Source organism: Pinus tabuliformis, chromosome X, assembly GCF_031772625.1.
Source record: "Pinus tabuliformis cultivar Carrire ecotype Pingquan chromosome X, CPIR1, whole genome shotgun sequence".
In the NCBI taxonomy this organism is placed as follows: domain Eukaryota; kingdom Viridiplantae; phylum Streptophyta; class Pinopsida; order Pinales; family Pinaceae; genus Pinus; species Pinus tabuliformis.
The window spans coordinates 1727334876-1727479054 of NC_142308.1; positions in this window are offsets into that span (position 1 = coordinate 1727334876).

Sequence of the window (144179 nt, forward strand, 5' to 3'; positions counted from 1 at the left end):
AGTCGCCTTCGATTTTTAATAAGCCTGAAGTGACAAGTGCTCAAATGGACCTTTTCCTTTAAGGAGTCTGAAAAGGAACAAAAGAGACTACTCTGGAAATCTAGACAGAGGGATTTAAATAAAACCAATCACAAAAATGCAGAATACTTTTTACGGTATGGCAGTCAATCTTCCCGAATGTTGTGTTCAGTGCATTACGATCGATAGGGCGGCAGACACAACTTCCTATGGATAAAGGATATAGCCTATTGTGGTCTCCCAAATATATAATCGACAATACATGGGAGCACAAGTCCGTACTGGCACTTGTCGTCTCAAAGAGGTGGAATCACCCAACCAACAGTGAAAGCGACAGTTACCAGGCTTTACGACGCCATAATACATCTCTAGCCTAGACTTCTAGATGTTGTGCATTAGGTTCCAAAGCATTTTTAGGTTCATTAAATTTATTTACAGTTGATCTTTCTTAAGAAATTTTCCTTTCAGGTTCACCGCATGATGTAGATATACAATTCCTAAAATGCAATCTAAGATGATAAACAATCGTTTAATCTTCTTTTTGCAATGAAAATCCTAGCTACTAAAGAAAGAGAGATGATATTCTTTCAACATAGAGCAGAGAGCACAAGATACACTGTCCTAAATCAAACCAACAAGCAGTCTAAATGCAAATGCACATGCATGTATTTTTTTTCAGCTTTCTTAATGTGTGAATGACAAGAAGAATGCTAAGTACAAATTTGAATTATCTTTTCAAAGCGACAGTACTAACAAATTTATCTTCAAAAAAACGAAAGGAAGATAATGACAACACTTTGCTATTTTGAATTGAAAACTACTTTCGACACTTGAAAAACTACTAATTCAAATAAAATACAAGAGTAACTATATAATCAACCATCAAGAACAATAGAATTCTTTTCTTTGACTAAAAACGACACTTGCGACACTTCCAAATAAAGAAACGACAGTTCGATTATGCTACTACTTTGTAAAAGAGAACTGAAAATGGTGCAAAATACATAAAAACATTCATAGTTCTTTGCACAATGGAGGTGGAATGATGGAAAGGAAGGGGGTTTCCATAGAGGTATACTGATCACAGACAGCAAAACTCCTGAATAGAACTGAAGAGAGTGAACACAGAAACCAGAAACTGAGAGCAGAAGAGGTCTTGTCTGATTAGCGCACCTGTAACACAAGGAAAGTGAGATGCAGCGCACCTATTGCACAGGGAGGTGTGATGCATCCAGATTCCCAAGAGGAGAAGGTACGATGGTCCAGGGATGAGACTTCAACTGGGTTCCAGATCACAGTTTGCATCTAAGTTCAGGGATTTAGGCCGAGCAAGTGATGTACAGTAAATAGAAATCACAGGCGTTGATCTAATGAGGTTACTAGAGCCACCACTAGGTCAATTAGAAGGTTTGCAAATTGATTGTTCAGTTTATAAACAAAACTTGGAGATAGATTGAAGCAGCATTGATCTACTTTGCACTTTCATAGAAAATGTAGTTCTAAGGCTAGCTGGCTTGACTTCAGGCTCCGTCTGTAAGTTTATAAAACAAACAAATATAGACAAACAAACAATATATTCACTCCCCAGCAGAGCCGCCATTTTGTTATCAGCAAATCTAGTGTCCACTCAGAGCTGCTAGTCCCACTAAGACTGGTAGCTATCTTAGAAACAAACAAACTAAAACCACTTTCGTTTTCCTTTATGAGAAGTAGATAAGAGGGGAATGAAGGACACCAACCTCATTCTTGCGCTTGGTTCCTTGCTCAGTTCCTCTCCCTTCTGACAGATCCTTGTCGCTTCTCCTTTGTCTACCCAGCTTCAAAGAGCACTTATGGAATCAAAGCAGCATAATACTATCAAAGAACAGAGATCTACAATCATAAACAATATAGGACCAGATATATATTGACCACACAAATGCATATATCATCAAACATACAAGAATGTGGAGGAAAACTTGAATAGCTTTATTAATATCAAGAATAGCAAAGAGGATTACAACCAATTGTTCTGACCCAGCGTCATCCTCTAGATGAAAGCCCTTCTTTCACCTCATGAAAAGCTTAGATCACCCAACACTATGATATTCCAACAAGAAACCAACAGCACTTCCTTACAAGATACAAAATTCTAGCCTCTGGATCTCTGGGATAAGGGATCCATATATAGATGATTGCAGGGGGGTGAGTCAGCTTCTAGGATTTTGATTAGTGTCCTCTCTCTGATAGTTCTTGATTCCACTTGGAGATTGATGATCTCTTACTCATCCCTGGGTGAATTCAGAGAGGCAAGTGTCATAGGAGAAGTTTCCGGAAGATTCTATGATCATTCACCTCACAAAATATCTCTTCCATTTGTCCACTCTCGCTCATCGCACCCTACAAAAGGGCTTTTCAGTATGCATCGCACCCTTTACACTGGGCAAGTGGGATACATTGCACCCTTAGCACTGAGCAACCTGTATGGTCCAGTATTGACCAGTTCTGAGTAGTTTCCTGTGGAGAACTTCTAGGAGATGATGTAATCAGCTGACCTTGTTCCTTTAGGGTATGAAACAACACTTTTAGGGACTTAGGAGCCCTTGGTTTAGGGACTTAGGAGCCCTTGGTTTATGGACAAGAGTTTTATTTCTCAACGTGCATCTGTTAATACTCCACCAAAAGAAGTAAAACTCTTGTCTCAGGTAAATTTTAATGGTAAGAGTAATGCTTTTACTTTTGATCATACCTTTCAATTTATTAAAAAAAAATTCAAATTATGATTTTCAAGGAATTGATGAAGGGATTTTATGCACGATTTTTATTATTACATTCTTGGGAAAAGCCAGAAGATGGAGTCAATCTCTTCCAATTGCATCTATTCATAATTGGGATCAATTTATCACATTTTTCCTTTGTAAATCTGTCGGCTATGACTATGAACAAGTATGTGACGAAATTGAAGGTATACAAAAGTTCGAAAATGAGCCTTTTATTGATTTTACCATTAGATTTCGTTTAAATTATTTGAGATTTAAAATTTAAGATAAACCTTCGAAAGATGTATTATTAGATTGGTTTGAATATATTTACTCTCTTCCTCCCATTCACAATCCATGTGGAATTATTACAAGCTTTGATCAATCCTCTTCAAATTTTATTAACATAATTTAGAATTCCAATATGGAGGTACAAACTAATGATGATGAAGTGGCATCTACTATGTACGATCAATTCCTTTATTTAGTACACACTTCCTATAGTGTTAATAATGATCAGGATGCACCTTCACATGTCAGTGAATCTCAATCACAAAGCTTGGAAAATTTTACTATTCAAATGCAAGAAGATACTAGCAACAATCTTGGAGAAAAAATTGCCTTGAAATCTAAAAATCATTGTGCATTAAATTTAGAAAATCAAATTATAGATCAACTAGTACAAACATAAATTCAAACTTCCAATAATGTGAAACTTTCTACACAAATTTATGAATTCTTTCATGATGATCAAATGTCAAATTTAGGGTAGTCAAACAATATTCTTCAAGAAAGCACAATTATTCAATTGAACAATAAAATATATAAAATTAGTAATGAAGAAAATATAAACAGAAAATATTGTAGATTCATTTCTTCAGATTCACATTTTTCCCTTTATCCCAATATTTTTGCTGATAGTAATTTACCTTCTCATTGCATGAATACTATTCTAGAAAGCAGTGAGACTGATTCAAATGAATTTCCTATTAGTTTTTATCATGAAAATGTTAGGATATTCCGACACATATGAAATAGTTAAGTATAACTTGTTCTAGTGTAGAGTTAGGTAATGTGTGTTTCTTTACTATGTACTTTTGTAACTTACAATCTGACGATCACGATATGTAGTGATCCAATGGTTCATTCTCTCCTCGGTATTACCGACACTTGATCTGTGGCTTAACACCCAATTGGTCCATGATCTCTATTTAAAGAGCATGGAGGGTCATTTGTAGGGTAACCGTTCATGAGAGAATCTTATGTAAATTTTCATCCTTTTATTAATAAATTGCCTGAAGTGGCCCCGTTGGCTCAGGTCATGGACTGTTTCCCTCTTTGAGGGTTTTAACCACATCAAGAATACTGGTGTATTGATCTGTGATCTATTTGTGAGCGGTGTCCTTGGGTGTTCTGTCTAAGGAAATTACCCTGTAAATTCATACATGGTATCAGAGCTATTTGAGGGCCGCATCCATTGGTGATCCAAATCTGAAGCCGGTAGAACTTCATCCGACTGTTGTTTCCTAGATCTATTGTTTTTTACTGCTTTTGGGCTGAGAGGACTACTCTATTGTGTTAGGATCATCTATTCCAGTGAGGAATCCCTTTCATTTCATGTGAAAATTTTTTTGGTAGCCCTAGCTATGTCATTTTAAGATCTAGAGGTATACAGTGTTTATTTGCAGTTTTTAGTTATTTTCTCTCTGTTTATTTCAGTCTATTTATCTCTTTGTTTTTTATTACCGGATCTATACCTTTCATTTTTGTGTATGCTCTGTCCTGCGACTCTATGCGATTTGGTCAAATTAGAAACAGAAAGGAAGGATTTTTCTCATGCGTATGCTCTTTTCCATCGTGCCTTAGTATGATCTCGGAAAATCAGAAACATTGAGGAAATGTTTTAGTTTCCAGGTAAAGCTAACTTCAAACCATAAGGTTTTTTTTTTTTTGTATGTCCGTGTTGGGTTTTCTGGTTTTTGTTTTGCAGGCAAAAAAGATCTTTCTCAAGTAAGCACGCATCCCAAAGCTTTAATGACTTAAAAAAAAAACCCTTCCTCTTTTCCAAAAATTACTAACCTTTTAAACTAGCTCACTTGGTCCAAAGTTACCTTATGAGAATAGAGGTCTTGGGTTCAAGTCTTTCTTTTTGTTGAGATACTTTTTCAAAAAGCACATATAGATTATGTTTTAAAGTTACTTTATGTAAAGTGTTCTCACCCATTATAAAAAGTGAGTCACTTATAATTCTAAAGTCTCTTTATCATTTATTTAAGTTAAAATTTAGTGGGTAGCTCACAAAGTACCATTTTAAAAATGACTTTCACTTATTTATAAAAGTGAGTCACATAATTTTTTTTTAAGTGAGCTAATTAGATTTATGTTTGGAAAGGGGCGGTATTTTTTTAAAATATAACATTATCATTCATTTCCGCACATTCACGCACTTCGTCAGCATCTTCAACAACTTTTCTTCAAAAAGCCATATCTTCTTCATCCGGAAGCCGTTTTTTTGAATCAGCCTAATTTTTCGAGATCTTTCCATTGGAACACTTAGTTTCAACATCCATAGCTTCAAATTCTGTTAAAATGGAAAGTCCATGCCAAGTTATTCTTGACAGCACCAACTACTTCCAATGGTGGTCCTACATTGTGGATTTACTTAAAAGTAAAGGTCTTTACAAAATAGCCTTAGGCCAAGAAACCAAACCTCAAGATGAAGACAAGGTAGCCAAATGGGAAAATAGGCGAGATCAAGCATATGGGTTGATATGGATGTCTATTTCTCCAGACGTTAGATTTCATATCGCAGAACTTGATTCTCCTAATGAAGCAATGAAACAGCTCACTAAATTTTTTGGAATTAAAAATGAAATTAGAGCCCATCAACTTCAAAATGAGTTGCTTACAATGGATCCCGATAATTTTTCTTCCATTGAATATTTTTTGTCCAAGTTCAAGACCCTTAGACTTATCTTGGAAGGTGTTAAGTTTAATAAAGAAGATGGTAGCCTTATCTATTCCACTCTTACTAAGTTGGGACCAGCATATTTTGTGTTTGTTTCCACCTTACATTCTACTAGTGGAGCCTTTATTTCTTAAGGACAAGACTACAAGTCCCCCTCTTTTGATTCCTTTTGTGATTCTTTAATAAGATAACAAGAAAATCTCTTATATCTTGGTCTTCTTAATCTTGTAAACTCTTCTAAGAAAGCCTTAGCCACCCAGCAACAACCAAATTCAAAGAATCCTAGGAAGCAGTATCCTAAAAAGAATGGTCCTAAGCAATTTCAGTCTCAAAATGAAAAATCATTTCAACAAAATGATAAGGAAAATAAAAACAAATGGAAGAAGAGTGATAGACATGCCACTTTTGTAATCGAGATGGCCACTTAGAATCCAAATGCTTTAAAAAGATGGAATCCTTGGAAGCAGCAATGAAGAAGCATAACATCCATTTGGAGCACTCTTCAACTTCAACTTCATCTTCAGGAATAGAACTTTCTGCATGTGGTTGTCAAACATCTCAGTCTGGATATGCACTAAATGTATCTTCTTCTTCTCATTATCATGAGTGGCTCATTGATTCTGGAGCTTCTCATCACATGGCCAAAAACAAAGCCATCTTTTCTTCTTTAAATGATTGTAACACCAAAAATATATATGTTGGTGATGATAGATCTCTTAGTGTTGTAGGGACTGGAACTGTGCACCTAGAAAATGGTTAATTTAATGATGTATTATTTGTTCCAAGCTTATCATGCAACCTTCTATCTATATATCAGATAACTTATTCAGGTGAAAGTAAAATCATTGAATTTTCACCTCATGATGTTGTAATTAAGGACCTAAGAGATCCTAGACATATTTTAGCTACTGGAATTGTTGATGATTCTACAAAGTTGTATAAGTTTAACAACTTTGGGTCATCAAATCTTCCCTCGATATTTTTTGCTCAGAATGATGAAGTGAGCAAAATTTGGCATGAGCAATTTGGTCACTTAAACTATCGCTCCCTTCAGAATCTATGTAAATAAAATATGGTGACATGTTTTCTAATCGTATCTTGCAGAGATGGTGTTTGTTCCATATATGTACTCAGAAAACATCATCAGGATAGTTTTGAAAAATGTGCCTCTTAGCACGCCTCATCCCCTTTACAGCTTGTGCATAATGATTTATGTGGTCCACTTCCAGTTATTTCATTCTCTGGTTACAAGTATTTCTTAACTTTCATTGATGATTTCTCCAGATGCACTTGGGTATACTTCTTAAAACTCAAGAGTGAATTATTTAACATGTTCTTGGCCTTTAAGGCCTTTGTTGAAAAACAATATGGACATCAAATTCTTAAGCTAAGATCTGATCATGGCGAAGAATATGTTAATAACAAATTCATCAACCTTTGCACTGAGAATGGAATTCAAATGCAACATACTATTCCATATACTCCACAACAAAATGGTGTAGCTTAAAGGAAGAATCGCACCTTGAAGGAAAAGGCTAATTGTATGCTTCAATCTAAAGGACTTAGTCTTAATTTTTGGGTAGAAGCAATTAACAGTGCAAATTACATAGTAAATCGCACTCCTACTAAGGTTTTAAAGAATATCACTCTAGAAGAAGCATGGAGCTCAATCAAACCAGATGTAAGTCACTTTCGTGTTTTTCGAAGTGAAGCATGGGCCCATATTCCAGATGAAAAACATAAAGCTTTAGAACCTAAGAGTGAAAAATGTATTTTTGTTGGATATTTTGAAGATGTCAAAGCATACAAACTTATTCCACTTAAGTCTAAAAATTTTATCATTAGAAGATATGTAAAATTTGCTGAAAATATATTAGCCTACGAGCCTAGTTCGGTGGATGTGCCACCTCTCTCTATCCCTTCTACTGAAAATATTTTTTCTTCAGATGATGACAGTGAGGATGACAATCCTCCCCCACATTCTCAGGATCCTCCTTCAGCTCCTCAGCTTCCAAAATGGGTCCATGCTACTCGAGATGCAGCAGGTGCTCTTGTCGGTGATCCTACAGATCAATGATGCACACATTCTCAGTTCGATAGAGCCTCTTATTTACTAGCTCAAGCTTCAGCCAATTATGATCCTGACACCTTTGTAGAAGCTTCAGGCCATCCAGATTGGGACGTAGCTATGAATGAAGAATATCGTTCATTATTAGCAAATGATACATGGGATCTTGTTCCTCTTCCAAAGGGATGAAAACTTTTTAGATGCAAATTGGTTTACAGAACCAAGTATGGACCAAACGGAAAAAGTTGATAAACATAAAGCTTGTCTTGTTGCTAACGGTTTTTCACAAGTTGAAGGCATTGACTATACTGAAACCTTATCCCCTATTGCCAAAATGAACTCTATCTGCCTTGCTCTTTCCCTTGATGCCTCTTTCAAATGGGAACTCCATCAGATGGATGTTAAATCTTCCTTCTTGCATGAAGAATTCTATATGGAACAACCTATTGGCTTTATACAAACAGACTCTAGTCTTGTATGTCGGCATAGGAAATCCCTTTATGGTGTCAAGCAAGCCCCTCGGGCTTGGTATGCCAAAATGGATAGCTTTCTTTTAGAAACTAGATTTTCTAGGTGTCATTTTGACAATACTGTCTACACCAAGAAAGTGGGCAAGTCTCTTATCATTCTTGTTATTTATGTTGATGATCTTATCCTTACTGGTAGTGATCCCAACCTTATAAACCATGATGATTTCTCCAGATGCACTTGGGTATACTTCTTAAAACTCAAGAGTGAATTATTTAACATGTTCTTGGCCTTTAAGGCCTTGGTCTTCAAGTCTTGCAATCCAAGGAAGGTATTCCCCTTTCCCAGTCCAAGTATGCATGTGATCTTCTATGCCATTTTCACATGGAAGACTATAAGCCATCCCCTTCTCCCTTTCAGTCTAGATCCAAAATTTTAGTCACTTGTACTTCCCCTGAAGTTAATGCTACCTTATACCATCAACTTGTAGGAAAACTTTTGTATCTGACCCATACTCGTCCTGACCTTTCCTTTGTTGTTGGCCTTATTGCTCGGTTTATGAAAAACACACATGAAAGTCATTGGAAAGCAGCTAAAATAATACTTCGTTATGTTAGAGGTATAATTCATTTTGGGATTCATTACAGTGCAGAAGCATCTCCTCTATTTGTTGGTTTCACTGATTCTGATTAGGCTGGTGACCCTAGTGATCGGAAGTCTACTACAGGTTATGCGTTCACTATTGGTTCAGGACCTATTACATGGGCTTGCAAGAAACAAAGTGTCAATTCTCTTTCTTCAACAGAAGTAGAGTATCATGGTGTTGTAGAAGCTAGTAAGGAAGCCATGTGCTTCGTCAAATCCTGTCAGAGTTTGGCTTTTAGCAGTACATCTGACTACACTTTGGTGTGATAATCAAAGTGCCATTCAACTATGTAAAGATCCAGTCCAACATCAGCATAGCAAACACATTGAACTACACATGCACTTCATCAGAAAGCTCATTCATGACCATGTTCTTGAAGTGAAATATTGTTCAACAGATGTTCAAGTTGCAGACATCTTTAGAAAGGCTCTCACAGAGGTGAAGTTTACTAAACTTCGATTTATGGTTGGAGTTCATGAAGTTGTCACTAAGGAGGGATAGGCTCTAATGCCTCCTTCCTTCTCCTATCGTGTCATATTTGTACATCCTTCAATCCTATCCTAAGTTTTTCTTAAGGGAGATGATAGGATATTCTGACACATAGGAAATAGTTAAGTATAACTTGGTCTAGTGTAGAGTGAGGTTAAGTGTGTTTCTTTACTATGTACCTTTGTAACTTACAATCTGACGGTCACAATATGTAGTGATCCGATGGTTCATTCTCGGTATTACCGACACTTGATCTGTGGCTTAACACCTAATTGGTCCATGATCTCTATTTAAAGAGCATGGAGGGTCATTTGTAGGGTAACCGTTCACGAGAGAAGCTTATGTAAATTTTCATTCTTTTATTAATAAATTTCCTAAAGTGGTCGCGTTGGCTAAGGCCGTGGATTGTTTCCCTCTGTGAGGATTTTGTGAGCTGTGTCCTTGGGTGTTCTGTCTGAGGAACTTACCCTGTAAATTCCTATAGATAAAGAATTATTTCTTGATCATTCCTCCAACATTGATTAACCTGAGTTTAATTTTCCTTCTCCTTTTTATTTCTCTGATGGGAATGATGAAAATTTTAATAAATTTCATGAAGTTATTTATGCTAATAATTCTTACATTGATAAATTTGAAACATCTTCTGCTCAATTAAATTCCCATGATCAAAGATCAATCATATGTGGGAAAGAAGAACATTATAACTCAGAAGTTGTTCCAACTAATTCTCATTCTCAAGTAAAAAATGATCTTCATGATTTTGACATTCAAGAGTCTTTTCCAATTTATAATTCATATGATCATCAAGATCTTACACTTGTTCATGGTTCAAAATCATTTCCTCTTCCACAAGTCAATGCCAATGATCCTTCTTATTTTCTAGCTAATGCTTGTGAGGGGGGAATTGTTTTAAATCAATTCCAGTCGTGTTGTAACATTAATTGTAACAATATTGTAAATTATGATTTGATTTTATTATTTTTACTTCGTCTATTTTTATTATGTTCAAATTTGTTTTTTGTTAACATTTTTCTATTTTTAGATGTCTTTTATTGCCATATCGAACAACTAAGTGTTGAAAATTCGCAATATGTATTGCTAGAATGTGAAGAAGAATCACAAAATCTAAATTATAACCATCAAGAGCTTTTGATCTTTCAATTCTATTTTATGGTTGTATCTTATCAGCTTACTTTTCTTTCTATAAGTCTTTCTTAATATGAAACAACACTTGGGAATAAATTGATCCAATATGACCAACAATCTAATTTAATAAATAATATTCCTTCAAATCTATTAGATTTCTATCCATATTTAATAGACCCAATTGAAATACATTTGAAAATTTTTCTTACACTGAAGATTATTAATAATTTAACATATGCACATAAGGCTGACAATTTTTTGCAGGCCATTGTATCTAAAAGTTCATTTCCACAATCTGTCCTATTATCCTTTATTTTGAATCTCTTCCAATCATTAACGAAAATCTATCTACATTTCTATGATCCAATTGAAATTCAGCTGGAAGGGACATTTCAAGGGAAGGTTATTATAAATAAGTTAATTTTTTTAAGTATGTTAGCAATAGATGTACATGATGCATTCAGATTTAGTTCTTTTTGTTTAATTATACTTGTCTTTTTGTTACTGATGTTTGATCTATACATACATGCAGTAGTTAAAATGAGAGAATGGTTGCATTGGAAGTATGACTATACCTAGTCATGCTTCCTTCCGTTCAGTTAGAAATAGGAATATATTAATTTAGATCAGTTCATTTTTTATATTTGAATTTATTCTATTACTGCAAATTTTTAATAAACAAGTAATGAGTTCAAGTTTTTCCTTGGAATTCCCCTATCATTTCCTGGCAAAGTGGATTAAAACATATCATAGTCGAATCATATACACTTGTGATACACTTGATTACATTACTTTAGTAAAAATTCATCATATGGTTTTTAAAAAAATGTTTCTGTGATAAAATCATCTATGAATTTTTCAAGGAATTCTTTTGATTCACCGCTCTTTCCCTCTAACGTAAATTTGAAGTGGATGCAATTGAAAAGCTCATTACTTGCCAATTTTTATTAAATAAGTAGATGATGTTGAACATGAGGGCATTTTAAGATTCATCGGGTAAAATTTACAATCAATATTCTCCCAGGTATGCATTTTATAGGTTCATCTTCATCCATTGTTAGTTTCTCTTTTCTTTAGTTTATTTCTTATTTTTGTTTTGTTTATTTTTGCAAGTCCTTATTCACTTGATTTTGAAGACTTGAGATAAGAAAGCAGCCAACCATTTTTAAATCTACAACATGTTCAAGGAATTATTTTTTGTTTCATCATAATTTGAAGATCCTTTAATTTATTCATTAAAACCCATATATACCTTTAATACATTATCAAAAAATTCATAAAGGATTACTACAATATCGCAACTCTCCTCATACAAAAGTTTTGATAACATCTTTCTCAGATCGAATACTCATGATAGTTAATATAACTATTAAAAGGGTTTTTTTAAAAGGAGAAGTTGTGTTAAGAACTTTGTAAATATAATGATAAAAGGCTTGACCCCACAAGACTACCACGTAGCATTATCGGAGCCTCTAGATATCGAAGTTTTCAATATGAATTTTATGCTCTTGACCTGCGAGAAGATACCAAAATACCTAATATGCAACGAAATATACCCAAAACACAGAATAATAAGAAATAACAGCAATTATTTTATTATTCAGAAAGGAAAGCAATGTTCACTTGCCTCTTCAAGGGGGCAACCTCCAATAGAGTTGGGCTCAATTACAAAATAAGACATGATCCTCCTCGAGGGGAGTCTCTATCCTTTATATAGGATTCATACATGCAATACCATGGGTCAATAACATGGTTCTTATTAATACCATCTATCTAATACCATGGCCCATTTGCAACTAACTGTGGTCCCTTCTTTAAATGCGGGTCAACACTTACAATTATTAATATGGGCAATATTGACTCTTTACTTAAATATAACTATGACTCAACCCTATTACATTAATAAGGAAGTTAGGGCTGGACCCTAACAATGAAACTCATTTCCCCGATCTCTAATATCTCAATCCGTAGATCTCTGATATGCCCAAACCTTCGATTCTCGATAAACTTCCTGCTACTTATATTGGAACTTTCATATTGCGACTTCCAATTGAATGTTAGCCTTTCACACCCGCGATGTTAAAACTCCTATAAATAACCTCTGATATTCCTTCCTGCTTATAATTTTTAGCCATTACATTCAAAATCATATCGGAAGGTAAGCATATCGCATGTTTCAAAAATACAACCATAAAATTTCTCCGATATTTTTCTTTCGATATGCCGATGTATCCAGTCTCATGGGAATTCATGTTTTTCATTTAGAAATACTAGTAAATAATCATAATCTATCTCTCAGAAGTGCAGCTGGAATGAAATGATTATACTCATTACTGCTCTAATTTTCTACAAACCGAGGAAATTTTCGCATAAAATTCTTACCGCGAGTGATCTTATCCATGATTTTATTTGTGCCTATTCTCAATATTACAATTTTTGATTTGAGTAGAACCATTACATCGTGCTCATTCATATTGTTTTCCCTTTAGTAATATTCATTTCTTATGAGGATTCAGGGCCTCTAATTGGTAAATTCTGGAATCTCGATCCTCTGCTTTTTCATTTTTCTAAGATCTTGCTTCTCTTTAATATTCTAAATACAAGGAATTCTTCTATTAAAGGAGAAATTAAATTAAAATCACAAAAACAAATGTCACCGGAAACATTATGAAATAAAGTCTTTATTTATTGGAGTTTTGTCCATTAACAATTTTTTGGAAAACTTGAGCTCCTACCTTTCACTGAGATTCTCTCGGAAACTCATAAGTTTATAATATCATATTAAATGTATTAGTAGGTCTATTTTCAATTCATACTGCTCTTTCACTATGCTAACATGAAGTCTTGTTTGATTATCTTTATATACATGCTACTTTTATGTTATCATAGTGGTTGAAAGCTTCAATGTGTTTCAATAATAATTTCATCGAATTCAAGTATTCATTCGTTGGGATAACTTTGTGACTATAGGCATATACATTCTTCATGGTGTTAGGGCCTAGATTTACCTCAGGCTGAAAAGGTAAGATTCTAGGTCCACATCAAACCACGCTCAGTCTCGTAGCTAGCCCTACGAGGACCGGAGAGGGCTCTCTCCGGGTCAATCTCAGCGAAAGATAATCGATGGGGCTTGAGATGACTATTTAACAACTGATCTTAGGCTAGGTATTAAGTACAAGGATTTAATTTGATTTTTTTGGGTTTCGTTGGAAAAAGGGACAGGAAAATTTTGGGTCCGGGGATGAAGGCCAGTTCTTGCAGAGTTCAAGTTGGGGCGAGGAAAGAAATGGTTAGGATGCCTTAAATTTAATGAATGGATAGAAAGGATTGTTGAGAAGCTGAAGAGGGAAAGATTATATCAAGGATCCTCTACAAACTGAAGAAAACATATAAAACTAAACAAAAGTCAAAGGCAGAGCATAGCAGTTTATGAATTCCACCTTAAGTACTCATCAGTTTAATTTCAGAAGCAAGAGAAGGGAAATGGCATACATAAACATTCACGAACTTACAAATACCTGGAGAAGAAACACCATCCAAACACAGAGCCATAAGGATCCCAACAAGTGATCAGGTGCTCATGTCCTAAGTGTCGTAAAAATGCTCAAAATTCAAAGTGCTCAGAACAGGTTCAACACTAGACAACTGGAAAGTTCTCATCCTCTTGATTCCGGCGCCGCAAACGGTTCGAAAAACGGTCGCCGTATGAGGAAGATATGGTCAAAAGAATATTTTGCCCAAAACATTAGAAATTTGAATTTAAAAAAAAAAAAAATTTAAAAAAGAATATTCCCTTTTCAAGGGCCAATCAGAATCCGCCACGTGGCAGGCCCAGAGGGTGCCAAGTCGCCCTGGGTGACGTCAGCAAATCTCATTGGCGCATTTCAAAAATTGTTTGGGCATTGGCAGGTTTTGAACACAAGACCTCCGGGTCATTAATCAAGCAACTTACCATTAGCCCATGGCCCTGTACGTTGTTTGATAGGCGGAATAAACATGTTATAACCTTTGAATTTGTTTCAGCAGGAAAACAAAGGGGGCCAGCCCCTAAGGGCCAGCCCCCATACCCATATGACCGTGACCATAGAACCAAGAGCTAAGCATTAACCGCCAGCCCAAACGGTCAGCACGGAATCCGAGGCTAATATTAAATGTAACTGCAGTAAGATGTGCCAGAATTGGCGGAGTGCCAAATTTGGCGGTCCCGCCATATTTGGCGGGCTTAACTGGCCTCCACTACAGTTAACTGGGGTTTTGTTAGGCCAAACTGGCAGTCAGGAGTAAATGGCCATAACTTTGGCCCAGAAAGTCGGTTTTGGACGAATTTTTTTTTTATTTTGGGTAATTTCGACCTTCTGAAGCCATTGGTGCAGGTCTTACAGCCATTAGAGGTCATTTGCATACGTTTTGAAGCCGTGAAAGTTCTAGGAGCCACCAGGGGCCAGTATTGGGAAGACTGTACAGGGTTGCAGATATCCATTGGAGGTGATCCAATAGTCAATCCTGAAGGATTCAAGTGTTTTGAATCCATTTCTACCATCTATTTCTCCTGTAGATGCTTCTATTCAGCTGTATTTTCAATTTGAGCATTTAATAAAAACAAGGACAAGCTCGGTTGGGAGCTTTGGACCCAACAGACGTAGCCCTGGAGGGGGTGAACTGCTTTATCAACTTCTTTTGCATATGTGGTTGATTTATTTTGCAGAACAAATTCGTTTTAATGTGTTAAACAGTAAAAGGAAATAATTATGCTATGCTTAGATGGGTCATAAACAGCTGAAAATTTCATGTGTTTCCTTTCTGCAAGACATGGAAGTCTTTTAAACATGTTTATTTTTGAATTGAATACCTTGCAAACAAATTTCAAGTAGTTTCAAATTCAGATCAAGTTGGTACCAGAGCTAGATTGTTGCTTCTTTGTATCAAAATCAGTCAAATAAGCTATAGACAGAGCCTGAACTGAGCCAGGAAGCCTTCGAAATGCTCTTGTTAGACAATTGCAAAGTAGATAAATGCTCTTTTCAGTCAATCTCTGGTGTAGTTGTCTTTTGATTATTTTTGTGCAAATACCTTCTAATTGTCTTGCAAGTATTGATGCTTACCAGGTTGAAACATAAAAGAGGGGAAGGACAGTTGACTAGAGAACGAGAGAATCCTCAGTCAAGGAAGGCCAGAGAGACATCACCTCCACCTTCAATTTCACCCTCAAGAGTCTCAGCAGAAGCTTCAAAGATGTCTGAACATGAAGGAGAAATTCCTATAGAGACAGATCCAAGAGAAGAAGAAAGAGTTTTCAGAAAGGCTTTCTTAGATCTCACTGAAATGGTGAGGATATTGTACCAAGAAAGAAATGAGAAATTGGCTGGAGAAGGGTCCAAACATCCACATGAAGGAGAGGGCTCTTCAAGAGGTAAGAAGGATGATGATCATTCCAAGAAAGGACATGGAGGTAATGGTGATCCACCACCCCCATCTTCACCTTCTTCCTCTTCATCCTCGTCTTCTTCTGTTCATAAGCATAGATCCTCTGGAAAAAGTCCTTTTTTGAAGCTTGATGTAAAATTCGAATTACCTATGTTTAATGGTGAAGTGAATGTAGAAAAGCTTGACAACTGGATTAGGCAGTTGGAAGTTTACTTGAGGATCCAAAATATGCATGATGATGCCACAAAGATTCAGTTGGCTTCTTTGAGAATGGATGGAGCAGCCTTGGTCTGGTGGGAGGCCAAGACTAAAGAGGAGATCAAGAAATTTGGTAAGGTTACCTTAACATGGCCTGAATTTCTGTTAGCCATTAAAAAACAGTTTTATCCTCTTGCTCACATGCAGAAAGCCATTATGAACTGGCAAAATTTCAGACAACTTAAGGGTCAGAGTGTCCAAGACTACACCCAAGAATTCAGGAGAAGAGCTCTCTTGTTAGGGGTAGATTTGCAGACCCAGGAAACCTTGCTGAAATACATTGGTGGCTTGCATAGCTACCTTAGACACACCATCTTGATGTTTAACCCTACTAGCCTAGACGAGGTTTGTGTCCAAGCTACCCATTTAGAGGCAAGGGGAAAAAACACATTTGAAGAGGGTAGAAACAAGCCCCCCAAGGGGAAAAGCAAAGAGAAAACCTCCAAGGGAAAGGGCAAAAAGAATGCATCTGTCAAGGAGGAGAGTGAGAAAGTGATCTGTAAACACTGTTCTAAACCAGGCCATGAGGAGAAAAATTGTTGGAAATTACATCCTGAAAAAAGACCTCAATCTAACAAATCCAAAGGGAAACAGAAAACTGCTGCTACTACATCTACACCACAAGATTTAGGGGAAGATTCAGGTGATGAAACCAAAATTATAGCCATGGGTTTGAAAAACTTGAAGGGAAAAGAAATTGAAACTCAAGCCAGCACTAGTACCTCAAACTGCCATGTACAAGCTCCTAAGGAGGAAGAAAGAATTGAACTGTTTCATGTGAGGGTGATTTCAAAACATACTAAAATTGACACACTTTTTGATAGTGGGTCACAAGAAAACCTTATATCAGAGGACTTGGTCAAGCAGCTTAAACTTGAGACCGTTCCACATCCGAAGCCATATCCACTTAGATGGATTTGCAAGGATGCAAATTTACAAGTTTCAAGAAAGTGCACATTGCGCTTTGCAATTACTGCACATTTTATTGACACAGTTGAACTTGATGTGGTACCTTTTGATATAGCAGGAATTGTTTTGGGAAGTCCTTACTTGTTTGACAGGAAAGCTATCTTTCATCGCCATGAAAACAAATATCATCTTTTCAAAGATGGCAAGGAGTTCATTGTTAGAGCTCATCGCAAGAAGACAAATATAGCGATGGTGAATGCAGGACAGGTAAAAAGGCTGGTCAATTCAAGTAAGAATTTTGTTCTTCTTATGATTAAGCCCAAGGTTGATGTGAATCATGAGTCATTTAACAATTGTGATCCAAAACTTAAATCAGATCTGTATGATGTAGTTGATGCATATCATGAGATGTTTCAGGAGCCAACAGGTTTGCCTCCTAAGAGGGAGATTCAGCATGAAATCCATTTGCATCCAGATTGTCCTCTTCCAAACATAGGCATGTACCGCATGTCTATTATGGAGAATGCTGAAATCAAGAAGCAAATCAAGGACTTGTTGGACAAGGGTTTCATAAGGCCAAGTACTTCGCCATGTGGGTCACCGATTGTATTGATTCCAAAGAAAGATGGCACTTGGCGTATGTGTGTTGATTTCAGGGCCTTGAACAAGATAACGGTAAAGAATCATTACCCACTCCCAAGGATAGATGATTTGCTAGACCAACTGAAAGATGCTCGATATTTCACTAAGTTAGACTTGCATAGTGGATATCATCAAGTAAGAATTGAAGAAAGTGACATATGGAAGACAGCCTTTAAAACCAAACAAGGACTCTTTGAGTGGCTTGTGATGCCATTTGGTTTGTGCAATGCACCTGCAACTTTCATGCGCGTAATGGATGATGTCTTGCGTCCTTTTCTTGATGATTTCGTTATTGTCTACTTAGATGACAACTTAATTTTCAGCAAGTCTAGAGAAGATCATGTCATGCATGTTAGAAAAGTACTTTATGTTTTGAACAAGAATCAGTTATTTCTTAAAATGTCAAAGTGTGAATTTGGAAAGACTTCTTTGGTTTATTTGGGACACATAGTAGGAGGAGGTGCTTTGAGAATTGATCCTGCTAAGATTGAGGCTATTGTGAAGTGGCCTACTCCCAAATCCATAACAGAGGTAAGAAGTTTTTTGGGTGCAGCTCAATATTGGAGGAAGTTCATCTCTAACTTCTCTTCTATAGCAGCTCCTATGCATGCAGTGACAAGTGTGAAGCATGCTTTCCAATGGGGAGGCAAGCAGCAAAAATCTTTCGAATCTTTGAAAGAGAAGATTAGTTCAGCTCCATTCCTTGCATTACCGGATTTGAGACAGCCATTTGAGATACAAACTGATGCTAGTGATTATGCTATGGGTGCAGTTCTTCTACAGCATGGTAAGCCTATTGCTTTTCATTCTGAAACTTTTAATGGTGCTGTTGTAAATTATCCTACATATGATAAGGAGTTGTATGCGTTGGTACAAAGCGTCAAAAAGTAGAAACACTATTTGATGGGCAAAGAAACTGTTATACATACCGACCATCAGCCCTTACAGTACTTGCAATCACAAAGCAAGTTACAACAGTCACGACACTTCAGATGGATGGGCTTCTTGCAACAGTTCCATTTGGTAATAAGGTACAAGAAAGGTACTTTGAATAAGGTTGCTGATATGCTTTCAAGGCCTATTATTAGTGATGTTACTTTACTTAAGAATGATTCCATTGTACATGATAGTTACATAGAACAAAATGCATCTGATGATGACTTTAAAGATGTGTATGCTAACTTGAGTAAAGGGAATCATGTAGAGGAAAATGATTATCACATGCATAACAATTTGCTGTTTCATTTGGGCAAGTTGTGTATACCACAGGGGGAGAGGATAAATGTCATAAGAGAAGCTCATTCTTCTCTTATTGCTGGCCATTTTGGTGTGAGCAAAACAGTTGCACATCTATAGAGGTATTGCTATTGGCCTCGCATGGTAGATTCGGTTTCAAGGTTCATAAGAGGTTGTTCATTATGTGCTACAAGTAAGCCTAGCAATAGGAAGCTTGGTTTATATACTCCTTTGCTGGTACCTTCTAGACCATGGGAGAGCATCTCTATGGATTTTGTAGGAGGTTTGCCAAAATCTAGAAAGCAGCATGATTATTTATATGTAGTAGTTGATCGTTTCAGCGAAATGTGTATACTTATGCCTTGTAAGAAAACTATAACTGCTGAACAAACTTCTGAATTATTCTTTCATCATGTATGGATTCACTTTGGTTTGCCTACTTCCATTATTAGTGACAGGGATTCCATATTTGTGGGGAATTTTTGGTCCAACCTATGGGAGATGATGGACACAAAGTTGAAGAAAATCATTGCTTTCCATCCGCAAATAGATGGACAAACAGAAGTTGTGAACAGAACCATTGTGCACCTCTTGAGAGGTTATTGCAGCAAGCATACCAAGCTTTGGGATGAACATTTGCACTACATACAGCATGCCTACAACCGTGCCAAGCACTCTTCCACAAACACCTCACCGTTTGAAGCTTGTTTTGGTTACTTGCCAAAATCACCTCTTGATTTCATACTTGAGAAAGATGTTGCCATTGAGGGACATAGTGATATTGACAAAGCTCGTTCATTCATTGAAAGAATTTAGCAAATACATCAGCAAATTCAAGAACAGCTTGAGAAGAGTCAAGGCAAGTACAAGGAAAGACACGACAAGCATAGAGTCGATCACAAGTTTCAAGAAGGGGATGAGGTATGGCTGTACATTAGTAAGGAAAGGATGCAAGGAGAAGGTAAAAAGCTGAAGCCTATTCGTTATGGTCCATTCAAAATCCTCAAGAAGGTTGGAAATAATGCTTTTCAATTAGATTTGCCTTCCTACATGCAAATGTATTCTGTTGTCAATGTGGAGAACTTACGTTTGTATGAACCTCCTTTGATTGCTGATCATGAAAGTGTTGTTCAGCTGCCATCTATAGAAGATTTCTCGCCAGAATTCTTAGATGAGCTGAAAGAAGATACAATCCTTGACAAAAGGACACGCACTTCAAGGAGGGGCAGTGTAGATTATGTTCGGGTTGGTTTCAAAGGCAGCAAACCGAACAAGGCAAAGTGGATGGAGGTGGACAGAGTGAGGGAGTTGTACCCTCACCTCTTTAACAGGTAGTTGAAGGCTTTTGGGGTCCAAAATCTTCCCAATGGGGAGGCGTGATCAGGTGCTCATGTCCTAAGTGTCGTAAAAATGCTCAAAATTCAAAGTGCTCAAAACAGGTTCAACGCTGGATGACTGGAAAGTTCTCATCCTCCCGATTCCGGCGCCGCAAACGGTTCAAAAAATGGTCGCCGTATGAGGAAGATATGGTCAAAAGAATATTTTGCCCAAAACATTAGAAATTTGAATTTTTAAAAAAAAAAAAAAAAAAAAGAATATTCCCTTTTCAAGGGCCAATCAGAATCCGCCACGTGGCAGGCCCGGAGGGCGCCACGTCGCCCTGGGTGACGTCAGCAAATCTCATTGGCGCATTTCAAAAATTGTTTGGGCATTGGCAGGTTTTGAACACAAGACCTCCGAGTCATTAATCAAGCAACTTACCGTTAGCCCATGGCCCTGTACGTTGTTTGATAGGCGGAATAAACATGTCATAACCTTTGAATTTGTTTCAGCGGGAAAACAAAGGGGGCCAGCCCCCATACCCATATGATCGTGACCACAGAACCAGGAGCTAAGCATTAACCGCCAGCCCAAACGGTCGGCACGGAATTCGAGGCTAATATTAAATTTAACTACAGTAAGATGGCGGCAGAATTGGCTGAGCGCCAAATTTGGCGGTCCCGCCATATTTGGCGGGCTTAACTGGCCTCCACTACAGTTAACTGGGGTTTTGTTAGGCCAAACTGGCAGTCAGGAGTAAATGGCCATAACTTTGGCCCAGAAAGTCGGTTTTGGACGAATGTTTTTTTGATTTTGGGTATTTTCGACCTTCTGAAGCCATTGGTGCAGGTCTTACAGTCATCAGAGGTCATTTGCATACGTTTTGAAGCCGTGAAAGTTCTAGGAGCCACCAGGGGCCAGTATTGGGAAGACTGTACAGGGTTGCAGATATCCATTGGAGGTGATCCAATAGTCAATCCTGAAGGATTCAAGTGTTCTGAATCCATTTCTACCATCTATTTCTCCTATAGATGCTTCTATTCAGCTGTATTATCAATTTGAGCATTTAATAAAAACAAGGACAAGCCCGGTTGGGAGCTTTGGACCCAACAGACGTAGCCCTGGAGGGGGTGAACTGCTTTATCAACTTCTTTTGCATATGTGGTTGATTTATTTTGCAGAACAAATTCATTTTAATGTGTTAAACAGTAAAAGGAAATAATTCTGCTATGCTTAGATGGGTCATAAACAGCTGAAAATTTCATGTGTTTCCTTTCTGCAAGACATGGAAGTCTTTTAAACATGTTTATTTCTGAATTGAATACCTTGCAAACAAATTTCAAGTAGTTTCAAATTCAGATCAACAAGTGCTGCAAAACCCTGGTCTTTCCTTTGCCAAAATTGCATAAATGAAATGTACAATGAACTGCTAAGCAATCCCAAGTTTCCAACCTTGAAAATGACTTAGAAATTACATAATATAGACAAGCCTAACTCCTTCCCATGCCTCTAGGGGTCGATCTCATCATTCTAGGAATTGTTTGAACCAATTCTAAACAAGGAACTGAAAACTAGGTAGTCAAACAACTTACCCCTATATGCTAGGAAACTGATTCATTCACTCACATTTCACCTTTTGGTGAATGAATCTTCTAGAACAAGTAAAAATGTGTCAATATTACATTATTGTTGTCAAATTACATCATGAAAAGTCAAGAATAACATCAAGAAGAAAAACTGGTCAAAATTGGGTGAATTACTGAGCTGAACAGTGAAAAATGGGCAAAAATCCTCTATGCGTCGTGCCACTTTGGACCTGATTTTGAGGCACTTCTTGAAGTCCAAATTGAGCCCAATACATCTCACCCTGCTAGAATCAAATGAATAAAGATCATGGTATTTCCTGGTAATGTCCAAACCCAACTTTTTCATCATAGCCTTCAGCATAAGATTGTGGGAGGCGCCGGAATCAAACATAGCATTATGCAACACAAACTCATGCACTCTCAAACTGATATAAAAAGGAGGCACATCACTGTCTAGAGACTCACCATTCAATGCTGGTCCAAAAATCAGTTTAGGTTGATCATCTTCCACACTCACCATATCAGACATTAGATCAAAGTTCAAAATTTTGGAAACTTGACCTCTATAACTGTTGTTCCTCATCAGCTCAGTCAAGGGAATGGATACCTTTAATTTAGAAATTTCATTTTCTAAACTAAAAGCAGAAGTATTCTCTACCTGTTTGGATGGAACCTCTTTCTTCTCAGCTTTATCTTTTGATAAAATTGGTTGATTGACTCGTTCATTTTCTGATGGAGACTTGCTAGGAGTAGGATCAGCAACTTCTTTTCCTTTATTTGGTGCAACAGGTGGCTCATTCTTAGATGCTAGAACGTCCTTTCTTTTCTAGATTGGATTGATGGTGACTTTTCTATTTCTTAGTGAATACTGATGCTGCTGGGTGGAAAAGGCATGCATATAACCTCTCTGATACTCATCTGACTCCTCTTAAAGAGTTGTGTCATTTTCCAAGATAAAATCTGCATCCTGGTGTACAGCTAAAATTTCTGCATACTCATCATCTTCGGTGACAAAGGTGGGCATATCATCAGGAGTAAAGAAGTGATTTTCTTCCCCTATTACATGGTCTTCATCATCAGATTCGGGACCAACAAAATTTTGCTGAAGAGGTGTCTTTACTTGCTGTTGTTGTGATGCCGATTCTTGTGCTCGCTGCTCACGCTGTTTGATCCTGAATTGAGGTTGTTTCTGTCCACAGAAATTAGGATTCTAGATCTGTGGTTCATGCTTATCAAGTCCTAACCTTTCAATCATCTTTTCTACCTTTCGAAGCACCTGATCTGAGGTTGAAGCTTCTTCCTTTATTGAAACTCTCTTCTCGGTTTTCAATCTAGATCTCTTGTCATTCAAATTTGCCTCAACACTAACGGCGATTTTCTGTATTTCTTCTAAGGCAGCTGGATCTCTCTCTCTCTTAATTGATAAGCCATGTCTGGATCAAAACCATCCAGGAACTTTAGCAAATTTGAATTTCTAGTTGGCCTTAAATCATCAAGAATTGCATTATAAACCGCATTAAATCTAATACAATAGTCTTGTATGGACTCACTAGCATTCCGCTTGATCTTGGTATATTCAGAAGTGATATGGAGAGGATCTTTCTTGACTTCCCAGCGATCCAAGAACTATCTCTAAAGCTCTTATAATGTGGGAATACTTCTAGCTGTCAAAGCTCTGAACCATTTTCTCACCTCACCTGCGAAAGTCTGCACGAATAATCTCATGGTCACATTTTCTGCATCAATCTCATGAAGCTCAAAGAAATTCGTCATCTTGTCCACATGTTGCTAAGTCGTGGTACTTTGAGGAGTGCCATCAAACAAAGGAATTTTATTTTGATAATCTGCGGGCATGTCACCCAAAACTTGAGGTAGCGCGAGAGGTGCAAACCAAGCAGCCATTGCTCTTGGTGGATTTGTAATCGGCCTTGGAGATGTTGGGGGAGAAGGTGCAGCTAATGTGTGAGGTGTATGAGGAGGTGTATGCGGAGGTGAAGCAATTTTGGATGTAGAAGGAGTAGATGGAGGTGAATTTATAGCAGACTTTTGATCAAAAATAGTAGGCTGCGGGGGAAGGGTGGGAATGAAGGGAGGTTCGATAGGAATTTTGGAGGTGGATGTTGTTATGAAAGATCCAAGGGATGCAGATGCAGCTTCTAGGAAATCAGTGATATTTGAAACGTGAATTTCACTTTGGAGGTGCTTCAAGATAATTTCTCAATTGATTTATTGTTTCTTTCAACTTCAAGAGCTGCAGCAAAGTCAGGATTTGGAACTATAGAACCAAGAGCAGTTTCGGATTTGGTTTCAAACAATGACAATTCAAACTTTTCATCAAAATCAAGCTCTTCAAGATACTTAAAAATTGTAGGACATGAACGAGATTTAAACACGGGAGTCACATAACTCTCTTGACAAACAATTCTTGAAATCAAATTGGGATTTTCGTAAACAAGGAGAGGATTTGGATCTGGATTAGCTCTCGTATATCTCTTTGAAGCCAGCGTGTTATTTTCAAGAAATCAAAGGGACATAAACAACTTGTTCACCCTTTCAAATTCTAAACTTATCATCCAAAAGCTTAGAATTCTCAAATGTACTGGGGCGATTTACGGGTCAAGTGTCATGATTACAAGCTAGACCAAAGATTGACTGAAGTAGCATTTATCTACTTCCGCTAATACAAAGCAGAAGTGTTTCGAAGGCTACCTAGCATAAATTCAGGCTCCGTCTGTAGCTTTTAAAACAAATGACATCAACAAGCAAACCATTTTCTTCCCTAGTATGGTTGCCACTATGTTAGAGCCTAGATTTACCTCAGGCTGAAAAGGTAAGATTCTAGGTCTACATCAAACCACGCTCAGCCTCGTAGCTAGCCCTAGGAGAACAGTAGAGGGCTCTCTCTGGGTCAATCTCAGTGAAAGATAATCGATGGGGCTTGAGATGACTATTTAACAACTAATCTTAGGCTAGGTATTAATTACAAGGATTTAATTTGAGTTTTTTTGGGTTTTGTTGGAAAAAGGGACAGGCAAATTTTGGGTCCGGGGATGAAGGCCAGTTCATGAAGAGTTCAAGTTGGGGCGAGGAAAGCAATGGTTAGGATGCCTTAAATTGAATGAATGGATAGAAAGGATTGCTGAGAAGCTTAAGAGGGCAAGATTATGTCAGGGATCCTCTACAAACTGAAGAAAACATATAAAACTAAACAAAAGTCAAAGGTAGAGCATAACAGTTTATGAATTCCACCTTAAGTACTCATCAGTTTAATTTCAGAAGCAAGAGAAGGGAAATCGCATACATAAACATTCATGAAAATACAAATACATGGAGAAGAAACACCATCCAAATACAGAGCCACAAGGATCCCAACAAGTGCTACAAAACCCTGGTCTTTCCTTTGCCAAAATTGTAGAAATGAAATGTACAATGAAGTGCTAAGCAATCCCAAGTGTCCAACCCTGAAAATGACTTAGAAATTACATAATATAGACAAGCAAAACCTGTTCCCTTGCCTCTAGGGGTCAAGCTCATCATCCTAGGAGTTGTTTGAACCAATCCTAAACAAGGAACTGAAAACTAGGTAGTCAAACAACTTACCCCTATTTGCTAAGAAATTGATTCATTCACTCACATTTCACCTTTTGGTGAATGAATATTCTAGAACAAGTAAAAATGTGTCAATATTACATTATTCTTGTCAAATTACATCATGAAAATTCAATAATAACATCAAGAAGCAAAACTGGTCAAAACTGGGCGAATTACTGATCTGAACAGTGAAAAATGGGCAAAAATCCTCTATGTGCCGCGCTTGATTCTCTATGCGTCGCGCCACTTTGGAGCTGATTTTGAGGCACTTCCTGAATTCAAAATTGAGCCCAAGTGTGCTTGTTGGAAAGCCCTACCTGTCTACTTTCCAACCCAAGTGGAATTTCTAAATTTGTATGTCATTTGCCCCTCCAAAACTTCAATCTCCCAATACGGCTTCCTGTGTGTCAAAATAGGGGCAGTGAGGTCATTTTCTGAGTGTTTTTGACCTCCTGGGGACACAAAACTTGCCCAAATTTCTTGGCCATGCACCGAAACCATGATTTTTCATGAAAAATCCAAAAATGTAAACATTTTTCAATTTGGAGCTCCCTAGCAAAAGCTCGCGCCACGTGGCGCGGCGCATAGGGAGAAAAACCCTGTTTTTTGTGCCAAAATTTGTCAAAATGCCAAAAATGCCCCAAATTTCTTGAAATTTGGGCTGGAGCTTCTTCATTAAGTGTCATGCTGAGCTAAAGAGGCTTCAGCTAGTATCTGGAGACGATCAAGCTCCCTTTGCCTCTTTTGCTTCCTTATTGCCTTCTTTAATTTTGCCTTTAAATTCTTGATTCGTGCCTTGGAACTCATATGCCGCGCCCTGTAATGAAAGGCCATATGTCTCAGCAATGCGTTGTCTCTATCAGCCTTTTCTAATAGTCCATCCAAGTGGATCTTGACTCTTTCGAGCCAAGACTCTCATCATCATTAATCTCTTGCTCCAATGAAGTGAGCTCAACCCTTCTCCTTTGTGCAGCTTGGTGATTCTCGCGGATGTTTTGTAACTCCATGAATGCTTGATGATCTTCAAGCTGTTTGTTCCTCTACTCCAAGTATTTCATAGTCCACTTATCCCTCTCCAAGTCAAGGGATAAGGCTTGGATCTCTGTTTGATGCTCCTGGATGATCTCCCTAAGTTTGGCAGTTTCGGGGCCCATATCTGTATCATCATCATGAATGAGAATAAAGTTAGTCTCTTGTTCACCTGAAGGCCCCTCATCCTGAATTGGCCTCTTGCCTTTGTCCTGTACCTGTGGTGCTGATGTTGGAAGCGAGGCCCCTTCCACACTGGGTGGAGATAACACTCGCTTCACTGTTGCAAACAAATGTCTAGTGCCCCTCTGATATGTGATGAATACCGACATACTAATAGTCTCATGGCGCTCATACTGATGAGAAGGTCCACCCTCATGCTTAACCTCTGATAATCCCTATGAAGCTCTGAAGAAGTCACGAGAGATGAAATCATCCCAAGTGATGCCCTGCAATCCAAGCTGATGAACCACCAAAATCTTAATAAGATCAAATGATAAACACTGTTAAGTTGCTACTGAGGGGTTTTGTGCTGCACAAGGGTGGTCATCCTCTCTATGTTCCGGCAAATGAAATACGGAATATTCATCATCTGTACCTTGGTGAAATGCATGAGCAACCTGATGTGATAAGCATATAAACGAGAGAACCATCCCTCACGGCTGAAATATTTCATGATCAATTTCATTAGTGGAGCATATTCATCTTTCAGGTATCGAAATGGAAACACTCTCTTGAACTGCCTCAAGAAACCGGTTTTAATGTATGGTTCATAATGTTTTCGATCAATTTTCTCTTGGTCCATGGTTCCCCAATGTTGGTATGCCGGTTTCTAGTGAGACAGATTCTGGTGTAAGTGTGAAGGTGACACTGGCTAAGGTAGCCTGATCTCCATGTAAATGCAGCACAAATAGACGAGCCAACTCATGATGAAATTGAACACTAGCCACCTTTTGACAAAACTCATAGCATGACTAATGCTGGAAATAAAACATGGCAAGAGGGCAGGCTTGCAATTCGGTGAGGGTGATTGGTTCTTCTCTGATATGTCTACCTCCTCTATGAGGCCTCCGGGGTGCATGTTCCTCCATGGGAGAGTCACTTTGGGTTTCCATTTCATAATCTGATGAATGCTCAGATGCCATGACTGTTGTTTTTCAAACTGCCTTGGAGAAAAAGATGCTGGTGTATGAAAAATATTTGGACCCCTCTTTTAGTGATGTGTTCAAACTCTGCCACCAAGGGGAAACAAATGAAACAAGGGACTGTTAGGAAGGAGAAATAGTAGTAAGGGATTAGGAATTTTTGGATAGATTTGTGAGGGAAATATGGGAGGGGGTTTAGGATTTATGTGTGGGAATAGGGCTTAGGGTTTTCACATTTAAAGTTTGGGAAAAGGAATTTGGGATAGGGGTTTAGTAATCTCAGGGGATAGGGAACAATGAAGTCAAGGAACAAATGGAATCAAGGAGAAAAGGAATGATGGAAAAGAGTAACCTTAGTGGCAAACAATCTTTGAAACCCTAGGCAGCAATTTTCATGTGAAGATGTTGACATGGTAGGGTTTGAGTTGTTGTTTTAGCATTCACCACATCAAACATAATATACACCATAAACTTGGATGATTAACAGCGAAGGAGGAGCTCTACCTACTTGAATTCAAGAGAAATTTGCACGTTTTGGGCGTTTGGAGGGCGTTCTGGAATTTTTTGGGCCAGACAGTGGAGTGTGCCGCGCATCTTGCCCAATGCGCCGCGCTTCCCCAGTGCACCGCGCCCGTTCAAAAATACACTGTGCAACTTCTCCCAATTCGCCACGCCTCCCCAATGCGCCGTGCCTTCTGCCCAATGCGCCGCACCGGCAAGTTGCAGTGTTTTTGTCCAATTTCTCACTCTTTCACCAAAACTTACTTTGAGATGCCTCCTCTTTGTTCTTGGCATGCAAATGAATGTTTTAAAATCATGAGAACCTCTTATAGTGATAGATTTGATTTTTGCTTCTCACAAACCCACTTTGTAATGTTTTGACTTGGCACTTTTTGTCACAATTAATATAACTCTGTTTCATTTGTTTCCCTTTTGATTTTTGGCTTGAATGATGTTTTCTTTTGGAAATTTTTGCAGGGATAGTAGCATGTCTTGACAAAGGAAGACGAGGGTTGTGCCTAGAGATTTCAACAACTAAAAAACTTTTTGAAAATTACATGACAATTTATTACAAAGCGAAATGACAAATTTTCTTCAAAACGGAGTTTTGAAGAAAAGTCGTAGTCAAGCATATGATGATGAAAATATTGGAAATGAAAACCTATTAAGGACCTCCCTCATGAATCTACTGGCATTATTAGACATTGTTCAAGACGAAATTGACTAACCCTAGACCCAATGACTGAAATGAACTTTGTTGATCAATAAACTAAAACAGGACTGTAAGTGATTTTAAAATTTGATTTTGACGGACAAACCTGAGCCAGCATGGATAAGGCATGAGGGGTAATGTATGACAAGACCCTTCCGTCAGATTATGGCATGCCCCTAGCGGAATGCAGATGATCAAGCTGAATGAGGCACCTAAGAATGTAATGCAATAAGAGAAATGATCTCTGACGGAGGGATGACCAGACCAACTCTAACACATGGTGTATCCAAATGTGCCTCTTTTACTCTCTTCGGCGATCTTCTTTGCTAACAAGAAAATTTCATCACCCATGGTTTGTTTATATTTTTTCCTTTGATTCATTATTTAAATTCGTGTTTTAATATCCTAATCATCTTTTAGTAAGCAACTTCATTTCGATTTTCAAGGCACTCTTGAGCAACCATGATTCTGGACAATTTATGAAAAATTTATGAAAATCATGGAGTAGATATGAAACTTGTAATATTATGATAACAATCCTTACTGCAATTCATAAAGAAGCATCCTTTCATTTTCATTTATGTGAATTTGGTTTATTTTTTATTCCTTGAATATGAAGCATTGTTTCCTTCTAGTTTACTGTTTGATTTAGTATAGATTTAATATATGATGATTTTGGGTTAGGAATATTTCAATCAATTCAAATTCTTCATGCTTTTAATTTTAATTAAAAAAATAAGTTACCTTGTATTGGAGAAAATATTATCTCTCAGGTAAGATTAAATGAAATTCTCCAGTGGTAAGTTTCATATGCCCACGTTCATTCTTTTTCATTTCTTTACTTTCAATTTCATTTTTGTTTATAGTTTTAGCTGATATAAAACTTTGTTTTTCAACTTCTCATAAAACTTCTAACACCTCCACGAGATCAGATTTTAAGCTCATTCTCCTTTTTCTAGTTTTCTTTCAAGTTTTTAAAAGAAGCAGTAATGATCCTCATCAAATCAGCGAAACTGGGAAGTTTATGAACCTTTAGTCTATTTCTTTAAGCATTGATTTTATTAGAAAATCGTTAAGATACTCTTTACAGGTTTTTTCTTTGAAACAAGAAAATTTACAGCGAACGAAACTTTTTCATTTGGGCTGAATTTTATCGTCACTGCTATCAGAAGCCTAAATGCTTATAACTCTATAATATAAAATTTATCTAAATCTCAACATAAGAAGTAACATTCACGTGACTTGGTTTTTTTACTTCTTTTGTTGAGACATTCATTAGGTGCCTTTTGAGTTAAAAATGGACCTCCTAAGGAAATTATAAAATAATAGTGGAAATAATAAAATAAGATTAGATTACATCATCAAATTGTAGAGGAAAAAAAGAATAATTATTTTTTCAACTTATCTCCCTATGGGTTTACTCAAATTTCAAGTAGCAACACTCATTGGATGAAGAATTTTATTCCTCATCCAAGGAGTACCTATGTTTCTTACTTTCGATGGACCCTGCTACATGAAAACTGAGAAATACATGAAAATCGTGTTTTTCATGTATTTCTCAGTTTTTGTGTAGCGAGGTACATTAAAAGTATGCAACATGGATACTCTTTGGATGAGGAATAAAAAATTTCATCCAACAAGTACTCCCGCTCAAAATTTGAGCAAAACCTTTAGGGAGATAAGTTGAAAATATGAGTTGAAAAAATAGTTTTATTATTTTATTCTTTTATAATATTTTTACTTTTTTACTCCAAAAATGGTGAATCATCCCCCATGGTTGATATCATCATCTTGAATCTTATTGGTTCTGATAAAGCTTATTTTGGTTGTACATTTTTCTTAGGAGACCCATTTTAGACCTCAAAATTCCCCTAATGTTGTATAAGTAGCCTTGTTGGATTTTATCTTTTAAATTTGGATTTTTTCTTTCAGATTTTGTTTTCTTTATTTTTATTTTTTTTGTTGATTTCTTTTCAAAATATTTTTCCTTTTGATTTCGCTTTTGCTTTGATTTTTGTGATTCTGTCATGATTTATATGGAAGCCTTCTTTCTCACCTAGCAGTGATTGGCATTCATGGAAAATATTTTAACTCTATCTATTTCAATGAATTTCATCTATTATTAAAGACATATCTTTATGGAACGATAAAACCAACTTGCTTTAAATATTTTTCATGGAGGAAGACACATCCTTATTAAATAATATAGTTTACCTTTTCAAGGAAAGAAATGATTTGAGTTTAACCCAATGGATCCCTTCCACCCCTCCACTTTATAAACTCCTCTGATTGATAGTTTCGAGGAAATAAACTCCTATTATTAAAATATGAAGCATTGGAAATAAAAGTAAACATGTTTGGACTATGGACGCTGATGAGCCCCAAAAATGGATAATTATTTGGGCTCATCAACCTCCTAATTCGACTTAATCCACCATTCTCATTAGTTTATTGCATGTTTTTGATTATATTTATGCTAATAGAGTGAATTGGGTTAGTCATTATGCCAACAAGTCTAATGTGTGCTTTGTGTAGCCTTTTTGGTCAATTTGGAGACAAAATTGAAGGTTTAATGAGCACTTGGCAGCCAAATTCGTGGGAGAACAAGGGAGAGGATTTGTAGGAAGGTGTCCCCTTCACTTATGGGCCCTTACCTCGAATTCTCCACCATTAGCTCGGATTTCAAGGGCCACCGAATCAATCAGCACAAGGGTAGCCAAGCAAGTCAAGTAGGACTGCTGTTAACTGCAAGTTTTGGGCAGCCGAGTCCTTAAAGTTTAGGAGGACTGTTGGGGTCCTCAATTTGTATAAATAAGAAGGCTTAGGGCCTCATTTTGGTTAGCTAGTGGTTATTCACTTCTGTAGCTGGTAGTTAGTCATTTCATAGTCTTGTTGTAGTCATTTTGTAGTTCGATTTTTAGGCAATAGATTAGTTTTGCTGTCAGCTCATTTTCAAGTTCTCCTTGTGGACAGTTTTGATGTAACTCTTCATTTCTTGATCAATAAAGATGAATCCAGCTTTGCACCAGCTCCAAATATCTCTTAGGAGGTTGTAGCTCTTGGGGTTGGGCCCATCTCAAGCGCCCAGTACCTCCTTTGTTTACCTTTATGTGTCTTTGCTGCATTCTTAGAGTAAAATCTGCCATTTAGATTTAAAACTTGCTTTGTTATTTAGGTTGCTCTTGATGGTTAAAGTAGCTTTTTATGTTTAGAACAGATTGGTAGGAGTTAGTCATGCATTCAGATCTTTTGGAATGTTCTTGCTCACGTTTTGTACGTGCTTCTTGTTATAAATAAAGCTGTTGTCCATTCTTGTTACTGTTAGCTAGATCATATTAGGGTAGCATAACTAGATCTTTGTTTTCTTGCATGTCTTTGTTTGTTCAGTTTGGAAAACCACTTGCAGAGTACCTGTTATCCTTCTCTATCTACCCATAATCCATCTGATAATCTGCTCCAACCCTTAGTACCCTTCATTTGTCATACTTTCCCCACCTTGCCTTAATTCCTACATTCTTGTGCATCATTGCTTCCTCCATCCTTGAACAAATCCAATCGCTCCTTAGCCTCATCCACCAAGTCCTAGGCCTCTTCACACCCCTATTTCACCTCCATACTCATTCCTCCATATTTTCCCCTCCATCCATGCTCCAAAATCCCATTTCGAAACATCCTGTAGAAGAATTACAGAACATCCTGTAGAAATCCTGAACATCCTGTAGAACCCCTGCAGGCTTCCTGTAGAAGCTCATAAACACGGTTTCTTGGCAGCCAAACTTTGTGAGACTCTCTGGAAGGGTGTTAGGGACCCTTTAGACCCTCTATGAACCTTCCCAACCTTTCCCAAGAATTTCTCCTCCTTGATCCACCTTTGCATAGTCAAAAATAGTTAGAAGCACATGCATGATAATTCCATCAACTTAAACAAAAATACAAAAAAATGTTTTCTTCAGATAGAGGTAGTCTAGACACATGTATTTTACCTTCATAGAAGTAATGGCATCTCTTTTAGTAGTTTTCATGCTCTCCTTTGCGTCAGTAGGACTAGCTGGTAGAATTAGGGTTTGTTAGGGTTTGCGTTTCTTTTTGGCTCTCAGTTTATTTTTTCAATTAGATTAGCTTCCTTCGAGTTAGTTTTCATCCATCAATTAAAAAGCTTCTTCTAAGAGCTCATAGAAGTTGGCTTAAGCTCCTAGCGGACTTGTGCCAGCTGACCAAGTGACAGCTGCGGCAAGAGCTAGTACTTGTGCATACAGCACCGTCGCTTCCAAGTTTGTTACGAACTACCGGGTTGATAAAATTAAATAAGGGAGTTCCAGGAGTTGTAGCATTATTGCTACTACTGGGGCTCACCATCTTTTTGGCGCCGTTGCCGGGGAAGTGTCAGAGTATTGGTGATTGTCGCTTTTCTTCTATTTTCCACTACAATCTGCTGCTAAGTAGTTTATTTCATTTCCATTATGCAATTTCGTTTATGCAAAAGTATATTAGCATTTTCCGCTTTCATAGATTAGCATTTCAATTCCGCAATTTCAATTCTGCAAGCGTAGATTAGCATTTCAATTCCGCAAGCGTAGACTAGCATTTCATTCCTGCAATTTCATTTGAGCAAAATAGATCAGTCCTTTCCTGCTTTCATTTCAATTCCACATTTTCATTTTAGCAAGATAGTTAGTTGCAGTTCAATCTATTTCAGTTTTGCAGGTAGAAGTAGAAAAAAGCAAAAATAAACCAAAGAGATTTCCTTTCATGCCTGGTAGGAGTAGAGATAAGTTAGAAAAATATTTTCACAACACCCCCCTTTGCTTCACACAGCCAACCTTCTCTCTTCTTCGATGGCTGTGACTAAGAAGAACCCCTGGGTGGACATCAAGACATATCTGAAGAACCTCTAGGGGAGAAGAAGAAGAAAACATTCCTCTGGAGCAAATGGCTACAAGCAAAAATGTTTGGGAGCAGTACCTTATCCGAAAATGAATTTGCAAATCAGATCGAAGATTTCAAGAGTGATATGAGGCATTTTCTTGCCATGCAACTGGATACCTTGCGGATCCAAAAGAAGCAAGAAGAAGCCAAGAGGGCTTTGGCCATTTTTTGTCCTAGGTGCACTAGAAAGCATCCTGGGAACGAACATCCAATGCACTCTCTAGAAGTGTGTTTCGTCTGTAAAGAATAACATCCTACGAATTAGTGCCCTTCCTTGCCTGGACTCAAAGCTGCATACCAGAGAGCCAAAGGAGCCACTGAATCACTCTGTTATATGAACCAAAGGAGGCCACATGGACCCATACCCTACCAGTAGGGAATGCAAGGTACATCACATATCTATTATGACCCCTATCAAATCACTTCCATACCCTCTTGGGGTCCCCCTGCTCACCCTTCATGGTTCACACCTCCTCCTTGTTCCTTCACAGATCCATATTACGCCCAACCAGCTGCTCATTCATTTCACTCTTATGCTCAGCCACAGCCTCAGTGGAATGCACCTCATCAGGAGTGGATGCCCCAATACAACACTCCTCCCGTTTCTTTTCCTCCACCACCTGCTCAACCGCAACCATCACCTCCTCCTCCACCAAGGCAACCCCAAATGCCTACCCAACCACAACCCCATCCACATCCATCTCGAATCTACGCCCCCACTCAGCTACCCATACCACCATTTCCAAACCTGTCCATTGGAGTAGCTCAAGACAATTGCAATGCTGGGACACAACATGTCCAAATGACTCCTCTTGAGCTCAATGATCTTCACCATAGCTTAGGAAGAGTGTTGCAAAGCAGAGACTATATTGCAAGCATTGAAGGACCACATCCAGCAGAAGAAGATTCCAAAGAGGAGATCAAAGAACCATGGGCTGCACTTGATGAAGAGAAGAGATCAGAATCAGAGATCGAGAGAGTTCCTTCATGGTTACCATCAAATCCTCCATGTACTCAAGAGAAAGATCAGCAAAAAGAGGAAGATGAGAAGGTCATGATAGAAGGTGACATGAAGAATGATCCAGATCAGCAAAAGGACCAAGGATATCAAAGCTATATTGAGATATGGTTTCAGAAGGTGACTAAGTTGCAGCGGTACTCTCTTCCTCAACTATGTTTGATCCCTTCAAAGTCAGATCATTTGGTCTCTAAAGTCCGGATAGTTGTCCAAGCATGCATTTCGAGCCTTCACATCATTTTTTCTCTAATCTCGATGTGCACATGGCTCCATTGGAAGTATTCTTATACTTGAAAATGATTTTGTTTTTCAAGTAGGGTAGGGTAGAAAAAAAAAAAAAAAACAAAAAGAGAAAAAATGAAAATAAGAAGAAAATAAAAATCTAAGGTGAAAACCTCCTCAGAGGCGCCTTAGATTGGCTCATTGATTGAAAACCTCCATGAGGCGGTCAATGGGTTGGAAAGAAGAGAAAATAAAAGGGAATAAGACCCTTGGGTGAAAACCTCCCTTGGAGGCGCCCAAGGCAGGCAATTAGGGTGAAAACCTCCATGAGGCGCCCTAGTTGTTTTTCAAAAAAAAAAAAGAAGAGAAAAAGAAAAAGAGAAATAAAACTAATTTCCATTGGCTAATTTCAAGTTGCAGCAAGGACATTGCAGGGCAGGAGGATCACTCACAACCAAGTCCAAGGGAGTTTTGTGCCTTCTACAGGAAGTTCTGTATTTCTACAGGAAACATCCTGTAGAACCTTTAAGCGAGCCAGATTCGATTTTGGAAGGGAATCTAAAGCTTGGAATCTATTGGTTATGCCTGCAAGCATCCATGTTTCCATCCCTCACCCATTTTCCATCATTTTTTTCATGTCATTGTGCTTCTTTCCTCAAAACTGTGTTTTCTACAGGAAGTTCCTGTAGGAACTACAAGAAGTTAAAAATGGATTGAAAAAAGTGGTTTGGTGAACATGGTAGCTTCCTCAAGGGTTCATAAGTCCTCATGCAATCTTCCAACTCCTCCTCCATCATCTCCATACCTGCATCACAGCCCAAATTCATTTTTCATACCATGCAACAAAAATGCAAAATGCCTTGAAGCAAAAATACCTAGAACAAAATTTGTTTTTGCCATAACTTGAAAACCATGCATCCATTTGAAAAACCGTTTTATGGGGAATTGTACAAGGGTGATGGCAACATGCCTGAGAAGTTTCAGCCAATTCCGATGCATGGTTTCCAAGAAATTAGCCTCCATCGCCATCAGTCATTTTTGCATTTTCTCCATATCCGTGCATCCGTTTCAAAACTTGTTTCATGGGGATATGCATATGAGTGATGGTAACCTACCCAAGCAGTTTCAGCCGATTCCGATGCACGGTTTCCGAGAAATCGATCTCTGAAATCTTCAGCCATTTTCCATTTTTCTCAAAATCCGTGCATCCATTGATCACGATTTTGCTATGGGAGGTGCATAATGATGATAGGAACATGCTCAGCAAGTTTCAGATCGATCCGGTTTACCGTTTGGGAGCAATGGCGAAAATAAGTTCTGGTCTGGTGAAAATTCAGCAGCAGCAGCTTCAAGGTGCAGATTTGAGCGTGGAAATGGACTCCTGCAACATGCATCTAGCTAGAGGACACCTGCACAAGGAAAACAACCAAAAATTAGCATCCAAGCCACATACAATCAAAAAAACCAATGCATGCAGCAAATGACAGGCCATAGCAGCCATTTGACTTCAGGTACGTGACTAAAACTTGTTCCTCTGTTGCATGAATCTAATTGAAGAAATGCTTAAACAAATGGAATGGTGGAATTAAGGCACGAATATGGCAACATTGAGCCGATAGTTCCTTTTCCAATTCTCTAGCAATCAGCTAGGAATCATGCAGCATACGTGAAAATTAAAAATAAAAATAAAAACAGACAGTGGTAGCGGCTTTAACTCCAGTGCAATTGATTAACAAGAAGAGGACATGCAGCTCATCACAGCACTGCGTCTTCATGTGTCCACGTACACTTGGCCACTTCACTCTCTCACGCAAATCACGCAGCAATTAAAGGCGGCTCAGCTAAAACTTATGAATTGTTGTTCATCTGCACTTTCCACATCCTCAACTGAAGTGTGCACAATCGGTTAATTGGTTCTCTATCATCAGCTCATTGATGATTGTTTTATTTCTCTCTGAAATGGTTGCAATGATCATGATGCGAACATTGAACCGTGGAAGTTTAATGACAGCTATGCTGCTATTATGGGTGTTTATGGGTTCCTTTGCAGGGTATGCATTGTCACGTCTATATCAGATGTTCAAGGGCACAGAACAGAGGAGGAACACATTGAAGACAACATTCTTGTTTCCAGGCATTTCCTTTTGCATTCTCAATGCACTGCTATGGGGAAAAAATCAGCTGCTGTAGTTCCTTTTGAGACTATGTTTGCCTCGGTCCTTTTATGGTTTGGAATTTTTGTGCCATTGGTCTTTGTGGGCAGTTACTTTGGCTACAAGGAACCTACAATTGAAGATCCAGCGAAGACCAATCAAATCCCCAGGCAGATTCCAGAGCAAGCTTGGTATATGCAACCCATTTTCTCAATACCAATTGGAGGCATTTTGCCTTTTGGAGCTATATCCATTGGACTGTTCTTCATATTAACTTCATTATGACTGCATCAATTCTACTATATATTTGGGTTCCTGTTCATTGTCTTTGTGATCCTCATTGTTACATGTGCAGAGATCACCATTGTCGTGTGCCACTTTGAATTGTGCAGTGAAGATTACAACTGGTGGTGGAGATCTTATTTGACTGTTTCTATGCATGCCTTTGGTTTGTGCGGACAATATACTTATCAGTGAAGATTGACTGAGGGTCTGCACTCTGTCTGTGGGAGCTTAATTCCCTTTTTACAGTCGAGTTTGGGCAGCAAAAGCATTATAACCAGGGAATTGGTATAGCAATATATATGTCTTTGATAGAAATCTGTCCTTTTTTTTATGTGCCCACCTAATACATTTTATCCTCTGCATCGGTGATAAAAGCACCATTCCGATTTAAACTATGGATGTATTCCTACCATTCTGTTCCCCAACTACTTGTTAGCCCCAAATCCTTTGCAGTTTGCCATACTCATGTACCCAGATTGATGTTTAGACTAGCACACCTCAGAAATCCTATCCTGAGGATCAAAACAGGAAGACATAAAACAACAGTCCCTTTCTGCTCGAAGCATTGAAACAGGGCACTCTCACCAAACCAGACCAACCAACTTACATCCTTTTTGGAGCAAGTTGAGTGTGGCACAAAATTGAAGAAAGGAAACACACAGAGGAAAGAGAGAAAGGCAGTGGTAAGAAGACCCAGGATAGGCCATCACAGGAAAAGCCACAAGAACAACAAAAGGAAAAGCAAGAAAAAGGGCCAAATTGTTGAGGCCAAAACTGTGGGAGGAATGAAGGCACAAACACCTAGGGAGAAATGGTTTCAAACGCGGGCAGAGAGGACTAAAAATGTCAAAACAAGTAGGGACACACCCAAGGCAACCAAAGCACAGGTCAAGGAGAAGGCATCTTCAATCAAGCAGGCAAAAACATTGAAGACTGTTTCTATAGGAAGCCAGAACTCAGCTACAGGACTTTCTACAGGAAGTTTGGAAAAATGGCAGCAAAAGGAGAAATCGGCCGAGATTTTAGCTAAGGAGGCAGCACCTGTGTTGGCCACCCTAAGCACATCCATCCCCTCCATGAACACTCATTCTTTTCAGGGTTCGGACACAATTTAGTCATGGTTCAACTTTCTATAGGAAGTTCTATATTTTTACCAGAAACATCCTGTAGAAGCCTTTGGGTAGGCTAGAATCAATTATGGAGAGGGATTTGAAGCTTGAAGACTGTTGAGGAGACATGCAACCACTCTTTTCTTCCATCCTCCACTGGTTTCATCTCCTTTCGCCACCATTGCTGCCATCAGATTGAATATACTTGCACACTCATACCAAGGCTGAGAATTCACTAGGAAAAGGAACAGGCAGTAGGAAGAAGCAAAGAAGCATGGTTTCATAACAGAAAAGAGGAAATCACTTCAGAAGCTTGGCATGACAAGGAGGCCACCAGGGCCATCAAAGATGAGGAGAGAGATTGGTTGCTCAGAGGATGAGCAACACTTTCAGTAGGGGGGTGATGATGAGCCCCAAAAATGGATAATTATTTGGGCTCATTCAACCTCCTAATTCGACTTAATCCACCATTTTCATTAGTTTATTGAATGTTTTTTATTATATTTATGCTAATAGAGTGAATTTGGTTAGTCATTATGCCAACAAGTCTAATGTGTGCTTTGTGTAGCCTTTTTGGTCAATTTGGAGACAAAATTGAAGGTTTTAATGAGCACTTGGCAGCCAAATTCGTGGGAGAACAAGGGAGAGGATTTGTAGGAAGGTGTCCCCTTCATTTATGGGCCCTTACCTTGAATTCTCCACCATTAGCTCGGAGTTCAAGGGCCACCGAATCAATCAGCACAAGGGCAGCCAAGCAAGTCAAGTAGGACTGCTATTAACTGCAAGTTTTGGGCAGCCGAGTCCTTAAAGTTTAGGAGGACTGTTGGGGTCCTCAATTTGTATAAATAAGAAGGCTTAGGGCCTCATTTTGGTTAGCTAGTGGTTAGTCACTTCTGTAGCTGGTAGTTAGTCATTTCATAGTCTTGTTGTAGTCATTTTGTAGTTCGATTTTTAGGCAATAGATTAGTTTTGCTGTCAGCTCATTTTCAAGTTCTCCTTGTGGACAGTTTTGATGTAACTCTTCATTTCTTAATCAATAAAGATGAATCCAGCTTTGCACCAACTCCAAATCTCTCTTAGGAGGTTGTAGCTCTTGGGGTTGGGCCCATCTCAAGCGCCCAGTACCTCCTTTGTTTACCTTTATGTGTCTTTGCTGCATTCTTAGAGTAAAATCTGCCATTTAGATTTAAAACTTGCTTTGTTATTTAGGTTGCTCTTGATGGTTAAAGTAGCTTTTTATGTTTAGAATAGATTGGTAGGAGTTAGTCATGCATTCATATCTTTTGGAATGTTCTTGCTCACGTGTTGTACGTGGTTCTTGTTATAAATAAATTTGTTGTCCATTCTTGTTACTGTTAGCTAGATCATATTAGGGTAGCATAACTAGATCTTTGTTTTCTTGCATGTCTTTGTTTGTTCAGTTTGGAAAACCACTTGCAGAGTACCTGTTATCCTTCTCTATCTACCCATAATCCATCTGATAATATGCTCCAACCCTTAGTCCATGATTTGTACCCTTCATTTGCCATACTTTCCCCACCTTGCCCTAATTCCTACATTCTTGTGCATCATCGCTTCCTCCATCCTTGAACAAATCCAATCGCTCCTTAGCCTCATCCACCAAGTCCTAGGCCTCTTCACACCCCTATTTCACCTCCATACTCATTCCTCCATCTTTTCCCCTCCATCCATGCTCCAAAATCCCATTTCGAAACATCCTGTAGAAGAATTACAGAACATCCTGTAGAAATCCTGAACATCCTGTAGAACCCCTGCAGACTTCCTGTAGAAGCTCAAAAACACGGTTTCTTGGCAGCCAAACTTTGTGAGACTCTCTGGAAGGGTGTTAGGGACCCTTTAGACCCTCTATGAACCTTCCCAACCTTTCCCAAGCATTTCTCCTCCTTGATCCACCTCTGCATAGTCAAAAATAGTTAGAAGCACATGCATGATAATTCCATCAACTTAAATAAAAATACAAAAAGATGTTTTCTTCAGATAGAGGTAGTCTAGACACATGTATTTTACCTTCATAGAAGTAATGGCATCTCTTTTAGTAGTTTGCATGCTCTCCTTTGCGTCAGTAGGACTAGTTGGTAGAATTAGGGTTTGCTAGGGTTTGCGTTTCTTTTTGGCTCTCAGTTTCTTTTTTCAATTAGATTAGCTTCCTTCGAGTTAGCTTTCATCCATCAATTAAAAATCTTCTTCTAAGAGTTCACAGAAGTTGGCTTAAGCTCCTAGCGGACTTGTGCCAGCTGACCAAGTGACAACTGCAGTAAGAGCTAGTACTTGTGCATACAGCACCGTCGCTTCCAAGTTTGTTACGAACTACCGGGTTGATAAAATTAAAGAAGGGAGTTCCAGGAGTTGTAGCATTATTGCTACAATAATGGGGCTCACCAGACGCTTGCTAGCAACGGAGCTAGGTTTGTATGGCATAAAAGGAAACTTTGTCAGGGTACTATTCAGGCTCTCTAGTAGCGAAGCAATGTAAGAGACCATTCATAACAATGAATATATGCTTTATCAAAAACTCCTATCTGTACCTTCTTCTATTTCTCATACGAGGTAGTATTAAAATAAAATTTCCCCAAATTTGGATTCATGAATTTTACTCGAGTCTTCTTTGAGTACTTATCTTTACAAACTCATATTTCTTAAATTATTTATGTGGAACTCATAGTTTGTTTTACTATTAGATGATTTCATGATCTCCATTATTTTTAACCTTTGGGTAAATTAAAATACATTATCTTTAACCAGAGATAACTGGTTCTTCCCAGTGTGTCACCATTATTGTAGGGAAAACACAATAACCCCCCATTTTTCATTCATTTACTTTAATAATAGGCACCCTTTACATTAATTTTTGGCTAAACACCTTTTATGATTCTCATTTACTTAATTGTCCTTCAATTTTGTCATTTTTCATTTTCATCGAATTTATATTTTGATTGTTTCATTGGATTCAACTTTTAGCAATTTTTCCAGCAATACTTGTTTCGTCTCATTTGGATAACCAGTTTGTAAATGACACTCATTTGAAGTTTGATCATTTTTGTCACGAGGGTTTAAAAAACGTACAAAATGTATAATATTTTAATTTTTGCAATTAAAATGATAATTCGTTGTAAGTATTAACTCCTTGTTATTTTTTACCATTTTTTTTCACTTTTTATTGACAGTCCTACAAAATGACCCAGCCAAATTGTAGAATAGTTTAAAAACGTGTTTTCAGGATCTCAACTAATTTATTCCAATTTCTTATTTTAAAACAAATCGTCAAAACCAAAATCTCAAAATTGCAAAGTGACTATAGTTCAATTTGTAGAATTTATAAATCCATGTGGGCCCCACTTCACATCACCTCCTCCTTCCAAAATCTCAATTTTAAAATACCGATTTTAAAATCCTGATATAAAAGTTGTGATATTGCAATATCACACATCGGTGTATCAATGTTTTCTTTGGGGGATCATTTTTAATTTTGCGATTTGCGATGGCCGATTTGAGATTTTATACGGTGCCTATTTTCGTTTAACACAAGATTTTTGTTTCACTCACCTATGACTCCTCTCCTCCCGCCTATGCCATCCTTACCTCACCCTCATTCCTTATCACTCCACCTTACCCATATCTCTCCTCCCTCCTCCATTAGCGTTCACACTCATGGTACGTGACTTTGGTTTGGTATTAAGTTTGGATTTGAAATAATTTGGTTATGAAGTTTAAAATATATTGTGTTATATTTTATTATAATATGTTACATTATGATTATAATTTAATTATTATAATTTTAATATAATTAAATTATAATATTAATATAATATATTTATATTTTAACTAATTTAAATCATATTTTTTATCAATTAATTTGGGTTTCTATTTAAAATTAAAGTAGTATTAATTAATAAATAATTGTAATTTAATTTAGGATTAAAATTTAATTTAAAATTTCCATTTTTAGCTCACGCAATAAATTTTTCAGAATTGTGGCAGTTTTGACTCCTCAATTTTAGAAGTTCATAAGTTGAGTTTTACTTGGCCAAATGAAGCCCATGACGGCTCGTTCGATAGATATAATTACGAAGAATATTTATGAAATAGTTTCATTACCATATTTGATTATTTATGGGGTATAAAATTCAGCATAAGATCAAGATCCTAATTTTTGAACAAAACTAATTTTCTGAGTTTAATTTCTGCGTTTTCATTTGCTCACAACTTCTACAAAATGTAGATCCATTCTTCTATGTTCTCCTTGACAAATTATCTTTTCACAGGCATCAATAGAATTCTCAAGTTTATTTTTATTTAATTATGTAATTAATTTTTGATTGAATATGTTTTATATTCCAAATTTGATATTTTGATTTTAATTAAATTTTGAGTGATCTTTTGCAGGGAAACAGTTGAAGAGATGAGGAGAAGAAAATTTCAATCAACGAGAACGCTCCAACAATAGAAGAATAGGATTTTGGGTCTATCAAAAATTCTTGAGCAGAACTCCTATTCAACAACTTCCTATTGAGAATTCTTTTTGTAAAATTATAAATAATAGATTGTAGAATGTATTAGGGGCTTCTCTTCTCTGCAATTTTGGAATTCTTAAAAGCACTATTGTAATAAGGATTTAGAGTTGTAGGTGAGAGGAGAGAAAATCTCAGACCTAGGGATTATTGCATATTTTTCTTTTGCATTCTGAATTATGTATGAAGAGCAGAGCTTGCACTATTGCAGCTCTTGTTTTAATAGAAAAAGTTCAAAGCATTGTAAAGGATTGTTGGAGACAAGAACCAGAGAAACAAATTCAATAAATTGGTATTTATAATACTTTTGTTTTAAACACTAGTTTCATTTTATGATGGAAGAAATGTGTCTTTTTATTCATATTTATGCACTATTGTCAAAGTGAGTAATTTTTCTCAATAATATTTTACTATTTATCTCTGCTCTTGTGGGCCAAACTCATTAGGGGAATTTTGAGGTATAAAATGGGCTTCCTAAGGAAATTATAAAATAATAAAATAAGATTAGATTACATCATCAAATTTTAGAGGGAAAAAAGAAAAACTATTTTTTTAACTCGTATTTTCAACTTATCTCCCTATGGGTTTACTCAAATTTCGAGTGCAAACACTCTTTGGATGAAAAATTTGATTTCTCATCCAAGGATTACCCATGTTTCATACTTTCAATGAACCCTACTACACGAAAAATGAGAAATACATGAAAAACGTGATTGCAATCACGTTGTTTCATGTATTTCTCATTTTTCATGTTGCATGGTCCATCAAAAGTATGCAACATGAGTATTCGTTGGATGAGAAATTAAATTTTGCATCCAACAAGTACTCCTGCTCAAAATTTGGGTAAAAACTTAGGGACATAAGTTAAAAATACGAGTTTAAAAAAAAAGGTTTTATTATTTTATTATTCTTTAATTTTTTACTTTTTTACTCCAAAAATGGTGAATCATCCCCCATGGTTGACATCATCATCTTGAATCCTATTGGTTCTTATAAAGTTCATATTGGTTGTACATTTTTCTTAGGAGGCCCATTTTAGACCTCAAAAGTCCTCTAATGTTAATTTCTGAGTAACTATTTACTCAAAAATCAATCTTTAGTTATGATTTAACAAATAATTCCTTATATTATTATTTAATCAATCAAATTATTAATAATCATCATCTTTTTGTGAACTACTTCCTAAATTATGTTAATTAATTCTTTTTGTTAATAATTCTTTGAACATTATTTGTTTTGGCATTCATAATGCCAGTTAATTGAACTAATCTGTTAGCTTGATATTCATTATAATCCATACATATTTAAATCTCAATTATTTAAATATTATGCTCTCAGTTGGGTTAGATCCATATCTACCTAATTGAGATAGGATTAAGATACTTTTCCTTTTGCTTGCATTTTAGAATAATTTTGCATTTAGATTTAATTATATATTTCTAGAAGTGCTCTTCCCAAACAAGAAAACTTTAGTTGTGGCTTGGTTGAGCCCCAAATCAGGGTAAGAATCACTTTCTTTCCTGATCAGCAAGAGAGGTGATTTTATGTCTCTCCTCTATTAATAGATGAAAGTCATATTTTAAGCCATTGTAGATGAAGAGAAGGTAACTAGCCCTGGTTTAACTAGTTGGAACCACCATTTCAACGGAAAAGGAGCTACTCTAAGGTCCAGACCGAATGGTCTCCCTTATAATGTTGTAGGCATATATTTTTGAACCTTCAACATAATGGAAGTGTATGCTTGTGACCATATTCCTGAACTGTGTAAGTGTTCCTTATACAATCATGAATAACATTTCTATCAAACTGCCATGGCATTCCTAGTAAAATATGGCAAACATCCATAGGAATTACATCATACAATATTTCCTCATTCTATCTTCCAATATAAAAATCTACTTTCATTTTTTCACTGTCTAAGATTTGATCACCTTTTTGCAACCATGACGCCTTGTAAGGAGGAGGATGTGGTGTTCTCTTTAAATCAATTTTATCTACCATCTCTTTAGAAACAAGACAATGTGTGCTACAACTATCAATTAAAACCTTATACCACTTACCTCTTGACTTGCACATGGTCCTAAACCTACTTCTCATTAAGGATAATTCCTTCGATTCTATTCCTGAGTTAATTAGATCCCTATTCAACAACAAGGATTCTCCTACTTTAGTGGCTTCTTTGTTGGGTATGTGTTATATTACTTGGACAACAACCTGTAAGTGTTGTTATGGTAGCACCCCGATGGTGGGTGGACTTACACATGGTTTTGTGCATGGTTTTACACATTTTTCCGGGCATGATGGTTTTTTCCCATGGTATTTTGTAGATCTGGTCAAGGGAATTATTGTTATGTTATAATCTAGGGTTAATGGATTGGGGTCTATGAATGCTTTGGAATGTATATAATGTATTGTAACATTAAAATGAATAAAAAGAAAAATCAATCTGGTTTTTCTAGTTTGGGTTCAAGGAGAATATATATGTGTATATTTTATGTTTTGTCCATTATCTATTTTTTTTCAAGAATTTTTTTGCAAGTGGTTTAGTACAAGGTTAAAACTTGCATTATTTAGTTGTAACTATACTCAAATTTTCACTATATTTAGCTACATGTGCACTCCTTTTTCCTATTAGAATATTATATCGGCATTCCCATGACACATGGCCTAATTGTCCACATTTGTAGAATATAGGTTGGTAGTCTCTATTCTTGCCTCTTCCTCTAGGGAACGATCTTTTTCCTCTAAAGTCACCTGCTCTAGGTGGTTTCTCTCTTGGACTCCCACCTTCTTCTTTATGAGAATGAAATATTTCTATGCCCCTTGTTTTTCCCTTGCCTCTGACATGAACGTTTCCTCTACTACTTGATATTTTTTCTAGAAATGTTCTCCTCATCTTTTAAAGTAGCTTACTAAGCATCCATGGTTGTGGTTAGACTCATAATACCAATCTCACCTTGAATATAATACCTCAAGCCCATAAGATATATGGAACCCATTTCAATGTCCTATTCAATGTTTCCAACTCAAATAATTAATTTAGGTTTTGCAACTCCTTGAAAACATTTAGTTGGTAATCCTTGTGTAGGATATTTTTCTTATTTTTTATACTATTCAATCCTAGCTTCTAATATTGGTCTTAACTACTCTTTTCCTATTAATATACACTTCATCACACCACAAGGTTATATGTGGTATCAACGTTGTGACAATAAACTTCTCGTTCTTTTCCTCATCTATTTCTTCCTAACAAAAGATATTATCCATGGCATTTAGTCAATCCACTAACTCATTGACATTCAAATTACTTTCATATGTAGGTACGTCCATCCTCATCCTGGCACCAAATTTAGTTTTCATCCTCAACATTTTCTCCTATGTTGATCCTCCTCCTTCTTCTTCGCAAGAATATTCTCCTTTAGCTTCACTAGCATCTTCGAAGTGAGTTCCTCGCCTCTAGCTAGTTTCCATTACTACCAACCTCTCTTTAATGCACCTCATCTCCTCTTATATCGCTACATTCACAATAGGCATTCTTTTTCCCACTAGTCTCCTTCCACCTACTCCTTGACTTGCTAGTCTACGCCTTTCTTCCATGTTCAAGAGAAATTTTTCTATGATACCACAAGTTGATGCCAAAATTGGTGATTACTATTCCACCCTCAAATTTTCCTCGTATTGGTGGTCTACAATTAATGGGCCACTAAGTTTCAATAGTTGAATGGTCAGCATGAATTATCTATGGCTTAGCATAATTGTGAGGCATCCAAATAATGCCATGGGCCCCATTTAATACTTGTTCACCTTGGAGCACTGCAATCATGAAATTTGCAAAATTAATGGCTCGTGGGGCCTCTAAGCCCATTTATTTTATTGCTTGACAAGTGTCCTTCTATTATGGTAGCTAACAACTATGACAACCCCCAACCCACATAAATCATTATGGTTTGTTGTAACCTCGTATGAGTGGGACCTCATGCTCGAGGATTTGAGTCCTAGTTCGAGGAAATGGAATTTCACTTTTTGAGAGCCTAGACATGGGATTTGAGTGGGATTTGGTTCTTCGAGGGGGCAACCTCCTTTACATTACATAAATGAACAATTCTTGGATGATACAAATGACAAAACCTCCTTTCTATATATAGGAGTCTAAGGAGTCACAATATAATCCAGCCGACCTAACAATAATAATATAAAGCCACAAAAATAATAATAGAGGGATTCTATGGGGCACAGAAATAACAATATGTGGGTAATAGGGGCACAACAATATAAATAAGGGGTATAACTACAATAGTAATGGGGTAATCACTAGTATTATAGGGACCCAACATGCCCCTCTCCTTCAAAAAAGTGTTGTCCTCAACGCTTGAGCAGTTCTGGATACTTCTGCATAAAATTCTCATCCTCCCATGTGGAATCTTCAGCGGATAAGTTCTTCCACTTGATAAGATACTCTGAAATTGATCGATTTCGTAGCTGTCGAGTTCTTGTTTCTGTGACTGCTTCCGGTTCCAATATAATTTTTCCTTCCTCGTCAACTTCTGGCAATATTGTTTGAACTGGGAGCTTGTCGCCTATAACCTTCTTTAAACATGAAACATGGAAAACTGGGTGCAATCGAGAAGCTGCAGGAAGCTCCAATTTGTATGCCATAGTACCAATCTTTTCCAACACCTTGTACGGACCATAATACTTTGGTGATAATTTATTATCCTTCTTAGCTTGCTTTAGGGACATTTGCTTATATGGATGTAGCCGTAGGAATAACCAATCACCTACATCAAAACTTCTTTCACTGCGATGTTGATCTGCCTGTTGTTTCATTCTATTTTGTGCCAACACGAGGTTATCCTTTAAGAGTTGGAGGACTTGTTGTTGATGTTCGATGTGATGTTCCACTGCCTGAACCTTAGAATTTTCTCTTAAATATGATGTGATTGATGGTGGTTGGTACCCATAAAGTGCCATAAATGGGGTCATTTTTGTTGCTGTATGGAAGGAAGTGTTATACCACCTTTCAGCCAAAGGCAACCATTTGACCCATTGTGTCTGTTTATCAGATACAAAGCAACGAAGATATCCTTCCAAACATTTGTTTACTATCTCAGTTTGCCCATCAGATTGAGGATGATAAGATGAGCTATGAGCTAACTGAGTACCAAGACAAGAAAATAATTCTGTCCAAAAATTTCCAGTGAAAATGGGATCTCTGTCACTTACAATAATCTTTGGGTTTCCATGTAGCTTTTGAACTGTTTCCATAAATGCAGTAGAAACTGTACTGGCTTTAAATGGATGTGATAATGCACAAAAGTGTGCATACTCGGTAAGTCTGTCAACTACCACCATGATGACACTCTTTCCCTCAGACTTGGGTAAACCTGTGATAAAATCCATTGAAACCTCCTCCCAACGTTGGCTTGGAATGGATAAAGGTTTTAATAGACCCGGTGTCTTAATTGTTTCAACTTTATTTTGTTGGCAAACCAAACATTCCGCTACAAACGTTTGAATATCTGATTTAAGGCCATCCCAAAAAAATTCCTTCTTAACCCTGTGGTAAGTTTTTAAAAATCCTGAGTGCCCTCCTAAGGGAGAAGTGTGCAATTCCATAAGAATCTTTTGTTTTAGCTGGGAATTCTTACAGAGGTATAAGCGATCTTTGTACCATAATGAATCATTTTTCCAGCTGAATGTATCAGAAGTACTTGAATCTTGTTGTAGCTTTCGAATAAGTGCCCACACTTCTTCGTCATTCTTCCATTCCTCCTTTGCTTCATTTATCCAATCTGGTTGGATAATAGAAATGGCACACAACAATGCTTCCATATCCTCATCCTTTCTTGAGAGTGCATCTGCCACCACATTTTGCTTCCCTTTTTTTTAGATGATTTCAAAGTCGTAACCCAACATCTTTGTGACCCACTTTTGTTGCTCTTCAGAGGATAATCTTTGTTCTAAAACGTATTTAAGACTATCATGATCCGTTTTTACCTTGAAGTGTCTTCCCATTAGGTAGGGTCGCCATTTCTTAAGTGCATGGAGTATTGCCAACATTTCCTTCTCATAAATAGCTTTGCTTAAAAACTTTCCCTTGATTGGACGACTTTCAAAAGCAATGGGTCTTTCATCTTGCATTAGAACAACACCAATTCCATTTCCTGAAGCATCACATTCCACAATAAAGGTTTTTGTGAAGTCTGGTGTAGCTAAGACTGGTGCTTGGCACATTGCCTCCTTAAGATGTTTAAAGGCCTTTGTTGCTTCCGGAGTCCATGAAAATGAATCTTTCTTCAATAATGTTGTTAGAGGTGCTGCTATTCTCCCATAATTCTTAACAAACTTGCGATAATACCCTGTCAACCCAAGAAATCCTCGCAGATGCTTTATGGATGTGGGGATTTTCCATTCCTTAATGGCTTTAATTTTGCTAGGGTCTACCTTAACTCCTTCATGAGATATAATATGACCCAAATATTCCACCTCCTGGACTCCAAAGAAACATTTGGATCTTTTTGCATATAATTGTTTCTCCTCCAATAGTTGTAGCACCTTGTCAACATGTTCAACATGATCCTTCCAAGACTTGCTGTAGATTAGTATATCATCAAAAAATACTAACACAAATTTTCTAAGGAATGGTTTGAAAATTGAATTCATCAAACCTTGAAATGTTGAAGGTGCATTGGTAAGGCCAAAAGGCATGACCAAAAATTCATAATGACCCTCATGAGTTCTAAATGCCATTTTCGGAATGTCTTCAATCTTCATTCTGATTTGATGATATCCCGAACGAAGATCCAACTTGGTGAAGTAAATTGATCCATGCAATTCATCCAGTAATTCATCAATGACAGGAATGGGGAACTTATCTTTAATAGTGAGCTTGTTGAGCTCCCTATAATCTGGACACATGCGCCATGATCCATCCTTCTTGTGCACCAATACTACTGGGGCTGAGAAAGAACTTTGACTCGGTTGAATTATACCAGCCTCTAGCATTTATGCAACCATACGTTCAATTTCACTTTTTTGGACATATGGATATCTGTACGGCCTGATGTTTGGAGGAACACTTCCTGGAATCAGATGAATAGCATGATCATGATCACGCATAGGTGGGAGACCTTTGGGAGTCTCAAATACCTTCGAATGATTGTCCAGGACTTTTTGGAGATCTGGAGAAATAGATGATTCCAATGTGGAAACATCTAGTGAACATAATTGTGCAATTACACCTCTTTGCTCCTTTTTTAGAAGCTTTGTCATGCCATTAGAGTTGATTATCTTTCCTGGTTTCCCTGCAATACCCCTTAATTCAACTTCCTTTCCTTCCACAGAAAATTTCATGAAAAGTTCTTGAAAATTAAAAGCTATTGTACCCAAGGATTGTAGCCATTGGACTCCTAGTACAACATCAGCACCTCCCATTGGAATGGAAAGATTGGGCTAGTAAATACATATTCTCCCATGGATAGCTTGATATTATGGCACTTTCCAGAACAATTTATTGTTCCTCCATTTGAAATCATCACTTGACACTCTGGTGCTGGATATAGGAAGCAATTCAATTCTTTTGCTACCCTACAATGAATAAAATTGTGGGTGCTTCCTGAATCAATCAACACTATTACCTTTTTCTTCTTGATTTGTCCTTCTATCTTGATGGTTTGAGGAGTGGTAATTCCCGCCAATGCATTACAAGATATGGTCAGGTTTATTTGTTCTTCATCTAGGCTTTGTTCCTAGAATATATCCTTTCTTTTGACCTTTCTTGCTCCTTTTCTTCTTCCTCTTCACAATCTATGTAGAATAATTTCTTCTCAGCACACTTATGACCTTTTATGTATTTGCTATCACAATTGTAACAAAGCCCTTTTGCTCTTTTTTCTTCCAATTGTTGTGGTGTCAACCTTGTAGGTTGTGGAAGACTATGGGCAACAACACTTTCGTCTTTATAGTTGTGAATGGTATGCTTCCTAGTTTCCATAATTTTGCTTTCCATTTTTCTTGCTAACCTGAATGCCTTTTCTAATGAATCAGGTTCCCAAAGGCGCACATCATGTTGGATATTATCCTTTAAAGACCCTATGAACACATCAATCATATTCTCCTCTGGAATATCTTTTACCCTTATGTTCAATTTTTGGAACTCCTCAATGTGCTCCATTATTGAACCCTTTTGTTTGAGACTTATCAATTGGCTAAAAAAAGTGTTTCTTTTTGTATCCTCATAATGTGCTATCAATTCTTCCGTAAAAATTGCCCAAGTGATAAATTGTTTACGAGAACAAATCCATTGATACCATACAAACTGATTTGGTTCCAAATATAAAGTTGCCATACGTACCTTTTGTGTGTTTTTCACATTATTGAGATCGAAGAATTGCTCCATCTGTAATATCCATGTGGCGGGATCCTTGCCATCAAACTTCCTCATATCGATTTTTGGAACATGGTGAGTCTTCGATCCAACATTAGATTCTGTGGAATCATGATTAACATTTCTTTTGTTCTCATCATGAGTTTCCTTTAGTACTCTTTCACCCTTAGTGACTATTTCTTGTAGCAACTTATCCATCTTATCATCCATGCCATCAATTTTAGCGTCCATGCCATTCACCTTAGCTTCCATGCCATCCATCTTAGCTTCTACACCTTTCTTTAAACCATCCATGTTAGCTTCTACATCTTTCCTTAAACCATCCATTTTAGATTCTGTTGCTTTTTGTGCAAGTGACACTCGTTGCACTTGTTCTTGTAATTTTGATATATCATATAGCCTTTCTTCTTCTTCTTCATGAGTCATGCTATAGCTTTCAAGCTCCTTACTAGGTGTTTGCATTTTCTTTCCTCGGGGCATCAGTTACCGATAATAATTCTCTAATATTCCCTTTGAATTCCTTCAAAATAAATTTTCAAACCAAGCTTAAGCAAGAATTAAAGAAAATCTACACACCTTTTTTCACTTTGTAGGAGCTCGATATTACCTCCGATGTATCTCTATACTTTCTGATTATCTAGTTCTGAATTTGTGACCTGTAGTAGCCCTCTGGGTCCTCTTTCCAATGCCACAAGTCTGACCCAAATTGGATTCTCCAAGGAAGAGTTATACGAAATCTCCCACAGTGACTTGATTATAGACTAGTTCAATAGAGTTAACTTGTACGACATGCCACGTGTCACTGTTTCAACCTTTGACTCTGAAAAATATATAAAAGAAAACTACAGTCCGTCCTCTTTCTGTAACTTCTTACGAAATTTCAATCCGATGCTCAGAAAGAAAGTTATGATGATTTTCCCCAGGTCACCTGTTTTGAGTGTAATTCAGGAGTCTGCAAAAATACCAACTTCCTGAGATCATATCTCCGAAAATATCACGCGAAAAGCTCTGAAATTCGGACCCAAGGTTCAGCACGATTTCTTCTCAAATGGGATTTTTTTGCGACTTCTGAAACGTCACAGAAAAAAAATTTATAGCGAAACTTCCACGATGACCTGTTTGGAGCAGCGAAACCCTAGAATCCAAAGCTCTGATACCAAATGTTATGAAACCAGCTCAAGAAAAGATAGAAAAGAAAGATCAACGCCTTAGAATTCAGCCTCTTCGAGGGGGCAACCTCCTTTACATTACATAAATGAACAATTCTTGGATGATACAAATGACAAAACCTCCTTTCTATATATAGGAGTCTAAGGAGTCACAATATAATCCAGCCGATCTAACAATAATAATATAAAGCCACAAAAATAATAATAGAGGGATTCTATGGGGCACAGAAATAAAAATATGTGGGTAATAGGGGCATAACAATATAAATAAGGGGTATAACTACAATAGTAATGGGGTAATCACTAGTATTATAGGGACCCAACAGATTTAAGAATGATTTGGACTTCATGTCAACTGGTGTAGACCTACCAATCAATACTTGGCCTAAAACAAGAATTCCACCTATTAATATTGAAAAATATAAATAATTTTGAAATCTCTCTCTCGCTCTTTGATATAAATCCTGCAGCGAGTTAAGAGAGTGTCCTCCAAAAAATATAAATACAATGTTACAATGTTCAAATATAGTGAATAGAGAGTATGACTCAAACTAAAATTATAATACATAGAAGAAAAAATTTTACACGGGGTTCAATAATTCTACTACACAAAACCAGACAACCAAATAAGACAAAATGAATCTTTCTCTCACACTCTTCAACTCTCTCCCCCCTCCTTAGTCCTTCTTTCCTAGAGAGAAAAACATATGGTAGAAAATAGAGGTTGTAAATGACAATCCTCTTAGATTTTTCTATGGTTGTCTCTCTTCTAGAAACTATAGCCACTCTACCTAAAGTAATATTTACATTTTCCCCTTAAGGACACTTCAACATAACCTCCTATCTAACACATATTCTCCTAGGTTAAATATCATGAATTATAGAAAACATAAAAATAAAAATTCAAAAAAAAAAAATCATGTGGGTGAAATATATTTCTTTTATATGTTCCTACATCATTATCATTCTTATAACGAACTAAGAATTATTGTACATTTGATCATTTACTCTTTAACATTATTTGTTGATGGAGGTTTCTCGCAATGCTAAATTTGTATAGTTGTATACAGTTTCATTTGGTCTATAATCTTGATATATATAAACACCTTTATTCCATATTTTTGGTTTTAGGTTAGACATACTCCTTTATTAACCATCAATCCAATGCTTTTGGAGTCAATTACTAAGACATTAAGACTATTATTTCCCTCTAATCAATGTGCCAAGCAATAGTCAAATTCCAATTCATTAGATTTTGGGGAAACTTCCATGCATATATACCCTACAAAAAATGCAATGGCAACACATGAGTCCACTAGATCAAGCAGTCATACTATATTCATTATTTTGAAATGAACATTAATAAAATGCTAATTAAACATTAATAAAATACTAATTAAACCTGGTTTTATGAGATTTAGCACATTATCATAATCTAGTGAAATATTTTTTTTGTTCCTATCCAAACTATGATAATTCACTAGTTATATGTTGGTTAATTATGAAATATACACAATCACATCTATCAACCCAATATTTAGATACATTCATTCGTGTTAAATGAAAATTAATAAAATGTTAATTGAACCTAGTTGTATGAGATTTGGCACATCATCATAATCTAGTGAAATAGTTGATTCTTCCTATCCAAACTAAGATAATTTTGCATGGCTATAGGAAACTGTTGCATGAAATCAATAGAAAAAATGTCTTAGTTGTTTTGTGGTTATATGAAAATTCTACAACGGGATTGTAAGAAAGAGGTCTTGGCTTTTATATGCAAGTTAATATTTTTGCATATGGAGATGCAAGGCTCCGTGATCACAATTGATCACTTCTCTTTTATAACTTATCTTTTGGGAGGCTCCAGAAGATGAATGTTGAGAAATCGCAACAAGCAATTCCAGTTTAATTTGTCTGTGAATTAAATTATGAACTAAATGTGAATTCTATTCTCATAGCAGCTTAAAATAGTTAAATTAAGTTATCAAACTTACTTAACTTAGGAAATTCAAGTTGGAACTCATGTAAATGTTCTCCCTACTTTGTAGGAGTCCAATGTGAGTTAATTGTGAGTTGTAAAATAGAAGACTCAGTTTCATGAGTAAGTTTAGTTAAATTAGTTCTCAAATTGATTAAGAGAACTAATAGTGAGTTAATAGCCAGTGGTGACAATAATGAACTCCACCCATGCTACTCTATTTAACTGAATATTTACTCATCAAAAACTCATGCATGTCAATTCTAAGAAAGACACAGTTGACACTAGAGTGCATAGATAGTGTACTATTTGTTTTAGATTTTTATGAGTTGCATTGATAGTGCATGCAATCAAGAATTGATCCTTGAGGGATTGCGCTATTTTTAGAGGCTTTATTTCCATTTAAATAAAAGCTATCCTTCATAGGAATTACATATTGGAAGACTTCGAGGGCTTATGAAGAGGCTAAGCTTTAGCCCTGCTATTTCTTGTGAGTTTGAGATTGAATTTGCTGAGTGTTGGGATTGTTCTAGAGAGAACAAGCATTGTAATTTCATCTTGATTTTCCAAAATTGTGCTATGTACCTTTGATTCTCTTCCTCTATTGATTATTATTTTCTCAAAGTTTATGGGCTTCCATTGAAAAGAGTAGAAGTATATTCTTGTCTCTTGCTTTAGAAAATTGCATTATCTTGTGAATCTACATGACTTTCTACATGGTATCAAAGCAAGATTATTTTTTGGGCCGAGAGTTTGCAAATAAGATCTGAGAATTTATGTGCAAGAGTTTCAAAAACAAATTGAAGATCTTGATTCCTTGGGAAAAGATACCCAAATTAAAAAAAAAAAAAAAAAAAAAAAAATCCAGTCGAATCAGAGTTCGGATCAGGGAGATATTGTTGATTTAAAATCAGCTCTCTAGAGGATATTTTGAAGTTTTGTATTTCTGGGTTACAAGTGAAATCTAAATTTGCAATACATATTTCAGGATCAGTAGATGGCATTACATGGGTTGAGGCTTGAGTATGACTTGGAAGGCAGCTCGAATTTCATAGTCTGGAGGGATAGGATGGAGGTTGTGCTAGAGGACAATGACCTAAAGGAATTTTTTGAACAAACAATTCCTAAGCCAACAGCTACTGATACATCAAACTTTGTCGAGTGGAAGAAGTGTGCAGTGAAGGAAAGATAGATAATCCTTGAGGGAGTTCAAGATCATATTTTCTTGAGTCTCCATGGAAAGAAAACCACGCATGCTATGTGGAAAACATTGACGAACTTGTATCAGAATAGAAGTGATCAAAGGAAGTTGGAATTGAAGGATACTCTTCGTAAAATCAGGATGGATAAAGACAAGATGATTCCAAAGTACTTGACCAGGTTCACTCAATGTCGGGATGAACTTGGAATTGTTGAAATCATGGTTTCGGAGGAGGATATGGTGAGCCTTTCTCTTCTTGGACTCCCAAAGAGTTGGCATAGCTATCAAGACTCTGTCAATGGTTAGGAGAAGCTGCTAGATTGGGAATGACTATGGTTGGATTTGATATAGGATGAGATCAGGAGGAACACCAGGGATGGCTCTTCATCAAAGACTGATGATGAAGAGAATTGTGCCTTAGCGATTAAGGTGAGGAAGGGGAAAGGTAAAATTTCTCGTTCCAAATCGTATTCTTATCATGGAGGTAAGAAGAACGACATGATGAAAGTTAAATTATTTCATTGTCACAAGATGGGTCATTTTGCTACAAATTATCCATTGAATAAGTCTAAGGAGAAGTCCTCAGGAGGAGCGGCAGGTGAGGCTTTGGCCTCCCAATTCAAATTGGACTTTTTCCTCATTGCATGCATGGTGTCTTCAATGATAGGAAGTGTCTGGTACTTAGACAGTGGAGATTTTTTCCACATGACTGGCGACAAATAGTTATTCAGTGAACTGGAGGAGAAAGATCATAAGATGCATATCAAGATGGGTGATGATGATAAGTATAGTGTTACTGGTGCTGGAACTATTACTTTTCAGAGGGAGCATGTGGCTCCACTCACCTTCAAGAATGTTATGCATGTACCCAGACTGACGAAGAACTTGGTATCTATTTCCATGTGTTATGAAACCGGCTCAAAAAAAGATAGAAAAGATAGATCAATGCCTTAGAATTCAGCCTATTCGAGGGGGCAACCTCCTTTACATTACATAAATGAACAATTATTTGATGATTCAAATGACAAAACCTCCTTTATATATATAGGAGTCTAAGGAGTCACAATATAATCCAGCCGACCTAACAATAATAATATAAAGCCACAAAAATAACAATAGAGGGATTCTATGGGGCACAGAAATAATAATATGGGGGTAATAGGGGCACAACAATATAAATAAGGGGTATAACTATAATAGTAATGGGGTAATCACTAGTATTATAGGCACCCAACATGCCCCTCTCCTTCAAAAAAAGTGTTGTCCTCAATGCTTGAGTAATTCTGGATACTTCTGCATAAAATTCTCATCCTCCCATGTGGAATCTTCAGCGGATAAGTTCTTCCACTTGATAAGATACTCTGAAATTGATCGATTTCGTAGCTGTCGAGTTCTTGTTTCTGTGACTGCTTCCGATTCCAATATAATTTTTCCTTCCTCGTCAAGTTCTGGCAATATTGTTTGAATTGGGAGCTTGTCGCCTATAACCTTCTTTAAAAATGAAACATGGAAAACAGGGTGCAAACGAGAAGCTGCAGGAAGCTCCAATTTGTATGCCATAGTACCAATCTTTTGCAACACCTTGTACGGACCATAATACTTTGGTGATAGTTTATTATCCTTCTTAGCTTGCTTTAGGGACATTTTCTTATATGGTTGTAGCCGTAGGAATACCCAATCACCTACATCAAAACTTCTTTCACTGCGATGTTGATCTGCCTGTTGTTTCATTCTATTTTGTGCCAACATGAGGTTATCCTTTAAGAGTTGGAGGACTTGTTGTTGATGTTCGATGTGATGTTCCACTGCCTGAACCTTAGAATTTTCTCTTAAATATGATGTGATGGATGGTGGTTGATACCCATAAAGTGCCATAAATGGGGTCATTTTTGTTGTTGTAAGGAAGGAAGTGTTATACCACCATTCAGCCAGAGGCAACCATTTGACCCATTGTGTTTGTTTATCAGATACAAAGCAACGAAGATATCCTTCCAAACATTTGTTTACTATCTCAGTTTTCCCATCAGATTGAGGATGATAAGATGAGCTATGAGCTAACTGAGTACCAAGACAAGAAAATAATTCTGTCCAAAAATTTCCAGTGAAAATGGGATCTCTGTCACTTACAATAATCTTTGGGTTTCCATGTAGCTTTTGAACTGTTTCCATAAATGCAGTAGAAACTGTACTGGCTTTAAATGGGTTTGATAATGCACAAAAGTGTGCATACTTGGTAAGTCTGTCAACTACCACCATGATGACACTCTTTCCCTCAGACTTGGGTAAACCTGTGATAAAATCCATTGAAACATCCTCCCAACGTTGGCTTGGAATGGATAAAGGTTTTAATAGACCCGGTGTCTTAATTGTTTCAACTTTATTTTGTTGGCAAACCAAACATTAAGCCACAAACTTTTGAATATCTGATTTAAGGCCATCCCAAAAAAATTCCTTCTTAACCCTGTGGTAAGTTTTTAAAAATCCTGAGTGCCCTCCTAAGGGAGAAGTGTGCAATTCCATAAGAATCTTTTGTTTTAGCTGGGAATTCTTACAGAGGTATAAGCGATCTTTGTACCATAACGAATCATTTTGCCAGCTAAATGTATCAGAGGTACTGGAATCTTGTTGTAGCTTTCGAATAAGTGCCCACACTTCTTCGTCATTCTTCCATTCCTCCCTTGCTTCGTTTATCCAATCTGGTTGGATAATAGAAATGGCACACAACAATGCTTCCACATCCTCATCCTTTCTTGAGAGTGCATCTGCCACCACATTTTGCTTCCCTTTTTTGTAGATGATTTCAAAGTCATAACCCAACATCTTTGTGACCCACTTTTGTTGCTCTTCAGAGGATAATCTTTGTTCTAAAAAGTATTTAAGGCTATCATGATCCGTTTTTACCTTGAAGTGTCTTCCCATTAGGTAGGGTCGCCATTTCTTAAGTGCATGGAGTATTGCCAACATTTCCTTCTCATAAATAGCTTTGCTTAAAAACTTTCCCTTGATTGGACGACTTTCAAAAGCAATGGGTCTTTCATCTTGCATTAGAAAAACACCAATTCCATTTCCTGAAGCATCACATTCCACAATAAAGGTTTTTGTGAAGTCCGGTGTAGCTAAGACCGGTGCTTGGCACATTGCCTCTTTAAGATGTTCGAAGGCCTTTGTTTCTTCCGGAGTCCATGAAAATGAATCTTTCTTCAATAATGTTGTTAGAGGTGCTGCTATTCTCCCATAATTCTTAACAAACTTGCGATAATACCCTGTCAACCCAAGAAATCCTCGCAGATGCTTTATGGATGTGGGGATTTTCCATTCCTTAATGGCTTTAATTTTGCTAGGGTCTACCTTAACTCCTTCATGAGATACAATATGACCCAAATATTCCACCTCCTGGACTCCAAAGAAACATTTGGATATTTTTGCATATAATTGTTTCTCCTCCAATAGTTGTAGCACCCTGTCAACATGTTCAACATGATCCTTCCAAGACTTGTTGTAGATTAGTATATCATCAAAAAATACTAACACAAATTTTCTAAGGAATGGTTTGAAAATTGAATTCATCAAACCTTGAAATGTTGAAGGTGCATTGGTAAGGCCAAAAGGCATGACCAAAAATTCATAATGACCCTCATGAGTTCTAAATGTCATTTTCGGAATGTCTTCAATCTTCATTCTGATTTGATGATATCCCAAACGAAGATCCAACTTGGTGAAGTAAATTGATCCATGCAATTCATCCAGTAATTCATCAATGACAGGAATGGGGAACTTATTTTTAATAGTGAGCTTGTTGAGCTCCCTATAATCCGGACACATGCGCCATGATCCATCCTTCTTGTGTACCAATACTACTAGATCTGAGAAAGAACTTTGACTTGGTTGAATTATACCAGCCTCTAGCATTTCTGCAACCATACGTTCAATTTCACTTTTTTGGACATAGGGATATCTGTACGGCCTGATGTTTGGAGGAACACTTCCTGGAATCAGATGAATAGCATGATCATGATCACGCATAGGTGGGAGACCTTTGGGAGTCTCAAATACCTTGGAATGATTGTCCAGGAATTTTTGGAGATCTGGAGAAATAGATGATTCCAATGTGGAAACATCTAGCGAACATAATTGTGCAATTACACCTCTTTGCTCTGTTTTTAGAAGCTTAGTCATGCCATTAGAGTTGATTATCTTTCTTGGTTTCCCTGCAATACCCCTTAATTCAACTTCCTTTCCTTCTGTAGAAAATTTGATGAAAAGTTCTTGAAAATTAAAAGCTATTGTACCCAAGGATTGTAGCCATTGGACTCCTAGTACAACATCGGCACCTCCCATTGGAATGGAAAGCATTGGGCTAGTCAATACATATTCTCCCATGGATAGCTTGATATTATGGCACTTTCCAAAGCAATTTATTGTTCCTCCATTTGCAATCATCACTTGACACTCTGGTGCTGGATATAGGAAGCAATTCAATTCTTTTTCTACCCTACAATGAATAAAATTGTGGGTGCTTCCTGAATCAATCAACACTATTACCTTTTTCTTCTTGATTTGTCCTTCTATCTTGATGGTTTGAGGAGTGGTAATTCCCGCCAATGCATTACAAGATATGGTCGGATTTATTTGTTCTTCATCTAGGCTTTGTTCCTGGAATATATTCTCTTCTTTTGACCTTTCTTGCTCCTTTTCTTCTTCCTCTTCACAATCTATGTAGAATAATTTCTTCTCAGCACACTTATGACCTTTTATGTATTTTCTATCACAATTGTAACAAAGCCCTTTTGCTCTTTTTTCTTCCAATTTTTGTGGTGTCAACCTTGTAGGTTGTGGAAGACTAGGGGCAACAACACTTCCATCTTTATAGTTGTGAGTGGTATGCTTCCTAGTTGCCATAATTTTGCTTTCCATTTTTCTTGCTAACCTGAATGCCTTCTCTAATGAATTGGGTTCCCAAAGGTGAACATCATGTTGGATATTATCCTTTAAAGACCCTATGAACACATCAATCCTATACTCCTCTGGAATATCTTTTACCCTTATGTTCAATTTTTGGAACTCCTCAATGTGCTCCATTATTGAACCCTTTTGTTTGAGAGTTATCAATTGGCTAAAAAAAGTGTTGCTTTTTGTATCCTCATAATGTGTTATCAATTCTTCCATAAAAATTGCCCAAGTGATAAATTTTTTACGAGAACAAAGCCATTGATACCATACAAACTGATTTGGTTCCAAATATATAGTTGCCATACGTTCCTTTTGTGCGTTTTGCACATTATTGAGATCGAAGAATTGCTCCATCTGTAATATCCATGTGGCAGGATCCTTGCCATCAAACTTCCTCATATCGATTTCTGGAATATGGTGATTCTTCAATTCAACATTAGCATCTATGGAATCATGATTAACATTTCTTTTTTTTTCATCATGAGTTTCCTTTACTACCTTTTCACCATTAGTAAGTATTTCTTGTAGAAAATTTGTCAAATCTGTCTTCAAATCTGCCATGCTTGTCTTCAAATTTGTGTTCAAATCTATCTTCAAATTGTCCATCTTAGCTTCCATGCCATTCATCTTAGCTTCCACGCCATTTATCTTAGCTTCCACGCCATTTATCTTAGCATCTGTTAACTTTTGTGAGCGTAACGTTTGTTGCACTTGTTCTTGTAATTTTGATATATCATGTATCATTTCTTCCTATTCTTCATGAGTCATGCTAGAGCTTTCAGGTTCCTTACTAGGTGTTTTCATTTCCTTTCCTCGGGGCATCAGTTACTGATAATAATGCTCTACTATGCCCTTTGAATTCCTTCAAAATAAATTTTCAAACCAAGCTTAAGCAAAAATTTAAAAAAATCTACACACCTTTTTTCACTTTGTAGGAGCTCGATATTGCCTCTGATGTATCTCTGTACTTTTCAATCATATAGTTCCTAATTTGTGACTTGTAGTAGCTCTCTGTGTCCTCTTTCCAATGCCACCAGTCTGATCCAAATTGGATTCTCCAAGAAAGAGTTATGCACAATCTCCCAAGATGACCTGATTATAGACCTTTCCAGAAGAGCGAAGTTGTATGAAATGCCACGTGTACAATTTTCGATATTTGGTTCTGAAAATGGTATACAAGAAATTAAATTCTGTCCTCTTTCTATACCTTCTTACGAAATTTCAATCTGATTCCCAGAGAGAAAGTTATGACAATTTTCCCCGCATCACCTGTTTTGAATGTAATTCAGGAGTCTGCAAAAAGACCCACTTCCTCTGATCATATCTCCGAAAATATCACACGAAAAGCTCTGAAATTCGGACCCAAGGTTTTGCGTGATTTCTTATCAAATGGGTTTTTTTTGTGACTTCTAAAACGTTACAGAAAAAAAGTTATAGCGAAAATTCCACGATGACCTGTTTGGAGCAGCGAAACCCTAGAATCCAAAGCTCTGATACCAAATGTTATGAAACCGGCTCAAGAAAAGATAGAAAAGATAGATCAATGCCTTATAATTCAGCCTCTTCGAGGGGGAAACCTCCTTTACATTACATAAATGAACAATTCTTTGATGATTCAAATGACAAAACCTCCTTTATATATATAGGAGTCTAAGGAGTCACAATATAATCCAACCGACCTAACAATAATAATATAAATCCACAAAAATAACAATAGAGGGATTCTATGGGGCACAGAAATAACAATATGGGGGTAATAGGGGCACAAAAATATAAATAAGGGGTATAAATATAATAGTAATGGGGTAATCACTAGTATTATAGGGACCCAACACCATGCTTGAGGATAGAGGATATGATGTGATTTCCTTCGACACATAGCTACAAGTCAACTAAAGAAGATAAGGATTCGAGTTCAGAATCTCTATAAGATAGAGGTAGAGGATTGTGATGCTTTGAGTTCAAAAATGGAAAATATGTTGAGCTGAGACATCGATGAGTTGTGCCATAGGTGATTGGGGCACTTGCATCATGGGGCTTTGAAGATATTGCAGCAAATCTCTACCGGTCTTCCTAAAGGTATGCTTGAGCAAGTTGATGCATGCAAGCAGTGTACTTTGGGAAAATACACCAAGTCTTCCTTTGGAGACATAGACAGTTGAGCAGAGTCTATTCTGGATAGATTCCATTTAGATGTGTGTGGACCATTCTCGACAGCATCCACAAACAAACATAGGTACTATGTTATATTTGTTGATGACTATTCTCATAAATGCTAGGTATTTTTTATGCAGAAAAGGGGGAAACTTTCACCAAGTTTTGTGAGTTCAAAGCATTGTAGAGAAAGCACTTGGTAAGAAGGTTAAATATCTATGGACTGATAATGGTGGTGAGTATGTCTCCAATGATTTTAAGAAAAAATTTACAGTGGAAGGGATTAAACGAGAGTTGACGACACCCCATAACCATTAACAGAATGGGGTTGCCGAGAGGAAGAACAGGATCATAGTAGGGGTAGCAAGTGTTGAAAATAGCAACAAGAAATGCTAAAAAATAGAAATTCTATAAATAACATTGCTATAAATAGCATTTTAGGTACCAGTGTTGGAAATAGAAACAAGGAATGATAAAATAGAAATGCTAAAAATAGCATTGCTATAAATAGTATTTTGGGATAGATTACAATTTTAGTTAGTCGCTGAACTAAAATTGAGAATTAAAATTCGAATTTGATCTTAGCAGCTATTTGAAAAATAATTAATTAATTCATCTTGAGTTAATTAGTTGGAGAAAATTAAACATGAAGTCTATGTGAAGACATGCAATAGTTTCCCCTTTGATTGAGGAAGTTATCCCTTGATTAAGGAGATCAGGATGAGTTGTACTTTGAGTTGTAATTAGTTAGCTCAGTTAACTGAGTTAATTCCAGTTAGATTACTGCCAAACAGTTTGTGGAACTAATTGTGAGTTCAGTCAGTTAATGCATGCATGTATGCAACTAGTGTTCTCCAGATAACTAAATATTCTCTCATAAATAACTCATGCATGTCAGTTCAGACAAAGACCCAGTTGAGATTAAACATAGGGACATTGTACTATCAGTTGGAGGAATTTTCATATATAGGAAACTCATCCATGCAGAAGGAATTATCTCCTTCAGGTTGCGCAATTATTTCAGAGTTTGGTGAGTTGTGTGAGAGGTGAATTCACAAGGTGGCAGCCAGAGAACCCAGGAGAAACTACGCAAGGAAATAGGAGGCTTGGAGGATTGAAGGAAGGCATATGTTGTGTCTATTCAGTCTATGAGAAACAAGTGAGGGATTGTACTGAGATTTGGATAGCTTGTGAGCTAAAGCTTTGTGTAATCCATAGACATTTCCACTTGTATGATAATACAGATAGCGGGGTTTCTAGCTGAGGCTTTCCCAGAGTATTCTTCTGTGTTCATGTGTGATTGATTTCTCATTATCTGTTATATGTGTTCTATTTGATCTTGCTCAAAATCGATCAAGATTCCGCAAGTTTGTTTATAGAAGTAGATCAAGTATTTTGCTTTAGTATATTGCATTATCAAGTGATCTACAGTGAGAAATTCTACATGGTATCGGAGAAAAGGTGATCAAAGCAAAGAACAGTATACAAAGAAGGGAGAAGTTTGAAGTTTGAAGTTCCTGATTATAGAAATCGAATTCTTATCACATCTAAAATTTCACCAATGGCGTTCAACGGTTTGAGACTCAAGTATGCCCTTGATGGAAGCTCAAATTATATAGCTTGGAAGGATCGCATGGAAGCGGTATTAGAGGACATACCAACAAGAACCTGTATGCTCTTAAGGTTCAAGATGCATGCAAATCCTTGAGGAGCAAGGCAACTGTTAGAGACTTGGTGGTTGAGAGGGAGTAAATTACCTCTCAACATGCAGCCACAGAAGAAGTCTCAGACAATTGTGGAGGAGCCACAATTGGAGAAGCAACTTCAAGAAGTTGTGGAGAAGCCACAACTGGAGAAGCTGAGTGGAGGCACCCACTCATGCAGAGATCTCCAATAGGGGAGAATTTTGATCCAAGTGGGTAGAGAGATCACATGCATCCATACCTCTAGGTGTGAGGTGGGGTGATGTGGAGTGATAGTCCCAAGAAGGTTGAAATAGGGGTAGGATCCTTGAGGTACCCAGCCACTTTGATTAGACCTTGCTACAGGAGCCCAACGAGGAGTAGCAGGACTGGATGAGTGGGTAGAGACAGATATGGATGGAGTGGCAGAGGAAGCTTCAGCATCAAAGGATGTTTCTAGCCCAACAGGGAGGTCAGTTGGGAGATTAGTCACTTACTTCTCAGTAACTGAGTTGATCCAGGTGGATGTTGGTGGCCACCCACCTATCCCATTTGGACCCCCACAATTGTCTCTTTCAGTTTTTCTATTTCCTTAATTATAGCGCAGTTTACTATTTTTAGCAGTTTTTCGGGTCCTAAACTTCTCGAGCCATTTTGAGGCCCTAAACGACATTTTTTGGGAAATCCACCGCCCAAAGGTGTACATAGAGTAGCCCAAAGGTTTTGAAACCTTGGACTGTGAGTCACATGTGTGCTGACTCAAGAGAGCGTTGTATAGTTTGAATCAAGCACCCCATGCTTGGTACACCATGATAGATAGCTACTTCACTGGGTTGGGCTTCACGAAGAGTGAAGCGGGTGACAACCTGTATCACATAGTGATGGAAGGTAAGATGTTGATCATTGTATTTTATGTAGATGACCTTATACTGATAGGTGACGAGAAGCTCATCAAATCTTGTAAGTAGGACCTTGCAAGAGAGTTTGAGATGAAGGACATTGGGCTCATACATTACTTTCTTGGCATGGAGGTATGGAAGGGAGATGGGGAGTTTTTTGTATCTCAGGGAAATTATGCCAACAAGATACTCATGAGATTCTGCATGGATAGTAGTAAACCCATGGAGACTCCTCTAGCTGGTAACTGGAAGAAGGAGGATGCTACTTCAGAGGAAGTAGTGGAAGCTACTGTTTACAAGAATCTTGTGGGTTCACTCATGTACTTGGTGAACACATGACCGTATATGTGCTATGCAGTTAACTAGCTTAATCAAGTGATGGTTAGTCTTACCAAGTTGTATTGGAAGGCAGAAAATCATGTATTGAGATACCTCAAAGGCACTACTCAGTTTGGGTTATGGTACAGACAGACAGAGGGAGTGAAGGTTCAAGGCTTCACCCATGTATATTGGGTAGGGAGTCCATCTGATAGGAAGAGCACATCAGGAGGGATATTTAGTAGTGGGTCAGTGAAAATTTTTTGGTACAACAGCAAACAAAGATTAATTGTACTCATTTCAGCAGAGGCAAATTACATGGCTACAAGTTAGGCATCATGTGAGGCTATCTGGATGAGGAAGATCCTAGTTGGTTTGTTTGTCAGCAGATGGATACAATAGTGATTTATTGTGATAATAAAAGTTGTATCAAACTCTCTGAAAATTGATCTAGGTCTTATACAAGGACTATAATGTCAGCCATTGAACATGGAGGTTTAGGGTTTGGGTTAGAACTGCATACACCATGGTGCCTCTGTCAACATTCTTCAGTAATACGAAAAACAACAAGTGACAAGGAACAGTGCACAAATCATGAACATCCCCCAGGGGGAGGACACGGTGCCTCCCCCCAACGATAAGGAAAACATTCAGATGCATGCAGAAGATATCAGGCAAAAGGTCCAGGACGAAATGGGAGAAGGACCTGGTATACCGATAGCCAATATAGATGAAAATTAGGCTCCCAAAGTGACATTGGCTACCTGCAAGCCAGTTGCAGCTGAAAGACCTAATGTTGAGCTCCCAAGTCACCGGATCAACACTCAAATCCAGTATATGAAGGATCACACCTTAATTGGAAAATTTATAGGCTTTTGGCCTACAAAGAAAGCTTTGCATGGATGGATCACAGCCAAGTGGAAGCTAAAAGGGCACATTACCCTGCAGTTGGGGCCTAAGGGTTTCTTCACGGCATTTTTTAATTGTATAGAAGATCGAAACAGAGTCCTTGATGGAGGACCTTATTATTTTAATGCAGCGGGTCTATATCTAAGAGACTGGATCGAAAGATGCAATCCAAACAAAGAAGATCTAAGCTGGGCATTGGTATGGATCTGCCTCTATTCCCTTCCATTGGAGTACTGGGATGAAGACTCACTGCAAGATATTGGAAATGGTCTAGGGAAATTCATCAAAATTGCAGAGGAGATAAAACTCTGAAGATATACCTCCTACGCCCAAATCTGTGTCTATATGCATCTAAGCAAGGCTCTTCCGGATGCGGTAAGTCTATAACATGATGATTTTGAATGGATTCAGTCAATTGATTATGAACATGTGCCATTTTGATGTAGAAAATGACATTCCCTTGGCCATCTGTTATGTGACCATCCTTTAAATCTGAAAACCTCGACCCCCTCCTCTTCAAATAAACCTGACTCGGATGGATTTACCAAGGTCACCAACCGCAAAAAGAACCTGAACCACAAAAAAGCTACTTCAAACCCTAAAAAACCTACTGCCAGTTCTTCAATGCCTTCCACCAGCAATAGCTTTGAAACCCTGGCCCAGCCAGAGCTAAATAACTTAGAGAATCCTACTTACTCAGAGGAAACGCCCAATATGACATCACAATTTTTTCCCATTGCCTCAAAGAAGGCCCAAAAGTCTAAGCAAACCATAGACCTCACCTCCTCCCCTCCCAGTATGATCCCAAAATGGAACACACAGGGCATGGAGGTCGATAACATGCAGCCAGCAACCACGGCTGCAACAGAAACAACAGAGGAAAGGAGTGAAACCCAACACATGGAAGAGGAGCCTGAAAGCATAGATATTGGAGATCTAGACATACTTGGATTAGAACAAGCTTGCAAGACAAAATATTATGACAAGATCCCAGAAAGACAGCTGGAAAACCTGAAAGTCATCCTTTCCAAAGCACAACAACAAAGAACCCTCGACATTCAGCCTGGAAGTCAATGGGATGGCAAAAACATTTCTAAAGACAATAAAAAGAGAGGAAGGAAAACAGATCTCCAACGAACCATCCGCATTGGGGAAATGTTGGTGGAATCAGGAAGATATTCCAAGCTTACAAAGTATTACAACTTCCTGCCCAATCATACATCATGAAGCTAACTCCATGGAATATTAGAGGGCTCAATAGCCCCGAGAAATACCGATTGATAAAAAAACATGATTCAGCAGGAGAAACCCCAAGTCTTATTCATGTAAGAAACCAAATGTAACTATACAACATTGGACCAAACCTTGCAAAAGCATGGCCAGGTAGTAAAGCAATGGCAGTGGATGCCTCAAGAGCTTCAGGAGGCCTAGCAATAGTCTCGGATGAACAAACCATCATGCTTACGAACATTCATGCAAGTAATAATTTCATTCAAGCTACCTTCCATATTACAGGGACAAATGTGCATGGTCACCTAACCAATGTCTACTTTCCCCATGAGGCAATGTGTAAGATATACATTCTGAACATTTTATCTTTGATCAACTCCGACATAACTCATCCACTCTGGATCACAGCAGGAGATTTCAATATGATAACAAAGCTGGAAGAAAAGAGTGGAGGCAGGACCAAACTGGATAATGAAAGCATTCATTTAAAAAACTTCATCCAAAACAACTGGCTCATTGATATTCCTTTTAACAATGGAATCTATAGTTGGAATAACAAATGAGCAGGCACACATCAGATAGCCTCTCAATTGGATAGATTCTTGCTCTCTAACAATGCAATCCATCTTGGAGGAGACTTCTCAGCTTTAATCCTGCCTCTCACAGGCTCAGACCACTGGCCAATATCGCTCCAATGGAAAAGACCGAGAAACACTACACAACGGCCTTTCCACTTTGAAGCATTCTGGCTGATGCATCCAGACTTCAATAATATGATAAATATGGTTTGGAAAAGATTCAACCCCCTTGTTTTAGACATTTGTTTGCCTTACAGCTATAAGAATGAAATGTCCATAAACCAAGGGATCCTAAGACCCTAAAAGTGTTGTTCTAGCTCCTAAAGAAACAAGGTCAACAAATTACAGTTTCTCCCAGAAGTTCTCCACCAGAAACTGCTCAAAACTAGTCAAATCAGGATCATTTTAGCTACTCCACTAGCTAATTGCGTTGCAAAACACCCAAATACATTGGCTAGGTGCATTGCAACGCACTTGAATGCACTACTAGGGTGCGTTGAGTGGGAAATGACAAGTGGCAGAGTCATTCCACGAGGTGGAGAGACAATGGAAGCTTCCAGAATCTTCTCCAATGACACTTGCCTCACTGAATTCGACCAGTGATGAGTAAGAGGCTCTCAGTCTCCAAGTGGAAGCAAGAACTGACAGAGAGAGGCCACTAATCAATTCATGAGCTGACTCATCCTCTTTGCATACATCTATATATGGATCCCTCACCAAGAGATCCAAAGGATGGAATTTTGTACATTGCAGAGAATTGTTGTTGGTTTTGAGATAGATATCAGAGTATTGGGTGATTTATGCTTTGTGGGAGGTGAAGAGGGGATTCTATGCTGGGAGGTTGATGTTGGATCAGGAATCATCGGTTGTAACTCCTCCTGGATCTTATTTTTTTATCAATAAAACTATTTGAGTTTCTCCTACATGCTTATATATCACTGATGTTTGTTATATTTGTATGTTTAGCTTAAATCTGATCCTAAGCTTTTTATGAACATAAATCCATGTCTTTGTGTAGTTTCCTTCTTCTTTGATCTTGCAGGAACTTGGTGACGCTAGGCGAGTAAGGGAGCAGGTAGCTAGAAGCTGTCAAAGAGAAGAGAGATTGGATCAAAGGACTAGCGCAAGACACAGGTTGGTTCATCCTATTCCTCTTCATTTATAGTTCATAAACGAGAATACAAGAGTAGTTTTCCCTGTTTGTTTCTGAGGTCTCTGTCACAACCCAGTGGGATAGGGTCGTTCTGAATAGACACTTTTCCCGATAACAAAATGGGGACTCCGCTGGGGATCGTGTCTAGTTAGTTTGTTTGTGTTTCTCTGATTGTTTGTTTCATAAACTTAGAAGTAGCGAATCGAACTACATTTGCCATTTACAAATGCAAAGTAGACATCTGCTACTTCAATCCAGTCATTGGATCTATTTATGATCTGAACAGTTGATTCACAAATGATCTGATTACCCTTTGTGATAGCTCTTAAACCTCTTTTAAATCAACCCTCTGATTGTGCATTACTGATTGCTTTTACCCGGCCAAAAACCATAGATTAAACTGCAAACTGTGACCTAGAACTCGGAGAGAATTCTCGTTTCTGCTCCAGCGCAGGCTCTTTGAAGAGACTCTGCATTTCAACGCAGTTCCTGAGAGGGCTACCTGCATTGCAATTCAGTTTCTCTGTGTATCAGGTGCGTTGATCAGCTCAGCCCTGTGCAGTTGAGGTTCTTTGCTCACTTTTTCCAGTTTTGCCTCTGATTTTTGCAGCCTGTGATCAGTGTGTATGTCTGTTTAAAAGCCCCTTTTCTTCGCCTTAATTCCGCCTCAGTTGTATAAAAGAAACTGTATTTGTTTTTGTGTGTTTGTTACGTCATTTACAGTTTCCCATTGCAAAAGTAGACTAGTCATACTGTCGTGCTTGGATTTAGATCTGTCGTAAGTGTCGATTTTGATCTTAGGAGAAAGTTTATTTGCTATTGACAGTCGATTATGCTTTTACTTTTTCCTTTGGCTTGAATTTGTGAATTTCTAGTGTCGAAACAAGTGTTTACTTCAAAATCATAAAGTGTCGTAATCGTCTCTACCTTTTGATTTCGAAAAGAAGCTTGTTTGTGTTTTTCACTTGAAAGCGAATTCAAATTTGTACAACAACTTTCTTTTTAGGCATCAATATTAAGAAAGTGAAAAATAAATACATGCACATGTGCATTTGCATATTGATAGTCTGTTTGGCTTGATTTAGGAAAAGTGCATTTACAGTGTGCTCTTTGCTCTTTGAGAAAAGATTGTGTCTTTCTTTTCCCCTTGTAGCTAGGATTTTCATTGCTGAAAAGAGATAAAAGCTTGCTTATCATCTTTAGATTGCATTTTAGGAATTATATCTACATCTCGTGGTGATCCCAAAAGGCAAACTTCATAAGAAAGATCAACCTAAAATAAATTCAATGAACTTAACAACGCTTTGTAACTTAACGCACAACATTTAGAGGTCTAGGCTAGAGACGTATTCCGGTCTCGTAAAACCTGGTAACTGTTGTCCTCACTGATGGTTGGGTGATTCCTCCACTTTGAGACGATAAGTGCCAGTACGGACTTGTGCTCCCACGTACCGTCAAGTATATATTGGGAGACCCCTATAGGCTTAAAACCTTTTATCCATAGGAAGCCGTGTCGGCCGCCCTACTGATCGCAATGCACCGAACATAGCATTCGGGAAGATTGACTGCCGTACCGTAAAAAGTATTCTGCAGTTTTGCGATTGGTTTGGTACTCCCTCTACCTAGATCTCCAGAGCAGTCCCTTTCGTTCCTTTTCAGACTCCTTAACGGAAAAGGTCCATCTGAGCACTTGTCACTTCAGGCTCATTAAAAATCGAAGGAGACTAGAGTCATCTTTTGTTTTTTCTCGACTCTTTAAAACTGAAAAAACAAGTTGTGTCAAAGCGTCTAAAAATTTATTTTAATCGGAATAACATCACTGTTCCCTCGTTGGTCTTATAAGTTAGTCTCCCTTCATCGCAAGTTCTTGTAGAATCGCTAGGAAATCTTTTGGATAGACTAGATATGTCTGAACAGCCATCGACATCTAGGACTGTGTCGTCTGACACAGCAGCAACTGAGCCTCTTGCTGCTACTCCAACGATGTTCGCCGGTATACCATCTGTCCTGGCAATTTATCAACAACAAGCCGGAGTCCAATCAGGGACTGCTTCGACGACATGGTTAGTTCCTATTTCTTCATTCGGATTATCATCTGGTATTTCTTATGTTGAAACTCAACAAATTGATCCAATGTGTCTTCAAAGGCCAATCTACCCTTTAAGTACTGGATTGCCACCATATGGAGGGCAGTATGCCTTTTCATTGTTCCCTCCCAGAGAACAACCATATGGGAGTTTACAACAAAGTTCAGGTCAAACTGGAATTACATCCAGTGGTTGGGTACCAATACTGCCTCAACAACCAAGGGTTGTATATTCAATGCAACCAGTCCACCCTGTGTCGAATATTCCCACTATACCTGGTATGGTGATTGCGTCGCAAGTACAAGCGCTACTTGTTATATGTCAACCCCAAGTTTCTCAAGTTGCAATACAACAACCTCTTGTCTCGACAACTCAATCACAACCTCAGGTTAGTGCCTCCTTATCTGGAGCGACTCAGGCTCAAACAAGTACTATGACTCCTCATCTTGGTCAATCATCCAGTATTGGACAACAGCAAATGGTCCAACAACCAGGGCTGGTTCAATCTCAACAACCGCAATTCCAGCAATCATATTAAGGACCTGAGCAACAAGTCTTTGTAAGTAATGGGCAACTGCATTTCCAAAGCGGTTATCAACAACCATACTATAATGGTTATGCCCATCAACCTTGTCAAAGTTGCCAGCATCAAATACATTATGCTGGTATGCAAAGACCCACTGCTCAGGCGATTCCATCTTATCCTGGGTATGCTTCGCCTAACCTGAATCAATAGTTGCCCTTTGTAGCAACTCTAGAATTACCAGATCTAAACCGGCTGACGAATGATCCAATTGCTTATGCCGCTTGGTGGCCAGCGATTCCGCATAAACTTCCATCAGATATTCCTAAATTTAATGGAAATCCGGGTGAAGATCCGTCGAATCATGTGATGACCTTTCATCTGTGGTGTTCATCAAACACCCTAAACGATGATTCGATTAGGCTTCGCCTTTTTCAGAGGACGTTAATTGGTCCGGCAGCAAAATGGTATATCGAATTTCCTAGAGCTTCATTTGACAACTTCAGCACCCTAGCCACAAACTTTTTAACCCATTTTCAATTACCGATAAGGTATGAAACGGGAACGGAACTCCTTACCAACTTCAAACAAACGATGGCCACTCACATATCTGATCATATACATGAGTGGCGACGTCGTCGTAGAATGGTAAAAACATATGTTCCTGATCAGCTTTTAGCTGAATGGTTTATCAAGTCATTACTACCTTCCATCACGGAAGATGTGGCAAAAGGGGGAGTCGTCACAGAAGAGCAAGTTATCGCTCGTGCGCAATATTTGGACTTGATTTACACTCAGTCTGGCACGCTCTACGATAAAATACCTGACGCCCCTAGACCTGAATTCTCAGTTCCTCCTCCTCCTAAATCAAACAATGACTCTCATGCCATCGATGGCGTGATTGGCACAACAGACACGAAATCGACAAAGGCTACATCTAAAAAGGCCCGTAAGATTTCTAGTCAAAATACAAATGAGGAACTTCTTGCCTCAGAGGTAAATACCGTGTCGACTGACAAGGGAAAACAACTAAAGCAACCAGGGGGCGAGAAGAAAAAGAAAGGGAGAAAAAGGAAGTAGGATGAGTCATCTCCTGAAAAACCTTTTACAAACCCTTCTGGGCGAAGGAAACCCCCTCCGGGGTGTCATATATGCGATGAGGATCATCGGACAAGAGATTGTCCACATAAAGTTGAAGTTAAGAAACTCTTTAAGAGTTCAAAAACCTCAGCAGTATTGACTGATCCGTTTCCAAGCCCGGGAACCAAACTGGTTGCTAATCAAAATGCTTCCCGATCCCAAGTGCTTATGTTGTCTATCTCAAAGCAGCAAAATGATGCTTTGGCAAGGAATAAAGATTACGGGAATCCACAGGTGTCGAACAACAAGGCTAATGAACAACCTAGTAGTTCGACAACAACTTTGACCAAAGTTGTGCCACCCATCATTCCTAAACAAATTATAAAGTTGCCAAAGGGAGTAGTGCACAAATCGACATTTAATCCTCATGCAAAAATAGCACAGAATTATAATATAATAGAGGACCTGGCCCAATCGTCATCCGCTATGTCGACACTTGAGGTACCACAAAATTGCCTCTCCCAAGAGCAAACTTTATTATCAGAAATAGGTGGGATTGACCCAATGGATTCCAATCTTGTGGCCTTTAATCATAAAGGATATGACCCTCAGTTACCAGCTCAAATAGCTTTCCTTATTCAAGTGAAAGCCCTCAACAAAACTGTTCATCGAACAATTATTGATGAGGGGGCATCTACATGTATTATGTTGATGAGATACTGGAAAACTTTAGGATCTCCAACCTTGTTGCGGTCTGCGACGACGTTAAAAGCATTCGACGGAAGGACATATACCCCATATGGAATCCTAAATAACTTGAAAGTTGAACTAGGAGGGAAAACAGTAGAAATAGATGTTGAAGTCATAGATGGGAATCTTGATTACAACATCCTACTAGGAAGACCATGGATATATGCCATGGCAGCTGTTGTGTTGACCTATTTCAGAAAGATTGCATTTCCCTTTCAAGGAGGGATTACAATTGTCGATCAGCAAAACTTCCTCCCCAATGGTTCTCAAGTTACTGGAAGCATTCCAATGATCCATGGAAGTAATCATTCGCTCCAAAATATCGGAGTAGGTCTCATAAAAGACCCTGCCTTAATGGGTACTTTTGCCCTACCGCCTCCGAGTAACCTGGCGGAAGTGGCCACAGTGGAATATGAAACCTTCTATATCTAATGGATTTGGACTCTGAGGACGGTTCTTATCTCGTGTCAACCTCGTTAAAAAATGAAACAAGGAGTCATGAGGATAGTTCTTTTACTTTGTCAACCTCATTAAAAAACAAATCCCATTTTCAAATCTCAAAGGTAAACCTTCATTCCAACCACCGAGTTGAATGCAATGAAGCTTGGGGGGGCATGCACCTCGATTTGCGTTATTATGCTGGGGGCATGCAAACTTATCATTGAGCAGTTTTAGCACATAGTTCAAGCTCGTTAAAAAAATAAACATAAGACATGAGAAAATGTTTCCACCCGCGTTTAAGCTCGTTAAAAAATGAACTATTCCCCGGTAAATAACCACCGTGAATGAAGCATTTCGGCCATTAAAGTCTTGGTCGTGTTTGCACCATCACCTCCACTTTTCCATTGGCTGATCATTCACCTCCATTTGATTGTTTACCCATTTTGAGGAATAGCTGCGAAGAGTGATTTCACTAGCCATCCTTGTGACACTGCCATGATTGGAAAATTCCAAACCTTACCTGGAATCAGCTGCTACCCATTTTATCACTCGTTCCTCAAAAGACGAGTCTTCTTTAAGCTCTTTTCATCTGACTCGTAAAATGTGAAAAGATTACCGAGTTTTGGCCTTCCAGCTCGTTAAAGTGACCGGAAGTGCTATCCCTCCTCTAGATTTTAATCTTTTGGACCTGAGGGATTATTGCACAAAAAGATCGAGTGCTTGTTTTGTTCGGCTCGTTAAAACTATCGAAAACTCATCCATTCTGTATTGTTTTATACTTTTTCAGACTTAAGGGATTAGATGACGAAAAAGGAATTTTGGAGTTCATTTTACGTACCTTTTCAGACTCTCTAAAAATGAAAAGGACCGAGTTATCTTTGTCGTTAAACTCGTTAAAAAGGTTAATAGCGACAAACTTGTCTTTAGACAAGAACGAGTTTCACTATCGCTAGGCTCGTTAAAACATAGCGATGGGTTTGCCTGAAGGGCAAATTATAGAACAAGCATATGTTATCCTCCTCAAGCTTGACGAAAATAAAGAGGTACTGGTCAGCAATGACTGGGGAAAATTTGGGAAGAAACTCAAAGAATCTTTATTGGTAGCGAGTCGCTCTTGAACATGACACTTCCACTCCGTGCCTGAGTCGGGTTGGGTTGTTTCATTCACCGGTCACATCACCATGGTCACGCCATACCATCCACATTTGGGGCAAATGCTACCGATCCATCACATAAGTGTCGCCGACATGTTCAAGAGAAGTCATCCAGAGAAGTCACCCGTGTCCCATCCACTACCATACATTATACTTCATTCTTTCATGACCGCCACCCTGAACCGTATATCACCAGATCGTTTTCACCTCCATCAAAATCATTTGCTCCATTCCGTGTCATTGATGTGGGATTCATTAAGGCCCTCCTTTGACGAATCGCTTCTTGTCGACATTAGCTCATTATCCAAGAAGTTGATCTAGGAACAACCCCTTCAGTACTTTGAAGCTTGCATGCCTCAATGGAAAGTTTCTCACTTCCGGCGACAGGTATACATCAATGACCTTTGACCGAAAGATTTTGCGTGGTGTTCGACGCCAAGTCCTTTATTCAAACCACGTGAATTGTACCGCAGTACCTTGAGGGTCATTATCATTATCGGTGATTCCTCTCACACTTGTTAACAGTTTACATCATTGACTGGTAATCAAGCGATGTCTTTCCATGTTCGACTTCAGAACATTTCTCACATGGAACGACTTGTACTTCGAGTGAAGATCGGACGAGATTGAAGACCCCGAATCTAGTTTCATCCATCCGGGCTGCGAGATATATTCAGGAAAAATAAAGACATTGAAATGTACAGCATTGGAACATAGATAATCATCCTACCAAAAGGATGATAACTTCATCAAAATAATCAGTCTACCATCAGACGATTGTCTGTCCTATGTACATGAAAATGAATTTATAAAGCTGAGCATGGGAATGCCCGCCTCAGCTAGATCATGAAAACAGTATGAAGATAATGTATTGTATTGTATCTTATTACAAGTCTCCTCCCCAGCATTAGAAGAACTTCGGATCCTCCTAATAAAGCATTTCACCCGATAAACGGCCTCATACTTTAGGGGGTAACTGTTATAGACATTTTTGTGCCTTACAGCTATAAGCATGAAATGTCCATAAACCAAGGGATCCTAAGTCCCTAAAAGTGTTGTTCCAGCTCCTAAAGAAACAAGGTCAACAAATTACAGCTTCTCCCAGAAGTTCTCCACCAGAAACTGCTCAAAACTAGTCAAATCAGGATCATTTCAGCTGCTCCACTAGCTAACTGCGTTGCAAAGCACCCAAATACACTGGCTAGGTGCGTTGCAACGCACTTGAATGCACTACCAGGGTGCGTTGAGCGGGAAATGACAAGTGGCAGAGTCATTCCACGAGGTGGAGAGACAATGGAAGCTTCCAGAATCTTCTCCAATGACACTTGCCTCACTGAATTCGACCAGTGATGAGTAAGAGGCTCTCAGTCTCCAAGTGGAAGCAAGAACTGACAGAGAGAGGCCACTAATCAATTCATGAGCTGACTCATCCTCTTTGCATACATCTATATATGGATCCCTCACCAAGAGATCCAAAGGCTGGAATTTTGTACATTGCAGAGAATTGCTGTTGGTTTTGAGATAGATATCAGAGTATTGGGTGATTTATGCTTTGTGGAAGGTGAAGAGGGGATTCTATGCTGGGAGGTTGATGCTGGATCAGGAATCATCGGTTGTAACTCCTCCTGGATCTTCTTGTTTTATCAATAAAAATATTTGAGTTTCTCCTACATGCTTGTATATCACTGATGTTTGTTATATTTGTATGTTTAGCTTAAATCTGATCCTAAGCTTTTTATGAACATAAATCCATTTCTTTGTGTAGTTTCCTTCTTCTGTGATCTTGCAGGAACTTGGTGACGCTGGGCGAGTAAGGGAGCAGGTAGCTGGAAGCTGTCAAAGAGAAGAGAGATTGGATCAAAAGACTAGCGCAAGACATAGGTTGGTTCATCCTATTCCTCTTCGTTTATAGTTCATAAAGGAGAATACAAGAGTAGTTTTCCCTGTTTGTTTCTGAGGTCTCTGTCACAACCCAGTGGGATAGGGTCGTTCTGAATAGACACTTTTCCCGATAACACCCCTAGATGGCTCAAAAATGTATCAATTCCAAGAAAAACTCAAAAATCTCATAAACAACATCAAACAATGGAATCAACTTACCTTGGCAACATCTTCCAAGCACAAAATGCTCTAGATCAAGAAATGAAAAGACTACAGTAGAGGATCATCATAGAAGGAAGATCAGAGGTACTCTCAGATCAGGAAAAACACCTTCATACACAAATATCAGAAAGAGAAAAGCAAGAAGAAATACTATGCATGCAAAAATCAAGAGTTAGATGGCTTAAGGAGGGCGAAATAAACACAAAAATTTTTCATCGCACTACTATTCAGAGAAGAATGCACAACAACATCACTCACATCCAAAATCAGCAAGGAGAACGATTGGAAAAACATGAGGATATAGAACAATAACTTCTTACGTATTTCAAGCAGGTTCACCAAGAACCTCAGATAGACAGAAAGCCAGCCATAGATAAGATAACGAAGAATTTCCCGAAAATCATAACAAAGGAACACAATTAGCTCCTCCTCAGGCCAATTTCTTTACAGGAGGTGGAGCATGCAATGAGACAATTAAAAGAAGGAAAGGCGCCTGGACCTAATGGCTTTATTTCCAACTTCTTCCATACTATTGGGATCTAATTAAAGAGGAGGTCTGGCAGGTCACTGAGGAATCCAGAACTAATAGATGGATGCTTCCCTCCATGAATGCAACCTTCATTGCCCTCATCCCCAAGGAAGTGCAATCTCAGACTCCTGATAAATTCAGGCCTATAGCTCTTTGTAATGTCATTTACAAAATAGTTTCCAAAGTTATCGCCTCGCGACTAAAACCACTGCTACCATTACTCATATCGCTAGAGCAATCAGGCTATGTGGAAGGCCAGAAAATCACAGATGGCATCATTCTCACTCACGAGATTATTCATTCCTTGAAGCAGTCCAAAAAAGTAGGTATGCTTCTTAAAATTGATCTCTCTAAAGCTTTCGATAGTTTAAGTTGGAATTATATTCAAAAGATGTTGATTGCCTTTGGTTTCTCCCCTCCCTGGGTTAGATGGGTCATGAGTCTCATAACTTCCACCTTCTTCTCCATTCTGGTCAATGGTATCCACTCCACCCCTTTTCATCCCTCCAGAGGAATCCGACAAGGCGATCCCCTATCCCCTTTTCTGTTCATCATTATGGCAGAAGGGCTGGGGAGAAACATCAAAAAATATCTTCACTCCCAACAATTAAGAGACCTCTCCTTTCCTAACTCCCCTACTTTTACCCACCAACAATTCGTGGAGGATAACATGTAGTTCGGCGATCCTTCGATCCAGGAAGCTCTTAAATTAAAATCCCTTTTGACGGAGTTCTCAGATGCCTCTGGAGCTAGCATAAATAAGGGCAAATCCCAAATTTTTTTCTTTCATACCCCTGCTATCACTCAAGCTTCAATAGCTCGTATCCTTGGATTCCCAAGAGCCGCTCTCCCTTCCAAATACCTGGGAGATCCCATGACTGATACAGCTCTGAAGCACTCATCTTGGCACCTGCTCTTGGAAAATTTGGAAGCACGACTCTCCTCCTAGACTTACAAAGCCCTCGATATGGCCATCCTTCTAGCCTTAATCAAAGTTGTCCCACAATCTATGCTTATGTATATTTTCTCAGTTCTGGCGGTGCCAAAATGGGTCCTCAAGGAAATCAAACATCTTCAAATAACCTTTTTGTGGGGCAATTCGGGACAAAATCGAAAATGGGCTCTAGTGAAATGGGACACAATATGCCCTCCAAAAATCTCAGGAGGTACAGGGCTTTGTGATCCCCAACATAGTAATGCTGTCATGGGAGCGTGCATCTGGTGGAAATGGCTCATGGCGCCGCATACTCCCTAGGCTATCCTCTGGACAGAAAAATATGCCAACAACCGACCTGTAGATGATCTAATCTGACTCACATAAGTTTGCCCAGGATCCTTAATCTGGAACGTAGCTAAACAACACAAGGATTTAATCCAACAACACAGCTTATGGGAAGTTAGGGGTGGTAATAATGCAAGGTTCTAGGAAGACTCTTGGTAGTAAAGACCCAAGCTAAAGGACCTAATCAAACCTCACCAAATACCGGATTGGGAAGTGCAAATGGTGGACAAGGTCAACCAACAATGGAGGCCCACCCTATCGCAGGGATACAGACAATGGATAAACACGGGCCACATCATTAGGCAAGGCACAGAATCCGTTCAGCAAAATCTGGAGGCAGAGCTTTCTAATAGGAAAATTTGTTATTCAGATAAGAAGTATCTACTCAGATGGGGTTACGAGGCAAGAGGAACCTTCACCACACATGAGGCTTATAATATATATATATATATATATATAAGGAATCAAACAGTCAGGGATCCTCTTTGGAACAAAGTCTAGGCCCCCAACATTTGGCCAAAAGTATCCACTTTCCTTTGGTTGCTCTGTCAAAATAAAATCCTCACTTGGGATAATCTATGGAAGAGAAGCTTTCACGGGCCCTCCATATGTCCCAACTGCAAACAGGAGGAAGAAACCACTATGCACCTCATGAATTCATGCTCATTAGCACACAGACTCTAGGAAAAAGTAAGCTTCAGATGCCAAAAAGATGGATGAATTAAAGAGGACATCACCAACACTGTACACAATTGGGCAATGAATCCACATAAGAGAAAATTGTTAAATTCTTTATGGAAACATATCCCAGGCCTTCTCATGTGGACAATATGGAAAGAAAGAAACCGACGCATCATCAAGGACCAATCCTCACCTTTTGAAGTCCTCTGGAACATTGTTTGCCAAAACCTTCGGGAAACCTTATTGCTCCAAACCTGGCATGAAGAAGACTGGTAAACCTTATTGCTCCAAACCTGGCATGAAGAATACTTTCCTTCCCTTCCACAGGAACATAATATATGGGCAAATTAGAATCTACAGTGGAACCAAGAGCTGGAAATCCACAGTAAACCTTCATCACAGAGCAAGATACCAGAAAAATGGCATCCTCCACCCCAACACATGATACAACTTAACTTTGATGGAGCCTCGAAAGGAAATCTAGGAAAAGCGGGATTTTGAGGAGTATTCAGAGATCATAAAGGCACACCCCTTCTAACATTCATAGGCTCAATTGGATGGAATATGAATAACTTGGCTGAATTAGAAGGGTTATGGCAAGGACCTCTCCTCGCTCAACTTCATGGTTTCTTCCCACTCTTAATTGAAGGTGATTCACAGATTCTCATTAACATGGTTAATAAGATTCTGCAGGGTACATAGTCAAACAAAGTGGTCAACAGCTGGAGATTGGCAGAAAGACTTGAACTCATTGAACTGTGGCTCTCCACCCACAGAGCAGTCACTTTCAAACACATTTTTAGGGATGGAAACAAAGTGGCTGATATTTTAGCTAACATAGGAGTGGATAGTGGAATGTCTCTACATGCGGGCCCGCTCACCACTATTGCCATTGTACTCCAGTTAAAGGAATACAATGATTTGGTGAAGATTGAAATGGCACAGGGTGAAGAAGCACACCTGGATACAGGTGACAACCAAGCTATTTATGGAGATTAGACCGTCGGGTGGTGAGAGGACGGGCCACATGGTTGCATGCATTCCCTCCCATGCCAGCCTAAAAAAAATTCATGGTGGCCTGCAGGTTTCATTAAATGGGTACTCTGGCCTAGATTTACCCATCATTTGCATCGAAATGGATTCCACAAACAATTATGCTGCTCTTCCCCCCATGCTCCATAGCATATTCCCACCTCAGGTAGCGGAGCCTTGTTCGCGCACTGTTACTCGGAGCCGCTGTTGGTTGCTCAGCTGTGTAGACCTTGGTAATGGGTATCATTTCTCCCACACCAGGCTCTGCAATTTGACACCAGCTCAGCCATCCCCCACTTATCCTCTGCTCAACCATTTAGCCAATTCCACCACTAATAGCTCTGCTTCGAATTTTGCCATGGCTCGCATACGACACCGAATGCGTAGTAGAAGAGGGGGATGTTGTGGTGGTGGCATCCACCCTCTTGCGACGCCTAGCCCTAACTCTGCCTCCCCTTCCCCTTCCCCTGACATCCCCAATCCTTATGGCACTTTCTCTGGCAGGTATCCTGATACCCGCAGTGGCCGAGGATGCGCATAGCTCCAAGGTGCTAGCCGGAGAGAAGCAGTTGTCCATACAACAAATTTTCCTCTCTCCCCTCACCCTGCTCCTCACACAACACAATTTTGCTTCTACAGCACCCTAAATGGGCCTGTTATTACTGCCACTGTCACCATCATTTTCTGTGAGGAAAACGATCCGCAATATGCTCCACCAGAGAACACTGAGGAGCAACAGCGGGAGGCTCACGGGATCAGGAGTGCTCGTGACCCAGGCAAGCAACTGATGGACAAGGATTTTTCCACCCCGCATGGAAAGAAACTGGGTGGCAGTCAGCATGCTACAGAAGGTAGATTTGGAGACGTGAAAACACCTGGAGGCAGAGTGGGAGACACGTCCAGCCCACATGCAGCGGCAGACAACTCTGGTGGCATTCAACCCACTTGTGGGCTTCAAACTAGCGCATCGGAGGAGGAGGATGAATGGTATCAGTATGCATGCCTCATCAAGGAGGTGCCCATTCCAGACGACCTTAAGTGATGACTCTTGGCAGCCAGGTGTCACCCTTCTACCAGCTGGGTGTTTCTTCTGATGTCTGGTTCTTTTCTGAATTGTTTTGTTCTGTTAAAACTTTCATGGTTATTTTTCCATGTTTTGATATTTTTTGGTTTAAAGCTGAGAACCCATATGTGGGTTCTTTTTGCCTTCATGGACTGGTTTCCCCATCGATGGGGCAGTCGGGATATTTTTTGATAGATAATGTTCAGTATTGCTGAGGCCTGAGCCTCAATGTAATCATATTTTGTTTCATATTAATAGAATAGTTTTACTTAGAAGAAAAAAAAAAAAACTCTCTGAAAATCCATTCTTTCATGATTGGTCCAAGCATATTGATATCTGGTATCATCATCTTAGAGATTGTGTATGAGGCAGATCATGTTGTTAGATTACATTCCACCAAGGAGTAAGATGATGACATCTTGACAAATACATTCTCAAGATGTAAATTCAATTTTCACAGACACAGGATTGGGGTAGTTGATAATCCATTTCTTTTTGAGAGGGAGTGTTGAGAAATGGCAACAAGAAATTCCAATTTAATTTGTCCTTGAATTAAACTGTGAATTAAATTAGAATTCTTTTCTCATAGCAACTTAAAATAGTTAAATTAAGTTTATTAAACATACTTAACTTAGGAAATTTGAGTTGGAAGTCTTTTGGAAGTCATGTATATGTTCTCCCTTCTTTGTAGGAGTCCAATGTGAGTTAATTGTGAGTTGTAAAATAGAAGGCTCAGTTTCATGAGTCAGTTCAGTGAAATTAGTTCTTAAACTGATTGAGAGAACTAATAGTGAGTTAACAGACAATGGTGACACTAATGAACTCCACCAGTGCTACTCTAGTTAACTGAATATTTACTCATCAGAAACTCATGCATGTCGATCCTATGAAAGACCCAGTTGAGACTAGATTTGTTAAGATTAGGTATGTTCTATGCTGAAGCAATTTAATTTCTTTTCCATATTAGCAATCACATCAGCATAAAGTAAACTGCAGATAGAACATAAATATAAATCACAGAAGACAAGCCAAGGCAAGAGGACACAAGATATGGCACAAGCCAGGGACAAACCCCACAATGTGTGGGGAAACCCTTTGATCAAATCTTCTTTTATCTTCAAAGTTCAGCAGAGAAAGAGAGAGAGAGTACATTTACAACAGAAGTCAACACTTTGACTTGTCTAGATCTGAGCATAGATCATCTCCTATAACGATGAGATCAGTTGAAGACATTCTGCTTCAACTGATCCTCCAAGGTGACTCCTTCACCTATCATCATCCTGCATCAGGTTCTCAAGCTGCACCACTGCATACTGCACCATGCTGAACTTTATGTCCATGACCTCATTCATCATTATGCTGCCCTTTATGCTATTGCCTCAGCCTTCATGTCTATGTATGATTACTTTTAGTCATGATCTAGACTATGATCATTATCATTCTTCCTTGAAGTATAATGAGACTGCCTCATGTTGTGATGATAGAGTCTCCTTCTTTATGTATGTCGAGGATCTCTGTTATGATGGAAACTTCTTCCATGGTTCTGCAATACATCTTGTTGAGGCTGCTACAGGTATGTCATAGTGAAGGCTAACTTATCCATCCGAGGGCATCATCTTTTATTACAGGTATGCCGAGAGGAGGCTGATTTAGATCTTAGATTTATCCCATATAGAAATGCAGATCCGTTTATGGCTGCGGCTTCATTGTTACCCTTACTACAATAGGGTCTCACCATGAATAGCGCATCTGTTTTCCTTGAACAATGTATCTGGTTTCATCATAGTGTATCAGATTTCCTTGAACAACGTTTCACCATGAACGGCATATCAGATATTAGCATAACTGTGTATGAACTGCGTGTCACCTTGATCGTCATATCAGATATTGCCATGACTGCGTATTGAGCTGAGTGTAGAATATAGGGCATTGTTGTGCGTGTAATCCATGTACAGTGTGTAATATATATATTGCCATGCTGCGTATATATATATATATATATATATATATATATATCTGTTGCTGCATTGTTTCATTGCCGTGGATTGCGTGTTATGACTGTGACTCTTCAAGAACAGCTTCCATTCACCGTTGCTACGTTGTGTCATTGCTCGTGAATTTCATGTAATGACTATGGCTCTATAAGAACAACGTATTACAACGTATGACATATTTATTCTGCGTAAGGTCTCATCCATTAATTCCATAAGGTCTCCCAGCTGTTCATACATCCATGACCTGTGTATAGATGATTTCATTGCTGCTTCCAAAAACTGCGTATAAGAGGTCATCGTGAACAACGTATGAACAACATATAATTGTCTTCCATGAACTGTGTATGTAAGGATCTCTGCCCTGAGTATGATTAGGGCAAGTTCTATTTCCATTGCGGCATATATACAATTGATTTCATTTGTGACTGCGGCTAGGGCTTATTAGGCCAGCGTATATTATTCTATTACGTTGACTGCGTATCAATGTCCAGCATTACGTTGACTGTGTAGAGAGCGTATATATCATGAACCATAAACAGCGTAATATGTCCAGCGTATAAACACCGTTTCACTTCCACACTTAACTGTGTGTATAGTTGCTGGATTAGGGCATCGTACTTGTAGCTAGGGCATCATACTCTTTAGTATCTCTTCTTCTCCAAAAACCCAAGACGTGGAGAGGAGATCACCTAAAGAGTGTGTCCTCTAATGACTCCAAATCCTCTCTTATTTATACTAAAAACGTAGAGGTTGAATAGACACGTCGGTTGGGCTTCTAGAGCCTACGTAAGAGCTGGTCGGCTTGATAATAATTATATAAACAAAATAAATTCATATCTCCATAAATACTTATCAGAATCGGATGATCTTTGGATCAATCCTACACCTCTCGACGAGAGGGATCCAATAAAAATATCAGCTGCCATAAATAAGCTGACCCACATGGAGTTTGGCCCTAGTTTCCAATTTAACACTCCCTCTCAACTAGGGAGAACTGCATCCAGTGATCCATATGTCCATGAGTCTCATAACTTCCACCTTCTTCTCCATGCTAGTCAATGGTATCCACTCCACCCCTTTTCATCCCTCCAGAGGAATCCGACAAGGCGATCCCCTATCCCCTTTTCTGTTCATCATTATGGCAGAAGGGCTGGGGAGAAACATCAAAAAAGCTCTTCACTCCCAACAATTAAGAGGCCTCTCCTTTCCTAACTCCCCTACTTTTACCCACCAACAATTCGTGGAGGATAACATGTAGTTCGGCGATCCTTCGGTCCAGGAAGCTCTTAAATTAAAATCCCTTTTGACGGAGTTCTCAGATGCCTCTGGAGCTAGCATAAATAAGGGCAAATCCCAAATTTTTTTCTTTCATACCCCTGACTCTGCCTCCCCTTCCCCTTCCCCTGACATCCCCAATCCTTATGGCACCTTCTCTGGCAGGTATCCTAATACCCGCAGTGGCCGAGGACGCGCATAGCTCCAAGGTGCTAGCCGGAGAGAAGCAGTTGTCCATACAACAAATTTTCCTCTCTCCCCTCACCCTGCTCCTCACACAACATAATTTTTATTCTGCAGCACCCTCAATGGGCCTGTTATTACTGCCACTGTCACCATCATTTTCTCTGAGGAAAATGATCCGCAATATGCTCCACTGGAGAACACTGAGGAGCAACAGCGGGAGGCTCACGGGATCAGGAGTGCTCGTGACCCAGGCAAGCAACTGATGGACAAGGATTTTTCCACCCCGCATGGAAAGAAACTGGGTGGTAGTCAGCATGCTACAGAAGGTAGATTTGGGGACATGCAGACACCTGGAGGCAGAGTGGGAGACACGTCCAGCCTGCATGCAGCAGCAGACAACTCTGGTGGCATTCAACCCGCTTGTGGGCTTCAAACTGGCGCATCGGAGGAGGAGGATGAATGGTATCAGTATGCGTGCCTCATCAAGGAGGTGCCCATCCCAGACGACCTTAAGTGATGACTCTTGGCAGCCAGGTGTCACCATTATACCAGCTGGGTGTTTCTTCTGATGTCTGGTTCTTTTCTGAATTGTTTTGTTCTGTTAAAACTTTCCTGGTTATTTTTCCATGTTTTGATATTTTTTGGTTTAAATATGAGAACCCATATGTGGGTTCTTTTTGCCTTCATGGACTGGTTTCCCCATCGATGGGGCAGTCGGGATATTTTTTGATAGATAATGTTCAGTATTGCTGAGGCCTGAGCCTCAATGTAATCATATTTTGTTTCATATTAATAGAATAGTTTTACTTAGAAGAAAAAAAAAAAACTCTCTGAAAATCCATTCTTTCATGATCGGTCCAAGCATATTGATATCTGGTATCATCATCTTAGAGATTGTGTATGAGGCGGATCATGTTGTTAGATTACATTCCCAAGAAGGAGTAAGATAATGACATCTTGACAAATACATTCTCAAGATGTAAATTCAATTTTCACATACACAGGATTGGGGTAGTTGATAATCCCTTTCTTTTTGAGAGGGAGTGTTGAGAAATGGCAACAAGAAATTCCAATTTAATTTGTCCTTGAATTAAACTGTGAATTAAATTAGAATTCTATTCTCATAGCAACTTAAAATAGTTAAATTAAGTTTATTAAACATACTTAACTTAGGAAATTTGAGTTGGAAGTCTTTTGGAAGTCATGTATATGTTCTCCCTACTTTGTAGGAGTCCAATGTGAGTTAATTGTGAGTTGTAAAATAGAAGGCTCAGTTTCATGAGTCAGTTCAGTGAAATTAGTTCTTAAATTGATTTAGAGAACTAATAGTGAGTTAACAGACAATGGTGACACTAATGAACTCCACAAGTGCTACTCTAGTTAACTGAATATTTACTCATCAGAAACCCATGCATGTCGATCCTATAAAAGACCCATTTGAGACTAGATTGCAGGGATGGTGTACTATTTGTTTTAGATTTTTCCGAGTTGCATTGATAGTCCATGCAATTGAGAACTAATCCTTGAGGGATTGCACTATTTTTAGAGGATTTATTTACCTTTAAATACAAACTATCCTTCATAGGAATTACACATTGGAATAAAGACTTGGAAAGCTTGTGAAGAGGCTAAGATTTGGCCTTGAGCTTGCTTATTAGTTGGAGATTGAATTTGTTGAGTGCTAGGATTGTTCTAGAGAGAATAAGCATTGTAATTTCATCTTTATTTTCCATATTAATACAAAATAGATAGTGAGTTTTTTAGTCGTGGCTTTTCTCAGATATTTATTGTGTTATGTTCCTTTTATTTTCTTCCTGTATTCATTGTTATTTTCTCAATGTTTATGGGCTTCCTATGTAAAGAGTAGAAGTAGATTCTTGTCTCTTTCATTAGAAAATTGCATTAGCATGTGAATCTACAAGATTTTGTACATTGAAACCTAGACCATGGTGAGGGGGATTCCTATTGATCCTTTGCTCTAGTTTTTAGATCTTGGTTTGTGAAATTTTAGGTAATATGATAATAGAAATTTGGGTTTCCTAAATGCATATTTAAACATGTTATGTTGGTATTTTTGCAATAAATTTAATTCTAAGTGGTTCCAAAATTTGAAACTTGGACCACGATAAGGGGTATCCCACTAATCATCTATCAAACTTTCAAATATTAGGTCATGATGTTTTAGGATATAGGATCCAAGGAAGTTGAGATTCATGAATACTCCAAAAATCATGCATCATGCATATCAAGTTGGAATTTCTTCTATAAATTTTCATTTGAGGCGTTAGAAATTGAGACTTGGTCCATAGAGAGGGAAAATCACGTTGATCATCTAGTCAGACTTCTACATCTTGGGTCAGGATAGTTTACGAGATATGATTAGAGGAAGTTGAGTTTTCTATATTTTCCTAAAATCGTGCATCAAACAAGAAATTTTAGCATAAGTGTTATAACTTTACATCTAAGAAATTCCAAAGGTTGCAAATTAGACCATAGCAATGGGAACACCCACTAATATTTTGGTTTAGTTTTTAGAACTTGGACTTCTACAATTTAGGAGATATTCCCTAAAGAATTTTCTATATTATTTGGTTTAGTTTTTAGAACTTGAACTGCTACAATTTAGGATATTTATCCAATTTTATATTTCAAAAGTGTTATTAACTATGATATGTGAATATGATGAGTAGCTATTTATTAAATTGATTTTTAGATATGTTATAATTTTGCATGGCTATAGAAAATTGTTGTTGCGAAGCAATAGAAAAAGGGCCTTGATTTTTCTATGGATTATATGGAAATTATACTATGGGGTTGTAAGAAAGAGGTATTGATTTTTATGTGTGAGTTAATATGTTGCATGTGGATATGCAAGGCTATGTGATTACTATTGTTCACTTTCATGCTATAACTTCTCTTTTGGTAGGTTCGAGAAGCTAAAACTTGGACCATGGTGAGGGGAAATCTTGATGACTCTTTGTTCTAGTTTTTAGAACTTGGGTTGCAAAATTTTAGAAAATATGATCATAGGAATTTGGGTTTCCTAAATGAATCTTTAAACAGGTTATGTTGGTAATTCTGAAATAAATTTTCCTTTAAGTGGTTCCAAAATTTGAAACTTGGACCATAGTGAGGGGATAACCCACTGATCATCTGGTCCAACTTTCATATCTTGGGTCATGATATTTTAGGAGATATGATCAGACAAAGTTGAGCTTCATGAATTCTCTTAAAATGATGCATCATGGATAGCAAGTTGGAATTTCTTCTATAACTTTTCCTTTGGGACGTTACAAAATTTTATGTGGTGCATAGTGAGGGGAAATCAAGTTGATCATATATTCAGCCTCAAGGTCTTTTATCATGATATTTTATGATATATGATTAGAGGAGATTGAGCTTCCTATATGCTTGTAAAATCATGCATCAAACATGACTTTTTAGCATTTGTGCTATAAATTTTTGTTTGGGAGATTCTAGAGGTTTCAAATTAAATCATGGTGATGGGAACACCCACTAATGATTTATTTTAGTTTTTAGAACTTAGAATTCTACAATTTAGGAGATATTTCCTAAAGAAAATTTTGGGTTCCTTGTAGCCTCTATAAGTCATTGAGGGAACTATGTTTTTAAAAATCAACTCCTTCAAGATTTCTTTCATTAGTCTCATGAAATTTTTGGGTGCATTAATAAGACCAAAAGGCATTATAAACTGCTCATATAGTCCATCATCGGTCTTAAAGGTTGTTTTCCACTCTTCCCCCACTCTCACTCAATTTTTTTGTTAACAACTCTTCAAGTCAATCTTAGATAAATATAGATCACTACTAAGACAATAAATTAAATCATCAATGCATGGAAGAGGAAACTTATCTAATTTTTATTTTGTTGATAGCCCTCAAATCGATGCACATCCTCCATCCAACATATTTCTTTGTGGTGATAAATGTTGGAACATGAGATGGTCTTAAACTTTCTCTAATAAGACCTTTGTCTAACATCTCTTGCACTTGTTTCCTTATCATTTCATTTTCTTAAGGATACATGTTGTATACTTACTTATTTGGAATAATTTCTACGATAGTCAAATATATATGATGGTCGAAGCTTTGGATAGGGGGTATTTTATAGGGAAATTCATCCATAAGTATATCAATAAAATCATCTAATACACCCATGACTTCCTTAGGAAAATAATTTAAATTTATGTTGCTAAGAACTACCTTATTTTTACCAAGCAAGGAAAGATGGAATTCCTTCTTTTTGACCTCTTGCAATAATTCCTTACCATTTATACACAAAACACTATGAAAGACTTCTTATTTAACTCCTTCATCTTGTAGGGGTACCAGTGTATGCTTGTGACCATATTTTTTCAAACTACCATGGCATTCCTAGTAAAAATTTTCAAACATACATAAGAATTACATCATACGATTTCATCATTGTATCGTCCAATCTAAAAATCTACCTTACATTTTTCATTATCTAAGATTTGATGACCTTTTTGCAACCATGAAATCTTGTAAACATGAGGATGTTTTGTTCTCTTTAAATCAATTTTCTCTACTATCTCTTTATAAACAAGATTATGTGTGTTACCACTATCAATTAAAACCTTACAACACTTACCTATTTACTTGCACATGGTCCTAAAAAAACATCTCATTAAGCGATTTTTCTGACTAAAAATCATATTTTCCGTCGTATTCCTCGGAGAGATCTTTCCAACGGGCTATCATGCACGTCAAATGGAGATAGTACGACCAATTCGTGACCCCGTGAAGTTGATGTACCAACTTACCCAAAAACGGGGCCCACAATTTGGCGTTTCATCTTCTAGGGTTAGATTTTGGAATGTGAAGGGTTTTCCATTGTTTCTCAACAATAAATAGGCCCTCGAGCCTCATTGTAACATAGTTTTTGGAGAAAACTTCAGAGGCATGTAGCCGACACATCTCTTCTCAGAGATAAGCTACCATTGCCGTAGCTGGGTTATTTCCATTTCTATTTGTAAGCATATTTCAGTATTTTACAGTAATGAAATGTAGTATTATTTTCGCTGCATATTTGTCTTTATGGTTATCTCTGTATTTTATTGCGTTCCTGTTTAAATCTGGATCAGTGGTATCAGAGCAGTCTTCTTTTTCTCTGTTTTTCTTTGCATGTCCCCAACAAGGTCGGGATATAAGGAGTTAGGTCTGGAACTGGTCAAACCTTTGCAAGACCAGCCTCGCAAATCTCGACGACCTCCCATGGAGGATGAGAAGAAAAACGAGGGGGCAGGAGATCCTATCAAAATCTTGCTCGAAGAAGCCCTCGAGCGACAAAGGAACGCAATGATGGAAAACTTTGCCCAAATCCTTCAGCGGCTACCTAGAGGCGACGCATCGGATTCCAACAGCTACTCTGGAAATGCCACACCGTTTAAGGTACAAGTTAATTTTGAAATCCCCATCTTCGAGGGTCAAATAGACACAGATGCTGTAGATAAATGGTTAAATCTGCTCGATGGGTATTTCTCTATTCATGAATTTTCAAGTCGGGAAAAGATTGTTTTCGCTCTTCTCAAAGCAGCCCCCCACGTCAAGGACTGGTGGGAAACCTACTGCGAACAGAAGGATGAAAGTACAGGCTCACTGTTTTCAGCCGCACCCACTTGGAGTGACTTTCGGGATGCCATCAAGGAGTAGTACTACCCTGTCAAAAGCTATGAGGACAAATACATCAAATGGACCACACTGCAGCAGGGACGAGACCAAGATGTGTCAGAGTTCACAAACATTTTTCATACCCTTCGCACACAATTGGGTATCAAAAATTCTGAGCTGCATTTGGTACTCAAATACTGTGGCTGCTTACATAGATACATCCAAGAAGAGATGGAGTTCTTGAACATCTCCTCACTCGGCACAACATACCAATACGCTGTCAAAATCGAGCAAAAGTTCAAACAGAAGAAGCGTGACTTTAGATCTGCAAATCCAAAGCCCAAAGGACAAAGCCAAGGCGGGGTGACCCAAGACAACCCGTCGAAGATGCAAGAAAGGAACAACACCACGAAGCCGAAGAAGGACACAGGAAAGTGGTGTGAGTTCCACAAGAGTCCCACTCATAACACAAGTGAGTGTCGGACCAAGCAGTCGCTGGTGGCCGAGTTGAAGGCTTCCAAATCATATACATGTTCCGACTCTGAGTCAGAAACCGACAAGGGGAATGACAAAGGGAAGCAGATCATTGATGCAGATCCTAGCGCCATTGTTGCTACTGCCAAGATCCAGAAAAATGAGCTCGAAGATCCAGAGGAGGGGAAACGTCTTTTCCACTCACAGATGTGGGTGAATGGTTCGCCGCTGCAATTCATTGTCGATAGTGGCAGCCAAAAGAATCTCATTTCAGCAGAGGTCGTAAAGCGATTGGGCCTACCAACTACACCACACCCACAGCCGTATAGTATCGGTTGGCTTCACGAAGGACGAGATCTCAAAGTTCGCCAGCAGTGCCGCCTTCCCTACAGCATCAAGCCCTTCACAGATGAGGTATTGTGTGATGTCACACCTCTGGATGTTTGTGATGTACTATTAGGCCAGCCATACTTGTGGAGGCGACATGCTGTGTATGAATCAAGGCCTCACGCTGTCATCATTTCTTTGGATAATTAATTATACAGGATACCAGAGGTAGCCCCACCTACCGCCACCTCTTTGATCACTGCTAAGAAAGGCAGCAAGCTCATCTCACAGACTAGGAAATTTATTTTCTGTCTGGTTCACTCACAAAGTAAGGGGAATATTGTTGCTACATCCATGACCCCCGCGAAGGGTTCCTCCACACAGCAGCAGAAACAGAGGGATACAGTCATGACAGAACACAGGAACAACTTCTTCTTACCCGGAGGGGTACCACACAAGTTTCAGGTAGGGGACAAAGTTTGGTTACATTTGCAGAGGGAGCACCTTACCATAACCCATTAGAAACTCAGACCACTTCGACATGGTCCTTACACCAGTAACAAGGCTACGGGAAACAATTCTTTGAAGCACAGCATTCCTCCATTCCTTCGCTTGCACCGGGTGTTCAATGTGGACCGTCGCCGACCATGCTCCCCACCATTTCTGGACACATCAGAAATTGCAGAACAGCTCACCAGAGACCCAGCTCTGCAAAAGCTTCCTCATCTCAGGGAGGAACTCAACGCAATGAGGACCATTGCTTCCTAAGGGGGGAGGAATGATCCAGGTGGATGTTGGTGGCCACCCACCTATCCCATTTGGACCCCTACAACTGTCTTTTTCAATTTTTCGGTTTCCTTAATTATAGCACAATTTACTATTTTTAGCAGTTTTTTGGTTCCTAAACTTTTGGAGCCGTTTTGAGGCCCTAAACGACGTTTTTTGGGAAATACACCGCCAACAATTTTTCTATCTAAAATCGTCTTTTCCGTCGTAGTCCTTGGAGAGATCTTTCCAACGAGCTATCATGTGTGTCAAACGGAGATAGTACGACCAATTCACGACCCCGGGAAGTTGATGTACCAACTTACCCAAAAACGGGGCCCACAATTTGGCATTTCATCTTCTAGGGTTAGGTTTTGGAATGTGAATGGTTTTCCATTGTTTCTCAACAATAAATAGGCCCTCGAGCCTCATTGTAACAAAGTTTTTGGAGAACAGTTCAGAGGCATGTAGCCGACACATCTCTTCTCAGAGATAAGCTACCATCGCCCTAGCTGGGTTATTTCATCGTACTATCTCCGTTTGACGCACATGATAGCTCGTTGGAAAGTTCTCTCTGAGGACTACGACGGAAAAGATGATTTTTAGACAGAAAAATTGCTGGCAGTGGATTTCCAAAAAAATGTCGTTTAGGGCCTCAAAACGGCTCCAGAAGTTTAGGACCTGAAAAACTGCTAAAAATAGTAAACTGTGCTATAATTAAGGAAACCAAAAAACTGAAAGAGACAGTTGTGGGGGTCCAAATGGGATAGGTGGGTGGTCACCAACATCCACCTAGATCATGAGTTGCAGTGCAACAGTAGGCAGCATGATGCAACATGATGAGAGGAGGTGTAGTGTAGATGCAGTGTTGGGAGGTAAGACCAGAAGCAGCACAGATGCAGCAGGAGGAATCAGTGTGATTGATGCAGTCATAGATCAAAGTGACAGAGGCTAGAGCAGTCAGACACTGAAGAGCACAGATGTGCAGAGTTTTCAGTTGATAGAGGAAATAGCAGTTGGAGACTTTTATGACAGAGGCATCATTCTAATTTAGGTTGGATATTTTTTTTGTTTCTAGAGTTGTTGGAACAACAACACTAGGGAGAAGTGTTGCATGCAAAACATTCCAAAGGTTCAAGATCGGGTTCGAGTTGAATATCTTTCTTTTTGAGAGGGAGTGTTGAAAATAGCATCAAGAAATGCTATAAATAGCATTTCTATAAACATCATTTCAGGTACCAGTGTTGGAAATAGCAACAAGGAATGATAAAATAGAAATGCTAAAAATAGCATTTCGGGATAGATTCCAATTTTAGTTAGTCCCTGAACTAAAATTGAGAATTAAAATTCGAATTTGATCTTAGCAGTGGTTTGAAAAATAATTAATTAATTCATTTTGAGTTAATTAGTTGGAGAAAATCAAACATGAAGTCTATGTGAAGACATGAAACAGTTTCCCCTTTGATTGAGGAAGTTATCCCTTGATTAAGGAGATCGGGATGAGTTGTACTTTGAGTTGTAATTAGTTACCTCAATTAACTGAGTTAAGTCCAGTTATATTACTTCCAAACAGTTTGTGGAACTAATTGTGATTTCAGTCAGTTAATGCATGCATGCATGCAACTCCAGATAATTGAATATTCTCTCATAAATAACTCATGCATGTCAGTTCAGAAAAAGACCCAGTTGAGATTAAAGACAGGGACATTGTACTATCAGTTGGATGAATTTTCCTATATAGGAAACTCATCCATGCAGAAGGAATTATCTCCTTTAGGATTGAGTAGTTATTTCAGAGTTTGGTGAGTTGTGTGAGAGGTGAATTCACACAGGTGGCAGCCAGAGGACCTAGGAGAAACTGCGCAAGGAAATAGGAGGCTTGGAGGACAGAAGGAAGGCATATGTTGTGTCTATTCAATCTAGGAGAAGCAATTGAGGGATTGTACTGAGAGTTGGATAGCTTGTGAGCTAAAGCTTTGTGTAATCCAGAGATATTTCCACTTGTATGATAATACAGATAGCAGGGTTTTTACATGAGGCTTTCCCTAGAGTATTCTTTTGTGTTCATGTGTGATTGATTTCTCATTCTCTATTATATGTGTTCTATTTGATCTTTCTCAAAATCAATTAAGCTTCCACAAGTTTTTTTGTAGAAGTAGATCAAGTATTTTGCTTTAGTATATTGCATTATCAGGTGATCTACAGTGAGAAATTCTACAGCAAGGGCGACGTTGCATGATCAAGGCCTACCACTACACTTGTGGGCTAAGGCATGCAACACAACGGTTTATGTTCAAAACCATATCCCACATCTGATACTTGAGATGAAGACACCAGAGGAGGCTTATTCCGGTAAGAGGCCAGATGTTGGTCACTTCAAGATTTTTGGGTCATCGGTTTATTTCCATGTGACCAAAGATGCACAGAAGAAGCTTGAGCCAAAAAAGAAGTTGGGAATCTTTGTGGGGTACATTGATACACCCCAAAACTATCGGGTGCAAATGTCAACCAGTCGCATGATAGTGGTTTGTAGGGATATCAGGTTCAATGAGGAGAAGGTCATGCAAGTATCCCCTGAGATGGATCTTGAGCTACATGAAGATGAGGAGATTTTAGCTCCTAAGGTTGAGGGGCCTCAGATTGATGTGGAGTAGCCATATGCATGGGTTTAGAGAGTGGAGACATCCACTCAGGTAGAGTCATCCATAAAGGGACGAAAGTGCACAAGAGAGGCTGACAGATTGTTGGATGATGCACGGGAGAATGTGGGAGCACCCTCTTCTCAGTGCAAACAAAGGAGGTCACTAGAGAGGTACATTGGATACATGGAACTTATGGGTGCATGTGTTGTGACATATCCATCTTCCTTTTAGGAAGCAGTGTAGCAACCGGTTTGGGTTGATGCAATGGTGGAAGAGTATGACTCCATAGTTCGAAACAGTGTTTGGGATTTGGTCCCGACACCGTAGTACAAGTCAGTTGTGAGCTCCCGTTGGATTTACAACGTAAATCAAGCTATATATGGTAGTGTGGAGAGGCATAAGGCCAAGTTTGTGGCCCATGGATTTTCATAGGTAGAGGGGATTGACTATGATGAGACATTTGCTCCTGTTGTAAGGTACTCGTCAATCAGATCTATTCTGGCACTAGCAGCATAGATGGGTTGGAAGATCCATCAGATGGATGTGGAGACTGCCTTCCTTAATGGAATGATTAAGGAAGAGGTGTACATAGAGTATCCCAAAGGTTTTGAAACCTTGGACTGTGAGTCACATGTGTGCCGACTCAAGAGAGCGTTGTATAGGTTGAATCAAGCACCCCATGCTTGGTACACCATGATAGATAGATACTTCGCTGGGTTGGGCTTCACGAAGAGTGAAGCGGGTGACAACCTGTATCACATAGGGATGGAAGGTAAGATGTTGATCATTGTATTTATGTAGATGACCTTATACTGATAGGTGACGAGAATCTCATCAAATCTTGTAAGTAGGACCTTGCAAGAGAGTTTGAGATGAAGGACATTGGGCTCATACATTACTTTCTTGGCATGGAGGTATGGAAGGGAGATGGGGAGTTTTTTGTATCTCAGGGCAAGTATGCCAACAAGATACTCATGAGATTCTGCATGGAGAGTAGTAAACCCATGGAGACTCCTCTAGCTGGTAACTGGAGGAAGGAGGATGCTACTTCAGAGGAAGTAGTGGAAGCTACTATTTACAAGAATCTTGTGGGTTCACTCATGTACTTGGTGAACACATGACCGGATATGTGCTATGCAGTTAACTAGCTTAATCAAGTGATGGTTAGTCTTACCAAGTTGTATTGGAAGGCAGAAAAACATGTATTGAGATACCTCAAAGGCACTACTCAGTTTGGGTTATGGTACAGACAAACAGAGGGAGTGGAGGTTCAAGGCTTCACCAATGTAGATTGGGTAGGGCGTCCATCTGATAGGAAGAGCACATCAAGAGGGATATTTAGTAGTGGGTCAGTGAAAATTTCTTAGTACAACAGGAAACAAAGATTGATTGCACTCAGTTCAACAGAGGCAGAGTACATGGCTACAAGTTAGGCAGCATGTGAGGCTATCTGGATGAGGAAGATCCTAGTTGGTTTGTTTGTCAGCAGATGGATACAATAGTGATTTATTGTGATAATAAAAGTTGTATCAAACTCTCTGAAAATTGATCTAGGTCTTATACAAGGACTATAATGTCAGCCATTGAACATGGAGGTTTAGGGTTTGGGTTAGACTTGCATAAACCACGGTGCCTCTGTCAACATTCTTCAGTAATACGAAAAACAACAAGTGACAAGGAACAGTGCACAAATCATGAACATCCCCCAGGGGGAGGACACGGTGGCTCCCCCCAATGATAAGGAAAACATTCAGATGCATGCAGAAGATATTAGGCAAAAGGTCCGGGACGAAATGGGAGAAGGACCTAGTATACCGATAGCCAATATAGACGAAAATGAGGCTCCCAAAGTGACATTGGCTACCTGCAAGCTGGTTGCAGCTGAAAGACCTAATATTGAGCTCCCAAGTCACCGGATCAACACTCAAACCCAGTATATGAAGGATCATGCCTTGATTGGAAAATTTATAGGCTTTTGGCCTACAAAGAAAGCTTTGCATGGATGGATCGCAGCGAAGTGGAAGCTAAAAGGGCACATTACCCTGTCGTTGGGGCCTAAGGGTTTCTTCACGGCATTTTTTAATTGTATATAAGATCGAAACAGAGTCCTTGATGGAGGACCTTATTATTTTAATGCAGCGGCTCTGTATCTAAGAGACTGGATCGAAAGATTCAATCCAAACAAAGAAGATCTAAGCTGGGCACTGGTATGGATCCGCCTATATTCCCTTTCATTGGAGTACTGGGATGAAGACTCACTGCAAGATATTGGAAATGGTCTAGGGGAATTCATCAAAATTGCAGAGGAGACAAAACTCTGAAGATATACCTCCTACGCCTGAATCTGTGTCTATATGCATCTAAGCAAGGCTCTTCCGGATGCGGTAAGTCTATACCATGATGATTTTGAATGGATTCAGTCAATTGATTATGAACATGTGCCATTTTGATGTAAAAAATTCCATTCACTTGGCCATATGTTATGTGACCATCCTTTAAATCTGAAAACCTCGACCCCCTCCTCTTCAAATAAACCTGACTCAGATGGATTTACCAACGTCACCAACCGCAAAAAGAACCACAACCACAAAAAACCTACTTCAAACCCTAAAAAACCTACTGCCAGTTCTTCAATGCCTTCCACCAAAAATAGCTTTGAAACCCTGGCCCAGTCGAAGTTAAATAACTTAGAAAATCCTACTTACTCAGAGGAAACACCCAATATGACATCACAATTTTTTCCCATTGCCTCAAAGAAGGCCCAAAAGTCTAAACAAACCATAGACCTCACCTCCTCCCCTCCCAGTATGATCCCAAAATGGAACACACAGGGAATGGAGGTCGATAACATGTAGCCAGCAACCACGGCTGCAACAGAAACAATAGAGGAAAGGAGTGAAACCCAGCACATGGAAGAGGAGCATGAAAGCATAGATATTGGAGATCTAGACATACTTGGATTAGAACAAGCTTGCAAGACAAAATATTATGACAAGATCCCAGAAAGACAGCTGGAAAACCTGGAAGTCATCCTTTCCAAAGCACAACAGCAAAGAACCCTTGGCATTCAGCCTGGAAGTCAATGGGATGGCAAAAACATTCCTAAAGACAATAAAAAGAGAGGAAGGAAAACAGATCTCCAACAAACCATCCACATTGGGGAAATGCTGGTGGAATCAGGAAGATATTCCAAGCTTACAAAGTATTACAACTCCCTACCCAATAATACATCATGAAGCTAACTTCATGGAATATTAGAGGGCTCAATAGCCCCGAGAAATACAGATTGATAAAAAACATGATTCAGCAGGAGAAACCCCAAGTCTTCTTCATGTAAGAAACCAAATGTAACTCTACAACACTGGACCAAACCCTTGCAAAAGCATGGCCAGGCAGTAAAGCAATGGCAGTGGATGCCTCAAGAGCTTCAGGAGGCCTAGCAATAGTCTAGGATGAACAAGCCATCATGCTTACGAACATTCATGCAAGTAAGAATTTCATTCAAGCTACCTTCCATATTACAAGGACAAATGTGCATGGTCACCTAACCAATGTCTACTTTCCCCAGGAGGCAATGCGTAAGATATACATTCTGAACACTTTATCTTTGATCAACTCTGACATAACTCATCCACTGTGGATCATAGCAGGAGATTTCAACATGATAACAAAGCTGGAAGAAAAGAGAGGAGGCAGGACCAAACTGGATAATGAAAGCATTCATTTAAAAATTTTCATCCAAAACAACTGGCTCATTGATATTCCTTTTAACAATGGAATCTATACTTGGAATAACAAATGAGCAGACACACATTAGATAGCCTCTCAATTGGATAGATTCTTGCTCTCTAACAATGCAATCCATCTTGGAGGAGACTTCTCAGCTTCAATCCTGCCTCTCACAGGCTCAGACCACTGGCCAATATCGCTCCAATGGAAAAAACCGGGAAACACTACACGACGGCCTTTCCACTTTGAAGCATTCTGGCTGATGCATCCAGACTTCAATAATATGATAAATATGGTTTGAAAAAGCTTCGACCCCCTCGATGGCTCAAAAATGTATCAATTCCAAAAAAAACTCAAAAATCTCAAAAACAACATCAAACAATGGAATCAACTTACCTTGGCAACATCTTCCAAGCACAAAATTCTCTAGATCAAGAAATGAAAAGACCACAACAGAAGATCATCATAGAAGGAAGATTAGAGGTACTCTCAGATCAGGAAAAACACCTTCAGACAAAAATATCAGAAAGAGCAAAGCAAGAAGAAATACTATGCAAGAAAAAATCAAGAGTTAGATGGCTTAGGGAGGGCAAAATAAACACAAAATTTTTTCATCGCACTGCTATTCATAGAAGAATGCACAACAACATCACTCACATCCAGAATCGGCAAGGAGAACGATTGGGAAAACATGAGGATATAGAACAATAACTTCTTACGTATTTCAAGCAGGTTCACCAAGAACCTCAGATAGACAGAAAGCCAGCCATAGATAAGATAACGAAGAATTTCCCGAAAATCATAACAGAGGAACACAATTAGCTCCTCCTCAGGAAAATTTCTTTACAGGAGGTGGAGCATGCAATGAGACAATTAAAAGAAGGAAAGGCGCCTGGACCTGATGGCTTTATTTCCAACTTCTTCCATAACTATTGGGATCTTATTAAAGAGGAGGTCTGGCAGGTCACTGAGGAATCCAGAACTAATAGATGGATGCTTCCCTCCATGAATGCAACCTTCATTGCCCTCATCCCCAAGGAAGTGCAATCTCAGACTCCTAATAAATTTAGGCCTATATCTCTTTGTAATGTCATTTACAAAATAGTTTCCAAAGTTATCACCTCACGACTAAAACCACTACTACCATTACTCATATCGCTAGAGAAATCAGGCTATGTGGAAGGCCGGAAAATCACAGATGGTATCATTCTCACTCACGAGATTATTCATTCCTTGAAGCAGTCCAAAAAAGCAAGTATGCTTCTTAAAATTGATCTCTCTAAAGCTTTCGATAGTTTAAGTTGGAATTATATTCAAAAGATGTTGATTGCCTTTGGTTTCTCCCCTCCCTGGGTTAGATGGGTCATGAGTCTCATAACTTCCACCTTCTTCTCCATGCTGGTCAATGGTATCCACTCCACCCCTTTTCATCCCTCCAGAGGAATCCGACAAGGCGATCCCCTATCCCCTTTTCTGTTCATCATTATGGCAGAAGGGCTGGGGAGAAACATCAAAAAAGCTCTTCACTCCCAACAATTAGGAGGCCTCTCCTTTCCTAACTCCCCTACTTTTACCCACCAACAATTCATGGAGGATAACATGTAGTTCGGCGATCCTTCGGTCCAAGAAGCTCTTAAATTAAAATCCCTTTTGACGGAGTTCTCAGATTCCTCTGGAGCTAGCATAAATAAGGGAAAATCCCAAATTTTTTTCTTTCATACCTGTGCTATCACTCAAGATTCAATAGCTCGTATCCTTGGATTCCCAATAGCCGCTCTCCCTTCCAAATACCTGGGAGCTCCCATGACTGATACAACTCTAAAGCACTCATCTTGGCACCTGCTCTTGAAAAATTTGGAAGCACAACTCTCCTCCTGGACTTACAGAGCCCTCAATATGGCCAGCCTTCTAGTCTTAATCAAATTTGTCCCGCAATCTATGCCTATGTATCTTTTCTCAGTTCTGGCAGTGCCAAAATGGGTCCTCGAGGAAATCAAACATCTTCAAATAACCTTTGTGTGGGGCAATTCGGGACAAAACCTAAAATGGGCTCTAGTGAAATGGGACACAGTATGCCCTCCAAAAATCTCAGGAGGTACAGGGCTTTGTGATCCCCAACACAGTAATGTTGTCATGGGAGCGTGCATCTGGTGGAAATGGCTCACGGCGCCGCATACTCCCTAGGCTATCCTCTGGACAGAAAAATATGCCAACAACCGACCTGTAGATGATATAATCCGACTCACATAAGTTGGCCCAGGATCCTTAATCTGGAACGTAGCTAAACAACACAAGGATTTAATCCAACAGCACAGCTTCTGGGAAGTTAGGGATGGTAATAATGCAAGGTTCTAGGAAAAATCTTGGCAGTAAAGACCCAAGATAAAGGACCTAATCAAACCTCACCAAATACCGGATTGGGAAGTGCAAATGGTGGACAAGGTCAACGAACAATGGAGGCCCACCCTATCGCAGGGATACAGACAGTGGATAAACATGGGCCACATCATTAGGACAGAATCTGTTCAGCAAAATCTGGAGGTAGAGCTTTCTAATAGGAAAATTTTCTATTCAGATAAGAAGTATATACGCAGATGAGGTTACGAGGCACTTCACCACACATGAGGCTTATAATATATATATAAGGAATCAAACAGTCAGGGATCCTCTTTGGAACAAAGTCTAGGCCCCCAACATTTGGCCAAAAGTATCCACTTTCCTTTGGTTGCTCTGTCAAAATAAAATCCTCACTTGGGATAATCTATGGAAGAGAAGCTCTCAAAGGCCCTCCATATGTCCCAACTGCAAACAGGAGGAAGAAACCACTATGCACCTCATGAATTCATGCTCATTAGCACACAGACTCTAGGAAAAAGTAAGCTTCAGATGCCAAAAAGATGGATGAATTAAAGAGGACATCATCAACACTGTACACAATTGGGCAATGAATCCACATAAGAGAAAATTGTTAAATTCTTTATGGAAACTTATCCCAGGCCTTCTCAGGTGGACAATATGGAAAGAAAGAAACCGATGCATCTTCAAGGACCAATCCTCACCTTTTGAAGTCCTCTAGAACATTGTTTGCCAAAACCTTCGGGAAACCTTATTGCTCCAAACCTGGCATGAAGAAGACTTTCCTTCCCTTCCACAGGAACAGAATATATGGGCAAATTGGAACCTACAGTGGAACCAAGAGCTAGCAATCCACAGTAAACCTTCATCACAGAGAAAGATACCAGAAAAATGGCATCCTCCACCCCAACACATGATACAACTTAACTTTGATGGAGCCTCGAAAGGAAATCTAGGCAAAGCGGGATTTGGAGGAGTATTCAGAGATCATAAAGGCACACCCCTTCTCACATTCATAGGCTCAATTTGATGGGATACGAATAACGCGGCTGAATTAGAAGGGTTATGGCAAGGGCTTCTCCTCGCTCAACTACATGGTTTCTTCCCACTCTTAATTGAAGGTGATTCACAGATTCTCATTAACATGGTTAATAAGATTCTGTAGGGGACATCGTCAAACAAAGTGGTCAACAGCTGGAGATTAGCAGAAAGACTTGAACTCATTGAACTGTGGCTCTCCACCCACAGAGCAATCACTTTCAAACACATTTTTAGGGATGGCAACAAAGTGGCTGATATTTTAGCTAACATAGGAGTGGATAGTGGAATGTCTCTACATGCGGGCCCGCTCACCACTATTGCCACTGTACTCCAGTTAAAGGAATACAATGATTTGGTGAAGATTGAAATGGCAAAGGCTGAAGAAGCACACCTGGATACAGGTGACAACCAAGCTATTTATGGAGATTAGACCGTCGGGTGGAGAGAGGACGGGCCACATGGTCGCATGCATTCCCTCCCATGCCAGCCTGAAAAAAATTCATGGTGGCCTGCAGGTTTCATTAAATGGGTACTCTGGCCTAGATTTACCCATCATTCGCATCAAAATGGATTCCACAAACAATTATGCTGCTCTTCCCCCCATGCTCCATAGCATATTCCCACCTCAGGTAGCGGAGCCTTGTTCGCGCACTGTTACTGGGAGCCGCTGTTGGTTGCTCAGCTATGTAGACCTTGGTAATGGGTATCATTTCTCCCACACCAGGCTCTGCAATTTGACACCAGCTCAGCCTTCTCCCGCTTATCCTCTGCTCAACCATTTAGCCAATTCCACCACTAATAGCTCTACTTCAAATTTTGCCATGGCTTGCATACGACACCAAATGCGTAGCAGAAGAGGGGGATGTTGTGGTGGTGGCATCCACCCTCCTGCGACGCCTAGCCCTAACTCTACCTCCCCTTCCCCTTCCCCTGACATCCCCAATCCTTATGGCACCTTCTCTGGCAGGTATCCTGATACCCGCAGTGGCCGAGGACGTGCATAGCTCCAAGGTGCTAGCCGGAGAGAAGCAGCTGTCCATACAGCAAATTTTCCTCTCTCCCCTCACCCTGCTCCTCACACAACAAAATTTTGCTTCTGCAACACCCTGAATGGGCCTGTTATTACTGCCACTGTCATCATCATTTTCTCTGAGGAAAACGATCCGCAATATGCTTCGCTGGAGAACACTAAGGAGCAACAACGGGAGGCTCACGGGATCAGGAGTGCTCGTGACCCAGGCAAGCAACTGATGGACAAGGATTTTTCCACCCCACATGTAAAGAAACTCGGTGGTAGTCAGCATGCTACAGAAGGTAGATTTGGAGACGTGCAGACACCTGGAGGCAGAGTGGGAGACATGTGCAGCCTGCATGCAGCGGCAGATAACTCTGGTGGCATTCAACCCGCTTGTGGGCTTCAAACTGGCGCATCGGAGGAGGAGGATGAATGGTATCAGTATGCATGCCTCATCAAGGAGGTGCCCATCCCAGACAACCTTAAGTAATGACTCTTGGCAGCCAGGTGTCACCCTTCTACCAGCTAGGTGTTTCTTCTGATGTCTGGTTCTTTTCTGAATTGTTTTGTTCTGCTGAAACTTTCCTGGTTATTTTTCCATGTTTTGATATTTTTTGGTTTAAAGCTGAGAACCCATATGTGGGTTCTTTTTGCCTTCATGGACTGGTTTTCCCATCGATGGGGCAGTCGGGATATTTTTTGATAGATAATGTTCAGTTTTGCTGAGGCCTGAGCCTCATTGTAATCATATTTTGTTTCATATTAATAGAATAGTTTTACTTAGAAGAAAAAAAAAATCTCTGAAAATCCATTCTTTCATGATCGGTCCAAGCATATTGATATCTGGTATCATCATCTTAGAGATTGTGTATGAGGCAAATCATGTTGTTAGATTACATTCCCACGAAGGAGTAAGATGATGACATCTTGACAAATACATTCTCAAGATGTAAATTCAATTTTCACAGACACAGGATTGGGGTAGTTGGTAATCCCTTTCTTTTTGAGAGGGAGTGTTGAGAAATGGCAACAAGAAATTCCAATTTAATTTGTCCTTGAATTAAACTGTGAATTAAATTAGAATTCTATTCTCATAGCAACTTAAAATAGTTAAATTAAGTTAATTAAACATACTTAACTTAGGAAATTTGAGTTGGAAGTCTTTTGGAAGTCATGTATATGTTCTCCCTACTTTGTAGGAGTCCAATATGAGTTAATTGTGAGTTGTAAAATAGAAGGCTCAGTTTCAGGAGTCAGTTCAGTGAAATTAGTTCTTAAACTGATTGAGAGAACTAATAGTGAGTTAACAGACAATGGTGACACTAATGAACTCCACCAGTGCTACTCTAGTTAACTGAATATTTACTCATCAGAAACTCATGCATGTCGATCCTATGAAAGACCCAGTTGAGACTAGATTGCAGGGATGGTGTACTATTTGTTTTATATTTTTCTAAGTTGCATTGATAGTCCATGCAATTGAGAACTAATCCTTGAGGGATTGCACTATTTTTAGAGGATTTATTTACCTTTAAATACAAACTATCCTTCATAGGAATTACACATTGGAATAGAGACTTGGAAAGCTTGTGAAGAGGCTAAGATTTGTCCTTGAGCTTGATTATTAGTTGGAGATTGAATTTGTTGAGTGCTAGGATTGTTCTAGAGAGAATAAGCATTGTACTTTCATCTTGATTTTCCATATTAATACAAAATAGATAGTGAGATTTTGAGTCGTGGCTTTTCTCAGATATTTATTGTGTTATGTTCCTTTTATTTTCTTCCTCTATTCATTGTTATTTTCTCAATGTTTATGGGCTTCCTATGTAAAGAGTAGAAGTAGATTCTTGTCTCTTTCAATAGAAAATTGCATTAGCATGTGAATCTACAAGATTTTGTACACTGAAACCTAGACCATGGTGAGAGGGATTCCTATTGATCCTTTTCTCTAGTTTTTAGATCTTGGTTTGTGAAATTTTAGGCAATATGATAATAGAAATTTGGGTTTCCTAAATGCATATTTAAACATGTTATGTTGGTATTTTTGCAATAATTTTATTCTAAGTGGTTCCAAAATTTGAAACTTGGACCACGATAAGGGGTATCCCACTAATCGTCTATCAAACTTTCAGATCTTAGGTCATGATGTTTTAGGATATAGGATCCAAGGAAGTTGAGATTCATGAATGCTCCAAAAATCATGCATCATGCATATCAAGTTGGAATTTCTTCTATAAATTTTCATTTGAGGCGTTAGAAATTGAGACTTGGTACATAGAGAGGGAAAATCACGTTGATCATCTAGTCAGACTTCTACATCTTGGGTCAGGATAGTTTACGAGATATAATTAGAGGAAGTTGAGTTTTCTATATTTTCCTAAAATCGTGCATCAAACAAGAAATTTTAGCATAGGTGTTATAACTTTACATCTAAGAAATTCCAAAGGTTGCAAATTAGACCATAGCAATGGGAACACCCACTAATATTTTGGTTTAGTTTTTAGAACTTGGACTTCTACAATTTAGGAGATATTCCCTAAAGAATTTTCTATATTATTTGGTTTAGTTTTTAGAACTTGAACTGCTACAATTTAGGATATTTATCCAATTTTATATTTCAAAAGTGTTATTAACTATGATATGTGAATATGATGAGTAGCTATTTATTAAATTGATTTTTAGATATGTTATAATTTTTCATGGCTATAGAAAATTGTTGTTGCGAAGCAATAGAAAAAGGGCCTTGATTTTTCTATGGATTATATGGAAATTATACTGTGGGGTTGTAAGAAAGAGGTATTGATTTTTATGTGTGAGTTAATATTTTGCATGTGGATATGCAAGGCTATGTGATTACTATTGTTCACTTTCCTGCTATAACTTCTCTTTTGGTAGGTTCGAGAAGCTGAAACTTGGACCATGGTGAGGGGAAATCTTGATGTCTCTTTGTTCTAGTTTTAGAACTTGGGTTGCAAAATTTTAGAAAATATGATCATAGGAATTTGGGTTTCCTAAGTGAATCTTTAAACAGGTTATGTTGGTACTTCTGAAATAAATTTTCCTTTAAGTGGTTCCAAAATTTGAAACTTGGACCATAGTGAGGGGATAACCCACTGATCATCTGGTCCAACTTTCATATCTTGGGTCATGATATTTTAGGAGATATGATCAGACAAAGTTGAGCTTCATGAATTCTCTTAAAATGATGCATCATGGATAGCAAGTTGGAATTTCTTCTATAACTTTTCCTTTGGGACGTTACAAAATTTGATGCGGTGCATAGTGAGGGGAAATCAAGTTGATCATATATTCAGCCTCAAGGTCTTTTATCATGATATTTTATGATATATGATTAGAGGAGATCGAGCTTCCTATATGCTTGTAAAATCATGCATCAAACATGACTTTTTAGCATTTGTGCTATAAATTTTTGTCTGTGAGATTCTAGAGGTTTCAAAATAAATCATGGTGATGGGAACACCCACTAATGATTTATTTTAGTTTTTAGAACTTAGACTTCTACAATTTAGGAGATATTTCCTAAAGAAAATTTTGGGTTCCTTGTAGCCTCTATAAGTCATTGAGGGAACTATGTTTTTTAAAGTGAACTCCTTCAAGACTTCTTTCATTAGCCTCATGAAATTTTTGGGTGCATTAATAAGACCAAAAGGCATTATAAACTGCTCATATAGTCCATCATCGGTCTTAAAGGTTGTTTTCCACTCTTCCCCCACTCTCACCCAATTTTTTTGTTAACAACTCTTCAAGTCAATCTTAGATAAATATAGATCACTACTAAGACAATAAATTAAATCATCAATGCATGGAAGAGGAAACTTATCTAATTTTTATTTTGTTGATAGCCCTCAAATCGATGCACATCCTCCATCCAACATATTTCTTTGTGGTGATAAATGTTGGAACATGAGATGGTCTTAAACTTTCTCTAATACGACCTTTGTCTAACATCTCTTGCACTTGTTTCCTTATCATTTCATTTTCTTAAGGATACATGTTGTATACTTACTTATTTGGAATAATTTCTACGATAGTCAAATATATATGATGGACGAAGCTTTGGATAGTGGGTATTTTATAGGGAAATTCATCCATAAGTATATCAATAAAATCATCTAATACACCAATGACTTCCTTAGGAAAATAATTTAATTTTTTGTTGCTAAGAACTACCTTATTTTTACCAATCAAGGAAAGATGGAATTCCTTCTTTTTGACCTCTTGCAATAATTCCTTACCATTTATACACAAAACACTATGAAAGACTTCTTATTTAACTCCTTCATCTTGTAGGGGTACCAGTGTATGCTTGTGGCCATATTTTTTCAAACTACCATGGCCTTCCTAGTAAAATATGTCAAACATACATAAGAATTACATCATACAATTTCATCATTGTATCGTCCAATCTGAAAATCTACCTTACATTTTTCATTGTCTAAGATTTGATGACCTTTTTGCAACCATGAAATCTTGTAAACGTGAGGATGTTTTGTTCTCTTTAAATCAATTTTCTCTACTATCTCTTTATAAACAAGATTATGTGTGTTACCACTATCAATTAAAACCTTACAACACTTACCTATTTACTTGCACATGGTCCTAAACAAACATCTCATTAAGCATAGTTACTTAGATTCTTTTCTTGAGTAAATTAGATCCCTCTTAAACAATAAGGATTCTCCTCCTTTAGTGGATTTTTGGTTAGGTATGTTTTATATTCGTTGGACAACTAGATTTAAGGGTTGTTATGTTTCATTGAGCACAACGAGGGAGTCATAGGGGGTTTTGTAGTGGGCTGCTAGCCCCCCTACACGAGGTCCAGGGAAGTACCTCAGGAAATTTTTTTTTATGAAGACACAATAATGGTTGGGTGGGCCCAAGGATGGGGGTGGAATGAAGGATGGTGGGAGGACCTACCCATGGTTTTTCATAAGCCTTTTGCATATGGTTTTGGGCATGATGGTTTTTCTCCATGGTATTTTGTAGATTGGGTCAAGAGAACTAAGTTTATGTTCTAATATAGGGTTAATGGATTGTGATTTATTAATGCTTTGACATGTATATATAATTTATAGTTATAGTGAAAGGAATAATGAAAAATCAATTTGGTTTTCCTGGTTTGGGTTCAAGGAGAAAATCTATGTGTATATTTTATGTTTTCTTCATTGTATATTTTTTATTTTTATTTTAAGAATATGTTTGCAGGTGATTTATGTACAAGTTTAAAACTAACAATCTTTTGTTATCGCTATACTCCCAATGTCTTCTCTAGGTTTAGCCACTTGCACATTCCTTCTTCCTATTAGATTATTATATGGGAATCCCATGACATATTGCCTAGTTTTCCACATTTATAGCATATAGGTTGGCAGTATCTACCCCTACCTCTGCCTCTAGGGAATGATATTCTTCCTCTAAAGTCACTTCCTCTGGTGGTTTCTCTCTTGGACTGCCACCTTATTCTTTAGGAGATTGAAATATTTCTCTGTTACTTTTTTTCCCTTTGCCTCTGGCATGAAATTTTGCTCTACTCCTTTGGTATTTTTTATAGAAATGTTATCGTCGTCTTTTAAATTATCCTAGAAAGCATCGATCGTTGTGTTTAGAGTCATGATACCAATCTCACCTTGAATATAATACCTCAAGCCCATAATATCTATAGAACCCTTTCAAAATCCTATTGAATGTTTCCAACTCCAATATTTAATTTAGATTTTACAACTAATTGAAAAGATTTAGTTGGTAATCCCTGTGTAGGATCTTTTTCTTAATTTTTTGTTACCATTCTATCCTAGATTCTAATATTATCCTTACCTAATGTTTTCCTATTAGTCTACACTTCATCACACCACAAGGATTCATGTCCTTTCAACCTTGTGACAACAAACTTCCCTTTACTTTCCTCATCCATTTCTTCATAACCAAATTTCTTATCCAAGGCATGTACTCAATCCTCATATGTAGGTACGTCCGTCCTCAAACTGACACTCAATTTGGCTATCATCCTCAATATTCTCTTCTCTATTGATTCTCCTTCTACTCATTCAATAGAATATTCTCCTTTAGCTCCACTATGATATTTTGTGTGAATTCCTCACCTCTAGCTCGTTACCATTGCCACTAACTTCTCTTTAATGCACCGCATCTCCTCTTTTATTGTTACTTTCACTATAGGCATTATTTTCCCCATTAGTCTCCTTCCACCTACTCCTCAAATTGTTCGTCTATTCCTTTCTACCGTGTTTAAGAGAAATGTTTCTATGATACCATAAGTTGATGTAAAAATTGGTTATTCTTGTTGCACCCTCAGATATTCCTCATATTGGTGGTTGAAAATTAATGGGAAATTGAGTTAAATAGCCCAATCATGAACATGAATGATCTATGGCCTAGCAGTGTTGCGAGGCATCCAAGGAATGCCATGGTCCCCCCTTAATTCTTTGTCACCTTGTAGCAGCGCAATCAAATAATTTACAAATTTAATGGCTTATGATGACTCTATGTCCGTTGATGTTTAACACTTGATAAGTTTCCTTTTCCTATTATATCTAACCACTATGATACCCCCCCATATAAACCACTCTAGTTTCTTCGAACCTCACACTAACTAGACCTCATGCTGAGGGATTTAAGTCTCAGTTTGAGGAAATGTAATTTCATTAGTCGAGAGCCTAGACATCGGATTTGAGTGGGAGCTAACAATTATTTGGACTTCATGTTAACTAGTGTGGACCTACCAATCAATACTTGGCCTAAAACAAGAATTATTCCTATTAATCTTGAATAAGCTAAACAATTTTGCAATGACACATTCTCTCTCTCTCTCTCATATAAAACGTACAGTCAATAAATAGTGTCCTCCAAAAAGTATTAACATAATGTTACAATGATCAAATATAGTGAACAGATAGTACAACTCAAACTAAAATTATATTACAAATAATAAAGGATGTTACACAAGGTTCAATTATTCTACTACACACAATTAGACAACCAAATAGGACAAAATGAGTATTTATCTCACTCTCTTCAACTCTCTTCCCCCCCTTTGTCTTTCTTTCCTGGATTAAAAAAAAAAACCTCTAGTACAAAATGGAGGTTGTAACTAACAACCCTCTCATATTTTTGCTATATTTGTCCCTCTTCTAGAAACTATAACCACTCTACCTAAAGTAATACATATATTTTCCCCTTAAGGACACTTCATCATAACCTTCTATCTCACACATACTCTCCTAGGCTAAATATCATGAACTATATGTTAGCCTCCTGTTGCAACAGGTGTTCATTTTTCATGATTGACATTTTTACATGCCAAATATGTCATACTTTGCAGGCTACAGTGTTCCATATTTCCACAAGATGCCATGAAAGTGTGCTAGTCTAACTGCCACTACTGCATTCCATTTTTGAAGATTTCTTTCAGTTAAGGGAAGGCCAAACAGTTTAATCTTGGCCTCCCTAGGTTTCAATTTCCTGTTTTAGAATATAGAGAATGATATTTTTCCAAACAGTTTAATCTTGGCAGAATTGTAGATAGGTAGAGAATCAAAGGAGCCCAACTGCTTAATCTGGGACCTTGGAAGAAATAAGTGTAGACTTAGATAGGAGAACAGAAAAAAGAAAAAATTGTAAAGCTGGGTCTGCAAGTCTAGGTGCACCCAAACCAAAAAGAAGAAAAAAAAATGTTAGGAAAAGTAGACTGGGTAGGTAGTTTTTGAGGTTGCAGAATGATGATTCATGATCAATTATGTGTTTTAAAGTGATATACCTTTTCAGATCACAGTCATGATGCCGTTTTTCACCTGGAGGAAATCAAGCCGGACATTACTAACCCCCCTTCTTCTTTCCCCGAATCACTTACTAACTCCCCTAAAGAGGTCAAGATCTGCTTGATTCCTCTTAGTTTCATCATGTTCCATAACGTTGCCCTTGGTGAAGATCTGCTTCACTCAAGTATTTTCATTCTTCTTTTACAAAGTTCTATTCCCCAAAATGGCCTAAGGTCCCCTACCTTGGCGCTTTCTGGTCACCTCCATATTAATTACTAACTATATTATTTAACTCCCTACATCATTTCCCCTTCCCTTACTAAAAGCACTATATAACTCCCCTATATATATATTCCCATCCCTTGGCATTATAGCCATATTTATCAAAGTCTTGGAAATGCTGAGTTCATCCGAACCCAGCATTAGCCTTTCGTGTCCTGGGATTAGCCTAACATTTGGTTAGGCTAATAACCTTCCTCATTCACCCCATTACCCCTCAAAACCTTCTATCTTTCCCCTCCGCAATCATTTCTCAAAAATTAATGTTTAAAAGTTTTATTAAACATTATTTAAAGCATTTACCCCGCCCAAACCTTATATAAAGAACCCCAAAACCCACTTTCCTAAGTTCAAACCCCCCCACCGCATTGCATTTTTCATTAAATATTTGGGCGGGCCCCGTCCCTTACCCCTCTGCCATCTAACCGTCCCGTCAGCCCTACGATCTGCCCCCTCCCCATCCGACGGCTCTCGCCGATTTCGGAGCGCCCCCTGCGTTTGGACGTTAGCCTCCAATATTGCAGTGGTTCTCTCCCCGTACAGGAGGACGCGCATCCGCTTTCTATTGCGTCGGAGCTGCTCTGACAGAAACCACCCCCGTACCAAAGGCGGTCCGACGAAAACCATAAACCGCCTATTCCCCCCTTGACGACTACCCCAGGACCTCGCCACATCATCTGCACATGTCGTCCTCCTGCCAAGTCACCCTTGCCACGTCACTGCCACCATGTCCCTGCCACATCATCCACCGTACATGTTGATGTCACATGCTGACGTCATCATGCTGACATCATCATGTTGACGTCATCCGCCATACCAGGTCCCGCCCGCTTACGTCATGCTGACATCATCATCAATTTTTGAGGCGAAAGGCGAAAATCGTGCTTAGGAAGCCCGGAATCAGTTTCTGAGGCAGGTTTTCAGTTTTTCATGCATGGCTACGGGAAATGAGCCGAAGTGGAAAAGTCCTCATCGCGCAGCCCCCAGCAAGCCCAAAAGGTGCCAAATAACCTGTTTTTCTCTGCAAAGCATGCAGAAAGGATCAGAAGACAGTTCTAAAAGAAACAGAGGGCCGAACAGCGGCCATTAATTTGTGATTTGACCCACAACGAAAGGAGAGACGCAACTCAATTCATTTGTCAAAGAGTATCAGAGGAGAGATGAAGCAGCAAAGTGTACTAGTTAAATTGTTTAATGGAAACCTTCAGTTCCCAAAGCAGGTTACATTGAATGACAGCCAGCAAAGTCAAATCAATTTGTGCAAACCCATCCCAGCTCTCAAATCACAGTTAAAGAATTTAAAGCCACTGAACTACAATGGAGTAGAAGCCCATGCACAGTTATTACAGAAACACTGCACCAAGCCACCGAGGACAACACATTTAATCAGTTTTGATACGGCTGCCCTCAGCGCAGCTCAAGATATTTTCTTACATTTATTTCTGGATAGGATTAGGTTAAAAGTAATCATTTCTCAGACCTGTTTAGGTCATGTTGTAATAAAGGCAATTAGGAGAATTTTTCCCTATATATACCACCCTCTGTACTGTTTTAAGGGTTGGTCAATTGATAATTCTCACTAGAGACTCGCACTGTATACCTGAGACTGTTTCTGTAATCAAAGATTGTTGAAATCCTGGAGAAGACACTGTCTGATGTGTTGTTAATAATTTCTAGAGATTGAAAGATGGAATTCCTGCGCTGCAGCATGAAACAATAAGTGCATCTTACCTCTGTTTATTGTTTACCACTATCTAAATAGCAGAAAGAAAGATTAGCCTAGAACTTGTTTAAATACACTCTATGCTCAATTTCTGTTGTTTCTTTATGTTTTCATCTGAATGAATTGGTAATGAATATGAATTCCTTCTGGCTCATGTTTACCCTAATTCACTTGTGTTTGCCGATTATCTAGGGATTCTTTACTGCCCCTAGGTAGGGCTCCGTTGTTTCCCTCTGTTAAGCTAATTGAGAGATTCTTAATTGCCTCTCATTACTTAGCATTCACTCCATCCTTTAAACCTGAAACATTGTTTCATGCACAGTTACCTTGCTCCATACCTCTCTTGTGACCAAGAAAACGCACCAGCAGTCCTACTCTTTGACTCCATGCCCAATGGTTTGAAATTTTCACACTATACCTGCCTCTTTACATGAAAACATCAATCTTCCCACCAAAATCAAAACAAAAACTCCAGAATTCAATAGCTAGCCTAAAATCCTTTCAAATAAAGCTAAATCATAAAGAGAGAGCCCTCTCTGATTGCAGGTGGGCTAGAACCTGTAGTCCAAAGTTGGTCTATGGTTACCTCGGCTGTATCCATTTATTACAGCCTGAGGGACAACCTGAGTGATAACATAATGGCGACTCCACTGGGGAACCTCCTCAGTTAATTTTACGAAGAAGGTTGTAAAAATCCACTTGAAAAGTTGATTTTCTAATTGCTGTATATCCCTTAAAGCTACAGATGAAGCCTAAATGTCAGCCAGGAAGCCTTTGAAACTGTTCTTGTTCTACATTTACAGGAGTAGATAAAAGCTGCTTCAGTCCATCTTCATGCTAGTTTTAAACTATACACAGCTATTCCAAAATCTGATCAGTCCCTTGTTAATTATAAAAACATCCCCAGAAAAACACTAAAACAGTTCGGAAGCTAGCTCCCAAGAAGAATCCACGATATACAAGGTCAAATCCAGATCCAGACCCACCAGCTGCTTTTGAAAATCTGAACTTAATCCCAAAGATCCTCAGGAAGCAAGGAAGACAGGAAGCTTTTGCTTATTCGAGTCCTGAAACAGCTCACCCAAGCTGTGTTCCAACCCCAGTCAAGGTTTTATTTCATTCAACTCCTGCTTCCCCTGGTTCATCATCCACATCTCATAGCACTCCTTCCACATCTCCATTCACTGCACATACTACAACTACCGCTACTTCCATTCCAATTACCCCTGTTATCCCTGGTGTCCCAGTTGTTCCACTTATCCCAGCAAATATGGCTAATAGATATGCACCCCTGCAATTTCCTGCTAATCCTGGGGCCTTACCTCAGGAGTATCAATCCAAAATTACCTATTTTGACAGTACCGGTCCTTTCACAGCCCTTCAGCATACCAAAAAGATGCAAGACTATTTCGAAAACTACGAGATAGGCGATGATAGTGTGAGAATGAGAATTTTTGTTCAAAGTTTAACCGGTGATGTAAGAACTTGGTTTAGATCACTTGCTGCAAACTCCATAACCACTCTAGATGAGCTTTACCAATCCTTTACCAACAGATGGGAGAAAAAGAAAGACCCCTTACACATACTAGCTGAATATGATACAATTAAAAGGGGCCCTCAGGAGACTGTTTTGGAGTACTGTGCAAGATTCAATAATGTCTATAATGCAATACCACAGAACTTAAGACCCCCACCTGACCTTGCCTTGTATAAATTCCTTGATGGATTCGACCCAGACATGGCATACCAGTTAAAAGAAAGAGCTCCTCAGACCCTTGCAGACATGCAAAATGTTGCTGTTAGCGTAGAGGCCAACCTAATTGCCAAAAGGAACAAAGCTAGAATGGAAAGAAGAACCACCTTTAAGGAAGAACCCTCAGCATTTGATCAAAAGCTTGATTCTATTATCAATGGCCTGCAAAGGCTGGGAGAAAGAGTAGAAAGCGTTGAGAGAAGATCATCATGGGAAGGACAACAACCTAATACCATAAGGAACCCAAATTTTAGGAAAACATAGAACACAAATGCTGGCAGGTCTAGCCCAGACCATGACATAAGACCTCCTTTTCAAGATAACTATGTTGAAGGATCTACTTCTAGTGAACCCTTAGAAGATACTCATATAAACCTGATGGATCTAAAGGGTGAACAACAAACTTTTCTGAGCCAAGAAGACCAAGATGACCATAACTATAATCAGTTTCACACTAAGTCTGGTGAGTCTTTTGATTTTAAACAAGTTGTATATGAAGTACACAAACAATATAAGCTGAGAACTAGGACCATTGACATTTCTGAACCTAGCAAAACAAAGGATGGCAAACAGCCCAACAAGATTAAGAGCAAGGTTGTCATAACAGAACCAGCTGATACAACTGCCCCAAACCCGCATCAAGTGACTGTAGAAGAAATTTCAGAAGTGGAGCCTTCTATAGATCAGCTTTTGCCACCTTCTTCCTCTGAGCAAAACTCGAACAGCATTCCAAAAAACTCTCCCGAAGTCGAAAAATTGCAGGCGATCACTTCCCATAACACTGATAAACAAGAGAAAATACCAGATAATTCAAATGAAACAGAAAAAACTACCATTATCAACACCAGGACTCCATTGGAAAAGCCATTTAATTTAGAGGCAGAAATAACTAAGTTGAATATATCCATCCCCCTCTCAGAACTTGCCAAGCACGATGTATATAGGCAACAAATTCAAAGATCACTTCAAATACCAGAGAATAAGGACGATGTAAATGTTCTGGATGATACTCCTGAACTGCTGTTTGGCCCAGAAGTTAATGGAAAATCAACATATGGACCTATTCCACCCTTTTATGTCAGTTTGCATATACATGACAAAGTTTTGCACAACGCTATGTTTGATTCAGGAGCATCACATAATTTGATGCCCAAGACAGTTATGGAAAAGCTGAACCTTGATATTACCAGACCCTATAAAGATCTGTTTTCCTTTGACTCAAGCCAGGTCAAGTGTTTAGGCCTCATCAAAGAATTGTGTGTATCCCTAGTCCAATATCCCAACAAGACCATCCTCATGGATGTGGTGGTGGCTGACATCCCACCAAAATATGGTATGCTCCTGTCAAGATCATGGGGAGAAAAGCTCCAAGGATCCCTTCAACTAGACCTCTCCTATGCTAAGATTTCAGTCTTTGGGCAACCAAAGAGACTATACAGAGAAACACTTATGAAATATGTGGTAAGTAGTGAGAGCAAGCCTGAAAATTTTCCCATTTACTCAATCCATTCTGATATGGATTCCTTTATTTTGTTTAATGATGATACAAATTCTCCAACTGACGATGAGCCTTTGGCTCTAGAACAACAAGCACACATCAATGAAGAATCGGTTGCACATACCCATGAGACTGTCACAACAATTAATGCAACCAGCATGCTAGAAGAAGCTCCCCAAACAGAAATTTCAAGTCTGCCCAATCCTAACATAGCTGAAACTCTTAGTGCTAACCACAGCCAAGAAATCACATGGTATTTAGAGTTTGATGGCTCTGTCAACAAGTTAGGAGCAGGGGCAGGTGTATGGATTCACAATACACATAACAATCATGCAGAAGGTCATGCCTACAGACTGAATTTCAAATGCACAAACAATATGGCAGAGTATGAGGCTCTGCTTTTAGGCCTTAAACTGCTCAAAGCTCTAGGAGCTGCAAAGGTGTCCATTTTAGGTGACTCTGATTTAATCATACAACAGATGAAAGGTAACTTTGTAACCAATGACAATAGAATGAGGGCCTATAGGACTGCTGCCACTAATATACTCACTGCATTCACTGAATTCAGCCTGGCCAAGATTTCAAGAGAGCATAACATTCATGCACACAACCTAGCCACCTTTGCTAGTACATGCAAGCTTCCCTTTGAGCCAAACCATCACTTCACAGCTGAAATAAAACATAGGCCTGCTGTCCCAAATAACGTCAAAGATTGGAAAGTGTTCGAGAATGATGTCCAGATTAATAATTTCCTTACCCTTGAGCATGAGTTTTCAAATATTAACATTGACATGGACGCTATGACAGATGACCAACAGCAAAAAACTGAAAATCAGTAGGTAAATCAGCAAGTTGTAACAGCTGCAACAGCCAAACAGATCCTGAACCCAACTGTTTTTGACAAAACAAACATAGAACAGCTGAAACGAATGCATTTGGAAGAAATTGCCAAAACAGAGGCAGAGATCATTGACTTGAAGGATAATTTTTTGCCTGCTGGCTTAACCCCATTAGAAGACATGTTTGACGCCAATGATGTTCCTAGAAAGCCAAAATTACAACCATTAAACGCTGCTATATAAGAACACAACATCGGGACAAAAGAGAATCCCAAAATGATCAAACTATCCAAAAATTTTCCACCTGATCAAAAGCCCAAGTATATTGATTTATTTAAAGAGTTCCAAGATGTATTTTCTTGGAGTTATGAGGATTTGAAATCCTATGACACCTCGGTGATCCAACACACAATTCCCTTAAAACCAAACCAGAAACCCTTCAAACAGAAACTTAGAAGAATTAACGCTATGCTTCTTCCCATGATTGAGAAGGAAGTGAAGAGGATGTTTGAAGCAGGCATAATAGCACCCATCAGATTTTCTGAATGGGTATCCAACCTTGTTCCCACAAGAAAGAAGACAGGTGAGATTAGACTTTGTGTAGATCTGAGAGATTTAAACCAAGTGTCCCTAAAAGACCATTATCCTTTGCCCAAAATGGACCACATCCTACAAAGAGTAGTGGGGTCATCTAGAATCTCTTTGCTGGATGTCTTTTCAGGTTTCAACCAAATACTGTTCACCCGGATTACCAAGACAAAACAGCCTTTACCACACCGTGGGGAACATTTAAGTATGTTAAGATGCCATTCGAACTTAAAAACGTTGGTGCAAACTTTCAACGAGCAATGGATATTGTGTTTGCTAAAGAAATACATGACTTCCTAGTTGTCTATCTTGATGATCTTACCCCATTTTCCAAATCTGACAAAGAGCACCTTAAGCATCTTAGGCAAATATTCATGACATGCAGGAAATATGGCATTTCCTTGAACCCCAAGAAGTCTCTCTTTGGCCTTGAAGAAGGCAAATTACTTGGCCACATCATATCAAAATATGGGATTAGAATTGATCCTGAAAGAATCCAAGCCATCCTCCAAATCCCATATCCAAGAAACATAAAAGAGCTGCAAGCATTCCTTGGAAAGATCAATTTCCTAAGAAGATTTATTCCAAATCTAGTTGAACTGATACGATTGTTAAGCAACATGTTAAAAAAGGATGCCAAGGTAAAATGGTCTCTTGAAACCAAGAAAGCATTTGAGAGCATCAAAACGGCCTTAACCCAAACCCCTATCCTCACCAGCCCACAATTTGACAAAGACTTTATCATATTTTCGTTTGCATCTGATCATACTATAGCTGTTGTCCTTTTGCAAAAGGATGAACAGGGAGCTGAAAAGCCGATTGCATTTTTCAGTCGAGCCTTAAGAGACGCCCCTTTGAAGTACCCAATCATGTAAAAGCAGGCCTATGCACTCGTTAAGGCCATTAAGGATTTCAGAGTATACATTTTATATTCACATGTGATTGCCTATGTCCCACATGTTGCTGTAAAAGACATACTGACCCAAGAGGGATTAGAAGGCAAAAGAGGCAAGTGGATAGCAAATATCCTTGAGTATGACATAGAAATAAAACCAACCAAGCTAATAAAAGGACAAGGTTTAGCCAAACTGATGTCCGAAACAAACTTTCAGGCCCTAGACATTAACCAGCTGGACAATGAACCGGAGTTGGCGACTCCACAGATCAGTAAAATATTTTTGCAAACCCCATGGTACGCTGATATATGCTTTGTATTGTTAAACCTGTGTGCTCCCCCAGGATTGTCCAAGACCAAGAAGACATTTTTGAAAATGAAGGCTTTAAAGTTTTGTGTAATAGATGGTGCATTATTTTGGAGAAATCATGAGGGTATATTGCTGAATTGTTTAACCATGAATGAAACTAACAAACTCATGAAAGAATTCCATGCAGGTGACTGTGGAGGCCATCTATATTGGAATTCCACTGCTGATAAAATCTTAAGGGCCGGTTTCTATTGGCCCTCTCTTTTTGCAGATGTAAAGAAATTTGCCATGTCATGTCACAAGTGCCAAATCTTTGAGGGCAAGAGAAAGTTGTTACCTTTGCCCCTTAAACCCATCTCAACCAAAAAACCTTTTCAACAATGGGGTCTTGACTTCATTGGAGAAATCCATCCCTCTTCCTCAGGCCAGCACAAATGGATCCTAACAACCACCGACTATTTCACTAAGTGGGTTGAAGCCATTCCCTATAGGCAAGCCAATGACACCATCATTATCCAATTCCTTGAGTGCAATATCCTTTCTAGATTTGGCTGCCCTAAGAAAATCATCACTGACAATGCCGCTGCCTTTAAGTCCAAAAATATGATCGATTTTTACCACCAATTTCATATTACCTTGGGCCACTCTACAGCTTATTACCCTCAAGGTAATGGCTTGGCCGAATCATCTAGCAAAAGCCTGATCAACATCATAAAGAAAGTGTTGGAAGAGAACAAGAAGAACTGGCATAAAAAGCTGGTAAATGCCCTATGGGCAGACAAACTTTCAACTAAGAGATCCATTGGGATGAGCCCTTATGAGCTAGTATATGGCATGGAGGCCAGATTTCCTTCATCCCTGGGCATTCCTACTATCAAGCTGTTACAGGAGATTCAGGCTGAACCAAATGACATTCAAAGAAGAATTAATCAGACCATTCATCTTCAGCAAACCAGAGAACAAGTTTATGACAGAGCTCAAATTCTGCAAGAAAAGCTCAAAAAGATGTTTGAAAAGAGAGTTAAGGCTGAGGATTTCTACATTGGTGACAAAGTTCTAAGGTGGGACTCAAGAAGAGAAGACAAGGGCAAACATGCCAAGTTTGATTTTTTATGGAAAGGACCATTCGTTATTTCTGCTGTTCAGGGAAATAACACATATTTTCTCAAATCTATAGATGGCAATACTGCTGAAGAAGGCCCTGTCAATGGTCGTATGCTGAAACATTACCATGATCCCGTTTAGGGGATACAGTGCGGCTTTTTGTGTATATCTTTTGTACAGTGATATTTGTATATATCAACACTTTGTTTTCATTTTTATATCAGCACCCTTGGTCAAAGCAAAAGTAAAGCAAACACAACAGTTTTGATCCATGTTTGAGAATGTTTCAAAAGGTACAATGCTCAAGCAGCATTCTACATAATAGCAAGCACGTAGAAGAAAGCAGGCAGTGCTATGCATTTCACAATATTTCAGTTGAGGAGGATGTTGTTCATATTACAAAGCTTCAATTATCTAACAGCCAGCACAAAGAAGTTCCTTCAATCCACAGCAGCCATAGAAGATCAAGGCATTCTGACCTGCTGTTCTTGGCTTTTCACAAGGAAAATCCATCCCCAAGTGGAGCCACTGTTAGCCTCCTGTTGCAACAGGTGTTCATTTTTCATGATTGACATTTTTACATGCCAAATATGTCATACTTTGCAGGCTGCAGTGTTCCATATTTCCACAAGATGCCATGAAAGTGTGCTAGTCTAAGTGCCACTGCTGCATTCCATTTTTGAAGATTTCTTTCAGTTAAGGGAAGGCCAAACAGTTTAATCTTGGCCTCCCTAGGTTTCAATTTCCTGTTTTAGAATATAGAGAATGATATCTATCCAAACAGTTTAATCTTGGCAGATTTGTAGATAGGTAGAGAATCAAAGGAGCCCAACTGCTTAATCTGGGCCCTTGGAAGAAATAAGTGTAGACTTAGATAGGAGAACAGAAAAAAAGAAAAAATTGTAAAGCTGGGTCTGCAATTCTAGGTGCACTCAAACCAAAAAGAGGAAAAAAATGTTAGGAAAAGTAGACTGGGTAGGTAGTTTTTGAGGTTGCAAAATGATGGTTCATGATCAGTTATGTGTTTTAAAGTGATATACCTTTTCAGATCACAGTCATGATGCATTTTTTCACCTAGAGGAACTCAAGCCGGACATTACTAACCCCCCTTCTTCTTTCCCCGAATCACTTACTAACTCCCCTAAAGAGGTCAAGATCTACTTGATTCCTCTTAGTTTCATCATGTTCCATAACGTTTCCCTTGGTGAAGATCTGCTTCACTCAAGTATTTTCATTTTTATTTTACAAAGTTCTATTCCCCAAAATGGCCTAAGGTCCCCTACCTTGGAGCTTTCTGGTCACCTCCATATTAATTACTAACTATATTATTTAACTCCCTACATCATTTCCCCTTCCCTTACTAAAAGCACTATATAACTCCCCTATATATATATTTCCATCCCTTGGCATTATAGCCATATTTATCAAAGTCTTGGAAATGCTGAGTTCATCCGAAACCCAGCATTAGCCTTCTATGTCCTGGGATTAGCCTAACATTTGGTTAGGCTAATAACCTTCCTCATTCACCCCATTACCCCTCAAAACCTTCTATCTTTCCCCTCCGCAATCATTTCTCAAAAATTAATGTTTAAAAGTTTTATTAAACATTATTTAAAGCATTTACCCCGCTCGAACCTTATATAAAGAACCCCAAAACCCACTTTCCTAAGTTCAAACCCCCCCACCGCATCGCATTTTTCATTAAATATTTGGGCAGGCCCCGTCCCTTACCCCTCCGCCATCTAACCGTCTCGTCAGCCCTACGATCTGCCCCCTCCCCATCCGATGGCTCTCGCCGATTTCGGAGCGCCCCCTGCGTCCGGACGTTAGCCTCCGATATTGCAGTGGTTTTCTCCCCGTACAGGAGGATGCGCATCCGCTTTCTATTGCGTCGGAGCCGCTCTGACAGAAACCACCCCCGTACCAAAGGCGGTCCGACGAAAACCATAAACCGCCTATTCCCCCCCTTGACGACTGCCCCAGGACCTCGCCACATCATCTGCACACGTCGTCCTCCTGCCGAGTCACCCTTGCCACGTCACTGCCACCATGTCCCTGCCACATCATCCACCGTACATGCTGATGTCATCATGCTGAAGTCATCATGCTGACATCATCCACCATACCAGGTCCCGCCCGCTTACGTCATGCTGACGTCATCATCAATTTTTGAGGCGAAAGGAGAAATCGTGCTTAGGAAGCCCGAAACCAATTTCTGAGGCAGTTTTTCGCGCATGGCTACGGGAAATGAGCCGAAGTGGAAAACTCCTCATCGCGCAGCCCTCAGCAAGCCCAAAAGGTGCCAAATGACCTGCTTTTCTCTGCGAAGCATGCAGAAAGGATCAGAAGACAGTTCTAAAAGAAACAGAGGGCCGAACAACGACCATTAATTTGTGATTTGACCCACAGTGAAAGGAGAGACGCAACTCAATTCATTTGTCAAAGAGTATCAGAGGAGAGATGAAGCAGCAAAGTGTACCAGTTAAATTGTTTAATGGGAACCTTCAGTTCCCAAAGCAAGTTACATTGAATGACAGCCAGCAAAGTCAAATCAATTTGTGCAAACCCATCCCAGCTCTCAAATCACAGTTAAAGAATTTAAAGCCACCGAACTACAAAGGAGCAGAAGCCCATGCACAGTTATTACAGAAACACTGCACCAAGCCACCGAGGACAACACATTTAATCAGTTTTGATACGGCTGCCCTCATCGCAGCTCAAGATATTTTCTTACATTTATTTCTGGATAGGATTAGGTTAAAAGTAATCATTTCTTAGACCTGTTTAGGTCATGTTGTAATAAAGGCAATTAGGAGAAGTTTTCCCTATATATACCACCCTCTGTACTATTTTAAGGGTTGGTCGATTGATAATTCTCACTAGAGACTCGCACTGTATACCTGGGACTGTTTCTGTAATCAAAGATTGTTGAAAGCCTGGAGAAGACACTGTCTGATGTGTTGTTAATGATTTCTAGAGACTGAAAGATGGAATTCCTGCGCTGTAGCATGAAACAATAAGTGCATCTTACCTCTGTTTATTGTTTACCACTATCTAAATAGCAGAAAGAAAGATTAGCCTAGAACTTGTTTAAATACACTCTATGCTCAATTTCTGTTGTTTCTTTATGTTTTCATATGAATGAATTGGTAATGAATATGAATTCCTTCTAGCTCATGTTTACCCTAATTCACCTGTGTTTGCCGATTATCTAGGGATTCTTTACTGCCCCTAGGTAGGGCTCCGTTGTTTCCCTCTGTTAAGTTGATTGAGAGATTCTTAACTGCCTCTCATTACTTAGCATTCACTCCATCCTTTAAACCTGAAACATTGTTTCATGCACAGTTACCTTGCTCCATACCTCTCTTGTGACCAAGAAAATGCACCAGCAGTCCTACTCTTTGACTCCATGCCCAATGGTTTGAAATTTTCACACTATACCTGCCTCTTTACCTGAAAACATCAATCTTCCCACCAAAATCAAAACAAAAACTCCCGAATTCAATAGCTAGCCTAAAATCCTTTCAAATAAAACTAAATCATAAAGAGAGAGCCCTCTCTGATTGCAGGTGGGCTAGAACTTGTAGTCCAAAGTTGGTCTGTGGTTACCTCGGTCGTATCCCTTTATTACAACCTGAGGGACAACCTGAGTGATAACACTATAGAAAATAAAAATAAAAATAAATTGTTGATATGGGTGAAATATATTTCTTCTGATATGTTCCTACATCATTCTCATTCTTAGACTGAACTAAGAAGTATTGCACCTTTGATCAATTATTCTTTGACATTATTTGATGATGGAAGTTTTTCAAAACACCTAAGTTTGTATAGTGGTATACACATTCATTTGGTCTATCATCAATCCAATCATAAACTTAATGCTTTTGGAGTCAATTACTAAGACATTGAGACTATTATTTCCCTCTAATCAATGTGCCAACCAATAGTCAATGTGCAATTAACTAGCTTTTGGGTAAACCGCCATGCATATATACGATAAAAAAATGAAATGCCAACACATGAGTCCACTAGATCAAGAATTGATATCGCATTCACTCTTTTTAAATGAACATTAATAAAATATTAAATAAACTCAGTTGTATGAGATTTGGCACATGATCATAATCTAGTGAAATAGTTGATTGTTCCTATCCAAACTACGATAAATAATTGGTTATATGTTGGTTAATTGTGAAATATACATAATCACATCTATCAACCCAATATCTAGATATATTCATTACTATTAAATGAAAAATAATAAAATATTAATTGAACCTAGTTGTGTGACATTTGACACATTATCGTAATCTAGCAAAATAGTTGATTCTTCCTATCCAAACTAGGATAATTTTGCATGCCTATAGGAAATTGTTCCATGGAACCAATAGAAAAAATATCTTGATTGATTTTTGGATTATATGGAAATTCTACCATGGGGTTGTAAGAAAGAGGTCTTATGTGCAAGTTAATATGTTGTATGTGGGGATGCAATGCTTTGTGATTACTATTAATTACTTTTCTGCTATAACTTCTCTTTTGGGAGGTTCCAAAAGTTGAAACCTAGACCATGGTGAGGGCAATTCCTACTGATCCTCTTCTCTTGTTTTAAAATCTTTGTTTGTGAAATTTTAGGAAATATGATCATAGGAATTTGGGCTTCCTAAATGCATATCTAAACAACTTATGTTGGTATTTTTTCTATAAATTTTCTTCTAAGTGGTTCCAAAATTTGAAACTTGGACCATGATGAGGGGTATCCCACTGATCATCTGTTCAAACTTTCATATCTTAGGTCATGAAATTTTAGGAAATATGGTCCAAGGAACTTGAGCTTCATGAATGCTCCTAAAATCATGCATCGTGAAGATAAAGTTGGAATTTCTTCTATAAATTTTCCTCTGGTACATTGAATTTGAGTTTCCTATATGCTCCTAAAATCATGCATCAAAAAATAAATTTTAGCATTTGTGTTATAACTTTAGATATGGTAGATTCTAAAGGTTTCAAATTAAACCATAGTGAGGAGAACACCCAATAATTATTCGGTTTATTTTTTAGAACTTGGACTTCTACAATTTAGTTAATATGACATAAATAATTTTCTATATTATTTTGCATTCAAAGTGTTTGAAGAAATGCCTAAATTGTTTAATGATTCATTGCATACAAATTCTTTGATAAAATATCACAATGAAAACATTGATTTGTGGATGGATACAATAGTGTTGTGTGATAGTATTTTTGTAGTTGAGATATGCCTGAATTCGTGCAAATAATTTGATATATAAGTTTGCATGTATATTGTTTGAAGAAATGCTTAAATGGTATAATGATTCATTGTATACAAACTATTTGATGAAATGCCTAAATGAAAATGTCGTTTTGTGTATGGTGATAGTATTATTGTATGATCGTATAGATCTAAATGATATATTAATATTTGCATGAAAAGAATTTGAATAATTATTTTAAAGTTGTTTTATTACAATTTTTTAATAAGAAATTTGATGAAATACCTCAAAGTAAAAAATCAAAAGTTTCATGATTAGGTGGTCTATTTCAGTTAGTATGTTACAGGTGGAATTAGAGTAATATTTTTTATTTGATTTTGTAAAAGGTGTCTAACAAAATGGATTCAAGAAAAATACTATTCAATTGGTTGTATACAAAGTATTTGGAGAAAGGCATATATATAAATTGTTTGATAAAATGTATGCGAGATGAAAATGAGGTTTTTGCAGGTGTGGATAAGATAAATTCAATAGAGGTATGTGACAAAGAGGAATTAGATCTTATTTTCAAGCTAATAAAAGGAAAAAGAAAAATTTGTGTACCTTGTAGCCTCTATAATCCATTTAGGGAAATATGTTTGTTAAAGTGAACTCCTTGAAGACATCATTCATTGGTCTCATGAAAGTGTTTGGTGTGTTAAAAGAACCAAACAACATTACCAACCACTCATACAGTCCATCATCAGACTTAAATTTTGTTTTCTACTCTTCTCTCACTCTCACTCAATTGTTTTGCTAACAACTCTTCAAATCAATCTTAGAGAAATATATAGCACCACTTAAACAATAAATTAAGTCATCAATTCATGAAAGACGAAACCTATCTAATTTCAATTTTGTTTATGGTCCACAAATTGATCCACATCCTCCATCCACCATATTTTATTATGATAAGGATTTGTGGAACATCAAGTCGTCTTAATATTTCTATGAGAAGACCTTTGTCTAGCATCTCTTGCACTTGTTTCCTTATCACTTCATTTTCTTAAGGAGTCATTTTGTAGTCTTCCTAATTTGGAAAATTTTCTACAATAATCAATTTTATATGGTGGATGATGCTTCAGATAGAGGGTATTTTACTTGGCAATTCACCCATAAGTAGATCAGTAAAATCATCTAATACACCTTGGACTTCACTAGGAAAATCGCTTAAACTTTTGTTGGTAAAAATAACCTTGGGTTTAATAATCAAGCAAAGATGGAATTCCTTTTTTTACCTCTTATTGTAGCTCCTTATCACCCATCCATAAAACATTATGGCTAGCTTCTTATTTAAGTCCATCTTTTAAGGGAATCAATGTATGCTTGTGACCATGTTTCTCAAGTGTGTAAGTGTTTCGTATACAATCACTGGTAAGGTTCCTATCGAACTGCTATGGTCTTCCTTGAAAAGCATGGAAAAAACCCATAGGCATTACATCATACAATATTTCATCAATGTATCTTCCAATCTGAAAATATACCTTACATTTTTCATTGACTAAGATTTGATGACACTTTTTCAACCATGAAACCACCTTGTAAGGGGGAGGATGTGGTGTTCTCTTTAAATCATTTTTCTCTACCATCTCTTCAGAAACAAGATTATGTGTGCTACCACTATCAATTAAAACCTTACAACATTTACCGTTTGACTTACACATGGTCTTGAAAAATGTCTCATTAAGGATAGTTCCTTAGATTCTTTTCTTCAATAAATAATATCCCTCTTCAATAACAAGAATTATATTTCTTTAGTGGCTTCATTGTTGGGTATGTGTTATATTCTTTGGAAAACTAGCTATAACCATTGTTATGTTGCATCGAATGCAGCGGGTGGGGGGGCTTGTAAGGGAGTCTTGCTGGGGGGTGGTAGCCCCACTGCATGGGGTCTAGGGAAGCACCATAGGAATTTTATTTTATGCATACACATTAATGGCTACGTGGACCCAATGATGGTGGGTGGACCTATCCATGGTTTTTGTGCATGGTTTTGGGTATGATGGTTTTTCCCATGGTATTTTTTAGATCCGGTGAGGGAAACTATGATTATGTTCTAGTTTAAGGTTAATGGATTGGTGTTTATGAATGCTTCGTCATGTATACAATGTATTTTAACATTAAAATGAATGCAATAGGAAATCAATATGATTTTCCCGGTTTGGGTTTAAGGAGAGAATCTATGTGTGTATTTTATGTTCTCTCCGTTGTATTTTTTTTAAGAATTTTCTTGCAGGTGATTTATGTACAAGGTTTAAACCTGCATTCTTTATTTTTCATTGTACTCACATTCTCTTCTCTATCATTATCCACATGCACACTCATTTTTCCTATTGGAGTATTAAATGGGCATTTGGCCTGATTGTCCACATTTGTAGCGTCTAGGTTGGTAGTCTCTACCCTTAATTATCCCTCTAGAGAATGATCTTCTTCCTCTAAATTCACCTCCTCTGAGTGGTTGCTCTCTTGGACTCCCACCTTATTCTTTAGGAGATTGAAATATTTCTATGCTACTTGTTTTCCCTTGCCTCTAGCATAAATGTTTCCTCTACTCCTTTGGTATTTTTTTTAGAAATGTTATCCTCATCTTTTAAAGTGGCTTGGTAAGCATCCATGGTTTTGTTTAGAGTTGTGATACCAATCTCACCTTGAATATCATACCACAAGTCCATAAGATATATTAAACCCCTTTCAACATCGTATTCAATGTTTCCAACTTCAATATTTAATTTAGATTTAGCAACTACTTGTAAAGATTTAGTTAGTAATCCTTGTGTTTGATCTAATTCTTATTTTTTTCTACCATTCTATCTTAGCTTCTAATCTTGGCCTTATCTACTCTTTTCCTATTAGTTCGCACATCATCACACCACAGGGTTACATGTCCTTTCAACCTTATGACAACAAACTTCACTTTATTTTCCTCATGTATTTCTTCATAATAAAAGTTCTTATCCATGGAATTTACTCAATCCATTAACTCATCAATATTAAAATTACCTTAATATGTAGGTAATTTCATCCTCATCCTAGCACCCAATTTGGCTGTCATCCTCAACAATCTCTCCTTTGTTGATTCTCCTCCTTCTTCTTCGCTAGAAGATTCTCCTTTAGCTTCACTAGCATCTCTGGTGTGAGTTCCTCACCTCTAGCTAGTTTCCATTGCTACAAACATCTCTTTAATGCACCTCAACTCCTCTTCTATGCCTACATTCACTATAGGAATTATTTTCCCAACTAGTCTCCTCTTACCTACTCCTCCACTTGTTGGTTTATGCCTTTCTACCATGTTCAAGAGAATTTTTTCTATGATACCATAAGTTGACACCAAAATTGGTGACTATTGTTCCACCCTCAAACCTTCCTCATATTGGTGGCCTAAAATTAATGGACCACTAATTTTAAATATCCCAACCATGAACATTAATGATCTATGGCCTAGAAGAATTATGAGGCATCCAAGGAATGACATGGGCCCCATTTAATGCTCGGTCACCTCTAAGCAGCACAATCACGAAATTTGGAAAATTAATGGTTATTGGAGACTCTATGCCCATTTATTTTTAAGCTTGATAAAAAACCTTCTCCTACTATAGATGACCACGATGACACCCGCCCCATAGAAATCATTATGGTTTCCAAGAACCTCATGCCAACTGGACCTCATGTTGGGGGATTCAAATCCTGGTTTGAGGAAATGGAATTACACTATCCGAGAGCCTAGACATGGGATTTGAATGGGAGTTAACAATGATTTGGACTTCACGTTAAATGGTGTGGACCTACCAATAAAGACTTGGCCTAAAACAAGAATTCAACCTATGAATATTGAAAAAGATAAATAATTTAGAAATCTCTCTCTCTCTCTTTGATATAAAGCCTGTAATGAGTTAAACAAGTTTCTTCCATAAATTATTAACATGATGTTACAGTGAACAAAGAGTACAACTCAAACTAAAATTATATTACATAGAACAAAAGTTGATATACATGGTTCTATAATTCTACTACACACAACAAGATAGCCAAATAGGACAAAATGGATCTTTCTCTCACTCTCTTCAACTCTCTCCCCCTCCTTAGTCCTTCTTTCCTAGAGAAAAAAACCTCTAGTATAAAATTGTGGTTGTAACTAACAACCCTTTTAGTTTTTTTCTACAATTGTCCCTCTTCTAGAAACTATAGCCACTTCACCTAAAGTAATATTTACATTTACCCCTTAAGGACACTTCAACATAACCCCCTATCTAATACATACTCTCCTAGGCTAAATATCATGAATTATAGAAAATATATAAAAAATAAAAAAATAATAATAATAATAATAAAAATAAATAAATAAATTATTCATGTGGGTGAAATATATTTCTTCTCATATGTTCCTACATCATTCTTATTCTTAGAATGAACTAATAAGTATTTGGAAGACTTCCTTATTTGAAATACTTTCTACAAGATTCAAATATATATGATGGATGATGTTTTAGATAGGGGGTATTTTACTTGGAATTCATCCATGAGTATATCAATAAAATCATCTAATACACCCTTGACTTCCTTAGGAGGATCATGTAAAATTGTGTTGGTAAGAATTACCTTGGGTTTACTAATCAAGAAAAGATGGAATTCCTTCATTTTTACATCTTGTAGTAGCTACTTACCATTCGTCCACAACACATTATGGCTAGATTCTTATTTAACTTCTTCGTCTTGTAAGGGAGGTAGTATGTGCTTGTGACCATCTTTCTAAAGTGTGTAAATATTCCTTATAACATCACGAATAACATTCCTATCAAACTTAAATGGCCTTCCTAGTAAAATATGTCAAACATCCATAGGAATTACATCATACAATATTTCATCATTCAATCTAAAAATCTAAATATCTACCTTAATTTTTTCATTGTCTGAGATTTGATGACCTTTTTGCAACCATGACACCTTGTAAAGGGAGGATGTGGTGTTCTATTTAAACCAATTTTCTCTACCATCTCTTTAAAATAAATATTATGTGTGCTACAACTATCAATTAAAAGCTTACAACACTTTCCTCTTGACTTGAACATGGTCCTAAACAAACTTCTCATTAAGGATAGTTACATTGATTCTTGTCCTAAGTAAATTAGATCCCTCTTCAATAACAAGGGTTCTCCTTCTTCAGTTGTGCATTTGTTGGGTATGTGTTATATTTTTTATACAACTAGTTGTAAGTGTTGTTATGTTGCATCGGGAAGAGTTGGGGGCGGGGGGAGGGGGGGGGGTGTTGGGGTGGGCGGTGGGGGGTCATAAGGGTTGGTATCCCCCCTACATGGGTTCTGAGGAAATACCCCATATATATATATATATATATATATATATATATATATATATATATATATATATATATATATATATATATATATATATATATATATATATATATATATATATATATATATATATATATATATATATATATATATATATATATATATATATATATATATATATATATATATATATATATATATATATATATATATATATATATATATATATATATATATGATGCAAGCACAATAATGGTTGGGTGTAACCAAGGATGGGGTAAGACCCAAGGACGCTGGGTGGAACTACACATGGTTTTGCACATGGTTTTGGGCATGATAGTTTTTTCCCATTGTATTTTGTAGATCTCATCAAGGGAATTATGGTTATGTTCTAATCTAAGGTAAATAGATTGGGGTCCATAAATGATTTGGAATGTATATAATGTATTGAAATATTGAAAGGAACATAATGAAAAGTCAATTTGGTTTTCCCGGTTTAGGTTCAAGGAGAATATTTATGTGTATATTTTATGTTCTCTTCATTGCCTATTTTTTTTTTAAGATTTTGTTTGTAGGTGCTTTATGTACAAGGCTAAAACCTCCATTCTTTAGTTGTCACTATACTCCCATTCTATTCATTATATTTATCCACATGTGCACCCCTTTTACCTATTAGAGCATTATATGGGCATTCCCATGACATATGGCCTAATTTTCTACATTTGTAGAGTCTAGGTTGGTAGTCTCTACCTCTGCCTCTACCTCTAGGGAATGATCTTCTTCCTCAAAGTAACCTCATCTAGGTGATTTCTCTCTTGGACTCCCAACTTCTTCTTTAGAAGAATGAAATCTTTCTATGCAACTTGTTTTTCCCTTGCCTCTGGCATGAACTTTTCCTCTACTCCTTTGATATTTTTTCTAGAAATGTTCTCCTCATATTTTAATGTATCATGGCAAGAATCCATGGTTGTGTTTAGATTCTATTTCCAGTCCCACCTTGAATATCATACCTCAAGCCCATAAGATAAATGGAACCCTTTTCAACATCCTATTAAATGTTTCCAACTCCAATATTTAATTTAGGTTTTGAAACTCCTTTAAAACATTTAGTTGGTAATCCTTATGTAGGATATTTTTCTTATTTTTTCTACCATTTAATCCTAGCTTATAATATTGGCATTAACTACTCTTTTCCTATTAGTATGCACTTCATCACACAACAAGGTGGCATGTCCTTTCAATGTTGTGACAACAAACTTCTCATTCTTTTCCTCATCTATTTCTTCCTAATAAAAGATTTTTTCCATGGCATTTACTCAATCTAGTGGCTCATAAACATTCAAATTACTTTCATATGTAGGTATGTCAATCCTCAGCCTGGCACCAAATTTAGTTGTCATTCTCAACATTTTCTCCTATGTTAATTCTCCTCCTTCTTCGCAAGAAGATTTTCCTTTAGATTCACTAGCATCTCCAGTGTGAGTTCCTCGCCTCTAGCTAGTTTCCATTGCTACCAACCTCTCTTTAATGCACCTTATCTCCTCTTCTATGGCTACATTCACTATAGGCATTCCTTTTCCCACTATTCTCCGTACACCTACTCCTTGACTTGTCGGTCTATGCCTTACTTCCATGTTCAAGAGAATTTCTTCTATGATACCACAAGTTGATGCCAAAATTTGTGATTACTATTCCACTCTCAAATATTCCTCATATTGGTGGTCTACAATTAATGGGCCACTAAGTTTCAATACCCGAATGGTGAGCATGAACAATCTATGGCCTATCAAAATTGTGAGGCATCCAAAGAATTCCATGGGCCCCAGTTAATGCTCAGTCACCTTGGAGCAGCGCAATCACAAAATTTGCAAAATTAATGGCTCGTGGGGCCTCTATGCCTATTGATGTTTATTTCTTGATAAGTGTCCTTCTGCTTTGATAGCTAACAATTATGACACCCCCCAACCCACATAAACCACTATGGTTTGTTGGAAGCTCATGCAGGTGGGACCTCATGCTGGGGGATTTGAGTCCTAGTTTGAGGAAATGGAATTTTACTATTTGAGAGATTAGACATGGGATTTGAGTGGGATTTAAGAATGGTTTGGACTTTATGTCAACTGGTGTGGACGATCAATACTTGGCCTAAAACAAGAATTCCTCCAATGAATATTGAAAAAGATAAATAAATTTGAAATCTCTCTCTCTCTCTCTCTCTCTCTCTCTCTCTCTCTCTCTCTCTCTCTCTCTCTCTCTCTCTCTCTCTCCTCTCTCTCTCTCTCTCTCTCTTTCTCTCTCTCTCTAATATAAATCCTGCAACGAGTTAATAGTGTGACATCCAAAAAATATAAACACAATGTTATGATGATCAAATACAGTGAATAGAGAGTACGGCTCAAGCTAAAATTATAATACATAGAAGAAAATTTGTTACACAAGGTTCAATAATTCTACTATACAAAATCAGACAACCAAATAAGACAAAATGAATCTTTCGATCTCTCCCTTCAACTCTCTACCTCCTCCTTAGTCCTTCTTTCCTAGAGAGAAAAACCTTTGGTACAAAATCGAGGTTGTAAATAACAACACTCTTAGATGTTTTCTACAGTTGCCCCTCTTTTAGAAACTATAACCACTTTACCTAAAGTAATATTTACATTTTCCCCTTAAGGACACTTCATCATAACCTCCTATCTAACAGAGACTCTCCTAGGCTAAATATCAATAATTATAGAAAATATAAAAAACTAACTATTGATGTTGGTGAAATATATTTCTTCTCATATGTTCCGACATCATTCTCATTCTTAAAATGAACTAAAAAGTATTGTAACTTTGATAATTTATTCTTTAACATTATTTTCTCATGGAGATTTTAAGCAACACCTATCATTATTTGCTAATGTAAATAATCTAATTCATGGCACCTATCATTGCTTAAGAAAAAATGATATCCTTTCAACTTAAATCTATTGTATATGTTATTATATGATCCATATCTATATGCATACAACCATACTTTAGATAATTCATATCTATATGTGTATAACCATACTTTAGTGAGTGATAATATTTCATTGAATCTTATTTGTTACTATATAATCCATATTTATATGTGTATCGAACATACTTTAGTGATGATAATATTGACAGTGAATCTCATTTTAGGGTTAAAATTTGTAATCTTAAAAATAATTAACTTTATATTCCATCCTTTTATTTAGTATGATATATTTAAGTAATTAATATAATTATAATTACATTAAACTTAAAATACTTGAAGAATTTAGTGCATATTATTTAATTTACTTAGTGAATATAATTAAATTCATTTAAACCTAACATTTCAATTTGGGCTACTAAAATTTTCACCATCACGATGGCTTTTCCTATTGAAGTTTCCAATTCAAAGGACCATAATCGAGGGCCAACTCACGAACAAAAAACCTAAGACTTCGAAACGTCGGACTATCTCCGCTCTTGCACCTATTTGCAAAATCCCATCCACTAAATAAGTATATCAACATGACCATTGAATTGGTGTCGTACTCTCACCTTTCCACCTGCGTATTATTTTGGTAGAATTGATAAATCTGTCGTAAAGACAAAATTTTGAACATCATTTGCGTTTTATTGTTATTCTGGATTTTTATTTGAATTGATTGGATTTTTATTTGAAAATAGAGAGGTAATGGCACAGACTCAGGTCCAAGCTCGAGAGAAGCCGGTGTTTCAAAGGAACTTGTTAATGGTAGTGACAATGAATCTTCCCGGAGGCTCTGTGATTACTATTGATTACTTTTTTACTATAAAAAAATTTTTGGAAGGTTCTAAAGTTGAAATCTAGACCATGGTGAAGGGAATTTTTACTGATTTTCTATTATAGATTTTAGATCTTGGTTTGTGAAATTTTAGGCAATATGATCATAGGAATTTGGGCTTTCTAAATGTATATTTAAACATGTTATGTTAGAATTTTTACGACAAATTTTCTTCTAAGTGGCACCACAAGGTTGAATGTCCTTTCAACCTTATGAAAACAAACTTCACTTTCTTTTCCTTGTCTATTTCTTAGTAATAATAGTTCTTATCCATGGAATTTACTAAATCCATTGACTCATCAACATTAAAATTACCTTAATATGTAGGTACTTTCATCCTCATCCTCATCCTGGCATCCAATTTGGCTTTCATCCTCAACACTCTCTCCTTTGTTGATTCTCCTCCTTGTTCTTCACTAGAAGATTCTCCTTTAGCTTCACTAGCATCTCTGGTGTGAGGAACGAGTTCCTCGACTCTAGCTAGTTTCCATTGCTATAAACCTCTCTTTAATTCACCTCATCTCCTCTTCTATGGCTACATTCACTATAGGAATTCTTTTCCCCACTAGTCTCTTGCCACCTACTCCTCCACTTGTTGGTATATGCCTTTCTACCATGTTCAAAACAAATTTTTTCTATGATACAATAAGTTGATGCAAAAATTGGTGACTATTGTTCCACCCTCAAATCTTCCTCATATTGGTGGACTACAATTAATGGACCACTAATTTTCAATATCCCAACTGCGAGCATGAATTATCTATGGCCTAGCAGAATTATGAGGCATCCAAGGAATGACACGGGTCCCATTTAATGCTCGGTCACTTTTAAGCAGTGCAATCACAGAATTTAGAAAATTAATGGTTGTGGGGCATCTATGCTCGTTGATTTTAAGCTTGATAAGTAAACTTCTCCTATTATAGATGAGCAATATGACACCCCCCCCCCAATGGAAGTCATTATGGTTTCCCAGAACCTCATGGCAGTTGAACCTCATGCTGGGGGATTTAGGTCCTGGTTTGAGGAAATGGAATTGCACTACCCGAGAGCCTAGACAAGGGATTTGTGTGGGAGTTAACAATGATTTGAAATTCATGTTAACTGGTGTGGACCTACTAATCAAGACTTTGCCTAAAACGAGAATTCCACCTATGAATATTGAAAAAGATAAATAATTTTGAAAAATCTCTCTCTGATATAAATCTTGCAGTGAGTTAAGAGAGTGTCCTCCACAAATTATTAACATGATGCTACAGTGAACAAAGAGTACAACTCAAACTAAAATTATATTACATAGAAGAAAATTTTCTACACAGGGTTCAATAATTCTACTAAACACAACAAGACAACCAAATAGGACAAAACGGATCTTTCTCTCATTCTCTTCAACTCTCTCTCCCTCCTTAGTCCTTTCCTAGAGAAAAAAACTCTAGTCTAAAATTATGGTTGTAGCCAACAACCCTCTTAGATTTTTTCCATACTTTTCCCTCTTCTAGAAACTATAGCCACTTTACCTAAAGTAAAATTTACATTTACCCCTTAAGGACACTTCAACATAACCTTGTATCTAACACATACTCTCCTAGGCTAAATATCATGAATTATAGAAAATATAAAAAAATAATTATTCATGTGAGTGAGATATAGTTCTTCTCATATGTTCCTACATCATTCTCATTCTTAGAATGAACTAAGAAGTATTTGGAGGACTTTCTACAAGAATCAAATATAATGATGGGTGATGCTTCAGACGAGGGATATTTTACTTCGCAATTCATCCATGATTATATCAATAAAATCATCTAGTACTCCCTTGACTTAATTAGGGAGATCATTTAGACTTGTGTTGGTAAGAATTACCTTGGGTTTACTAATCAGGAAAAGATGGAATTCCTTAATTTTGACATCTTGTAGTAACTACTTACCATTCATCCACAACACACTGTGACTGGCTTCCTATTTAAATCCTTTGTCTTGTAAGGGAAGTAGTGTATGCTTGTGACCATATTTCTATAGTGTGTAAGTGTTCCTTATAACATCACGAACAACATTCACATCAAACTTCCATGGCCTTCCTAGTGAAATAAGGCAAACATCCATAGGCATTACATCATACAATATTTCATCATTCAATCTGAAAATCTGAAAATCTACCCTAATTTTTTCATTGTCTAAGATTTGATGACCTTTTTGCAACCATGACACCTTGTAAGGGGGTGGATGTGGTGTTCTCTTTAAATCAATTTTCTCTACCATGTCTTTAGAAGCAATATTATGTTTGCTACAACTATCAAATAAAACATTATAACACTTACCTCTTGACTTGCACATGGTCCTAAACAATCTTCTCATTAAGGATAATTCCTTTGATTCTTTTCCTTATTAAATTAGATCCTTCTTCAACAAGAAGGATTCTCCTTCTTTAGTTGCTTCTTTTTAGGTCTGTGTTATATTATTTGGACAAATAGTTGTAAGTATGGTTATGTTTCATTGGGCACAATGGGGGGGTCGTAGGGGGTGGTATAATCCCTACATGGAGTCTGAGGCAACACCCAAAAAAAATAAAAAATAAAAATATGCAAACACAATAATGGTTTGGTGTAACCAAGGATTGGGGAAGACCCAAGGACAATGGGTGGACCTACACATGGTTTTATGGTTTTTGCACATGGTTTTGGGCATGATGGTTTTTTTCCCGTGGTATTTTGTAGATCTCGTTAAGGGAATTATAGTTATGTTCTAGTCTAGGGTTAATGGATTGGGGTCTATGAATGATTTGGAATGTATATAATGTATGTAACATTGAAAGGAATATAATGAAAAAACAATCTGGTTTTCTCGGTTTAGGTTCAAGGAGAATATCTATGTTTATATTTTATGTTCTCCCCATTGTCTTTTTTTTTTTTCAAGAATTTGTTCGGAGGTGCTTTATATACAAGGCTAAAACCTGTGTTCTTTAGTTTTCACTATAATCCCATTCTATTCACTAGATTTATCCACATGTGCACTCCTTTTTCCTAGTATAGTATTATATGGGCATTCCCATGACATATGGCCTAATTGTCCACATTTGTAGTATCTAGGTTGGTCGTCTCTACCCCTACCTCTGCCTCTAGGAAATTATCTTCTTCCTCAAAGTAATCTTCTCTAGGTGGTTTCTCTCTTCGACTCCCAACTTCTTCTTTAGGAGAATGAAATCATTCTATGCTACTTGTTTTTCCCTTGCCTATGACTTGAACTTTTCCTCTACACCTTGGATATCTTTTCTAGAAATGTTCTCCTCATCTTTTAAAGTAGCTTGGTAAGTATCCATGGTTGTGTTTAGAGTCACAATACCAATCCCACCTAGAATGTCATACCTCAAGCCCATAAGATATATGGAACCCATTTCAACATACTATTCAATGTTTCCAACTCCAATATTTATTTTAGGTTTTGCAACTCCTTGAAAACATTTAGTTGGTAATTCTTGTGTAGGATATTTTTCTTATTTTTTATACCATTCAATCCTAGCTTCTAATCTTGGCCTTAACTACACTTTTCCTATTTGTATACACTTCATCACACCACAAGGTTATATGTGGTGTTAACGTTGTGACAATAAACTTCTCGTTCTTTTCTTCATCTATTTCTTCCTAATAAAAGATATTATCCATGGCATTTACTCAATCGACTGACTCATCAACATTCAAATTGCTTTTATATGTAGGTACGTCAATCCTCAACCTGGCACCAAATTTAGTTTTCATCCTCAACATTTTCTCCTATGTTGATTCTCCTCCTTCTTCGCAAGAATATTCTCCTTTAGCTTCACTAGCATTTTAGGTGTCAATTCCTCACCTCTAGCTATTTTCCATTGCTACCAACCCCTATTTAATGCACCTCGTATCCTCTTCTATGGCTACATTCACTATAGCCATTATTTTTCCCAATATTCTCCTTCCACCTACTCCTTGAATTGTTGTTTATGCCTTTCTTCCATGTTCAAGAAAAAGTTTTCTACGATACCACAAGTTGATGCCAAAATTGTTGATTAATTCCACCCTCAAATCTTCCTCATATTGGTGGTCTTCAATTAATGGGCCACTAAGTTTCAATAGATGCATGATAAGCATGAATGATCTATGGCCTAGCCAAATTGTGAGGCATCCAAAGAATGCCATGGGCCGCATTTAATGCTCGGTCACCTTGGAGCAGCACAATGACAGAATTTGCAAAATTAATGGCTCGTGCGGCCTCTATGCCCATTGATGTTTATTGCTTGATAAGAGTCCTTCTTCTATGGTAGGTAACAACTATGAAAACCCCCAGCTCACATAAGCCACTATGTTTTGTTTGAACCTCATGCGAGCGGTACCCCATGCTCGGGGATTTGAGTCCTAGTTTGAGGAAATAGAATTGCACTATCCGAGAGCCTAGACATGGGATTTGAGTTGGATTTAAGAACAGTTTGGACTTCATGTAAACTGGTGTGGACCTACCAATCAAGACTTGGCCTAAAACAAGAATTCCACCTAAGAATATTGAAAAAGATAAATAATTTTGAAATCTCTCTCTCTCTCTCTCTCTCTCTCTCTCTCTCTCTCTCTCTCTAATATAAATCTTGCAGCGAGTTAAGGGAGTTTCCTACAAAAAATATAAACATAATGTTACGATGATCAAATAAAGTGAACAGAGAGTACGACTCAAACTAAAATTATAATACATAGAAGAAAATTTGTTACACATGGTTCGATAATTCTATTACACAAAACCAAACAACCTAATAAAACAAAATGAATCTTTCTCTCACTCTCTTCAACTCTCTCCCCCCTCCTTAGTCCTTCTTTCCTAGAGAGAAAGGCATCTAGTACAAAATTGAGGTTGTAACTAACAACAATCTTAGATTTTTGCTACAGTTGCTCCTCTTCTAGAAACTATAGCCACTCTACCTAAAGTAATATTTACATTTTCCCCTTAAGGACACTTCATCATAACTTCCTATCTAACACATACTCTCCTAGGCAAAATATTAGGAATTATAGAAAATATAAAAAAATAATTATTGATGTGGGTGAAATATATTTCTTTCTTCTCATATGTTCCTACATCATTCTGATTCTTATAACGAACTAAAAGGTATTGTACCTTTGATCATCTATTCTTTAACGTTATTTTCTCATGGAGGTTTAAGCAAGACCTATCATTATTTGTTGATGTAGATAATCTAATTCATGACACCTATCATTGCTTAAGAAAAAATGATATCCTTTCAACTTAACTGTATTATTTATGTTATTATATAATCCATATCTATGTGTATATGACCATACTTTAGTGAATGATAATATTGGCATTGAACCTTATATGTTACTATATAATCTATATGAATATGTGTATCTACCCTACTTTAGTAATGATAATATTGACATTGGATCTCATTTTAAGGTTGAAGGAGGTAATCCTAAAAATAATTAACGTTAAATTCCATCGTTTTATTTAGTATGATATATTTAATTAATTAATATAATTATAATTACATTAAACTTAAAATAACTAAAGAATTTAGTGAATATTTTTTAATTTACCTAATGAATATAATTAAATTATATTTAAACCTAAAATTTCAAATTCGGCTGCTAAAATTTCACCATCACGATGGCTTTTCCTATTGAAGTTTCCAATTCAAAGGACCATTATCGAGGGCCGACGCACTCAGAAAAAACCTAAGACTTTGAAACGTCGGCCTATCACCCCTCTTGAACCTATTTGAAAAATCCCATCCACTGAATAAGTATTTCAACATGATCATTGAATTGGTGCCGTACTCTCACCTTTCCCCCTCTTTCGTATTATTTCGGTAGGTATAAAGGATAAAGAAAATCGATAAATCTGCCGTAAAGACAAAAGTTTGAACATCATTTGCGTTTTATGGTCAGTCTGGATTTTTATTTGAATTGGTATTTGAAAGCAGAGATAAGAGATAAAAAACAAAAGCTTAGAGGCAATGGCACAAACTTGGGTCCATGCCCGAGAAGCCGGAAGACGGTGTTTCACAAGGACATTTTTCAGGAAGAAAAAAACACTGATTTTGGTATTAATCAAAATTCAATACATGTATTATCGATTATCTATACATAATAGCATTCACTAGATATATAGAAGTTTATATTAACCCCGTATAGTCCCAAAATGGAACCAGAGAACATATAAGGTAAAGAGTGTAACTAAAAAAACACAGATCCATCATGTGAAACATCTTGATAGACTAAATAACAGTGCACCCAGGGACAAAAGCATAGCATATCGAAAACATGGGCAAATGACAGTAGAACATCATCCAATAAAACTATCTAGGAAAAGGAAAAACACCAACATCTAGGGTGGAGCCTCCTATCCGAATCTCAATATGCATACCATCCAGTGGAGCCAGTAAACCCATCTTGGACATCTTGTCTACATTATGATTGTATTCTCTACCAATATGTTGTATAGATATGTGCCTGAAAGTCCTCCAGAGAGTCATGATTTGTTTGAGCCAGCCTTGGAGATGTGGTTGTCTGATATTCATGATACCCCGAACATGATTGATGATGGACTGTGAATCCCCATATATATGTATGGAGGGAATGCTCAGGAAAGATATGAACCATAGGAGCCCCCACAAAGCCATTGTCTCCACCTTCATGTTAGTGCCACTGCCATCCCCCAGTGAACCCAGTATTCCTGTTCCAAAGAAATGATGAAACCACATCTACCTCTGTTATGAAACCAGCTCAAGAAAAGATAGAAAAGATAGATCAACGCCTTAGAATTCAGCCTCTTCGAGGGGGCAACCTCCTTTACATTACATAAATGAATAATTCTTGGATGATACAAATGACAAAACCTCCTTTCTATATATAGGAGTCTAAGGAGTCACAATATAATCCAGCTGACCTAACAATAATAATATAAAGCCACAAAAATAACAATAGAGGGATTTTATGGGGCACAGAAATAACAATATGGGGGTAATAGGGGCACAACAATATAAATAAGGGGTATAACTACAATAGTAATGGGGTAATCACTAGTATTATAGGGACCCAACATGCCCCTCTCCTTCAAAAAAGTGTTGTCCTCAACGCTTGAGTAGTTCTGGATACTTCTGCATAAAATTCTCATCCTCCCATGTGGAATCTTCAGCGGATAAGTTCTTCCACTTGATAAGATACTCTGAAATTGATCGATTTCGTAGCTGTCGAGTTCTTGTTTCTGTGACTGCTTCCGGTTCCAATATAATTTTTCCTTCCTCGTCAAGTTCTGGCAATATTGTTTGAACTGGGAGCTTGTCGCCTATAACCTTCTTTAAACATGAAACATGGAAAACTGGGTGCAATCGAGAAGCTGCAGGAAGCTCCAATTTGTATGCCATAGTACCAATCTTTTCCAACACCTTGTACGGACCATAATACTTTGGTGATAATTTATTATCCTTCTTAGCTTGCTTTAGGGACATTTGCTTATATGGTTGTAGCCGTAGGAATACCCAATCACCTACATCAAAACTTCTTTCACTGCGATGTTGATCTGCCTGTTGTTTCATTCTATTTTGTGCCAACACGAGGTTATCCTTTAAGAGTTGGAGGACTTGTTGTTGATGTTCGATGTGATGTTCCACTGCCTGAACCTTAGAATTTTCTCTTAAATATGATGTGATTGATGGTGGTTGATACCCATAAAGTGCCATAAATGGGGTCATTTTTGTTGCTGTATGGAAGGAAGTGTTATACCACCATTCAGCCAGAGGCAACCATTTGACCCATTGTGTCTGTTTATCAGATACAAAGCAACGAAGATATCCTTCCAAACATTTGTTTACTATCTCAGTTTGCCCATCAGATTGAGGATGATAAGATGAGCTATGAGCTAACTGAGTACCAAGACAAGAAAATAATTCTGTCCAAAAATTTCCAGTGAAAATGGGATCTCTGTCACTTACAATAATCTTTGGGTTTCCATGTAGCTTTTGAACTGTTTCCATAAATGCAGTAGAAACTGTACTGGCTTTAAATGGATGTGATAATGCACAAAAGTGTGCATACTTGGTAAGTCTGTCAACTACCACCATGATGACACTCTTTCCCTCAGACTTGGGTAAACCTGTGATAAAATCCATTGAAACCTCCTCCCAACGTTGGCTTGGAATGGATAAAGGTTGTAATAGACCTGGTGTCTTAATTGTTTCAACTTTATTTTGTTGGCAAACCAAACATTCCGCCACAAACTTTTGAATATCTGATTTAAGGCCATCCCAAAAAAATTCCTTCTTAACCCTGTGGTAAGTTTTTAAAAATCCTGAGTGCCCTCCTAAGGGAGAAGTGTGCAATTCCATAAGAATCTTTTGTTTTAGCTGGGAATTCTTACAGAGGTATAAGCGATCTTTGTACCATAACGAATCATTTTGCCAGCTAAATGTATCAGAAGTACTGGAATCTTGTTGTAGCTTTCGAATAAGTGCCCACACTTCTTCGTCATTCTTCCATTCCTCCTTTGCTTCGTTTATCCAATCTGGTTGGATAATAGAAATGGCACACAACAATGCTTCCACATCCTCATCCTTTCTTGAGAGTGCATCTGCCACCACATTTTGCTTCCCTTTTTTGTAGATGATTTCAAAGTCATAACCCAACATCTTTGTGACCCACTTTTGTTGCTCTTCAGAGGATAATCTTTGTTCTAAAAAGTATTTAAGGCTATCATGATCCGTTTTTACCTTGAAGTGTCTTCCCATTAGGTAGGGTCGCCATTTCTTAAGTGCATGGAGTATTGCCAACATTTCCTTCTCATAAATAGCTTTGCTTAAAAACTTTCCCTTGATTGGACGACTTTCAAAAGCAATGGGTCTTTCATCTTGCATTAGAACAGCACCAATTCCATTTCCTGAAGCATCACATTCCACAATAAAGGTTTTTGTGAAGTCCGGTGTAGCTAAGACCGGTGCTTGGCACATTGCCTCTTTAAGATGTTCAAAGGCCTTTGTTGCTTCCGGAGTCCATGAAAATGAATCTTTCTTCAATAATGTTGTTAGAGGTGCTGCTATTC